General features: G+C 53.0%; 3 protein-coding genes across 7 annotated transcripts in view; 2 read left to right on the top strand and 1 right to left on the bottom strand.

The window, feature by feature from the left end:
* The window catches only part of Dedd2 (death effector domain containing 2), a 15,930-nt gene extending 6,526 nt beyond the window's left edge, over nucleotides 1-9,404 (top strand). For both annotated transcript variants that reach the window (XM_051162602.1, XM_051162603.1), the window contains 2 exons: nucleotides 1,093-1,239; nucleotides 8,541-9,404. In XM_051162602.1, the coding sequence (XP_051018559.1) occupies nucleotides 1,093-1,239; nucleotides 8,541-8,932 (539 nt within the window). In that variant the 3' untranslated portion in view covers nucleotides 8,933-9,404. The remainder of the gene's footprint in view (nucleotides 1-1,092; nucleotides 1,240-8,540) is intronic.
* Nucleotides 9,405-53,512: 44,108 nt separating this feature from the next.
* Nucleotides 53,513-121,264, top strand: Pou2f2 (POU class 2 homeobox 2). 3 transcript variants are annotated; one of them, XM_051162600.1, is made up of 15 exons: nucleotides 53,513-53,575; nucleotides 92,370-92,435; nucleotides 92,538-92,572; nucleotides 92,702-92,758; nucleotides 98,698-98,814; nucleotides 112,747-112,852; nucleotides 112,958-113,049; nucleotides 115,979-116,092; nucleotides 116,271-116,412; nucleotides 116,512-116,660; nucleotides 116,741-116,917; nucleotides 118,508-118,574; nucleotides 119,963-120,164; nucleotides 120,281-120,354; nucleotides 120,645-121,264. In XM_051162600.1, the coding sequence occupies exons 2-15, from the start codon at nucleotides 92,378-92,380 to the stop codon at nucleotides 120,968-120,970; spliced, it is 1,716 nt and encodes a 571-aa protein (XP_051018557.1). In that variant the 5' UTR covers nucleotides 53,513-53,575; nucleotides 92,370-92,377; the 3' UTR covers nucleotides 120,971-121,264. The 3 variants fall into 3 exon arrangements, with proteins under 3 accessions (XP_051018557.1, XP_051018556.1, XP_051018558.1); XM_051162599.1 differs by lacking the exon at nucleotides 53,513-53,575 and adding an exon at nucleotides 80,946-81,013; XM_051162601.1 differs by lacking the exons at nucleotides 53,513-53,575; nucleotides 120,281-120,354 and adding an exon at nucleotides 80,946-81,013 and having other exon boundaries at nucleotides 120,645-120,829.
* A 10,066-nt stretch (nucleotides 121,265-131,330) lies between these two features.
* On the bottom strand, nucleotides 131,331-136,587 carry Znf574 (zinc finger protein 574). Of its 2 annotated transcripts, none has more exons than XM_051162561.1 (2): nucleotides 136,444-136,587; nucleotides 131,331-134,090 (listed from the first exon to the last, which is right to left on the bottom strand). In XM_051162561.1, the coding sequence occupies exon 2, from the start codon at nucleotides 134,068-134,070 to the stop codon at nucleotides 131,380-131,382; it is 2,691 nt and encodes an 896-aa protein (XP_051018518.1). In that variant the 5' UTR covers nucleotides 134,071-134,090; nucleotides 136,444-136,587; the 3' UTR covers nucleotides 131,331-131,379. The 2 variants fall into 2 exon arrangements, with proteins under 2 accessions (XP_051018518.1, XP_051018519.1); XM_051162562.1 differs by lacking the exon at nucleotides 136,444-136,587 and adding an exon at nucleotides 134,896-134,951.
* Nucleotides 136,588-140,743: the final 4,156 nt, after the last annotated feature.

Below are 140,743 nucleotides of genomic sequence, written 5' to 3'. Positions count from 1 at the left end.
AGAAACCCTGTCTTGAAAAACCAGAATTCTGCCTAAAACTGGGCAAGCTTGGATGCAGGCAGAGTCGATGGCTAAACCCTGTCAAGACAGGGTAAGCAAGTCTTCAGTAGTTCCTGCCTCACAAATATGTCTGTCAGATAAACTGGGCCAGAAGGCTGAGGACAATGCTCCAACGTTATATAGAGTTTTGAGTGACTGTCTAGGCAGCAAACTGTCATTTTCTCATTTTGGAAGCTGCTAACCAGCACTTCCTGTTTCCTCAGATAATTAATTTTATTCCTTCTCAAGTCTCTGATGGGGTTGGAGACCAGATAGTTTAGTTTTACAATTAAGCTTAGCTGTTTAGGCAGGCGGTGGTGGCGCACACCTTTAATCCCAGCACTCGGGAGGCAGAGGCAGGCGGATCTCTGTGAGTTCGAGGCCAGCCTGATCTACAACGGGAGTCCAGGACAGCCAAGGCTACACAGAGAAAGATGTTTTTAGTTTTTAGGTTGATAGAGATGAGATATGACAGATACTGATTTACATTCAGAGTTGAGGACTCAGCAAGATAGGAAAGATGTTTTCTCCAAGGTTGCCAAATACAAACAGGCAAAACACAATGCGTGTGACATTTATATAATTTCTGATTGTTTTGTGATCCTGCTTGCTGTATGTAGTTCATTGCATATATGTGTAATAATATAAATGTATGTGTAAAAGTAAAGTAGTAATAACAACAACAACAATAATAATAATGAATAGAATAATAGAAGGAAAAAAAAGACAGGATCTCTTAGAGCCAGCCTGGCCTTGAATGTATAATCTTCCTGCCGGTACCCAAGTGCTGAGATCAGAGGTGTGTGCCACCATACTCCGTTGTTGTCCTGAGGAAGTGATGCTGAGTGGCTGTTGTTGCTCCTGTCTCCTGCTGTGACCCTGGTGGCCTTCTCTATGGTCAGACCTGCAAGTGTCTACTGTGTGGTGCCACATGCTCATTCTCCCTTACCGCTAATGCTAGTGGCACCTCTTTTCCAGAAGGCTCCCCCAAAGGCTCCCTGCACTAAGGCACCCCCTTCCTGGTCCTGAAGAACTGTCTTCTCTGTCTTCCAGGCTCCCCTCCAACCAAGCGTCAGCGTCGCAGCCGGGGCCGCCCCAGCAGTGGTGCCAGGCGGCGGCGGAGGAGAGCGGGCCCAGCAGCCTTGGGGCGGCACGAACAGGAGCCTGGCAGGCCCTCATCAGAAGGCAAAGTGACCTGTGGTGAGTACCCGCAGGTGGGCCCTGAGAATACTTGTAAAGTGCCCCTGGTGGACTATGGGGCTGGAGGGCGAGCCTCGGCCTGTCAGTTAGGACCTGCTACGCCCACCCAGCTCTCGAATAATGACACAGAGACTTAAACTTTATTTATTATTAGCTTACGGCACTCGCTGGACAGAGTCTGAGGGATTTTAACCTGGTGATGCTGTGGCCTGCGTCCCAGCTGCGTGGCCCATTGTCTGTCCTTCCTAGTATTGTCCAGACAGCTGCCTCTTCATCTGTGTCCAGCTGGCGACTTCTGCCTCTCTCCCTGGTCCCCACCTGGGACGCCCCCCACCCCCCACCCCACCCCACCGAGTCCTGCCTCCTCATCCTGCCTCAAACCAATCAGAAGGTGCTAGAAAACAGTGTTTATAAAACGTTGAAACAGGAGATGAGTCATAAAAATGACAATGCCATAGTCTGGCTTGTAATGAGATCTGCACAGGCAGAGAAGTCAGTCTGACTATACAAGGGTAGTCTTGACACCGTGAAGACATCACTCCAACACCAAGCTGCATCACCTGGTAGGTAGGTAAGCACTCTCAAATTACACACGGCTGTGGTGGAGAGTAGGGTGTGCTGGGGGGGGGTGGGGAGGGGGAGAAACAGGGACTCCAAGTCAGGCCACCCAGATAAAGCTTAGCCTTGGACTTTGGTGTTTTGGGTTTGTCTTATTGTTTTTTGTTTTGTTTTGTTTTTTGGCTTTGTACACCAGGCTGACCTCAAACTTAGAGATCCACCTGTCTCTGCCTCCCAAGTGCTGGGACTGAAGGCACGTGCCACTACTCCTGGCTTTAGCATTGGCATTTAAAGAAGCTGCCTGACCTTGGGCAGGTGATGGTGTGTGTGTGTGTGTGTGATGTTCCCACCTCTGTACCATAGATGCTGATGGTCCTTCCTGCCTAGAGGTGTGTGGGTGTGTGTCTGTGTGTCTGTGATTGTTCCCACATCTGTACCATAGATACGAATGGCTCTGCCGAGAGGTGTATGTGTGTGTGTGATGTTCCCACCTCTGTACCATAGCTACTAATGGTCCTGCCTATCTGTACCATAGATGCTAATGGTCCTTCCTGCCTAGAGGTGCTATCAGAACTCAGCCAGCCACACACTCCACTTGGAACAGTGCCTGGCCATGTGAGATTTGCTGTCTAGTGCTTGTGGCAGGGAGGCCCTGTCCCTGTAGAACTGACCTAGCAGTTGGGTGACAGTCCATTGGAGTTGAGATTGCCCAGGCAATGACAGATGCTGTCCAGGGCTGTGGGAAGGCCAGCTGGACCCTGGCAGGAGGCTGTGCAGCTGCAGCATGCTGGCCTGCTTCAGCCTCTATAGTGCTAGGATCTAGGTAGACATGTAACTGCTGTCCTAGGCTCTGTGACCTCAGTTGGCACAAAGCTCTGGTAGGCCTGCAGGGACACCCTTGGTGAGGTACTGAGGCCAAGTGGTGGCAGCAGGAGTCCTCAGTGGGATGCCTTGGACAAGCAGAAGGCATTCCCAGAAGCTGGAGCTAAGTTAGGAGGCACCTGATTAGCAGGGATAGGGTAGGAGAAACTGGTGGGCGGGGCCCTTCTGAATCTGTGGGATCCACAGGAGGCCTTAGCCTGGGGGTGCCTCCTCTCCCCATTTGCCCAGCAAGTACATCTCGCATCATCCGCCCCTCCTATTGCCCATGGCCTCCCAGGCAGTGGGTGTTGCCCCCACTCAGAGATGAGGTGGCAGATACCTGTGCTGGGTGCCGCCCAGAGCCCAGCACCATAGTCAGCCCAAGTCATCACAGGGCCCTGGCTTGAGCGGGTGGTACAGGCTGTCAGGCAGTTACCATAGCTGGCTAGGTAGGTAGGTTAGGGAGTTGCTGGCCTGAGGGCATGGGCAGACCCCTGGATCATCCAGGCTTCAAGTATCTTCCCTGAGGCCAGGAGGTTGTTAGTCTGGGTGTGGCTGGCACTTTAAGGACCTTGAACAGGTCTGACTGCTGAGTCACCTGGCAGGGTGGGGCTGGCTTGGCTTCTCCCTACTTGGGCCCTAATTTTCCCTTCTGAAAAATGGGGATGGCTTACTTTAACAAGGCAGTGACCCTTTCCTGGTCTGACTCAGGAAGGGCTGGGCCATTCTTGCCCCTGTTTATCCAAAATACTTGACCCCAGTCAGCTGCCCCCATTGGGAGACAGAACTAAACTGTTTGAGGGTGTACATAGGGTAGTTGGGGGCCCTGTGTTTGGACATGCCCCCCCCCCCCCCAGTCCACACACCTCTCAGGGTTTCCCAGTGAACAATGCTGGGTGTGTTACTTGTCTGGCCTCTTAATTCTCAAGACAACTAACTGTTAATAAGGCCTATGTCCGTGCCCCATTGTGCAACCGTGAATGAAGGGTGAGGGAAGGAAGCCGGTAGTACCACAGCCGGGCAGGAAATAGGTTTGTGCCCTCCGTGTGTGCAGAGTGCCTGCCGGGGCCTCTGCTCTCCATGAGCTGTTTCTCTGGTGGGAGGAAAGGCCACGTCAGAGGTTTCGAGACAGGCGGTCACAGAAGCCTGTGTGCATGCGCCTGTGGTGGTCACAGGTGGTGGCGCAGAAGCCATGAGGGTTTGATGGAGAGATGGGAGAGACTGCTGAGAGAGATGGGCAGGCAAGAACAGGGTCTTGCCATGGAGCTCTGGCTGGCCGGGGACTCGCTATGTAGGCTAGACTGGTCCTAAACTTCCAGTGATCCTCCTGCCTCTGCCTCCTGAGTGTGGGGATTAGAGACATAACCATCAGATTTTCTCTACTTCATTTTGTGTGTGTTACGGGAAGAGGCTTTTTTGAGACAGTGTCTCATAGGCCCCAGACAGGCCTAGAACTTGGTATATAGCCAAGGTTGGACTTGAACTCCTGATCTGCCTGCATTTATCTCCAAGCTTGCCACCACCCAGCTCACTTTTTTGTTTTTGCTTCTGTTTTTTGAGACAGGGTTTCTCTGTGTGGCTTTGACTGTACTGGACTTGATTTGTCGACCAGGCTGCCCTCGAACTCTCAGCGATCCTCTTGCCTTTCTCTCTCTGAGCGCTGGGGTTACAGGTGTGCATCACCACGTCCGGCCATAATTGGGTTTTTAAAGGAACCAAAATTCTTACTGCAAGATCACACATCATAGCTCAGGCTGCCTTGGAACGCCATATGTCGCCCAGGCTGGACTTGAACGTGTGACTGTCAGTCCTCCTGCCTCAGCCTCTTGCATGTTCGGAGTCCAGGCATATGTGGCACTCTCTGCTGATGTTTAGATTTTTTTTTGGATTCTCTTGCATGGCAGTGTTTTCTTCCATCAGGAGGCAGTAGTTGGTTACTTAGCTTTTCTCTGACAGCTTCCTTTGTCTAGTTCAGTGGAAGGTGAAGGAGTTGGCGTTTAGAAAGATAACTCGGCCTGGGCTGTGGTGGCGCACGCCTTTAATCCCAGCACTTGGAAGGCAGAGGCAGGCAGATCGCTGTGAGTTGGAGGCCAGCCTGCTCTACAAAGCGAGTCCAGGACAGCTAAGGCTACACCGAGAGACCCTGTCTCAAAAAACAAAAAAAAAAGAAAAAAAGAAAGAAAGAAAAAGAAAAAAGAAAGAAAGATAACTGGAAAAAAGACGAGTCTAGCACAGAGCCAGACAGTTGGACCCGGAGCCCACCGTTGACTGCAGGGGGCAGTTGCTAGCCCTCATGTGCTGTGCGTTCCCACAAAAAATGCCACTTAGTCTGTGAGAGTCTAGAGCTTTGTTTCCAGCCCACCCACCCATGAATGCCAAGGCAGGTTCCTCCCCCCGGGGCCTCCAGACACTCTAATTGGAACCTGCACCCTCCGTCGTCCCCCTGGTGCCCACCTGGGAAGCCCCTCTCACTCTGCATCTTTTTCTGCCCCCAAAGTGCTCACGTCCATGAGTGTAGGAAGCAGACACAGCTCCCTCCTTCAGGAAGGCAGAGCCCCTGGGGTGGCTGCATGGAGCCAGGCCTGCCCCTCACCTCTATGCCTGTTGCTTCCTTCCTGGGTGTCCTCTGTCCTTGATCCTGCCAACTTGCCACTCATGCTGAGTCAGGTGGTCTTGTTCTTACACAGCGGCTCCTGGAGGGCAGTGCTGCGGGGGGTATGGACCTCTGAGGTACGGAGAGGTGTGATCACCCCCAGATGTCCGTAGCAGGGTGCTTTGCTGCTAACTGAGACCAGACTTCCCAGCCCTGCTGCTAGTGACCTTCCGCCACCTCTGGCTGCACCGTCCCCTCAGCTGGTGACTGCCTCGCCCTCCTTTTCTCCCTAGACATTCTGGAATGCTCTTCTCTTCCAGAAACACCGCCCTCCCCGTTCCTCCGGTTTTCCTGGCTAACCCAGTGCGTCTTCCTCACGGTCCACTTCAAGTGCCTTTTCCTAGAAAGGAACCCTGAACTATATAAGTCCCCTCCTGGCCTTAGAATGCCTGCTAATTATGTGTTACACACGCTTATGTGAGGCAGTGGACAGGGGTTGGGTAATTAAGAGCTTGGGCTGTGTACAGAAACGGCCACCTCAGAGAGAATTCTGGAATGATCTAGTTAGGTGACTCAGCCTCTGTGCCTTTTTCCTCATTAAAAAAAAAAAAAAAAAAGGAGGCTCGGCATCACCCCGTAAAGACGTGGACATGATTAAAGGGCTCAGAGGACAAGAAGCGTACATCTGGGGCAGCCGAGGTAGAGTCCACTCAAGTGTCACCTGCTGCTGCTGGCTCATGGTATGTGGTGAGCAGGTGGTTCAGGCCTGTGCCAGGCGGGGCTCATTGTTTGAGCCTCCTGGCCTTCATTTTTCCTGCGCTGCAGTCTGTTTCCGGGTCAGAGGCGGACTGTGGGCTGGTAGAGCATTCCCTCATTTGTAAATGACACTGACAAAAGTACTCTGAGGAGACAGGAAAGCCCCTAAGGTGGGCCTGGCATGGGCGGAGAGTGCTAACCGTGGACAGCTTGTCCCCCTGCCCCACCTATGCCATGCCAGTCTTCATCCTTGTGGGGAAGGCAGAGCGCTCTGAGTAGATGGATGGTCTCCGTGTCGCTTTAATAAACTGTGCTGTGGAGGAGAAGATGAGGGAAGGGTCTGGCTGGGCTGGAAGCGGGTACCCTACACTGTCCTTTGCTGCGTGAGTGGGTGTGTTCCGGGCAGAGGAGGTGGGCAGATGACTTTGTGAGGATGTGAGGGCAGAGCGTGGGAAGATGGGGCAGTACTTGGGGAAGTTGACAGAGGAGAAGACTGACTTAGGGAGCCAGTGAAGAGGTGGGAGCCCGGATAGGAGTCACGAGGGTCGAGAGGTGGGTTTCGAAGTCATGGTCCCTGAGTCTCTGGCCTTCTGTGTGCTGTCAGAGCCAGGCACTCTACCAGATGTTCATGTAATCCTAGTGACTGCCATGCAGCAGGGACCTCTTGTTTGTTTGTGTTTTTCAGATGGGGAAACAGGCTCAGAGAGGTGAGGTCACATGCCCAAGGCCCCACAGCTAGAGCATGGCAGAGCTGGGACTGACGTGCAGGTCTGTGGGACTCCTCTGGCTCTGCCTCTGCCTCTGCCCAGCCCTGCATGGCCTTGGGCAGGTTCTGTTTCTTCCACTCCCCTAGTCCCCACCCTCAATTGGGAAGGTGTGGTCAGAGGCTTTAAGGAGTCAGGGATGGGGCCCAGAGGGCTTTTCTGGCCTTAAGGGTGGAGTGCATGGGGTTCCCCTCCAGGCAGAAAGAGGAAGAGTTTGGGGTAGGAGGAGGAAGTGAGTGTGGTAAGAAATCATCTGGGGTTCTGGGGAGCTGCCTTCTTCTTTTTTGCTCTCTGTTGAAGGGCTGTGAAAGCTGTACGGAGCCCACAGCGTTAGAGTCCTTCCCAGGGCTTTGATTTCCTGTGGGGTTAGGGCTTGCCCACTGTCAGGCACTTGGGGGTTTCACAGCTGTTGGTGACTTGCAGTTTCAGGAACACCCACTGGCCTGCGTTCTCATCACTGGCTTCTTGCTTTCTGCCTGCTCTTCTCTTTTTTTTTTAATATCCTCTTTAAGAGCGCTGCAGGCAGGGAGTGTGCCCTGGTCTAGGGGACCTGTTTTTGCAGAGGTTCTGATTTGCACAGGGTACGGCTGCGGCCTGCCAGCTCCTGGCCACAATGATTTCTGTCCACGGAGAAGCCCACTGTCTGCACCCAGGAGGCGCTGCCAGGCTATGTGGCCTCGGGCTGGTCACTTGGCTCCTTTCCTGTAAAGGGCCTGCCTCACAGGGGTTTTGTGGGTGGCCTTCTGTGATCAAGCACTTGGGGTCCAGGATGTCTGGCAACAGTCAGTGTTGGTTACTGCAGCTGCCAGACATAGCAACCTCGCACAACCGTGTCTGCTAACAGCCTCACACGGGATGTGGATACCCCGAGGAGAAGTGACAAGCCCAAACTCATGCTTGCAGTGACTCTCTGAAGACTGTCTTTGCCCCCCTGTGCAGAGCCACCTCCTTTGGACAGATGTGGGTAGAAGCTAAGGGACAGAACCTTCAGTGTTTTAAGTGGGAACTGATGGTGGTCCCTGCCAACCCAGATGCTTCTTCCTGACACATAATGAACTCACGGATCTCTTTGCCACTGTCACTGGCTCCATGTGGCGTTCTTTCTCTTCCCTGGGTGACCCAGTGGCCCTTAGCAGCCTTGGGATTACTCCATCATGCAAAGAGTGTTGTCCCCTCAACAGAGTCTGGTCCCCTGGGCTTGGCTGAGACCCCTTACTCCCTGGAGCTTGTTGGGAGGACAGGCTATGTTTTTGGTCTGGGATTCTCTCTGTGTGAGGCTGGTAGCCGAAAGCATTGGTTCACTCACAAACGTGAATACTGAGCACCAGGGTTCTGTACCCCAGGGTGTGTGCCTGTGCAACATGCGAGGTCCTTCAAGGTGTTGCTACCTGGGGAACGCAGGATGCCACTGCTAGAATAGGTTAGAGGATGCCAAGTACCTTGAGGGACCAGGCTGGGTGGGTCTGGGGAGCTGGAAGGGAGTGAGGGTGGTGAGCCATCTAGAGTAGGTGTGGTCAGGGTGGGCCTCACTGGGAAGGGGCCATGGGAACAGAGAGTTGTAGGAACTGGGGAGAGACGGTGTGAGCTGGAAGGAGCCTGCCTGGTGCTTCAGGAAGCAGCGAGGAGTTGAGGTTGGAGAGGGCATGGGGTATATCAGAAGTGGCAGAGAAGAGGAGATGTCAGAACTTCCTTGGCGTTGCCGTGGGGACGGGCAGGGCGGAGAGAGGGAACCGCGATGCCCACTGATGAGCCCCCTCCTTCTCCTGCAGACATCCGGCTCCGGGTTCGAGCAGAATACTGCGAGCACGGGCCAGCCTTGGAGCAGGGCGTAGCATCCCGGAGACCTCAGGCACTGGCCCGGCAGCTGGACGTGTTTGGACAAGCCACTGCTGTGCTGCGGTCAAGGGACCTGGGCTCTGTGGTGTGTGACATTAAATTCTCAGAGCTCTCCTACCTGGACGCCTTCTGGGGTGACTACCTGAGCGGCGCTCTGCTGCAGGCCCTGCGGGGCGTGTTCCTGACTGAGGCCCTCCGGGAGGCCGTGGGCCGGGAGGCTGTCCGCTTGCTGGTCAGCGTGGATGAGGCCGACTATGAGGCTGGCCGCCGCCGCCTGTTGCTGATGGAAGAGGAAGGGGGGCAGCGTGGGACAGGGACCTCCTGATCCTGGATCTGGCAGGACTGACCCCCCCGCCTCCCAGTCTCCAGGCCACCTTCTTCCCTGGAAGATGACCATATTGCCCCCGGACTGTCAGTCAGCCGCTCTGAGGACTGCGTAGGACTGCAGGTTCCTCCTCTTTGGGGGTATGGGCTTTGAAGCACAGAGCACTTCCAGCTGCTTCTGCCCCAGGACCACCACTCCCAGGTGGATCCCCTCAGTCCTGGGGCCCCAGGACTGCAGAATTCTTCAGCAAGGAGGTGTAGCCCCTTGCACGTGGTGTCTCTCCACCTGGGGTGATTCCGGCTGGCCCCACACACTTTAGCCTAAGGGCTACTCTCTCAGGATCTCAGATTTTACTGTCCCCACATGTACCTCAACCAGAGCAGTGGCTTTGGAGCTGGGGTGCCCAGGGGCCTTGCTCACCTCGCTCATTCATTTGAGCAGCCATGACTCTGCCTGCGGTACACACAGACGTCCAGCTTCCTCAACTTCCCCACCCCCGTTCCCTGGAGCTAGATGCAGACTAGCCCTTGGACCGTTTAGCTCTTGAGTATCACGGGTGGTCTTTGTGGCCATGTCAGTTCAAGGTCAGCCCTTGGACCAGAGCCAGCCACTTCCCGTGAAGGGAAGGTGAGGACGTGGGCTGATGCGAAGATGTTTTACAAACTGCACCAATAAAACTACCCTGGAAAGGGCGTAGGTGGGCACCAAGGCTCTCAAGTACTCTTTGTTGGTGGGCAAGGGGAAAAGGGCTGGAGCAGCACAGGATGCTCACACGTCTCCACAGTCCGCTCTGTCCTTTGGGCCTCGTTTTCCTTCACTGCTCATATGTGCTTTGTAGAATTCTGTGTGTCTATGGAGGGGAAATGTTTTAAATTTATGTGTATGGGTGTTCTGCCTGTGTGTATGCCTGTGCACTGCGTGTTCCTGGTGTCCAAGGATGCCAGAGGGAAGGTGTTGGCTGCCCTGGAACTGGAGTTAGAGCCAGTCGAGTTGCTGTAGGGGTACTGGGTCTTCTGGAAGCCGGGGGTCTTTGTTCGTTCGTTTGTTTTTCAAGACAGAGTCTCTCTGTGTGGCCTTGGCTGTCCTGGACTCACTTTGTAGACCAGGCTGGCCTCGAACTCACAGAGATCCGCCTGCCTCTGCTTTCCAAGTGCTGGGATTAAAGGCGTGCACCACCACTGCCAGGTTTGAAGCCAGAACCTTAATCACTGAACTCCTTCTCCCGCCACTTTCAATTGTATGTATGAGGGCATGCTATGTGCCCTTGAGTGCAGTGCCTGTGGAAGTGTGAAATGTCAGATCCCCCTAGAGCCGAAATTCCCAGAAAGTGTTAGTTGACTGGAACTGAATTCTGGCCTTCTGGAAGAAGACCCCAGGGTCTTTGGTTCTCTCAGAGGAGCTCAAGGCTCCCGAAACCATTAGAACCCTGGGGATGGGAAACTGGAAAGGAGAGGCAGCCAAGGGGGCTCTGCCTCCAGTTCCTTTCCCCAGGGCTCCCACCCCTCCCATCTGGACCTGGCTTTCTGCTCCCCTTGTCCAAAGTTAAAGCACTGCTTGCCACGGTGTGGCTGCAGGTAGGGGAGCACGGGAGCTCTCCTCTCATCCTACTGAAGGCAAAGGCTCCAGAGCTTGAGTTTCTTACACAAAACCAAGTCTTCCACCCTTAGAACCTAAGGGCCAAGGGCTTGAGAGTTGGCGTTGGCAGTTGGTAGAGATTCCAAGGGCTTCCCTTTCCTTGGGCCAGAAGCACTCCAGCCTTTGTGTAGGAGCCTTTCCTGGATCCTTAATGGTGAACGTGGAAGAAATGTCAAACTTAGGGGCTCCAGTGACCTCAGAACCTGCTTTGTTTGTTTGTTTGTTTTTTCGAGACAGGGTTTTTCTGTGTAGCTGTGGCTGTCCTGAACTCACTCTGTAGACCAGGCTGGCCTCGAACTCAACAGCGATCAGCCTGCCTCTGCCTCCTGAGCGCTGGGATTAAAGGCGTGCGCCACCACGCCCGGCTCACATAGGCTTTCTTTTGTTAGTTTGTTGAGAAAGGGGTCTCACTATGTAGGCCTGGTTGTCCTGAAACACTGCGTGGACTAGGCTCCCCTCCAACTCAGAGATCCTACCTCTGCCTTCAGAATGTCAGGATTAAAGGCGCACTCCACCACCCCCTGCGGCTTTCTGACTACATTTTAGCTTTGAGGCTCTCCTCCGCTTGAGTTGTAAGTGTGCCTGGAAGTGGAAGCTGCCAGTAGGTTCTGTCTCTGTTCAAGCTATGAGGCAGCTCTCCTGACCTCTCTGCCACAGCCTGTGGCTTCTGTCTGGGCAGGTTTCCGGCTCCACCCACTTTTTCTGAGCTTCTCTCAGACAGTTTCCCCCAACATACTCTAGGAGGCCCCTCCTGCCTGTTTACCTCACCCTACCCCCACCTCACCCCATCACCTCTGTCTGCCATGTGCCTCAGAAGGAAGTTAGCCTAGGTTGGAGGTTAGGAAGGAACCTGTGGCTGCAAATCTGTAGTGGCCTGGCGCCTGGAACCTTCCTCGGTGCATGCTCCATGGAGCCCTCCTGGCCTTGTTGGAGAGCACTGGGTACGGGAGAAGACGCTCAGACCCAGATGTGCCTTACTTCAGGACCATGGGGACAATTTAAGAGCTTCAAAAGTCCAGCGTCACGATTTTGTGGGACAGCATGCCAGACAGGATGTTAACCATTGAAGGTAGGACCCCGCGTGGTGGCTTGAGGATAGTGGCCCATCATTCCTCAGAGGAACAGAGCTGAGGGCTGGCCCTTGAAGAAGACATTCCTCAGAATGATCCCAGTGTGTGTGTGTGTGTGTGTGTGTGTGTGTGTGTGTGTGTGTGTGAGTGTGTGTGAGTGTGTGTGTGACCATCCTTTCCCAAGAGGAGCCATTAAGTCATAAAAAGCCACGTACACCCTCATTTGGCCTGCAGTCTATCTGCCCACTGCCTCCACGTCCTTCTGTGTGGGGAGTTTATCAAGAGACAAACTTGACCTTGGAGTGACAATAGAAAGCGATGAGCCTCGTGCACCTGAGGCCTGGCTGCAACTTCCATGACGCCTCCATGTAGCTGGGTTGGACTGAAAGCCCTGAGGGGACCCAGGTATGTTCTAGAAGCCCCTGTTTTGGTGATGAGCCACACACTGGGACTCTGGGACTCTCGGGCCAGAGAGATCAGAGAGCTGTGACTGAGAAGTTGGGGAAAGCTGCGGGGGGGGGAGCCCAAATAGCAGCGAGTGGAGAAGACGTTGGCGCCATCAGATACAACACGGCACATGCCTCTAAACCCCCAGAGCTTGGGAGGATCAGAGTTTAAGGTCATCCTCAAGAGTTCCAGGTCATCCTCAAACACAGTGAGTTTGAGGCCAGCCTGGTCTATTTGAGACCCTGCCTCAAAAGCAACAGTGACAGAAAAACTAACATTATGGAGTGATGTTTGAGTCATGAAATATAACACTCAGGAAAGTACGTTAAGATGCCACATAGTAACGTAAATCTTCTGTTAACTCCACGCACTACCCCACAATGCGATGCTATCTCTCCAGGAGGCCCCTACCAGCTTTTCTGCTCTTTCTCACTATGTAGCAGCCCTGGCTGGCCTGGAATTCCCAATGCACACCGGGCTGGCCACAGATTCACAGAGATCCACCTGCCTCTGCCTCCCGAGTGCTGGGATTAAAGGTGTGTGGCCCCATACCCAGCTGGTACAATATTTTTATTTTTATATATTTTGTGCCCTTACTTATTTTGCTCACTGATACACTGTGAGGCTCTTCTGTGTTCTGTTTATCTGAAATTGACGCATTAAGAAAAAAAAAAAATTTAAGGGCAGGAGAGATGGCTCAGTGGTTTAGAGAACTGAGTGCTCTTCCAGAGGCCATGAGTTCGATTCTCAGCAACCACATGGTGGCTCACAACCATCTATAATATGATATGATGCCCTCTCCTGGCCTGCAGGTGTACATGCAGACAGCACCATCTACATAATAATAAATAAATAAATCTTTAAAAAAATTTGCATTAAAAAAATTATTTTTACTTTATGTAAAATTTTTTATTATATTTTATTTTATTATATATTTCTTATTTTATTATAATTTTTATTATTTTACTTTATATACATAGGTGCTTTACTTTTGTGTATGTCTATGTGGAGGTGTCAGAGCCCCTGGAATGGGAGTTATAGACAGTTGTGAGCTGCCATGTGGTGCTGAGAATTGAAACTGAGGTCCCTTGGAAACCATCTCCCCAGTCCCTGAAATTGATGTGTTTTTATTACTATGTGGTATCGTATTGTGTGGGTACACCACGTATCCATGTGCTGGATGCGTATTTTGAGTTCCCATTTGAAGCCGCTGTGACAATCCTATAGCCTAATCGTTTATTTATTTGTCTATGTGAACAAATTCTCTTTTTTGTTTGTTTGTTTGTTGTTGTTGTTTTGATTTGTTTTTGTTTTTTATTTTTTGAGACAGGGTTTCTCTGTGTAGCCTTGGCTGTCCTGGACTCACTTTGTAGACCAGGCTGGCCTCGAACTCACGGCGATCCACCTGCCTCTGCCTCCCGAGTGCTGGGATTAAAGGCGTGCGCCCGCCAGGCCCTGCAGTGGATGACATTTCTGAGGAATGTACCCAAGGTTGTCCTCTAGCTCTGTCATACACACACACTCCGTACTCCCCCCCCTGCCCCGCCCCCCACCCCCAGCTTGTGCCTCTTGCTGCACACTGGACTGCCCTGTGGTGACCCATTTTTATTGTTACATGGCGTCCAACTATCCTTCCATCTCACCTGCTGACAATCTCATCTCACCCCAGCCATCCACTCCCTGTGCCACACTTTGGCCTGAGTCATTACCCAGAAGTGTATGACACACAAAGGGACATTTCCTGAGTCCTTACACCCTGTGCCGGACGCTGTGTCAAAGGGTTCACATGCATTTAATTCCTCACACACACACACACTGGCAAGGCTGGTATTCGTTTTCTCTTTTCTCTTCCATTTTAACGATGTGTAACGCGCTCAGGTGACGTCATTTGCCCGCGTGACTCTGTGAAGTGACAGGCAAGACTATGGGACGTGGCCCAGTGAAATAACACTTGCTTAGTATGTCCAAGGCTTGGTTCTGATTCCTAGCACCGCGTGCAGATATTCTGGGGTTTGGGCCTGGACTTCGGTCTTGATGTACTGGCTGCTCTCCCAGAGGACTCAAAATTGGATTGCTAGTACCCACAAGGTGGCTCTCAACCTTTGCTCCAATTTCAGGGGATAAGGACCCCCTTGTCCAGTCTCTACAGGAACCAGGCACATGCGTGGTGCACATGCAGATAAAAATGTCCATGCCCATACAATTAAAAAAATAAATCTTTCAAAAAAAAATAAAGAATATTTTTAATTTTTGGTTTTCTTAGTTTTTAAATTTTAAGTTTTTGGGGGGGCGGCGCTGGAGAAATGGCTCAGAGGTTAATAGTACTGAATGCTGAATGTTCCTCTAAAGGACCCAGGTTCAATTCCTAGCACCCACATCGCAGTTTACAACTGTCTGTTGTAGTTTACAACGCGTGCGCACACACACACACACACACACACACACACACACACACACACATACACACACACACATACACACACACACATACACACACACATACACACATACACACACATACACACACACACACATACACACACATACACACACACATACACACACATACACACACATACACACACATACACACATACACACACACATACACACACACACATACACACACACACATACACACACACACACACACACACACACACACACACACACATATATGCAGGCAAAATACCCATATACATAAAATAAGGTAAATACTTTTTAAATTAAATTCTCCTTTATGTGTGTGTGTCTGTCTATGCGTGTGCCCACGTGTGCAGGAGCCCACAGAGCTCAGAGGAGGCATTTGATTCTCTAGAACTGTAGTTACAGATGGCTGTGGCTTGTCCTGAGGGAGCTGGTACTGAACCTGCGTCACATAAGCCCAAGAAGACCTAAGCTTGGATCCCTAGCACACATATAAAGAGGGGGAGTTTCTGGGGTGGTGGACATGGGTACCTTCCAGGGACTTGTTGGCAGCCAGTCTAAACCAAGTAAATGAGTTCCAGGTTGAATGAGAGACCCTGCCTCAAAAAATGTGGTGAAGAATGACTGAGGCACTTAACATAGTCAACTTTTGGTGTGTGCGTACACAAACTACACAGTGTAAAAAGGCTGGGGTGTTGCTCAGTGGTAGAGTCCCTGCCTAGAATCCCCCAGTGAGGGGCTGGGGGCGTGGCTCAGCGGTAGAGCCCCTGCCTAGAATCCCCCAGTGAGGGGCTGGGGGCGTGGCTCAGCGGTAGAGCCCCTGCCTAGAATCCCCCAGTGAGGGGCTGGGGGCGTGGCTCAGTGGTAGAGCCCCTGCCTAGAATCCCCCAGTGAGGGGCTGGGGGTGTGGCTCAGTGGTAGAGCCCCTGCCTAGAATCCCCCAGTGAGGGGCTGGGGCGTGGCTCAGCGGTAGAGCCCCTGCCTAGAATCCCCCAGTGAGGGGCTGGGGGCGTGGCTCAGCGGTAGAGCCCCTGCCTAGAATCCCCCAGTGAGGGGCTGGGGGCGTGGCTCAGTGGTAGAGCCCCTGCCTAGAATCCCCCAGTGAGGGGCTGGGGGTGTGGCTCAGTGGTAGAGCCCCTGCCTAGAATCCCCCAGTGAGGGGCTGGGGCGTGGCTCAGTGGTAGAGCCCCTGCCTAGAATCCCCCAGTGAGGGGCTGGGGGCGTGGCTCAGTGGTAGAGCCCCTGCCTAGAATCCCCCAGTGAGGGGCTAGGGGCGTGGCTCAGTGGTAGAGCTCCTGCCTAGAATCCCCCAGTGAGGGGCTGGGGGTGTGGCTCAGTGGTAGAGCCCCTGCCTAGAATCCCCCAGTGAGGGGCTGGGGCGTGGCTCAGTGGTAGAGCCCCTGCCTAGAATCCCCCAGTGAGGGGCTGGGGGTGTGGCTCAGTGGTAGAGCCCCTGCCTAGAATCCCCCAGTGAGGGGCTGGGGCGTGGCTCAGTGGTAGAGCTCCTGCCTGGAATCCCACAGTGAGGGGCTTCTTCGTGTATCCCTGGCTGTTCTGTAACTCCGTAGACCAGATTGGCCTCAAACTTAACAGACATCTGCCTGCCTCTGATTCCCTAGTGCTGAGATTAAAGGAGTGCATTACCACCCCAGGCTCCCAAATTCTTTGAATGCTTTTTTTTTTTTTTCTTTATTAGTTTCAGGTAGAGAGAAGCAGGTGTGCCATGGAGCACACACGGAAGTCAGGGGACAACTTGGTGGAGTCTGTTCTTCCTTCCTCCCACCTTTAGGGGTCCTGGGATGGGCACTCAGGCTGTTTGACTTGGGTCTCAAGCTCTGTTGGCTCAGTATGTGCCTCATCCCTAATTCCCAAAAGAAAATGCATGACTTATGGCTCTTGGGGTACAAGCAATACAGATTGGCTCCTGTTAAATATATATATATATAAATGTATGTATCTATATGTGTGTGTATATATACACACACATACACACATATATTTGTGTTGGGTAGTGTTTTTTGTTTGTTTTTGTTTTTGTTTTTCGAGACAGGGTTTCTCTGTGTAGCCTTGGCCATCCTGGACTCACTTTGTAGACCAGGCTGGCCTCGAACTCACCGTGATCCGCCTGCCTCTGCCTCCGGAGTGCTGGGATTAAAGGCGTGTGCCACCACGCCCGGCTCGTGTTGGGTAGTTTTAGGTCACCTGACACAAGCTGGAGTCATCTGAGAGGAGGGAGCCCCAATTAAGAAAATACCACCAGCCAGGCCGTGGTGGCGCACTCCTTTCATCCCAGCATTCCTGAGGCAGAGGCAGGTGGATCTCTGTGAATTCAAGGCCAGCCTGGTCTACAGAGAGCGTTCCCAGGACAGCCAGGACTCTAAAGAAAATGCCTCTATAAGATCAGGCTGTAGGCAAGCCTGTAGGGCATTTTCTTTCTCTTTTCTCTTTTCCTTTCTTTCTTTCTGTTCGTTTGTTTTTGTCTTTTGTTTCGTTTTTTTGAGACAGGGTTTCTCTGTGTAGCCTTAGACAGTCCTGGACACACTTTGTAGACCAGGCTGGCGCTCAACTCTCAGCAATCCACCTGCCTCTGCCTCCCAAGTGCTGGGACCACAGGCATGTGTGCCACCATCCCTGGCTGTAGGGCATTTTCTTAATGATTGATTGATTGATGGGGGAGGGGGGAGGGCCCCGCCCATTGTGGGTGGTATTATCCCTGGCCTGATGGTCCTGGGTCCTATATCAGAGCAGGCCGAACAAGCCTTGATGAGCTGGGCAGTAAGCAGCACCCCTCTGGGGCCTCTGCATTGGCTCTTTCCTCTAGGTTCCTGCCTTGTTTGAGTTCCTGCCCTAAACCTCCCTAGATGTGCTGTTTCCTCGCAGCAATAGTAACCCTAACTGAGACCTTATTGTTAGAAGAAAAATGTGGATGGCAGGAAAAGCTGCACGGAGGCCAGGAAGAGCAAAGGGAATGGCAGTTTCCTTAGGGCCCTCACCGCAGCACGGAATCAGCTCCAGCCAGGTTTGGGCTCAGGATTCAAATTCCTGGGAGAGGAGGTTCTGATTGGTGCAGCTCGAGTCACGTGTTCTCCCCTTGGCCTGCAGATGTCTTGGGGGCCTTGATGGACACTCTCATGGAAATGGATTTGAGTGGCCAGCGGTGGCTACTCAGAGCGAAGCCCAAGATGGATGCTGGAAAGGCAGAAACAATGGATGCCCGAAACAGTCCATTTCTCCAAACTGCCCATCCTCCGGCTCCCTCCAGCTCACGTCCAGCTAGCCAATGACCCCAAGGCCACTGCAAGGACATTTTTCAGGCCTTTACGTTCAGCCTTTAATTCTCCTCCCGAGTCTTCTCTCTCGGAATATTTCTTTCTTTTGGCTTTTGCATAATAGATCAACCCCAAAGTCGCATTTCAACCCCCACAAACATCATCTCATAGTCCGTTTGGATCAGGCATGTAGGAGCAGCTTGCCTGAAAGGCGGGGTCTCTCCTGAAGTCTTGGGGTGCCAGGGAGTACCACAACATAGCTTTCCCAATATCTGTGTATAACAGGAGAGGAGAGAGAGGGGAAGAGGGACACACACAGCCCCTCCTGCACATACACCTCAAACTAAATGTTTATTTAAAAAAAAAAAAAAGGAGCCGGGCGTGGTGGCACATGACTTTAATCCGAGGACTCAGGAGGCAGAGGCAGGTGGATTGCTGAGAATTGAGGGCCAGCCTGGTCTACAAAGCAAGTCCAGGACAGCCAAAGCTACACAGAGAAACCTCGTCTCGAAAAACCACCACCACCACCACCACCACCAAAGACTGCGGCCTCCACGTGCGTGCATGTGTGCGTGCGTGCATCCAAGCATACACTCACGCGGAAGTCAGAGGACAACTTACAGGAACTGGTTCCCTCTTTCCACTGTGTGGGCCCCAGGATTTGAACTCAGGTTGTCAGACTTGGTGGCAGGCCCCTTTACCCATTGAGCCATCTCGCTGGCCCATCTCTCTTTCTCTGCCATTCCTTGGTCCCTCCTTTCTTCCCTCATCCTTCCTCTGACAGGGGCTTGCTATGTGACTTGGAACTTTTCAGGATCCCGCACCAGTATCTCTAGTGCTGGAATTACAGCGTATGGCCACACCCACTTCCCATAATCAGCCTGCCGCCCCTCTACACCCTCCTCTTTTCCCTACCTCCTCCTCCTCCCCCGACTAGGGTCTAAATGTATATCCCAGGTTGACCTAGGTCCCCTCTATGTAGCTGAAGATGTGCTTGAACTTCTGACCCTCCTGCCTCCCCGTCCCAAGTGCTGAGACGACAGGCATGTGCTACCACGCCCAGTTTACCGGGAGAGCAAACCCAGGGAGGCATCGTGCCTGCTAGGCGAGCTCTCTGCCAGCCGAGCCACATCCTCAGCCTGCCAGTAGCCTTTCTCTTTTTTAAATTTACGTATTTATTATGCGTATGAGTGTTTGGCCTGCATCGTGTGCCCGCCCAGTGTCTGTGGAGGCCCCTGGAACTTGTCACAAACTATAGTAAGCCATCGTGTGGGTACAGCAAGTGCTTTTTAACACTGAACCATCTCTCCGGCCCCGTGGTCTCCATTCACATCTTCCTTGAGAGACACCACCAGCTCCTAGCATTTCACCTGTTAATTTTATGCTTTTTAAAAATTGTCTCATGATATAAGGCAGCGGTTCTCAGCCTTCCTAGTGCTGCGACCCTTTAATACAGCTCCTCATGTTGGGGTGACCCACCCCCCCCAAACCATAAAATCATTTCGTTGCTGCTTCGTAACTGTAATTTTGCTACTGTTATGACCCGTAACGTAAATGCCTATGTTTTGCGGTGGTCTTAGGCGACCCCTGTGAAAGGGCTGCTCCACACCCCCCCAAGGGGTCATGACCCACAGGTTAAGAACCACTGAGATGGGGCTGGAGAGATGGCTCAGTGCTTAAGAGCACTGACTGCTCTTGCAGAGGTCCTGAGTTCGATTCCCAGCAACCACATGGTGGCTCACAGCCATCTATAATGTGATGGGATGCGTACTGTATACATAATAAATTAAAAAAAAGAAAAAGAAAAATTTTACCCCATTTAAAAAAAAAAAAAAAAAGAGCCACTGAGATAGGGTCTTGTAGCCTAAGATGGCCTCAGGTTCTTTATGGAGCTGAGGTTTGCCTTGAACAACTTCCGGTCCTTCTGCCTCCACATCCCGGGTGCTGGAATTACAGACAGGTGCCGGCACACACACCTGACTTTTAACTGCATGTTGATGTTGGCCAAAGCTTGACTTATTTTCAAAATATTCCTTCACGCCCTTCCCTCTTTCTTTGTCCCTCTGTGGTATTAGGGGTTGAACCTAGACATGCTAGATAGTGCTCTACCACTGAGCCACGCCCCAGCCCCTCCCTGGGGGATTCTAGGCAGGGGCTCTACCACTGAGCCACACCCCCAGCCCCTCACTGGGGGATTCTAGGCAGGGGCTCTACCACTGAGCCACGCCCCAGCCCCTCCCTGGGGGATTCTAGGCAGGGGCTCTACCACTGAGCCACGCCCCCATCCCCTCCCTGGGGGATTCTAGGCAGGGGCTCTACCACTGAGCCACGCCCCATCCCCTCACTGGGGGATTCTAGGCAGGGGCTCTACCACTGAGCCACACCCCAGCCCCTCACTGGGGGATTCTAGGCAAGGGCTCTACCACTGAGCCATGCCCCCAGCCCCTCACTGGGGGATTCTAGGCAGGGGCTCTACCACTGAGCCACACCCCCAGCCCCTCACTAGGGGATTCTAGGCAGGGGCTCTACCACTGAGCCACACCCCCAGCCCCTCACTGGGGGATTCTAGGCAGGGGCTCTACCACTGAGCCACACCCCAGCCCCTCACTGGGGGATTCTAGGCAGGGGCTCTACCACTGAGCCACACATTCAGCCCCTCACTGGGGGATTCTAGGCAGGGGCTTTACCACTGAGCCACGCCCCCAGCCCCTCACTGGGGAATTCTAGGCAGGGGCTCTACCACTGAGCCACGCCCCCAGCCCCTCACTGGGGGATTTTAGGCAGGGGCTCTACCACTGAGCCACGCCCCCAACCCCTCACTGGGGGATTCTAGGCAGGGTGGGGAAGAGAGAGTGGGGGGGATATTAACCACTTGTGCAAGGGTCAAGAAGTGAGAAGAAGCAGATTCAAGTTGCCGTGGTCTTGTGTGGCTAGAGTACAGGCACAGGTGGACAGTGGCTATAGCGGCTGTGGAGCCAGACACTGTGAAGGACTCAAAAGTGGGCTAAGGACTTGCTTCGGCTTTAAGCCTGTTGGCAACAGAGTGCCAGGCGACAGTTTGAAACCTGAAGTGGCTTTTGTTTTTGTTTTTGAGACAGAATCTCTTATAGCCCAGGTTGGCCTCAATGTAGCTAGTGGTGACAGTAAACATCGGCTTCCATTGTCGCAGGCCTGGAATTATGTGTGTATATCACCACGTCTGTTTTATGCCGTTCTGGGACTAGAACCTTGAGTTAGTCTCTTTCTTTCTTTCTTTTTCTTTCTTTCTTTCCTTTTCTTTTCTTTTTTTCTTTCTTTCACTTTTTCTTTCTTTCTCTGTCCTGGACTCAATTTGTAAATAAGGCAGGCCTGGAACTCACAGTGGTCCCCCTGCCTCTGCCTTCCTGAGTCCTTGGATTGCAGGTGTGCACCACCATGCCCGGCTGAACCTTGAGCTTCTTGCATGACAACCAAGCGCTGCGCTGCCCGAGCCACATCCTGGAGTACAACTTGATGAGAGCCACAGCATAGAAGGATCACTCTAGGACCTGCAAGAAGGCTCAGAGGGTAAACGCACTTTCCACTGACTGAAATCGATCCGCAGGATACATACGGCAGAAGCAGAGTTTGACTCTCAGAAGGTGTTCTCTGAGTACCATACTTTTGCTGCTCAACCAGCCAACAATAGGATATAAAATGGCGCACACCTTTAATCCCAGCACTTGGGAGGCGGAGGCAGGCGGATCGCTGTGAGTTCAAGGCCAGCCTGGTCTACAAAGCGAGTCCAGGACAGCCAAGGCTACATAGAGAAACCCTGTCTCGAAAACTAAAAAACAAACAAATCTTTTGAGAAAGGAATGATCTCCTCAAAGGCCACTGAAGGTGTTCACACACACACCCCACCTTTTACTTTTGTTTTGTTTTGTTGAGATACGGTCTCCCCAGTGGCCTTGGCTGGCCTTCAACTCACTAAGTGGATGGGGCTGTCCTTGAACTCACAGATCTCTGCCTGTCTCTGTCTCCTGAGTGCTGGAACCAAAGGCCAGTGTCGTAGCCATGCCCACTTCCATGTTTGAGATGTTCTCCCTCAAGTGCCCAGAGAGGCCTTCAACTTCGGGTCTCCTTGCCTCAGCCTCCCAGGAAGCCGGGATTACTAGGTTCAGTTTTCTTAACCAATATATTTTAACCGATATATTTTATTACGAACTTACTAACCGAGCATACGTCCCTTATAACCCGACTAACCGAAACAATAGGAAAAGAGGATTAAAGAATAACAAAACTGTAAGGATCTCAGTTCCGAGGAGCGATTCTCCTGGCGTAATCAGCAGGATTTCTTCTGCTGGAACCTGGAGTAACCAGAACCTGGAACCTCAGCAGGAGCCCGGAGCCCCGAAGCCTTCCCTCCAGCGGTTCTCTCTAGGAGCATCTCAAAGTGGACCGATGAACAAGCAAAACTATCGCAAGTCTCCAAAGACCCTGCCTCCAGTTCTGGGCTCATTTCTATATCTCCTCCCAGAGTCTGGTCACGGGATCTTTTCAGCTGGCAGCAATCAAGCTCCCGCAGGAGGTGGTTTGCCTTCTAGTGGATTAACCTCACCTGTTCTCACAAGACCGTTCCCCATCCCACACTTGGGATCATAACAAAAACAGGTTTATCTCTCCTTCAATACCCAGTGCCGTGTGTGTGTGTGTGTGTGTGTGTGTGTGTGTGTGTGTGTGAGTGACAGGGTCGCATTACGTAGCTCGGGCTAGCCTTGGGCTCTCCGTCGGCTCGCCTCAGCCATCTCACACAGTTTTAGTACATTTCAGTATTAAGGTGTTTCGTGAATCGGGTGGAATTTTGAGCCTGACCAGCTGTGAGAAAGAGAAAAAGGGCAAGGATAGGTGTCATTTATCTATGGGAATTAACTTGATTAGAGGTGGGAGAGCAGGGATCTACATCTCGGGCGGGGGTGGGGGGATAGGAGGGCTACACGCACAGATTTGGTGTGTGTTAACTTGGAAGTGTTTCCAGCACTCACGGACGGGTGTTGGGAGGGAGTGCTAAGCTGTAGGCCAATTTAGGATGACCTGTGAGATGGGACATTCATGCTGGCCCAGAACCAAGAGGGTGGGGCTTCTTGGATGCTGAGGGGACACTCTGAAGATGGTTGTGGTCGTGCGCTGCAGAGAAGGAGAGCCAGGTAGGGTTTGAGAAGGAAGGAGCCAGCTGGCCTGGAGCCTGTGCAGGCAAAATGATGGGAGTAGCCTGGGCTGGGTTCCTGAAGGGTCAAGGTTGGGCTTGTCCGTGGAGCTGTTGGTATTGTGTCACTCCGGCCACCAGGGGGCAGCAGCCACACGGAATCCAGAGAGTTGACTGAGACCAGCGGGCCTTGCAGATGTGGGCAGAGGTTAGAGGGTCCACAGTTGAGGCTACATGGTAGCTGGGTAACATTCCCAAGTGAAAGGAGCTGATAGAAGGCAGGAGACTCTCTAGGGTGGATGTGAGGCCAGCTTCCTGTCCTGTCTTAGAGGGCCTCCATAAGCCATTGGGGGATGCAGATAGCTTATCTGACACCATGGGTCAGTGGCCCTGGGTTTGTATCTTCATTTTCTCTACTTCTGTTTTGTTTAAATTTTTGTTTGTTTGTTTGGCTGATCTGGAACTTCTTAGGTAGACCAGGCTGGCCCTGAACTCAGGGATTCATCTGTCTCTGCTTCTCCAATTCTGGGATTAAAAGTGTGCTTCACCACACCTTTCTCTGTAATATATATATATTTACTATTATTAATATTATCAGTACAAGATCTGGCTGCATAGCCCAGAATAGCCTCCTGTTAGCCTCCCGGGAATTGTAGGCAAGCCCTTTGCTCAGGTTTTTTGTTTTATTTTGTTTTTCTTTCCTTTCTTTTTTTTTGCAGGGGAGGGGAGGCGTTTCCGAGACAGGATTTCCAGGCTGTCCTGGACTCGCTTTGTAGACCAGGCTGGCCTCGAACTCACAAAGATCTGCCTGCCTCTGCCTCTCGAGTGCTGGGATTAAAGGCGTGCGTCATCACACCTGGCTTCATGTTATTATTTTTAATTATGTGTTTGTGTGTGGGTATATGTGCACATGAGTGGAGGTAACTGGAGGCCAGAGCTGTTGGATCCCCCTGGAGCTAGTGTTAGTTACAGGGAGTTGTGACCTACCTGGAGTGGGTGCTGGGAATCGAACTCAGATCCTCTGCAGAGGCAGTGCACATTCGTAAGCACGGATCCATCCGTTTAGTCATTTCCCTACATCTTATTTTGAGACAGACTTGTAGGCCAGAAGAGGGCAGTAGATCACATTATAGATGGTTGTGAGCCACCATGTGGTTACTGGGAATTGAACTCAGGACCTTTGGAAGAACAGCAGAACAGTCAGTGCTCTTAGCCTCTATGCCATCTCTCCAGCCCCCAGTAGGCTCCATTTTCTTAGCAAATATATTTTATTATGAACTCATTAACCAAGCGTACGTCACTTATAACCCGACTAACCTAAATGATAGGAAAAGGGGATTCGAGAACACAAATAACAAAACCGTAAGGGTATCAGTTCCGAGGAACTGGTGTAATCAGCAGGATTTCTTCTGCTGGAACCTGGAGTAACCAGAACCCAGAACCCCAGCAGGAGCCCGGAGCCCCGAAGCCTTCCCTCGAGCGGTTCTCTCTAGCAGTGCCTCAAAGTGGAGTTATGAACAGCCAAAACTGTCCCAAGTCGCCAAAGGCCCTGTCTCTTGTTTCTGGCTCACTTATGTATCTCCTCCCAGAGTCTGGTCACGAGATCTTTTCAGCTGGCAGCAATCAAGCTCCCGCAGGAGGTGGTTTGCCTTCTAGTGGATTAATCTCACCTGTTCTCTCACAAGACCGAGCCCCATCCCACACTTGGGATCATAACAAAAACAGGTTTATCTCTCCTTCACAGACTCTTGGGCTAACTTACAATCCTTCTGCCTCAGCTTCCCAAGCAGCCTGGATCACTGGCCTGAGCCTCCTGCCTTACCCACCAAACGCTAGACTTACCGTGTCCTCCACCATGTTTGGCAACTGCTCTTACTTCCTGGGGAACACCCTCCATCCTCCTCCCTCCTGTTCACATCTTATCTAAGGTGCCAGGGCCTTCCAGAAGCCTTCCATCACATAGTATAATTCTATGACCCCAGTGTCATCAAGTTAAAATTTATTGTATTTTTTTTTTTAACTTAGGCGGTGTACACATACCATGGCATGCTTGTGTTGTTGGTGGACAGTGTGCAGGACTCTGTTGTCTCCTGACACCATGTGGGTCCTGAGACTCAACTCATGTCAGGCACCTTTAGCAACTGAGCCATCTTGAGCAGAGCCAGGCGGTGGTGGCTCACACCTTTAATCCCAGCACTCAGGAGGAGGCAGAGGCATGTGGATCTCTGTGGGCTCGAGGCCAGCCTGGTCTACAAAGCAAGTCTAGGACAGCCAGGGCTACACAGAGAAACCCTGTCTCAAAACAAAACAAAACAAAACACCCAACCAACCACAGAAGCAACTGAGCCATCTCACTTAACCAAAATTTCTCCAGTTTTTAACAAAATTGCATAGTGGAGAAAGAAATGTAGAGAGAAATAGAGGGGTGGAGAGAGAGAGAGAGAGAGAGAGAGAGAGAGAGAGAGGGAGGGAGGGAGGGAGGGAGGGAAGGAGAGAGGGTGGTCTCAGGCTGGCTTTGAATTCACAGTGATCAGCTGTCTCTACCTTCCAAGTGCTGGGATTACAAGTGTGCAAAGCATGGCAGAGCAACACTCACCAGTTTTAACTTGTTAGATATAGGTATAGTTTGATGTGCTTTCACACATGGGCGCAGAATTGTGTAACCACCGATACAAAATGTTTCCATGAGCCTGGACCTCTTTCACCATCCTGTTGCTATGGGTCCCCTACTTCTACTCCAGCCCTCTTCAGTGACTGAGCTGTTTTTCTGTTACCATAGTGCTATTGCCTAGAATTATATATGGGTAGAGTTGCTTTACAGTATGGAATCTTACACACACAGGGGACCTCAGGGTTGGTTTGCTTGTTTTGTTTTGTGGAGAGAGGGACTTGATATGTAGCCCAGGCTATCCTCAAACTCATGATGACCTTCTTGTCTCTGCTTCACAAGTGTTGCAATTACAGGTGTGCTTGGTATGTAGCCCAGGCTATCCTCAAACTCATGATGACCTTCTTGTCTCTGCTTCACAAGTGTTGCAATTACAGGTGTGCTTGGTATGTAGCCCAGGCTATCCTCAAACTCATGATGACCTTCTTGTCTCTGCTTCACAAGTGTTGCAATTACAGGTGTGCTTGGTATGTAGCCCAGGCTATCCTCAAACTCATGATGACCTTCTTGTCTCTGCTTCACAAGTGTTGCAATTACAGGTGTGCTTGGTATGTAGCCCAGGCTATCCTCAAACTCATGATGACCTTCTTGTCTCTGCTTCACAAGTGTTGCAATTACAGGTGTGCTTGGTATGTAGCCCAGGCTATCCTCAAACTCATGATGACCTCCTTGTCTCTGCTTCACAAGTGTTGCAATTACAGGTGTGCTTGGTATGTAGCCCAGGCTATCCTCAAACTCATGATGACCTCCTTGTCTCTGCTTCACAAGTGTGCAATTACAGGTGTGCATCACTACATCTGGCTTGCTTTTTTTTTTTTTTTTTTGACACTGTTGTACAGGCTGGCCTGGAATCCAAGGCAAGCCATTCATACATACACACTTACGGCACACACGTATATAATAAAGTAACTAAATACATCTTTAAAAAAAAAATAGGAAGGGAGGGAACAAGAAAGGAAGGAAAGGCTGTCAAAATGGTTCATTAGGTAAAGGTGCTTGGGGCCAAGTCTGCTGAACCGAGTTCAATTCTTAGCATCTACTTGACGGAAAAGAGAGCTGTGTCCTGAAAGTTGCCCTCTGACCCTCCCCCCCATCTTAAAAAAAAAAAAAAAAAAAAAAACGAAAAGCACATAGCTTACAGAAAATTGCACATTGTATACATTGTATATTACAAAGGATTTTAAAAAAATTTTTATTTCATGTGCTTGAGTGTTTTGCCTGCATGTATGTCTATGTACCACGTGTGTTCCTGAGGAGGCCAGAGGAAGGCACTGGATTCCCTGGAACTGGGATTACAGATGGTTGGAAGCCACCATGTAAGTGCTGAGAATAGAACCCAGGTCCCCTTGGAGAACAGCCGGGTGCTCTCAACCACTGAACCATATCTTCACCCCCAGAGGATGGCTTCTGTTGAGTTGGTTCTAGGAATCAAACTCAGATCACCTGACCTCCACATCCAGCTCCTTTAATCTGCTGAGCCAACTTCTACGCCTGGGACACCTGGTATTTTTCCATATGCTTCTGAAATGTAAACACAGAGAATGAAGAGAGAGGCCGGGTGGCGGTGGTGGCGCACGCGTTTAATCCCAGCACTCGGGAGGCAGAGGCAGGGGGATCTCTGTGAGTTCGAGGCCAGCCTGGTCTACAGAGTGAGTCCAGGACAGCCAAGGCTACACAGGGAAACCCTGTCTTGAAAAACAAAAACAAAAAAGAAAACCCAAAACAAACAAAACCAAACCAGAAGGAAGACAGTGTGAGAGCTGCGCACACAGTCCCCTCACCTAGGAAGGGCCATGTGCTCGTTCAACCACCATCCAGAGAGGCGCCTCTCTCTTAGCCACATGCAGGGCCCTTTGAGGAATAGGATGCTTCTGGAAGTAGGGCTTTCTCAGACCAATGGGGCATGCCCATGCTGTGTTGCAGCCAGCATGCCTGGTACATCCTATGTGTTCTGGAATCTGTTCAGGGTGCGAGGACCCCCTAGGGGTCATTTAGGACAAGGGGTATACCCAGGGCTTGCTCCCGTCGCCTGTGGAATCTCCTTTTGTAAGTAAGAGAGGAATGCAGTTGCCTGCATTCATTGGCTCAGCACTGGCTGCTCTGCCTGAGGGACCTGGGCTTAGTTTCCAGCAACTTCACAGCGGCTTATACTGTCTGTAACTCAAGTCCCGGTGGATCCGATTCCCTCACATAGACATCCATGCAGGCCAAGCAGCAATGGACATCAAATAAAAATAGATATATTAGCCAGGCAGTGGTGGCGCATGCCTTTCATCCCAGCACTCGGGAGGCAGAAGCAGGGGGATCTCTGTGAGTTCGAGGCCAGCCTGGTCTACAAGATGAATCTAGGACAGCCAAGGCTACACAGAGAAACCCTATCTAAAAAAAAAAAAAAAAAAAAAAAGTTAATTATTAGTGTGTGCCTGTGTGTGCAAGTGTGGAGGTTGTGGACCTCTCTTTTTACCTTTACATGGATTCTGAGGACTGGACTCAGGTCATCGGGCTTGCCTGGCAAGGACCTTTACTCACTTGACCATCCAGTCCCTACATTTGAAAATTTAAACCACTAATCTAGCGTATGCTAGTTCTGGGTATCAAAGCCAGGGCTTTGTGCTAGTTCTGGGTATCAAAGCCAGGACTTTGTGCAAGCTCTATTTCCATTGCCTGTGGCGCTTTCCTTTTTTTTTTTTTTGTTTTGTTTTGTTTCTTGTTTTGTTTGAGATGGGGGTGGGGGTGGGGGATCATGTAGTCCAGACTGGACTTGAACTTGCCACGTAGCTGATCCTGGTCTTGAAGTCCTGATTTCCCACGCTTGCATTTCCCAAGTGCTGGCATTCACACCTAATTCACCAGGTGGCTCCGCGTCCCTTATGATTATACTCTGAGGGCTCGCATAATTAGTGTGCAGGTGGGGGTGGGGGGACTGGCCTATTTATTTGCGCTGTTCCCGCACTACAGAGTCTCCTCTGCCGGCGCTCTTAAGTGATTGCGCATATACTGCCTAAGTAAGACGTGCGGTGCCTACTTTGTGCGCAAGGGGCAGATGGTTCTTGCGCCCCGTTTTGTTTCCGCGCACACCTCGTGAGTCCCACGGGGCCGCTTGGTACAGGGAGTAGTGAGTAACTCGCTGTCTGATACGCACACGCTCCGCGGGTCCCAGGTACTTACTTTGCTCGCCCGCGGGGTAGGTGTTTCCTGTATTTATTTCTGTTAGGAACTGCGCTTGCAGTGTAGGTCCCGGGAGCTTCCTCTGTACATGTGGGCAGTTTGGGGTTGGTGGTGTGATTTTTTTTTTTTTTTTTTTTTTCCTCGCATCGCAAGGATCCAGTGCGCACACCTAGTATATACATGCGGGGCTTGGGGTGGGGTGGATGGGAAGGAAACTTCTCGGTAACAAAGCAGAGGGTGGTGGCCGCGGCTAATAGCCGAGGGTGCGCGCAGCGCGTGCCCGCTGCTGGCCTCCTCTTCCTCCCTTCCGCAGCGTCCCTTCCCAGGTCTATCCTCCTTCTTCCTGAACCTTCCGGAACCTCCACGCCCCGGCCAGCAGGGGGTGGAAGCCCTGAGCCCTCTGCTGACCCAGTGAGAACCATCCCCTGCTCCAGGGCTCTTCCGGGCTCTGTCCTCCCTTTCTCAGGTCTCTCCCAGAGGCATATTGTACTCCCCCCTCTCATTCTCCCCCTACCCTCATGTTCTCCCCCCCCCACACACACAGCCCTCTCCTCTCAGTGTCCCCTTGCTTGTCACCCCCCTGGGGTCTGCTGTCATCCCAGCTTGCCCGCTTCCAGCTTTCTCTGGGCTCTGTCCGTGTCCCCAGTGCCCTGTCTCTCGCCCAAGTCTTCACTTTGGACTTCGTGTCTCTTCCTGTCTCTGGCTAACCTCTCCTAACACAGCTGTGTTCACCAGAGGTCCCCTCCCAGTGTTGGCCTCATCTGGCGCTCTCTGTGTCTCCTTAGGTTCCCCGCCTCCCCCTTTTCTGGAGCGCCCATGCCTTTAGACCTCAACCCTCTCTATCGCCAAGACCATACTTTTTTCTTTCTGCCTACTTCTCAGCATCCCAGTGCCTAGTTCTTCCGTTCCTCCCTCCCACTAATCACCTGTGTCCTTTCCTGACTCTCAACTTTCACGATCTGTGCCCTTTGTGTGTGTGTGTGTCCCCATAGCTTCTGGTCTCTGTTGGGGTCTCTCTGGTGTTGTACATTGGCTCTCCCCGCCTCTCATTCCTCTGGTCCCAGCTCTCTTCTCTCTGGGGCTCTCTGCCTCGACCTCCCCTCTTGACTCCTGTTGGCTTCTCTCCCTTATCTCTCTGTCCCCATCTCTTTTGGGGGTCTCTCCCTATGGCTCAGGCTGTATTTCTGTCTCCGTGGGGGCTCTGTTTCTGTGCTGATTTCCGACCTCTTATCTCTCCCTTGCATGGACCTCTTTCCCTTCTCTCTTTGTCTCTGGGTGTCTCTGTGGCTCTTGGTGGCTCTCTCTATATTTATGGTCCCCGTCTCATGTCCCACTCCCCCATCTCTGAGTCTCTGTATTTCCCTATATCTCTGGACCTTTCTGCCTGTGTCTCTCCCTCTCTCTCTCTGCCTCTTGGATGGACTACCCTCCCTCGCTTTTCTTCCCCTTTCTCTTTGTCTCTGGTGTCTCTCTGTACCTCTGGCTTCAGGGCCTCTTTCTTGCCTTTGAGTCTCTATCTCTCCTCATACTCTCTTCTGCTGCATCTATTTTTTTTTCAGTGTCTCTGTGTCTCTATCTCTGAGCATCATCGTCTCTGTCTCTGTCTCTCTCTGTGTGTCTCTGCGTCTCCCTGTCTGAGTATTTGAGTTCCTTTCTGTTCACTACCTCTCTTCCTTTCCCTATGTCTCTGTATCTCTCCATGTCTCTGATATCTCTGAGTGTCTCTGTGTATCAGGGCTTCCCCTTGTGTCGGCGGCATCCCCCTCTACTTCCTACTCCTCTCTCGTTTCCGTGTCTCTGTCTCAGCGTATCTCTGCATCTCTCTGTCTCTGTGTCTCTGTGGGTCTCGGGCCTCTCCCTGCCTCCGTGTCCCCTGCGCTCCCCGCCCTCTCCCTCTCCCTCTCTCCCCCCCTCGCTCTCTGGCTCGCGCTCTCTCTCTGAGCATCCTTGGGCCCGGGGTTGCCATGGGGACAAGGTGGGAGCCGGGGATGGCGCGCGCCTGGGCTCGCGCCGGCAGCTCAGGCGAGGAGCAGCGGCCAGAGCAGCGCCAGCAGCAGGCAGCGAGCGGGCGCGGGAGCGGGAGCGGGAGCGGGGGTAGCGTTGGCGGCGGCGGCTCCTCCTCGGCCATCCCCTCGGAGCCGTGCAGCTGACGCGCATGGCGAAGACAGCGGCGCCTACCGATGGGAGCAGCGGTAAGGCAAGGCGGCGCGGCGCAGCCGGGCGGGCGGCGGGCAGCCTCCTCCTCTCCCCAGCTCGCCTGCGCGCCCGCTCGCCCGCCCTCCCTTCCTCCCTCTCCCCTCGCAGCCCCTACCCGCCCGCCCGCGCCGCGCTCGCCCTTCCATTTAAAAATCTTTAAAACTTTGCATATTAATATCTACGCTTTGCATAATCTGACCCGCGCTTTATTGATTGCAAGAAGCTTAATGCAGCCGGCTCGGCCTATTGCAGAGAGCTCTCCGGGCGGGAGCCGGGCGGGCGCCGCTCGCTCCGCACCGCGCTCCGGCTGCCCGCGCTGCTGCGGCCCCGGCCCTCTCGCTTCCCTCCCGGCGCCCGCACCCGGGCTTTGCCCCCTGGCTGGGTATTTTTATTATTTGGGGGCGAGAATGTGTGTGTGTGGGGGGGGGGAATCGGCTTGCTGTTGGTGGCAGTGAAGGAACCAAAGGAGAGATGGGGGGGGGGCATCGGATGGGAAAAAATGGGGACTGAGCGGTGAAGAAGGAAGGAAAAAAAATAAAAGGAGAGAAGGCAAAAGGATGGGGAAAGAAGAGGCGTGGAGTGGGAAGCGGGAGAAAGAGAAGGCAGCCGGCGGAGACGGAGCTGAAAGGACGGATGAGCGAGAGCCGAGACAGAGAAGAAAAAGGAGGGAGGCGAGGAGCGCAGACTAGAGAAAGAGCCGAGACAGCCCCGGAGCTGGCGAAAGAGACAGGCGGTGGGCGCTTCATCGTCGCCGCCCCCCAAGGCTAAAAAAATAAAGAAAAGAAAAAAGGGGGGAAATCACACCAATAAAAAGGTGTTGAAAACAAAACACATCGCTTCTGGGGCCACCGAACACAAAAAGGAGTGAGCTTGGAGACGCGAGGCGAGGTGGCATCTGCTCCTGGCTGGCCGGGCGCTTCGGAGAGGCTCCCAGGGCTGGGTGGGACCCCTATTTTAACCCGGCATTTGAGGAAGGGGTAACTGTGGAGAAAATGAGGCGATAGGGTTCAGGGCTGGTGGCGGTATCGCCTGTTTTTTTTTTTTCTTTCCTCTCCCCCTCCTTTCTGGGGGTGTGGGGGCCGGTTTAGTGTGGCGATGGTTGGTGAGGCTGTCTGAAGCTCCGAAGCAAGCAGGGTGCATGGGGGGGAGAGGTAAGGGCACTGGGAAGGAGAAAAATGCTTGGGGGGTGGGAATGGGGGGCGTGAGAGAAAGGAACGGGGTGCCTTGGCCAGCAGGAAGGGTGGGAAATGGGAAGTGGAAGCAGCCGGGATGGGACCAGGAGAGGCGGTGGCGCTTCTCAGGCTTGAAGAGAGGTGGAGAGCAGAGCCTGGGAGTGGGGGGGGGGGGCCCCAGAGTGATGTTAGGAAGCCGCAGCGCACCCCTCAGCTCTTTGGGCAAAGTCTGTAACTTGGGGAACCCCTTTGGCCGCCTCTTGTTTCCTTCCCTTTCTTCCTCTCCTGTCCTTTCACACTCTCTTTTCTCTCCTTTCTCTCTTCTCTTTCCTCTGTTTTCCAGTTTTTCCTCTCGCTCTTCTCACTGACAGCCTTCTCCTGCCCCTCAGGTTGCCTTCCCTTTCTTTCTCCATTCTCCCCACCAGCTTTTCTTTCTTTCTTTCTTTCTTTCTTTCTTTCTTTCTTTCTCTCTCTCTCTCTCTCTTTCCCTTCCCCCTCTATTTTATTCTCTCCTCCCTGCCACTCATCCCCTGTCCCCATCACCTCTCCCCTTTCCCTCAGCTTCATTTATTCATCATTTTTGCAGCATCAGCACCGAACAGGGTGCCAGGGAGAGGGGCTCCATGCCCAGGCAGAGATCCTTAAAGTTCTGTAGCCTCTACACCCAAATCCCAGAGATCTCTGTGCTCATTTCCTCAGCCGGGGGCTTGGGTCTGTTCTGGGGTTCTTGGGGGGCCTCACCTCTTATTTCCTTCTGTCCTCTGGAAAAGTCTTGCTGAAGGCTCACTGGGGCAGGGGAGCACGCGGGGGGGGGGACCCTAAGTGAGGGCTCATGACTGTGGGTCTCAGCCCCATTGAGAAAGAAAGGTGTGGGCAAAGAAAATGACATGGGGAGGGATACGGGGGAGGAGCTGGGGGGTGCGAGGGCATCTTTCTGGTCCGTAGAGCTTTAGAGTCTCAGGTAAGAGATCCCAGGAGAAAGGCTGTGGCCTACTGACCACTCCCCACTTTTCTTCCTCCATCGCTGGGCCTATGGAACCCAGAAGGAGTAAGTCTTAGATCTAGAGAAATTCCAGTCAGCTACTTTTTAACTCCACAGTTGTAGACTCTTGCCATCCTGACAGGTGAATTTGTCCCCCACCACCCCTCAGCATATAAGGGGAAGACGAGGAGTCAATGCATGGTGGCGGGGGGGGGGGTGCCTGGTGCGTCCAGAGTCAGACCATGGCGGCAGCATGCCTGTGTGCAAGGCCTTCATGGTAACGAAGAGGTGTTCAGGACGGGCTAACTGCTTAGGGTTCTGGAGCCTTAGAGGGAGGGAGCTGAAAGTATAGAATCGTGACATATGTTTTTAGTGGGGAGGGGGAGGTGTCTGGTGTACCCATTGTGGACGATCCACATGCAAGAGTCTGGCATGTATCTGGACTGGTCTCTCTCCCCTTTGCTTTTTTTTTTTTTTTTTTTTTTTTTTTTTTTTTGTGCCATCCGTTTATACGTGCATTTGGGAAGCCCTCTCTGGCGTGTGTGTGTGTGTGTGTGTGTGTGTGTGTGTAAAAGCATCCATGGGTGTGCAGGGTCGTGTTTTAAGTCTGGCATCAGTGGCTGCGAGCCACTCACGGGCTTGGAGTAAAGCCTTGTGTGCGGCTACTGAACGTGGCGTGGCGTGTGCACGTTAAGAGTCACATAACGTGAAAGTACCCTTTCTGCACATAGCTGTTGTTATTGTTACTGTCGGGGAGCGGGGGGAAGTGTCCCCGTGTGTCCTGAATAAGCTGGTGGGCAGTTTTGTGAAGCCAGACTATAGAGGGATGCCTTGCTCGCTCACGGACGTGGGAGGCTTTGATGGCGTGTCGCACAGCATTCTTGAAACTGGGTTCCAGAAAACAAAGCGAGGAAATATCTACCGTCCCACAGTTGCCCACCCCCCCCTAAAATCTTCCTTGCCTCTTCTATAGAAACAAAGTACCCTTGTGTGTGGGGACTGCCAGGGGGTGGCCCGAAAGGAAGGAATCAGATCAGGGCCTCAGACAGCACCTCCAGTTGCTGGCAACCAGATTCAGTCTACTTCCTGATTTGTAGGTGATGCTGGACAGAGGCCCAACCATTAGCTTTCGAAGCCAGAGCCAGAGCTGTCTACACCCAGGTTCCCCCACCCCATCCCCACCCCTCATGCTGTTGACTGTCCCTCTGGAAGGTTGTTTGCTGTCCTTAGTAGCTTCCCTGTATGTCAGTCTTTATAGGGAAAGTAGAGTGTCCGATGGTACTGCAGTGGAAAGGACCCGGTCGCACCGCCCGTGCTTGCGTGTATGTCTGTATACACACACCTGGACCCAGGTTGCGTGTACGGGAGGGATTGTAAGCCTACCCGTTGTCATTGCTGGTCACCTCCCACCTGGTTCACAGACATGCCCTCCTTACATTCAGGATGGTAGGGCGGGCATGTGTGTGTGTGTGTGTGTGTGTGTGTGTGTGTGTGTGTGTGTGTGCGCGCACCCTTTGCACCCCATTGGGCAGGCCTCTTTGTAGCCCTGGTACACAGTTGTAATGTGTGTGGGAGGCAATGACCCATTGGAGGCCGAGTGGCAGATGTCCGTGCCGAGAGAGCTGGCCAGATGTGGGTAGGTGCCAGGGAGCAGTTTCCTTCTTGAGCATTAGCTGGCTAATTTCCGGGATTTATCGCGATAGGACTGTCTGAGAAACCAGGGTACCGAGAGTTGGTAGAAGGAATAACAGACACGTGGGGCCTCCTTAAGCAGCTCTGTTCTTTCTAAGTATGCCACTTACTGTTTTTTTCCTTTGGTTTCTTCTCCATTTATTATTATTATCACTTATTATTATCATCATCATCAACAACAGTGAGTCCCCCACTCAGTCCCAGCTCTCACAGGAGCCCCGAAAGTAATGTCTTTCCCAGAGGAAGAGCCTGACGCTGCTCGCATTATTAGCTTAGTCCATAAGCCCCCCTAGTTGAGGGCCAGAGTCAAGGGTTTTTTGGCTCCTGGTGGTAGCGAGCTTTGTTCTTCATAGAAGTCCACTCTCCCGGTCCTGCTCAGCTGGCTCGGACCCTTCCCCCACTCCTCCGTGGCCCAGGAGACCACAGACCTGTCTCCCAGGGTGTGTCAGGTGGATGGATGCCTTACATGACTCCTCCGTGAGGGCTTCGAAGGCCTGGGTCTTGCTTTCCATCATGAGAGGAAAGCTGAAAAAACAAACAAACAAACAAACAAAAACCGAGGGGGTTGAACCAGCGTGGTCAGATGGTTTAGATTGGGCCAGTTCAAAGACAGGTTTATAGAGGAGTTCCAGGGTCCTCCGGTCCTGCCTGGTGAGCCCCCGGATGGGACCACTTTCTCAGAAGCATGTGTACCCCTCCTCCTTCACCATTTCCCCATCTTCACTGGATTCTCAGGGCCCCGGTTTGCCCAGAAGGAATTTCAGAAGGAGTCTGGAGGTGCAGGCTTCCCCTCTCCCCCTACAAAGGCCTTGCGTTCCATAGGTATTTGTTGAGTTGCGTGAATCAATAGGTGAATGAGGTCCAGGAAAATCCGCCAAGGTGAATTAGGATGGTAGCATAATTACCCTTGACCTGAAAGTAACAGTTAGGCACCAGCTGCTGATTCTCTTGGGCCTGGATTCAAACCTCACCTCTCCTGGCCCGACACTAACTCCCAGCGTGGTGCCTGGCTGTGAGCACAAAAAAAAGAGCAAATGGATCCCAGCTAGGAGATTGGGGTGGGGAAGGGCATCAAGATGGCCAAGGGGGGTGGGGGAGGATGCAGCCATCATTGGAGACCTGCTACTGCGGACCCGAGTTTGGTCTCCTATGGCAAGGCCTCTTCTATGGGATGTGCGCATGCGCACACGCACGCAGCTCACCACAGTGTTTCTTGGACACCCAGCAACTGTCATGTGTGAGCATGAGTGTGCTCATGCGTGTGCACCAACAGGAACACACACCCTGGTGTCAGTTTAAAATGTCCCTTCGAGAAAAGAGGGGGGGCAGGGATGCTTAAGCCTCTGCCCCAGGATCCTGTAACAAGTCAGGGCTGTGGCCTACACATGTGAGGGCCTCAGAGTAGGCCGGGGACCCTCCCCCACCCTGGGCGTGGACTCATGTGGCATTCACGGACTTAATCCGCGCCACCGCCGTGAGGCCAGGGAGGCGGCATCTGTCACTTTCACAAACACAAGCCACAGAGTCTGAGAGACACACTCCACTTGTCCACAACCTCTCAAGAAAGCGGCATCTACAGTGCACGGCCCCTCCATGCCTAAGACAGAGAGGCCCTCTCCCTCCTTCCCCCCTAACCAACCCCCCCATCACACACAGACCGATGTACCTAAGCACTTCCACAACTAAGCCACTCATGCACACACACACACACACACACACACACACACACACACGCAGATGCATACATGCACACACACACACACACGCAGATGCATACACACACACACACACACGCACGCACACACACAGATGCATACATGCACACACACACACGCAGATGCATACATGCACACATGAAAAAATATGCGTTCTACTTCCCATATGCAAAACCATATACTCATGTACCCTTTGACTCTTAACTACAACTGCTGACATCCTAACCTCCTCCCTCTCTCTCTTCCTCTCTCTCTCTCTCTCTCTCTCTCTCTCTCTCTCTCTCTCACACACACACACACACACACACACACACACACACACTCCTTTTGACTTAAAACACAGCAGTATCCATTGTATCACTCATACACACATACTTCTAAGCCGACACACACACACGCACATTCAAACACACACACACACTCAAACACACACACACACACTCAAACACACACACACACACACACACACATTCAAACACACCACAACCACTGTGGCTAGCGGTCATTGAAGGATGACAGCCTGAGCAGTGGGCTGGGGAGGGGGATCGCCCTGAGGCATGGGCCGAGGGTCACACAACAAGGTACATCGGCTTCCCTTGAGCAAAGAGTCAGGCAGACCCCCGAAAGGGCTCCGATGGTCTGGATGGTTCTGCCAGGTAAGGGAGATCCAACAAATGCAGGCCAAGCGCAGGAGTCGGCTAATGGCCGAGGCCGCTGATGGCCGAGATGGCTGGTCAGCGACGAGGGGAGGCTCTACAATTGATGTGACTCAGGGCTGGACAAATGATGGCGCATTTGGCTGAAGCTTGGGGGGGGGGGGAGGTGGGGTGGGCAGAGACCGGAGACCAGGCAGCCTTTTCCCACCTCTGTGGGGAAAGGGCCGGAGCAGGCTCTGGTGCCGCAGGGTGGGTTCTCTGACCTGGCTCCACCATGTGTACTGCGTCCCACCAGGCGTAGGTGTCTTGGGGTCTTTGTATGTGTGAGGGTGCTTGCTTGTGCACATGGGTGCTCTGCACACTTAACCTGCAGGTGTTGTGTCTGTCTCCCTCCGTAGAAGTTTGTGTCTTCAGCCCTCTTAGCCACTCATCCTTGCATGTATGCATAGCCCACCTAGAAAGTGCTCAGGGATGGTTTTTAAGGTTGGAACCGGGGGCACCTTTGTGTCTCTCTGTGTGTACTGACTGTGCAGGGGCCTTTCCCACTGTATACCCGTGAGTGCCTATATAAATGTTAGTGTATACTGTATACATTTACATGTATTGCTGTGTTGGTGTGAAGGCTAGGGTTGGGGGAAGACGGAGTCTGGCTCCGTACTCTCAACTCTCCACGCAATCGGTGGTCCACGAGGTCGGCTTTGTGCATCTGTTTGTTCCCGTCTCTGGCTAGCGGGAGGTTAGTGGGGGGGGGGGGGGGGGTGGGGGGGCGCGTTACATGCTTTCGTGCTTTAGCGTTTGAATATCTGTGTCCACAACTATCCCCCTCTGGGTATGGCCATGTGTGGGGTGGGGCAGACCAGAAGGAAAGGGACATCTCTCTGAAACCCCTCATCCCTCTGCCGGGAGGTCATACGAGCCACCCTGGGCTCGGCTGGGACGCAGTAGCCCAGCACAGTGCAGACCACTCCCCTCCTCCACGCCAACCCCCCCCCCCCCCCCGTGACCTTTGAGCACAGCAGTCCCAAATACATATTTATCAGAGGGGCTGTGGGGACCAACCCCTCCCCCACAGCTCCCCTCAGGGCCCAGTCTGCCTGGCTGCGGAGAAATTAACCTTGTGACACGGGAGCTTGCTGACACCGGGCACCGGGGGGGCCCTCCCCGTCCACACAGTGCATATGAGCATGGATGTGTGTGTGTGTGTGTGTGTGTGTGTGTGTGTGAGAGAGCAAGATAGGAGGTGCTTTAATTCAGACTGGGAAGACAGTAGCAGCTGGAGAAAGAAAGGCACAGAGGTTACACATGTCTGTAATACACACACACACACACACACACACACAGTCACACACTCACATATTATGCACTTCTAAACTGGACAAGAGTCTTGAATGCATGCACATGCGGACGTGAGCTTGGGCTCTGGAATAGGGAGGCATCTAGATTCTAGGGCAGATGACAGGCTTGTCAGTCAAATAGGGTGCTTGCCTTGCTGCACAAGGCCCCGGGTTTGATTCCCCGGTCCCACACAAAACAGGCGCAGCGGCTCACGCCTATGATCCCAGCATCTAAGAGGTAAATGTACATACAAGGACCTGGAGTTCAAGGTCAGCCCTGGCTACCTCGAGAGTTCAAGGCCAGTCGGGACTACATGAAACCCCATCTCAAGAAAAGAAAATGGAAAACCGATGCATGTTGCGAACGTGTGTAGCCACGGGCTCTGACCCAGGTACCAGGGTGGTTGGAGAGTCTCTCAGAAAATGTGCAAGTCCTAGGGCGGCCCATCCACATAGACATCTGTGTGTGTGTCTACAGAGATGCTGAGATGGACACACAGGATTTGGGGATAAGGGCGAGCCTATGTCCAAGGCTATGGCAACCCAGATGTCTATGCAGGCAAGTAAGACAAGACAAATGCCCAAACACCAGCATGCCCCTCAGTGTGGAGTGTCTTCTTCCACAGATTGTACAAAGACAAATGCCGAAACGTGGTGAAATTCCAGCCCACGGGCCTGTTGAGCGCACACTGGCTAGTTCAGAAGCTGGGGTGAAAGTGCCCGTGGTGACCAAACAGGACACACTGAGTTACAGTACGCAGACACCATCCAGTCTCACCTCCTCCTCATTCCATCGCAATGAAATGAATATAGGTGGATGCTGAAGCCAGAAAACTTATTTTCCTTGTTGCACACATTCTGAGTGCTTGCGTGGATCAGGCCTCATCCTAGATTCTGGGGAAATGAAACGGCGGTTCACGGACCACACTTGCACCCCACGGGGACCAGCCTTGACGGAACCGTAGTGGATAGTTAGCTACAAGCCCGCGATGGCATCTAGGGGAGAGGAGAACTATGGGAGCTGGGGGGTCGGGGAGGGAGAAGCTCACTGGTGCAGGTCACGTGTAAACACCTTGGAACAGCAGTTCTTAGCCTTCCTGATGCTGCGACCCTTTAATACAGTTCCTCATGTTGCAGTGACCCCCACCCAACCATACGATTATTTTCACTGCTGCTTCACAACTGTAATTCTGCTACTGTTGTCAACCGTGATGCAAATATATCTCTGTTTTCTGATGGTCTTAGGTGACCCCTGTGAAACGGTTGGTTGACCCCCAAAGCGGTTGTGACCCACAGGTTATAAAGGAAAGGTTGTTCACGCCAAGTGTTGGGGCTCTCTCTCTCTCTCTCTCTCTCTCTCTCTCTTTCTTTCTGTCTCTCTCTGTCTAAAACGTCCTCAAAGCCACGTTCCCTCACTGTGATACATCAGTCCCCAGGAGGCTCCCCTGGGTACATCCCTAGGTGGATCATGGGGTCTCCCAGCTGTGGTCCAGGTCTGGGGGGGCGGCTGTGACCCAGATGCTCATCACAGCTGGCACCATGGAGGGAGACTGCAGGAGGCCTCATCTGGGAGGCACCGTGGGCACAGGTGGGTAGGTACAGGTGTGGGGTGGCAGATAAGCGTGGGCCGTCCCACCAATCGCTGGAAGGTCAAGGTCACAGGGATTCAGACCTGCTGGTGTGTTGGGCAGCTGCAAAAAGGTTTTGAGGAGGGGTCTAGACTGTATGGTGCAGGGGCTGAGCCTAGCAGGGCTGGCTGCCTCAGAGCCTGGTGAGGAAGGGGGGGAGGATGGGGCACCCTTGAAAATCTGATGGTCGGTCTTCCAGCCCCAAGTCTTCCTGCTCTCTGTGCAGGGAGTTCTGGTGAAGGCGAGCGGTGTTCGTTTCTTTTCCTTGCTCCTGGCCTCATCTTTCGGCTACCAGCAAGAGTTGAACCGGTGACAGTTGCCCTCAAATGGAGACTTGCCAGGGGATAGGGGTGGAATCTGGACCCCCCTCCTACTAACACTTCATAGTTTCCTGAGGCCTCTGGTGGTCAGGCCTGAGATAAGTCAGACCCCTTCCTGTTTCGGTCCTCATCATGAGGAGATGGTCCTTGAAAAAACCGTGCTAGGAATTTTGGGGGTTTATTAAAGGTTTGGGAGGCTGATTCTTTGAGCTATGTGGCTCAGGCACCCCATAGTGTATATGGGAAAGAAGCAAGGATCCCCCCCGCCTTTCTTTGTTTTGTTTTGGTTTTTTGTTTTTGGAGACAGGGTTTCTCTGTGTGTAGCCTTGGCTGCCCTGGACTTGCTTTGTAGACCAGGCTGGCTTCGAACTCACAGAGATCCGCCTGCCTCTGCCTCCCGAGTGCTGGGATTAAAGGCGTGCACGCCCAGCTCCGAGGCAAGGCCCCTTTTGAGAACGGAGGAGCCCCCGCAGTCAGAGAGAGCTGTTTCACAGGCCCGGGAGATGGCTCAGTTGGTAAAGTACTGGGTGCATGAGAATGAGCGCCCCAGCTCAGATCCCCAGCACCCACATGAGAAGCTGGGTGTGTGTGTGTGTGTGGGGGGTACATGCCTATAATCTCAGTGCTGGGGAGACAGAGACAGGCAGGTCCCTGGAGCTTGCTAGCTTAACCGGTGAGCCCTATGCTCAGTGACAGATCCCTCTCAAAACATAAGGCAGAGGGGGCCGGTGAGATGGCTCAGTGGGTAAAAGTGCTTGCTGTGCAAGCCTGAAGACCTGAGTTCAATTCCCGGGACCCTCTTCAGGAAGCTGAACTCAGTTTCAGGAAGCTGTCCTCTGGCACCCACATGCATGCTGCTGCACTCCTGTGTGGGCATACTCACACACACACACACACACACACACACACACACACACACACACACACACACACACACGTCATACTGCCGCCCAAGGTAATCATGAATAAAAATAAGGTGGAGGGAGATTGAGGGAGACAGCGGACCTCAACTTCTGGCCCCCACACGCACTTACACACACCAGCGCGCACACTTGTACATGTGTGCACACACACCAACACATACACACCACAGCAACAAAAAAGGAAGAAGAAAAAAAGGAAAAGCCAGGCCCTGTGGGACATGACTATATCAGTAACAAAGATGTAGAGGCCGGGGCCGGGCGATGTGGTGCATGTCTTTTATCCTGACACTGCAGGAGGCTGAGGCAGGTAGATCTCTGTGAGTTCGAGGCCAGCCTCGAAAGCGAGTCCAGGACAGCCAAGGCTACACAGAGAGACCCTGTCTTAAAAAACTGGGGTGGGGGAAGAGTTAGAGTCAGCCTGGGCTACAAAGCAAATTTAAGGCCAGCCTGGGCTACATGGGACCCTTCTCCCACATGAAAGGAGGAGTGCCCCTTCCTTGGCTTGTAAGCCCCACATAAGCTGGCACCTCTGTGTCAATTTGAATTTTATTTCTTTCGTCTCAGCGCCCGAAGATCAAGCCACTTACTTTTTTGCCTCTCTTTAAACCCATCTTCTGCCTCAGGGCCTTTGCACTTGCCATCGTGGCCGGGGAAAGCTCTTACCTCCTCATGGGGGCAGCTGTTCAAATGACACCATCACTGACTGTTCCGTCTAAAGTATCACTCGCAGTCCACCCCCCCCCCCCCCCCCCCCCCCCCCCCCCGCCTCGGTTTCTTCTGTAGTCCTCATGTGTATTTTCCTTCTGCTGTAGCTCTTCCTCCACTACAAAGTGCAGAGGACGGGCTCTTGTCTCGTCACAGCCACACCCTGGCACCTAGCACAGCAGCACACAACAAGCAGCAGTCAGTGATGTGTGCCTCACCAATGCCACGGTGGAGGAGAAGTCAGGAATGAGTGACGAAGCCCGGCCGTGGTGGCGCACGCCTTTAATCCCAGCGCTCGGTAGGCAGAGACAGGTGGATCTCTGTGAGTTCGAGGCCAGCCTGGTCTACAGAGAGAGAGTTCCAAGACAGCCAGGGCTACATAGAGGAAACCCTGTCTCGAAACCCCCCTCCCCTCCCCCCCCAAAAAGGAATGATAAAGGTTATTTCCTGGGGGACCATGCCTATCGGTGCCATCAGGGACATTGACAATGCAGTTGCCTCCTGTCTGCTGGAGACTCAAAGCAACTTTGTTTTGACATAGGGTTTATGTAGCTCAGGTTTGCCCCAAACTTTCTAAGTAGCCAAGGATTGACCTTGGATGCCTGATCCTCCTGCCCGCACCTCCTGTCTACTGGTATGCGCTACCACCCTCATTTTCTGCAGTACTAAGGATCGGACCCAGGACCCTGTGAGTGTTAGGCGGGCACTCTACCAACTGAGCTAGATCCTCAGACCGGTCCTCTGATCCTCTTGCTTCCAACCTGAATGTTGTGATTACAGGCCTGGGCCACCATGTTGGGTATAGGGGATGCAATTCAGTGCTTCCTGTATGTTAGGCTACGTTAGGCAAGCTGTCACCAGAGCTTCCGCCAAGCCCTGTCTTCTTTTTTGTTTTGTTTTGAGACAGGGTCTCATGTAAACCAGGCTGGCCTCCAATACCTACATAGCTAACAATGACCTTGAACTCCCGATCCTTCTGCCTCTCAGAGCTGGGATTCTAAGTGTGAGCTTAGCATGCCTGGCTTTGTGTCTTGGCTCTGTGACCATAGGTCCATCAGGAGCTTCCTTGTGGACAGAGAACAGCTGCAGGGGTGGTGGGGACACTGAAAACAAAATTTATTCAGTGCCTGCCAGGGGTTAAACATTATCCTGAGTGCTTTGAACTTTTTTTGTTTTTGTTTTTCAAGACAGGGTCTCTCTGTCTAGCCTTGGCTATACTGGAACTCACTCTGTAAACCAGCCTGGCCTCAAACTCACAGAAATTCGTCTGCCTTTGCTTCCCTAGAGCTGGCATTTAACGCGTGCACCGCCAACCACCTCCTGCCATGGGTGCTTTGAACTTAATAAAACATTTTTTTTAGATTTATTTATTTATATGCATGTGTTTGGCCTGCGTGTATATCTGTGCACCAAGTATGTCAGGTGCCCTCAGAGGCAAGAAGAAGACATCAGAGCCCCTGGAACAGGAGTCAAACGTGCTTGTGAGCCTCCGGGTGGATGCTGAGAATTGAACCTGGGTCCTCTGGAAGGTCAGCCAGTGCTCTAACCACTGAACCACCTCTCCAGCCCTGAACTTTATATTATTTACTTTTGAGGTTGTTCATTAAAAAGGAAAAGGGAGGGACAAATGTGAGCATGGAGGATTCCAAGGGAGTCTGGTCTGGTGCTGGCCCTGTGGTGAGCATGCGCACACTAAGGCTACTTCAGCTTGAAGTAGCAGGGAGGTCAGACCTGGGGTCAGGGAGGGTCCTACTGCACTCCCACTCTTTTTTTCTTTTCTTTTCTTTTTTTTTTTTTTTTTTGTTGTTGTTTTTTTGTTTTGGTTTTTTGAGACAGGATATCTCTGTGTAGCCTTGGCTATCCTAGACTCGCTTTGTAGACCAGGCTGGCCTTTGAATTTATAGAGGTCCACCTGTCTCTGCCTCCTGAGTTCTGGGATTAAAGGCGTGCACCACCACCGCCACCCAGCATACAACACTTTTTAGCAGAAGCCCCAGGGACACTGTAGAGGCCGTTGAGACAGCAACTGTCAGACAGGAGGGACCGGCACTTGGCACCTGGGTTTCTTCCTTATCAACCCACTGGGAATGGTCGTTATTTGTGTCTGGACCACAGATCCTGGAGGGGTCTGACCTAGAATTAGATTCGGGAAATGCTTGTTGAATGGATGTGTGAAGGAAAGAAGGAAGGAGCGGACGTGCACCCACAGGAGCATATTTAGCCAGGTACCTCCATTGCGCTTGCCGCTCTGCTCAGGTTAGCGAAATGCCGCTGCCATCTTCCTAGTCACCCGAGGTACATGCACGCCATCTTTTCTGCTGCTCATTGGCCACTTTCTCCGTGTCTGTACCCTCCTGAGTTCCCACCAAGCATAGATTATCCTTGTGACGTCACACCTTGGCATTGTGAGGCATGTATTATTATCCTTATGTCTGAGCAAACCGGTTTCAGAGAGATGAAGTGACTTGCTCGGGGTCACACAGTGAGGGGGTGGGAGATCTCCTGTTTTGTTTGTTGTATTTCCTTCGGAATCTCTTGTAGCCCAGGGTGTGTGTGTGTGTGTGTGTGTGTGTGTGTGTGTGTGTGTGTGTGTGTGTGTGTGTGTGTATACAAGTGTCTGTACATGCATGAGGAAGATCTTACCTGCCTTCTTTCATCACTCTCTGCCTCATTTATTTATTTGCTTATTTATTTATTTATTTTCGGTTTGTCGAGACAGGGTTTCTCTCTGTGTAGCCCTGGCTGTCCTGAACTCACTTCGTAGACCAGGCTGGCCTCAAACTCACAGCGATCCGCCTGCCTCTGCCTCCCGAGTGCTGGGATTAAAGGCATGCGCCACCACGCCAGGCTTTCTGCCTTATTTCTTGAAGACAAGGTCTATCTGGGCCAGGCGTGGTGGGCCTAAAGAGATGGCCAAACAGTTAAGAGCTCCTGTTGCTCTTGCAGAGGACACAGGTTCGATTCCCAGCACCCACATAGTGCCTCACAACCATCTGCCTATGACTCCAGCTCCAGGGGATCTGAGCTCTTCTTCTGGTCTCCTCAGGAACCAGGCACACATGTGATGTTCATACACAGTGCAGTAAAAAGCACTGAGACACATAAAATTTTAAATTAATAAATCATTTTAAAAGAATGTAAGGGCAGCTGGGTGGGGTGGTGGTGCACGCCTTTCATCCCGGCCCTGGCAGGGGAATTGCTGTGAGTTCAAGGTCAGCCTGGTTTACAAAGCGAGTCCAGGACATCCAAGGCTACACAGAGAAACTCTGTCTTGAAAAAAACAAAACAAAACCTTACGGGGGCTGGAGAGATGGCTCAGTGGTTAAGAGCACTGACTGCTCTTCCTAGAGGTCCTGAGTTCAATTCCCAGCACCCACATGGCAGCTCACAACCATTTATAATGTGATCTGATGCCCTCTTCTGGTCTGCAGGTGTACATGCAGGCAGAGCACTGTATACATAGTAATAAATAAATAAATCTTAAAAAAAAAAATCTCAGCCCTTGGGAGGCAGAGACAGGCAAATCCCTGAGTTCAGTTCAAGGCCAGCCTGGTCTACAAGGCAAGTTCCAGGACAGCCAAGGCTACACAGATAAACCCTGCCTGAGGCGGGGGCGGGGGAGATGAAGTCTCTCACTGAACTGGAAGCCACAACTCAGGAGTTTCAGATACACAGTCATGTCCAATTTTTTTTTTTTTTTTTTTTTGGTTTTTCGAGACAGGGTTTCTCTGTGTAGCCTTGGCCATCCTGAACTCACTTTGTAGACCAGGCTGGCCTCGAACTCACAGCGATCCGCCTGCCTCTGCCTCCCGAGTGCTAGGATTAAAGGCGTGCGCCACCACGCCCGGCTCCATGCCCAATTTTTTGTGTGGGTGCTGGGGACTGTAACTTGAGTCTTACTGTCCTTCCCTTGAGCCATCCCGGCTGCCCCCCCGCATGGTCCTGCTTCCACTTCAAGTGCTGGGGTCAGAGGTCAGAGGTAGGTGCTGCCCTGTCTGCCAGAGGTCTGGGGGCTGCAGAGCACATGCGCCTCCTGTGGTCCGTGTGGACACTTAACTCTGACAGTTCTCTCCTCCTGGCCATGCAGCGGCAGGAACTGGGAGCCCCAGTTTCTGCTTCTGGCTCTCTAATAAGCAGCTGAGTATCACTTGGGGCTCTCAGTAAGGAAGCCGGACAGAATTGAGCTCGGTCCTATCCTGCCCACAGATTGACAGCCAAAGCCAAAGGGTAAAGCTCCCGGTGGTGCTCAGATCCATCCACTTTTTTTTTAATTTTTATTTTTTAAGATATAGTTTGGCTATGTAGCCTTGGCTGGCCCGCAGTTCTTTATGTAGACCAGGCTGGCCTCAAATTTAGAGATCCACTCTCCTCTGCCTCACGAGTACCGGGATTAAAGGTACACACCAGGATGTAGGGCCCCACCCACATATCTGAGGGCTCTGAAATTCTGGGTTTGGCTTGGAAGACATGACTGGCAGGGGGTGGAGAGCCGAGAGGCAGCGCGCTTCTTGCTTCTTGCGGTTTTCCCTGGGTCCTTGGCTGCAGTCCAGCTGATGGAGTGCTCAAACTCCACTTCCAACAGTTACTAGCATGTTGTCACGCATATCCATGGTAGAAAAACAGAAGACACAGACACTCAGGGATAAGAAAGACCATGGTAGTTTATTTTAATGAAAGAAAAAAAAAACAACTTAAAAAAATTATTTTTGCAAGTGCAATGGCACACAGCTATTAATTATACCTTTCAGGAGGTGGAGACAGGAAGATGAAGTGTTTCAATTCAATCAGAGCAAATAAAACAAAAAACAAAACAAAAAAAAAATCAAAGGCTGGGGGTGTGGCTCAGTGGTAGAGCCCCTGCCTAGAATCCCTCAGTGAGGGGCTGGGGTGTGGCTCAGTGGTAGAGCCCCTGCCTAGAATCCCCCAGTGAGGGGCTGGGGTGTGGCTCAGTGGTAGAGCCCCTGCCTAGAATCCCCCAGTGAGGGGCTGGGGGTGTGGCTCAGTGGTAGAGCCCCTGCCTAGAATCCCCCAGTGAGGGGCTGGGGTCGTGGCTCAGTGGTAGAGCCCCTGCCTAGAATCCCCCAGTGAGGGGCTGGAGTCGTGGCTCAGTGGTAGAGCCCCTGCCTAGAATCCCCCAGTGAGGGGCTGGGGTCGTGGCTCAGTGGTAGAGCCCCTGCCTAGAATCCCCCAGTGAGGGGCTGGGGCGTGGCTCAGTGGTAGAGCCCCTGCCTAGAATCCCCCAGTGAGGGGCTGGGGTCGTGGCTCAGTTGGAGTACGTGCCTAGGTAGGTTAGGTATACAAAGCCCTTTATTTCTTTCTCTGCCTAGTTTGCCCCCAAACTCACTGGAACAAGGATACTAGGAAGTCAGGTTTTTGATATCTGCTCCAGACCTTTTCTTTCTTTCTTTCTTTTCTTTTTCCTCCTCTCTGTCCTTCTTTTTGGCTGTGTCTGTGCTCGTAAAAATGGAATATATACTTCATGCTTGGGTGTCTAAGTTGCATTCCCCCCCACAATGGATTATGAGTGACACGTCTGTGTGAGTGAATTTATTTCAGGCTTATTTTCCCCTCAGCCCCGCTGTTTTCCTTTGTGCGGCTGCTGTAGCATCACTTATTGTGTCAGCCCCCAGCAAAGAGACATCCGGGTTCTTTCACGGGTGTCCCCAGGTACCAGGTGAGGACGCTGAGGCTGCAATGTGAAGTCTCTCACAAGGGTGAGCACTCTTGAGGGCAGGTAGAAGTGCTCTGGGTACGGTCCCCTGCTTTACCTCAGCCAGAGGGGAGACAGTATGATTGGAGAAGGCCTGCCAACACATACTCCTAGGGGAGAGAGGAAGGGGCATCTGAGGAGATCGCCCTGTCCCAGGCCCTGAGACCCAGGCACACGCACGCTGCGTGTGTCCTGCCTGTGCTCTACCCGTCTCCCTGCCTTGTTCCCTAAGCCCGTTCACAGCCTGCTCCATCCTTGCCAGCTTATCAATAGGTTAAGTGGCCGGGTCAGCGATATTGACCATTTGATTAGGACCTTGTCAGATCAATCCCCAGCTCATCTCACGGGCCTCCCCCCCCACCACGTGTTCCTTCTTGCTCTTCAGAGCCTGGAAGCTGCCGGCTGCAGAAGCGACCATCCTCCCCACACAGAACCCCCACATTGAGAGCCCTTGGCCTTGCCTGAGCCATTTTTGGCTCTCTCTAGGTGCCAGCTGCCTGCCCCACACCTCTGGCTTTGCAGTCAGGGGACTTGTTTGCCACTGGGTCCTATGGGCAGGCAGTCGGCAACTGCCTGCTCTCAGCTGTCTGATCTAGGAGAAGAGGCCTGCCTTACGTTTTCCGAGCCTTTGTGTCTTCAGCAGTGTGTTTGCAGCGTAACCAAGAGTTGAGAGGACTCTGCGATCTCCCTTGCAGAGTATAGCAATGTTTGGTGTACAGACTATGTTAGGCCATACCCACCATTCTGCTAGAATTATTCATATTTCTATGTTTGCGCTGCCCTGTGCCTCAGAGGAGGTGTATATGGGCAGGCTGCCTCTGGGGAGACAAGTTGGCACCATCATCATAGCTTTGTCCCCAAGTCTGCAGCCATATCCTGTTCTGGATGATGCCAGGGATCCCCTGAGTAGCCTGACCTCACCTCGCCCTCAGGTAGCTCATCATACGGTATAGGTGGGCACAGCCAAGCAGTTTAGATGCTGTCGGCTGGGAGAAAACCTGAGGGCCAGGGAGACCCGGTCCTGTGAAAATTGGACTTTGTGCCTTCTGCGATGCAGCTTCAGGGAGCAGGGTTCAAGTCCCCGTTCTGCCTCGTCCTGTACTTGGTGCTGGCCAGCTCCATTTCTTACAACGCACAAGAGGAGCTTGCCAGGCAGGGCTCTCTGCACACTGGGCTCTGCCTACAGATAATCTGTGCGGAAAGGCTCTCTCTCCCCTCTGCTGAGGACAGGGCGGAGTTCTGGAAAGTGGGATGAGAGAGTTGGAGGCAAGCCTGCCCAGGGTGGTGCTGCCCATGGGCGCTGTGCAGGTAAAGGTGGCAGAGGGTTGAGAAACACCACGTGGGCCCTGCGAGCTGCCTTAGGGGAAGACCCCAGCCCTAAGGCGCTGTCTGACTGAGGCGGGGGGTGGGGTGGGGGGCTCCTCTGAGACTGGGGATTCCCCGCCCGCCCGCCATCACTTACACCAATATTGACGGTTAATGCCGTGTCGCCACCATGTTCAACACTCAGCGCGGCTAATTGTTTTGACTGGGAATCGGCACAAGGCGATTAAACGCCATCGATTTTGCCCTGCGCGCTGCATCGATTTTTAAATTTCCTATTGATCCCAGCCCTAAATCTCCTTAACCAAGACCTCACCGTGGAGATGACAGCCACTGATTAGCCCTGGGGTGGGGCAGTGCATGAGATGGCGGGGGTGGGGGTGGGGTGGGAGGGGCAACTCCCAAGGGGGAGCCACCCCATCTCTCCCTCCCTCCAGGGACCCTTAACTCCCTCTAACCTTGAGGGTGGAGGCCCAGCCAGACTTATAGGGAGAAAGGAGGGAAAGGAGAGCTTGGGGTACCCCCACCTCTGTTGCTTCTCTCTCTCTCTCTCTTTCTCTCTCTTTTTTCTTTTCTTTTTCCTTTTTGGGATTTTTCTGATCTCTCTGCATACTCACATCACTTCTCTCTCCTCATCTCTTCTCTTTTCCCTCGCACCATCTCTCTCTCTCTCTCTTCTCCATCGCTGTCTTTTTCTCTCTTCTCTTTCTGAACACCACGCCTCCCCGAATTTCCCGAATCCTTGTCAGATCCTGGGCCTCCGACTCATATCTGCGCCTGCCTCCCTGCCATTAAAAAAAAGTCCTGGAAAGCGCATGACTAGACTTGCCCTCACTCTTTTGCAGGCCCCTGCGGCTTCTCCCTTCCTGGGAGTGTACCTATGGGCTCACACAGTGGGTCTGGGCTTTGTGGTCTGACTCTCTCAAGACTCCCTCTCTCTGTTATTTCTGTTTGTTTGTTTGTTTGTTTTTTGGAGCCAAAGTTTCACTCTGTAGCCCAGGTTGGCCTGGAGCTCTCCGTTATACTCCAGGCTGCCTTCGAACTTGAGACCAATTATCCTTTCTCAGACTCCCAAAAGCTAAAGATTACAGGCATGAGCCACTATGCCCGGATGATCTGGGGGGGGGGGGGGAGAGAGATCATAAAATGCCATATTGTGTATGCATATGTGTAGGGATGGGCACACATGTGTGTGTGTGTGTGTGTGTGTGTGTGTGTGTATGTGCATGTGTATGTGTGGGAATGGGTATATAGACCGTAAGCAGCTCAGCAGGTTGAAGGGTGTTCTTTCCAGATGCCTTAGTTGGTATAAACCTCTCCCAAACAGCGCGAACAGCTGGTTTCTGCTTTTTTCCAGGCAGCTGGTCTGGTCCCTCCGTCTGTTTCATGGCTTGGCTTGCCTATTCTGAGAGAGACTCTCAACTTTGATTGCTTACTCTGGCCAGGGAGAGGGCCTAGTGAATCTGTTTGGTTTCAGGAACTTCCTGAAGCTACTTTTGAGTTGTTTACCTTCCTGCTTAAGGAGCTAGCATCCCAGCGGGACAGAATGTTTCCATCTCAGGGGAAACTGTTATGCTGCAATATGTATGTGGGGGGGGGGGGGGATGGGTGCGTGTGTGAGTGGGCGCCTGTGGAGGTCTGCCGCATCATCCCTTAGGAACTGTGCACCTTGTGTTTTGTATATTCTTTCATTGGGATCTGGGGTGGTGGGAGGGGGATGCTACTCGGGGATGCTGATCAGTTTAGGCTGCCTGGCCAGGGACCCCCCCCCTTCCCACCCCCACCCCCCGCCGGGATCCTCCTGCCTTTCTGCCTGCCCAGCCCTGGAATTATGAGCAGCACACCAAGCTCTTTAAAGTGTGGGTTCTGGGCATGCTCCTGTGCTCAGCGCTTAGGGACTGAGCTGTCCCCCCAGCCTCTATCTCCAGGACAGAGTCTCGCTATATAGTCCAAGCGGGTCTTGAACTCGTGATCCTCTTGCCTTAGGCTTCCACGTGCTAATGAGGGACCTGCCATGCCCAGCTAGCCTCCATCTTTCTCAGCACAGCTCGCCATCTGTTTCTCCCATCGATGTTACCTAATGACAGCCCTTCTGTCCCGCAGTCCCTGCCCCCCGCCCCCCCTCCCCGCCTTCCCCCAAATGCCTACCGCAGGCAGAGGCTAGAATGGTCTTTACATGGGCTTGGGCAGCTTCCCAAGAAGCCTGTGTATCCAGAAAGTAGGAGAGCAGGGTTCAGCCCCCGACAGGGAGACCCCAGCTCTGTAGCTATACCTGCCTATCAGTGAGCTGAATGGGACTTTGGCTTTAGGTTCTGCCGCCCTGCCCCATGTGCAGAGCGAGGATGGTAGGAGCCTCTCTGTCTTCCGTCCTGTATGTTAAATATAAAATAAGATGCCAGGCAACAGACATAATATGAAGTTTATTGTAGAAGCGTGGGGCGAGCAGGAAAGGGGGAGGGGCGCCCCAGAGGGGGGGGTGGATATCCGGGACACCTGGCACACCTAGTGCCGGGCAGGTGATGATGTCATCGGTTGTTAGGCAGCCTGGAGGCAGGTATGCTAACATTCCTCCCTTTTAGGACTGAAGTGGCTTAGAAGCCAGTTCTCCTTGGGGACTGCCTGCCCGCCTGGGCCACAAGTTCATTCACCTCCTAGACTTGGTTGGCTGTTGCCTCACCAGTCTGCCCTTGGTCTGCTTGGCCTCCACTAGGATTCCCATGGCACCTCCTGCCTACCACAGCACGTGGGTGGCAGCTCTCTATCCTGGCTTCCCAGCTTGCCTATGAGCCCCTGGAGAAGCAGAGCACACACCATGTCTAACTCATATCTTGACTCCCACACTTGAGTCAGAGGCAAAAAAGAAAAAACTTTACCAGCAATCTCAGCGCTGGTGAGGCTGAGGCAGGAGGATCTCCGTGAGTTTGAGGTCAGTGTGGCATAGTGAGCTCCAGGCTGGCCTGGGCTACATACAAGGTTCTGTATCAAGGGAGGGAGGAAAGAAATAGGAAGAGAAGGAGGAGCCGGGCGCGGTGGCACACGCTTTTAATCCCAGCACTCGGGAGGCAGAGGAAGGCGGATCTCTGTGAGTTTGAAGCCAGGTTCGTCTAAGTGAGTCCAGGACAGCCCAAGGCTAACACAGAGAAAACCCTGTCTCAAAACCAAACCAGACCAAGCAAACAAACAAAAAAGGAGGAAGGAGAGAAGGAAAGAAAAGAATGGAAACATTTGTTGCATAAATGAATAACTGAATATACAAATGTCCAAGCTAGAAATACCATAACCTTACAACTTATATTTTCATGTCTCTGCTACTCATAGGTGCTTCGTCATGATCATTTTCAAATTTATTCCTCACCAGATCTTGCCAGCACCCATTTAAGATACGGTTTGCTAATTAATTGATTCATCCATCAATGTATGACTCAGCACTTATGATCTTATAAGGCTCTTCACATTTGCCAGGTTCTCTGCCAGCTGCTAAGGCTGCAACAGGATTCCAGGAACTTCCCGAAGCGGGAATCTTGGCGGCACGCTGAAGTTCTAGTGAGAGTTCAGGAGGCTAGGCGAGGGGGATCATGGGCTTGAGGCCAGCCTGGGCTACATAGCAGCATAGAAAGACTGCCTCGTAAAATTAATAGGGCTGGGCGTGGTGGCGCACACCTTTAATCTCAGTGCTGGGGAGGCAGAAGCAGGCAGATCTCTGTGAGTCAGGCGAGCTGGAGATGCGTAGTGAGATCCTGTCTCGAAATCAAGACAAGGGCCAGAGAGATGGTTTAGTGGGCTTCACGTGGTAGAATGAGAAAAGTGCTTCCTGGCCATTGTCCTGTGATCTGTGCTGTGTGTCCTTTGACATGTGTCCTACGAATGCACACCCACACACACCCACACACCCCCACACAAAATACATAAGTAAAATTTAAAACCAAAACAACAACAAAAACTTCCCATCTGATGGGAGAGCAGGTGTTCAACAAGGGCCCACTATGCCCATTATAGGGTGGAAACACTGAGACTAGAGGTGGGCATCAGAGGCTGGGCGTGGTGGCGCACACCATTAATCCCAGCACTCGGGAGGCAGAGGCAGGTGGATTGATGTGAATTCGAGGCCAGCCTGGTCTACAAAGGGAGTCCAGGATAGCCAAGGATACACAGAGAAACCCTGTCTCAAAAAACAAAAGCAAAACAAAACAAAACAAAAAACCCAGAAGTGGTCATGGAGAGCAGTGAGTGGCCAGTAGCACCCGAGTCTCAGGTGCTTGTCCCTATGGTGTGTGGATCTGCAGCTGTTGGTGGGGATACAGGAAGAGGGCCCCTCGACTCAAGGGGGAGCCTCATAACCGCTGCCCAGGGACATTCACTCTGTCTTCTCTCCTTCCAGGTTCTCGGCTGGACCGGGTTGGTGGCCTGAATGTATTAGCTTTGCTCCGTCTGCCCAAGAGGTAAGGATCGTGCCTTGCAAGTTGTGTATTTCTGTGCCCTGGCCTTCTTGCTCTCCTGGGTTATGCCCCTGGCCCTGCCCTTGGGGGTGTGGCCACCGTTCCCTGTCTGTTTCCAACCCCCAGAGGTTCCATTCTGTCTGGCATTTTAATTTCCTTAGTATGTTTCGTACTCCTGGCTTCTAGGTTTCAGTGAGCGTGGACTGTGGTGGCTTACGGTTACATCTTTGGGGCCCAGTGTGCGTGATTACAAGGGGTTTGAGAAAGTTAATGCCAGGGCCAGATGTGGTGGCGCACGCCTTGTAATCCCAGCGCTTGGGAGGCAGAGGCAGGCGGATCTCTGTGAGTTCGAGGCCAGCCTGGTCTACAAAGTGAGTTCAGGACAGCCAAGACTGTCTCGAAACAAACAAACAAACAAAAGAAAAAGAAAGAAAAAAGAAGAAAAAGAAAAAAGGAAAGAAAAGAAAAACAACCAAAAAGAAAGCTAATGCTACCATGCTGCCATCTATAAATGAGAACAAGATGGCACCGTGGGTAAAGGTGCTTGCCACCACCCTGGATGGACCTCAGTTTAATCTCTGGATCCATATGGTGTAAAGAGAGGACTGATTCCTGCAACTTATCTTCTGGCCTCTACACACAAACTATAGTACATATACCACGTCCGTATAGACGCTCACAAATAAATAGATAAAATTTTAACATTTTTCTTTAAAAAAGAAATATTTAATTTAATTTTAATTTATGTGCATTGCTGTGAGGGTGTCAGATCTTGGAGTTACAGACAGTTGGGAGCTGCCATGTGGGTGCTGGGAATTGAACCCAGGTCCTTTGGAAGAGCAGGCAGTGAGTGCTCTTAACCATTGAGCCATCTCTCCAGCCCCATTTTTAACATTTTTCAAGGAGGATAACAAAACCTGCCCACCCTAAAGAGGGTCTTGAGGACAGGAAACGGTAGCGAAAAGAAAGACAGGCCGTGTGATCCCAGGCGTGGCTCAGTTTCCCTATCTCCTTCAAAGGAGGAGGATCCCCAGCCCCCACCACACCCCCTGCCTCGGTGAGGCAGGAAGATGACATAAGCTACCTTCCAAAGCATGGAGACCCTGGCACTGAGGGCTGCAGACACACAGCTAAAAGCGTCCCTGGACAAATCAGGATGCTCAGGAGCCCAGCAAGACTCCCAGAATGGAGCCAGGACTCCCCGGGGGTTTATTGTTGTGGGAACCACAGACCTAGGCATCTGCCTTGCTGTGGACACCTCCCACTCATCCCTTCTCCTGGCAATGAGTGAGTGGCAGGGGAGGTAGGAAGTGAGGTCTGTGAAATGGGACCCCTCATCTTACCACCATTATTTTAACTGGAGTGACTGAACCCACAGACTCAGGGTCCTGGAGAGTCAACTATCCCCACTGTAGGCCTCCTGGTCAGCAGTCCCTGGTTGTCCCCAAGTCACAGGTGCCCTTTGGGAAGCCAAGGAAAGCTGTAGATCATGGGTGTCATTCACCTGGTGGGGCGGGGCCGCTGCACGCTCATGTACAGACAGCCCTGAGTTACTAGGCTTTGGGTTTTCAAGGGGAGCAGAAGACCTGGGCTTGCAACGAGATTAGTACAAGGCTGTGCTCACTCAGCATGCACCAAGCCCTAGGACCCATCCTCAGAGCCGCATGAGGTAGGCATGCCTGCTGTCCCGGCACCTGAGAGGCGATCCTTGGTTGCATAGTGAGTTTGAGGCCAGCCTGAGCTACACGAGACCCTGTCTCAAAGAGGAAAACGAAAGACAGACAGACAGGCAGGCAGACAGACAGACGTTTCTATGGGACATCTCCCAGTTTCTAAATGCTGACAGCTGACGTTAAGATTTCAAAAATCGCTTTGCGGTCCAAACCATTTGTCAGGCCCCTAAATGTGTAGTTACAGACTGGGACCCAGGGAAACACAGACGTGTGTACCCAGTATTTCAGCAACTCGGGGGTTTTCTTCTCCCCGCCCCGTGAAGTTCATTCATGAGCTCTTGTTTTGGCTGGTAACTATGTGGGCACCTTAGTCACAGGGCCCCAGCTGTCTGACATCTGTCTCTCTCTTCCTCCTCCCTCATCACTGCCTAGCTTTGTAACTGAGGCTGATCTCAAATTCTGAATCCTCCTGCCTCAGGTTCCTGCTAACATGACAGGTATGGGCACCAACACCTCCCCCTCCCTACACCCCCCACATCCCCCACCCCGCTTCTTCAAGGAGCCATGTTACATCTTTCCCAGTCTTCTCATGTCCTCGGATGCCCTTGAAGGTGAAAGGAGGCTCTGCTAGCTTCTAGACTGCATCAGTTTGGGGGTTAGAGGCTGCTGTGAGGGCTGCCGGGAGCTAGGTTAAAGTAGAGGGCTTGGGCTAGTGGTTAAGAAGGCTGACTGAATCACCAGAGGCCCCTGGTTCAATTCCCAGCACCCACGTGGCAGCTCATAACTGTCTGTAACTCCCAGATCTAACACCCTTCCTTACACAGACATACACGCAGGCAGCGCACATATGTCTCATTCAAAGTGGCTCTCTGTTGCCTGAAGTCACTCAGCTTGCCAGACAGCCTGGGTACCATTCTCGAACTCGGAACTGCCTGAATTTAGTCCTTTTATCTTCTTTTTCTTCTTCCTGGAATCCCACCACAGCATTGGAAACCCCGCGGACCTCTGTCCTGTGGGAGTGAATCTCTCTGAGGTGAATAGAAACCGATTTTTAGCAGCAATTACACTTGGCTTGCATGGAAGGGCTTGGCTAATGCTAGGACTCTGCACGGGCTCGCCGGGTTGAAACTACGGTCATTCGTACGGTAGAGAGGTGTTCGGCTATTGGAGTTCCTTGCAAACTAGCTTTGAAGATGGGTTGCCACAGTACCTGAGCGATTCAAGGACAAATTTGTCCTCCCACCCCCATGCCTAAGGAGGCCACACCAGGAAGGCAGATGTCTCCCCAGATATGTCCCAGGGCTTCCTCATTGATCCCCATGAGAGCTGGGACCCCAGGATGAGTAAGACTCTTAGGCCTGGGGTCTGCCTAGGCTGCCCCAGCAGAGGCATGGCTCCCTCAATCTGTCTCTAGTTCTTTTTTGGGCTCTCTCCCCACCTTTCCTCTCTCTTCTATGTAAGGTACTCTGCTCTGGGCAGCCCCCCCACCCCCACCGCCCGGGGCTGTTTCACCCCATCCCTATCCATCATGCTCCTCACTTGGCTTAGGGTCTCCCCAAATGCTTCATAGCGCCTCCTCTGTGCGTTACACGTCTACACATCTGCAGTCGGTTTCCTGGGGGCAGTTGTACGCTCAGGAAGTATTTGTCCGGATGAATAAATAAGCGAGCAAACCCACACAGCCAAATCCACAGCCGTCCTTTTTATTACTGCAGCACCCTGGCCCCACCCCTGGGCCTTCTCACTTACTAGGCCTGGAGCAGCTGACAGGTTGGAGGATGTCTGAGGCCCCAGAGGGGTCCCCAGGCTGGGGAAGAATCAGGCACAAGCTTTATCTACCCAAGTCTGGGGTTGCAAGGTATCAGGTCAGTGGAGAGAGGGAAGAGATGACCCACCCAGGGTCTCCGGGGACATCTTTGGTTCTTGAAGGGCCAGGAGAAGCCACAGTAGGTTTAGCTCTGGAAATGATATTGGTGACAGGCTTATCAGCTTTGGGACCCGTGAGCGCTGCTCTGGCCTTACAATCCATGTGTGTCCGACTCTGGTCCCCTGGGCTTGATGCCCTCTGAACACCAAGGCAGGAGCCGGGCTCTGTTACCATCTTCCTTCTCCATGCACGGAAGTGTATGGTAGCCAAACATGGAGGTGACACGGGGGTCACAGGAGTGATGAGGACAGACTTGGGAATGTGGCCCGAGACTCCTATACTCCCCATGCGAGAGGCCTGAGGCTCTGAGGAGCCCGAAATCATTTGTGTGGGGTGGGGGTGGGGGACAGACAAGGCTTACATTGCTGCTGGGTCTGACGAGGTGACTTGGAAGAACCCAGAGCTACTGAGGCAGTCTTCAGTGACCAGTGACCAGTGACCAACAGGGCGGGTATGCCTCCCGCGGGTGAAAGATAGCAATGAATGTAGATAAGACAAGTGAACCAGCAGACAGACGGCCAACAATTTTGCCAGATACCAGATCCAGTTGAGGCTTCCCCTAGTTGCATCTGCAGTATGGGGGCGGGGTAAGTCTCGACTTCAGCACCAGCTAGGGTGTGTGCTGTTACCCTTGCGGCTTAGGGCGGGGTCCAGAGCCAGAGCTTCAGTGGTGGAACGGCGGGTGGGGGGATGGGCCAGCTCCTTCGCTGGCAGTGTACCAGCCACACTGTGTGAATGGGCAGCCGTCCTTCCTGGCCGCGAAGTCCAGACTTGAGGACAGTGGGTTTTAAGAGGTAGCCAAGCGATCGGCTTGATGCCTTTGTCTGTGGCTGCCATCTCCAGGCAGGGCCGGTGGAAACAGCTGTCTGTTTGAGAGTGTCTCTTGCCACAGGGTGGGGCTTACAGATCTGGGGGAGGTGAGGGACAGAAAGCTCACCTCTTTTAGCAGGCTAGGTTTCGGGGCAAGTCCCTGGAATCTTGGACGGCCCCACAGCAAGTGAAGACAAGCTGTGTGGGTTCAGAGCCCTGATCCACAACAGAGGCAGGCCTGGGGGCGGGGGTAACCCTGGGAGCTTTGTGCAAGGCCTGCTGGGAAGCCCACTGAGTTCCGAGGCCTCTCCAGCTCACCAGCCCCACAGGTCTCTCCACTCCTGGCCTTCCGGGTCCTCACCTTTGGCTCTCTCTGTGCTCCCAAAGGGACTCTTCTCTTCCCTCTGCTCTCTGTGTGAATGTCTGTCTGCCTCTCCGTTTCTTCCTGAGTGGTTCCTCTTCCTCTGAGCCTGGAGATAGACGAATAGAGTGCTTCTGGCCTCAGAGACTGCGACACGGAGGTGTGGGGCCGGGCAGGGGTTTGGGGTGACAAGGACAGTGACAAGGAAAACAAAACGGCAGTGAGGACAACAAAGAATGGTGACAGTCTCCTTTGCCACCCCACCCCCACCCCCATACTCCAGGAGAGCTTTTTTTTACAGCGGGGGGGAAAGATTTGGGGAGTACACTTTTCTTGAGGCACATGGCCGACAGGGCGTCCAGAGGGATCCTTACCCGACATTGGAGAAATGGTGGGGGAACTCTTGAGAAGAGTAGAAAGAAAAGGGAGGCAGTGGAAATGCCTTTTCCGGACAGGAGAGAGGAGTAGAGACAGGTAGGAGGGGCAGGAAGTGTAACCCCAAGCTAGGGTACATGGAGACTCCCTGTAGGTGACGGGACAAGGTCACCGGCTTGGTACTGAGGACGAGAGATGGGGGCTAAGGGCACCAGAGAAGGAAGGCACAGCCGTGAGGCTCCAGGTGTCCTCCCTGGGTGTCTGTACCTGGTAGAGTGTAAGTGATGAGACACGGAGGGTGACATTAGCTGGCTGGTGCGTTGGTAAGGATGGGTACTGCCTCAGGCTGTCCATCTTGTCCCCTCCTCACTCTGGGCTCTGGGGGACCAAGGACTGTGGGAGAGCCTAGGGCGTGGGGAGAAAGCTGAGTGTGTGTGTTTCTGGGGAGAGGTCTTTGAACTGGGCCTCCCTTCTGCACTCTCTGTCTCTGCTGACTCGGGGGTCCTCACTAGTGTCTCACTACCTCTGTCTGCGTGTCTGTCTTTCATCTGTCACTGCCTGGTCTTTTTCACTCTTTGTGTGTGTGTGTCTTTTTCTCTGTGTTTTCTAGCTGTCCCTTGCTGGGGCTCCCCATATCTTTATCCATGCCCCCCCTACCCCCAACCCCGTGCAGCTCATCCCTGGCTTTTCACTGTATAATCTACGTCTCTGTCCATCCTGGTCTCTCAGTTTCTGCCTGTGCATAGCTCTGGAAGTCCTCCTTTCTCTCCCTCTGTCTAGCTCTGTCTTTTTCTTCATTCCTGTCTCTGGCTGACCATCCCTGCCTCTCTCTCTCTCTCTCTCTCTCTCTCTGTATGTGTGTGTGTGTCACCCTCCCCCTCCCTCCCCCCCCCACTATTTTTTTCTGTTTCTAACACCCACACTCACATCCTACCTCAGGAGTAATTGCTTTTGTCTGGGTTGGACTGGACTTGTGGTGGGGGGAGGGCGGGGGGAGCGGGTGGCGCTGGGGGGGGTTGGGAGGGACGGAGGTCGCTTGGTGGAGTTGAGGTAGTGTCCACCAAAGCAAAGGGTGCAGAGAAAGAGAGGTGCACCCAAGGTGGGAGAAGGACAGGAGGAAGTGTGAGTCCATCGTGGCCGGGGTCTGGGGCGTCTGTCAAGGGACGAAAGAAGGCAGCGCCCTTATATTCTACGTGGAGATGATGTATCGATAAACCTCACTAGCCAGGGTCTCGGTGGCAGCTTCTGGTGCTTCAGCCCCTCCCCCCACTCAGACTCAGGGATGTGACCTCTACCCCCATCACGCATACCGAGTCACCATGACACACACGGGGACACACCCAGAGCCTCCGTCCCACTCATGGGGACGCACTTAGCCATCGACACTGAGGATGACCTAGAGCTCGTAGAACCCGCCGGAGTCTCCACTGCTCCTATAGAGCCTTCGATACACACAGAGAGGACCCTACGGGCTCTGCAGCCCAGGGACAGCCACCCACTGACACGGACACAGAGATTCACTCCACCAGAGACACAGACATGTGAGCACATGCCAGTTTTACCAAGGCACATAGGAATGCTTCGCCACCACCCTTCCTAGGGACGGAGAGCGGTCTCTTGCCATCCGGCCACATCTTCCCCAAGGGCCACAGGGAGCACCTTTGGGGACATACAGTTGTCAGGGAGACACTGTGGACATGTACACACAACACCTAGTGTCCCCAGGACAAACCCCCACGGACTCACACAGTCACATACAGAGACATGGCTGGAGGGTCAGGGCAGTCAGGAGACGATTCTGGAGTGTCCCTTCCCCTCCCCCACCCCCACAGCTTAAGGACCCATGTACGCTGTACATGTATGGCGGCTATTCGGAGTCCACGGCCCTTTGGTTGGACGCTCCTGCCTAACACCCTGAGAGAACCCACCCACGTCCCAACACCTTAAGCCCAGGCCCTGGCGTGAGGCCAAGGACCTGTGGGTAGGCGACAGGCTTGCCCATGGTGCCCGCCCCCCACCCCACCCCCATTCACTTATATCCATTTGCCCTTCCAACTCCAGTATCTGGCCTTCTTTTTCTTCTCCCACAGGCTCAGGATAGCATCTCTCTACTCCCCCTGCCCAGCCAGGGACTCTGCCCACCCCCAGGACTTCAGCCCTCATCCTCACATACTTTCAAAGGGCCCATCTCTCTGAGCTGCTCCCAATTGAGGGGGTGCTTGCTTTCTCCCCAAAAGACTGTCCCTCAGGTTTATCCCAGCCACCTAACCTGCACACACACACCCCCAACACACACCCATCTGTTTCCCTGCCCACCCCCATACTCACCCCCTCTCCTGGCTCTCCAAGCTCTCAGCCTCCCTAAACTCTCCTGCAGTAGAGGAGTATGGAGTGAAGGTTGGGCCCCCCCCCCAGAGGTAGGGGTAAGGGGTGCATGGGGTTGGGTGGGGGCCTGGGTGCGGCTCCAGCAAAGAAAAGGAAGAGAAGCAAGGGAGAGAGAGAGGCAGAGGCAGGCAGGCAGCCAGCCGGCTTTATATCCCTGCTGTATTGATCCACCATGTCACAGCCTGGTCGGTCGATAGCCAGCGCGAAACAGAGGGAGAGAAGGGAGGGGAGCTTTGGGGGAGGGCAGCCAGGACCCCCTTAGTCCTGGTACATCTAGGGTCCCCTGGGCAGGCTGTGGGAGCATATTTAAGCCCCCCAAAAGGAGTGTGCCATGCCCCCCCACTTGCTTTTGGCTGCGGCCCTCTTTCTCCTCAGGAGCCCCCTCAGCCTTGGTAGGAGAATTGAAAGACCCAAGGTTTGAACATTTGTTTGTTTGTTTGTTTGTTTGTTTCCCCAGTGGCTCTTTATCGCCATAGGCAGAATGGCTGCCAGCCACGGCTCCTCTTTGCCATCCAGGGTCAGGCAGGGCACGTGGGAGCCTTCAAGACATGTTGTGTTAGGGCAGGAACAGATTGTGGGTCTACCTTCGCTGTGTGGCAGTCAGTGCGAGAGACACCTCTCTGAAGGCCTCTTCCCCGGTACTCAGAGGCGACCTTTCTGTTTCCACTTGTCTTTCACCGGCAAGCCCGGGCCATGCTGAAGGTTTCTTCTGTCTTTCGGTCTCCCTCACCCTCAGGGGCTGGCCTGAAACACAGAGATCAACCTCTCCAGCCCCTTATCCTCCTCCTCCCACAGCCTCCTATTACCTGTCCCTTCTGTGGGCCAGCCCTGACCCGGAAGAGAAAGGGCTAGGCAAGAGGAGGAGTCATCTTCCTTGCTAGGAGAAGATCAAGAATGGGGCTGAAAACCCTGTGGCTACACCTGCACCCCACATTCTCCCCATGATTCTGTTTCTCTTCTTTGGGCCTCAGTTTCCCCCTTAGCCCCAACTAAATCCTGCCTCAGCTCTGAGATCCAGAGGGATTGGTACCGTTGGGAGGCAGGGGTTGGTGGGGGCAGGGTGCGGGGGGGGGGGATGTGATGGGGGGGAAAGCTATGGCCAGGAGGGTGCTTGCTGTCCCTCCTTCAGCCAAGACTGTGGGTCCCAGGTGCTTCACTGCCAGCCCCCAATTCCCGGGGGGGGGGGCTCCTGTTCTTTGTCTTCGAAGACCGTCCTCCCCTCCCAGCCTGGAGAGGTTGAGGAATCACCTTAGCCTTGACCCGAGGGGGCCGGCAGAGGAGGGGGAGGCAGCAGTCCTCCCCCTGCCTCCTGCCCATGGCCACCTAGGCCCTCTCTGGCTTCCCTCTGACTACCAGGCAGCCCCCCCTACCCCACCCCCAAGCAATGGTCTGCTGTTCCCTTTGTTAGGAAGGGGGAGGGGAAAGAGATGAGCTGAGGGGACGTGGCCTGACCCTCGACCTCTCCCCCTCCCTCCACCCATCTGAGTCCTCAGGGGCTCAGAGCCCCCTTGACGGACAGTTCTGACCATCAGCCAAATGGCTCCGTGAGGAAGCAAGGGGCCAGGTAGGGGGGAGGGGAAGGGGGGTCTATCCAGGGCTGGGAGCCCACCACAGTGTGGGTGTGGGGGTACTCCTAAGTCAGAAGAAAGCCCTTAGGAGGGCTGGCTGAAGAGAAGCGTACATGTGGGGCCAGGCACTGGGGAAACCTTCACTGAACCAGGGCTAGGGTTATGAAGTTAAAAGTGAGGGTTCACCCCCATAGATATAGCAGCCCTTAGTAGCCAACGGGTAGGGCCCTCGGCCTGGGCAGATGCCCCCACCCCACCCCCACCCAGCTGGCAGCATTGGGAGTGCAGTGAGTTTAAAAAAAAAAAATTAAAAGGAAAAAAAAAAAAAACAGGAGCAGGAGAAGCTGGGGGAAAATATATATAAGAAAAAATATAATAAGAACTAAGCGGTGGCTGCAGGAGAGAGAAAGGGCAGGAGGCAGGGAGGGGGGCGCAGGGGGGAGGGCGGCTGGGGCCCTGGTCGCTGCGGAGGCCGGCCGCCGGCCTCTGTGCTGAGCCCTCCGCGTCCCCCCTGCCGGCCCCCTCCAGCCCCGATCGATCCAGTTTCTTGGCAATAAAGCATTTTTATTGTCAGCTGCCCTGAATGGCAAATGTGAGCCTGGTCCTGCTCCCCCCACCCCACCCCCGACTCTGCTTCCTCACCACCCCTCCCCCAACCTGCCTTTACCCCCTCTGCTACTATTCCCCTCACCGAAGAATCGGTACCATCCATCAGGAAGACCTCCTCCTCTTCCTCATCCATGTCAGCAGGCCCCTGGCATGTACCCAACAGTACAGTAAGCCTTCTACCCTCACCTAGGCTCTTGCTCCCCTCCCTAACACCAAACCCATTGGGGAGCAGAAAGTGGTAAGCAGCAAGCCGCCTTAGGAGGCAGCGGCCAGGGCGGGAGGGTGTCGGTGTGGGCAACAGATGATGTCCACCGTGAGGGGAGACAGTAACCAAAGTCGGAAGAACACCCGAGAACAGGAACAATAATAACAGGTGGGTGGCAGCAGCTTGGGGACCTCAGGGGACAGGGACCCCACTCCTTGGCCCTTTTCTACACACCTCTGAGGTCCCTGCTACACTGAACCCCAGGGGCCCCCCCCAAACCTGGGAAGCAGGTGGGTAAAGCGAAAAGACACGGCTGGAAGTTGGCACATCTTCCCACGTGTGCGTTACCCTGCGTCAGCTCTATCCAGGACCGGGGACGACACCACACACACACACACACACACACACACACACACACACACACACACACACAAAGGACTGCTGGTGTGACGGGGCCAGGAGGAGAGTGTTGGGCAAAGCCATTTACAAAAGATCGCAGCCCCCGTGTCAAGTGGGTGGCATGCCGTCTCCCCTCCTTTCTTCTTTCCTCTCTTTGTCTCTTCTCTGTCTCTCCCCGTCTATCCTCCCATTTGACTCCGACTCCTGCTCCTTTATTGCAACTTCTTCCCCAGGGATTTAAAGACCTCACGCACCCCTCTGTTCTCGCTCCCGATGAACACCCCCCCAGCCCCCCATTCTTTTCTCTCTTCATCCTTTTTGCTTCGCTTTTCTCCGGCCTTTTTCCCTGGGCCCTTGCATTCCTGTCTCACCCCGCTTTTCTCCTCACTCCCACAACATAAAGATAAACAGAGACCCAAAGCCTTGGAACTTCAGCCAGAAGAGAGGATGGGTCACAGTCGCCCTCCCCCACCCCAACCTCCCCTCTCTTAGTCTCTGGAAACTCATAGACGCCAACAAGAGGAAGAGCCAACATCCCCCAAGGGACGTGGCCCTGTGCCTGCCACAGACATGCACTGGGGCTTTTCTCAACCCCGTTCTTCCCTCTGAGCCGTGGTCCCGTCCTCTCTTCCTCCAGAGATGGTACGGATGGTCCCTACTATGCCTTGAAGGCTGCGTCCTTTTAGTTCACAGGGGTGTTAGCTCTGACACAAACAGCCATCCCGTGGTCACCCCAGGAGCCCTCAGGGTGGCATCTCATGGATGCAGGCCTGTGTACTCTTTGTGACTTAGAAGCCAAGGAGGCAGCACTGACACTGGGGTTTTTCTCCTCTTGGTCTGGGAACAGAGTGGCCCTGATACCTATGGTCATGGTAAGGTGAGGCTCAGTATCTCACAAAAATAAAAGGACCAGTGATGTAGCTCAGTAAGGTTTTTACTGAATGTATATAAAGCCCTGAGTCTGATCCCCATTAATTAATGTACAGTCTGGGTGTGGTGGCCTGCACGTGTAGTCCCATCATGTAGGAGACCTAGGCAGGAGAATCAGAAATTCAAAGTTACCCTCTATTACAACAAATACAGTTCAAGGCCGGCCTGGGCTACATGAGACCCTATCTCAAAAATAAACAAACACAAATATGTACCAAATGCATACAACAGGTATACACATAAATAAAGAAAATGAAAGACCCCCCACACATCTCCCACCCCCTACCCCCATTCTCAGTTCCCCCCGGGGCAGGGCTGTGACATCAGAGGAAAGGCTTGGGGGTCACGAGGAAGGTGGCCTAGAGTGGAGCAGGGGAGGCGGGGACTCTGGAGGTGTGAGAGGGTCTAGGGACTAGAGAAGGTTGACACCTGGGGCACCTGAGAGGAGGGTGACTCTGGCTGGGACCTTCCTGAGCTGTCCTCTTGGCCCAAGCCTTGCCCTGCAGATGTCTTCACGGGAGCAATTCACCACTCTCCTGGCCTTGGTCTCAGAGCTACACTTGGAAAGAGGAGGAAAGAGACTTAGAAAGAGGAGGAAAGGGCCTGTATTAGAGAGGTCCCCTGACTCCGTGGATAGGACTAGTAGGTTTAAGAAGACCATGGATGGGCGAGGCATCGTGGCGCCCACACCGTGATGCCCACCTGTTGTCTCAGCACTAGGCAGTAGAGGCAAGGAGGTCAGGAGTTCAAGGTCATTCCTGGCTATATACTGAATTCACAGCTGGCTGAGGCCCCAGGCAGTTGCTTAAAAGAAAAAGTGTCTCTTTAGGTTCCTTGGCTGGCCTCAAACCTTGCAATGGCCCCCTTTCAGCCTCCCGGGTATGGGTGGGGGGATTGGGTATCGGGGCGGGTGGGGGGAATTACAGGTGTGTGTGTCTCACCCAGCTTTCATCACCCAGTTCTTTGTTGTTGTTGTTATGTATTTTTGAGACCTTGTAGTTGAAGAGAGGGGTGACACTAGGGAAGGCTCCTAAGGTAACCGTTATTCTACTGTCTTGGCTTCTGGGCATGGGCTGGTCTTTGTAATCTGGGGTACCCTGAGGCACCCCATCACCACTACTACTACCAGCTCCACCACTGCCACTACCTCCCCCTTCCCCACCTTCTCCTTGTCTTCTTTCTTCTTCTTTTTTTCTTTTTTTCTTCTTCTTTCTTCTTCTTCTTTTCTTCTTCTTCTTCCTCTTCCTCTTCTTCCTCTTCTTCCTCCTTCTCTTCTTCTCTTCCTCCTCCTCCTCCTTCACCTCCTCTTCTTTCTTCTTTCTTCTTTCTTCTTTTCTTCGTTCTTCTTCTTCTTTCATTTCTTTCTTCTTCTTCTCTTCTTTTCTTCTTTCTTCTTTGTTTCTTCTTTCTTCTTTCTCCTTCTTCTTCTGAGACAGGGCTTCAGGCTGTCCTGGAACTCTTTCTGCAGACCAAGTTGGTCCTGATCTCAAAGAGACCTCCCCGGCCCCCACCGCCACCGCCACTGCTTCTGCCTCCCAAATGCTGGGATTGAAAGTGTGCACCACCAACGCCTAGCTAAGGCCTCTCTCACTTCTTCTTGGTAGCCAGGAACAGACTTGGGAGTCCTGTGCTGATGAGATGGCTCAGTGGGCAAAGGCACTAGAGTTTGATGCCTATAAACTACATGGTGGAAGTGACTGACTGACTGACTTTTACAAGTTATCCTTTGATACCGCCAGCCCCCACCCCCCGACTGCATCCTTGCTGTGGCTCGTGCATGCATGCGGGCGCGCGCACACGCACACACACACACACACACACACACACACACACACACTCACACTCACACACTAGCTCCAGTTGACCCTCCTTTGAGAGGTCCTCACTCTACCGGTGTCCTCCGTTGCTCATGCCATCCCATCGTGTGGATGGATGGCTGTCTTCACTGCTGCTCAAAGATGGCTCCTCATGCACTGAGCACTTGCTCTGTGTGCTTTTATGACTCCCACTGCCCTCTGTTGTGGTGCTGTCATTATCCCCATCTCCCAGGAGGTGACACCCGAGGCTCAGAGTAGGAAAGTGGCTTCATAAACATCCAGTGAGTGTCAAGCCCACAGCTGCCACTCGGCCACACTGACTCTGGTTGACCATGTAGAAATCTGCCAGGAGCCCGTGGGGGTAACTAACTCGGCGTGAGTTACGGACACGTTGGCCCTGCCGTGAACTCACTGTGACATAGTGACCAATGCCTTCTTCTCACTGCCTCAGTTTCCTCCCCTGCATCAGAACCACCATCACATAAGGTTTTTTCTCCTCCTCCTCCACCTACCTCCATTAGGGCCAGGTGGGAACCCCCATTAACTAATTTCAGTGGGGAGAAGACATCACTGTCCCTCTGTTGGTTTCATCAATAAATAGATACAGAATAAGTTGCAGGCACTGGGGCGTCTAGGAGGGGAGAAGGCGCAGGTCAGTGACTATTGTTACAGTTCTGACCTGAAGATTACGTGGGAGCCTCACACTAACACTATTTTGTTTTAAAATATGGGCTGGGGGATGTAGCTGAGTTGGTAGCATGCTTGCTCAGCATGCACAGAGCCCCGGCTCTGATCCCCAGTATCACATAAAATCTCGGAGTGGTGGTGCACGCCTGCAGTCCGTCCCAGCGTTGACGTGGAGGCTACATGGGGAATTCCAGGCTAACCTGGGCTATCGTGGTCCCACTTCAATTAAAAAACAAGCAGAACAAGCCAGGTATGGTGGTGGCGCAGATCTGTAATGCCAGTACTCAGGAGACTGAGGCGGGAAGGTCTCAACTTCAAGACAGTCTGGGATACACACAATGAGGCTTTCTGTAAATAAATAAATAGATAAATGGAGGAGAGAAGGAAAGAACAGAGGAAGCGCATGAACAAAAAAAATCAAGTCTGAGTATAGGGCTGGGGGATGGCTTACTGAGTAAAGGTGTTTGCTACACAAGCCTGGTGACCTGAGTTCAATCCCAGGGGCCCCTATAGAAAAGCCAGATGCTGGTCAGCGAAGGTGGCTGGGATAAAGGTCCTGGCCACTAAGTCTGATGACACAAGTTTGATCCCTGAGACAAACTTTGTGGAAGGAGGGAATTTACCCCTGTAGATAGTCGTCCTCTGACCAGTACACTAACCCTGCTGTGGCACATACTGAGCCCCTCCTCCCTCCTCAAGCTCACAGACCAACTAGCCTGGAGTAAGAAGCACACAGAAACAAGAGAGACCCTGCCGTAAAGGAAAAGAACAGGAAGAAATTTGTCCTCTGACCTCCAGACATTTGCCTCGACATGTTATGTACCCATCTACCCCTCAACACACACACACACATACACGCACACAGAGAGATACACACACACAGACACACACACACACACACACACACACACACACACACAATGGCCACCCTTGTAAGCCCAACACTCAGGAACCCAATGCAATCTAGTGAGACCCTGACCTCAAAAAATAAAACAAAGGTCCAGACATGGGTTTGTATTGCAGGAAGACTCGGTTAGCTTGCATGGAGGATGTAACCATGGATTTAGGGAGAGTGGGGAAAAGGGGTGGAGTTGGCAGGACCATCATTTCAAGGATTGCTGTTTTGAAACAGGGTGTCCTGTAGCCCAGGCTACTCTTGAACTCACTGTGTAGTCAAGGAGAACCTCGAAGTCTCGGCCTCCAGAGTTAGAATGAGCCTTGAAATGGCTTCTCTGGGTAGCTTTCCCGGCAGTACCATGGACAGCAACCGCAGCCGCTCAGCACACAGAAATGGCCGGACCCTGCCTGACTCAGTGAGTTTCTTTCTGGGTTGTGACTTGGGGGAGGACATGGGAGATGCGTAGTGCTCCCATACTCCCCCAAAGTAAGACTTGACCTGTCCCCACAGTAGCGCACATAAGTGGTTCCTGGGTCATACATAAATGCATCACTTGGGGGAAGGAACTAAAGGCGCGCAGCCTCCAAAAGGCCCCGCCCCACCGCCTGTGTTCTTTCCCCAGGACGCCCTCCCTCCGCCTGTAACAGCCGCGATCCTCGCCTTTGAAACGATAATTTCTTCGCTATTCTTCTCACGTATCATTTTATTACATTAATTTTTGTTTTGTTTTGTTTTTCGAGACAGGGTTTCTCTGTGCAGCCTTAGCTGTCCTGGACTCACTTTGTAGACCAGGCTGGCCTCGAACTCACAGCGATCCGCCTGCCTCTGCCTCCGAGTGCTGGGATTAAAGGTGTGGGCCACCATGCCTGGCTTATGTTAATATTTTTTTTTTTTTTTTGAGCTTTGCTAATCTTCAACTTCTGGCATCAAGTGATGCACCCACTGTGGTTTCTCCAATCAGCAGGACTGTTGGTGCGAACCACCACAGTAAAGGATTCCATTAGTCTTTGTTTGAAGTGGTTTTTTTTGTTTTGTTTTTGAGACAGGGTCCCACTACCAGTCCTGGCTGGTACTCACTTTGTACGTAGACCAGGCTAGCCTTGAAATCACCGAGATCCACCTGCTTTGCCTCTCCAGTGTTGGGATTAAAGGGTATACCACCTTCCTTTTGTTTTTGGTTTGTTTTTAAGGTAAGATTTCCTGTAGCTCAGGCTAGCCTTGGACTCACTATATAGCCGAGGATAACCTTGAACAAGCTAATGTGGTCTCTCTCACGCATGCCTAGAACCTCAGCATTGTTGGGGCTACAGGTGAGGTGATCGATGGGTCTAGCCGCTTTCCGACAAGCTTCACGTTCAGAGAGAGATCCTGCCTCAAAAGAATAAGATGGAGGGTGAGAGAAGAGGACACCCGACATCCTTCTGCACACACACATGTGCACATGCCACACATACACAGAGTCATGCACACACTCACACACATACACACACACTCACAGTCACCCACACATACACACATGCACAGTTACACTCACCACACATACACACACACACACTCACACACACACAGTAACTCACATGCACACACACTCACACACACACAGTAACTCACATGCACACACACTCACACACACATACACAGTCATAGACACACTCACAGTCACTTACATATACACACACGCACAGTTACACTCACCACACATACACACACACACTTACACACACACCCATACTCACACACACACATCAGTCACCCACACATACACACATACACACAGTCACACACACTCACACATACGCACATACACACAGTCACACACATACACATGCACACACAGCCATACACACACACTCATACACACTCACATATACACAGTCACACACACCCATACTCACACACCCACAGCCACTCACACACACACACACTTACACTCACAACACATACGCACACACTCATACACACCCACTCACACACATTCAGTCACACACACTCACAGTCAGTCACACGCACACAGTCACACACATACACATGCACGTACAGTCATACACACATAGTCACACACACTCACACATATACACACTTACACACACCCATACTCACACACCCACAGCCACTCACACACACGCACACTGACACTCACAACACATATACACACACACACTCACACACACACACTCACACACTTATATTCACAGTCACACATATACCCATATGCACACACTCACAGTCACTCGCATGCACACACACTCACACTCACACACACACACACACACACACACTCACACACACCCCGTTATATCACAAGCCCCTTTTCGCTTAGGCATGGTGGGAACTTTTCTACTGACGATCACTGCAGTCCCTGTCAGTCCGTGTCACGCCCCCATTTCCCAGAAGAGCTGGAGGCTCAGAGAGGGAACTCACTGGCTCCTGGGTATACAGCAAATGCTTATGGAAACCCGTTTCCCAACCCTCCGAATTACCCATTCTGCCCCTCGGCATGGATGTCTGCAGTCTGCGGGGCAGGCACCCTCAGTCAACACTTAGCACTGGGAGCCTCAGTTATGTGCGTCCAGTGCAGGGACCAGACAGGACGAGCCGTGTCCTCAACGTGCTCGGTCTCCCAGGGGTGGGGTGGGGAGGGGCAGCCTCCATGGGAGTGGCTTTGGCTGAATCTTTGAGTGTTCTCTGGAGTGTGTCAAGACTGCGGTCTTTAAGCCAAGCATGGTGGCGCATGCCTTTAATCCCAGCACTCGGGAGACAGAGGCAGGTGGATCTCTGTGAGTTCGAGGCCAGCCTGGTCTACAGAGTGAGTCCAGGATAGTCAAGGCTACACACAGAAACCCTGTCTCGAAAAACAAAAAAAAAAAAAAAAAAAAAAAAAAATTGCTATCTCTTTTCCCTTTCAGATAAAGGCTCATGTGTAGTCACGTGGACTCACTACTCAGAAATCCTCCTGTCTTGGTGCTTGTTCTATAGGTGTGCACCGCCAGGCATGCCCAAATCTGTACAATTAATTGGGTGAAGTGGTGCGTGCCTTTAGTCCCAGCCCTCAGGAGGCAGAGGCAGGTGGCTCTCTGTGAGTTCCAGGCCAGCCTGGACTATGGAATGAGTTCAAGGACAACCAGGACTACACAGAGAAACTGCCTCAAAAACAAAAACAACAAAAAACCTGACAAAACATTGGGTCATAGGAGGCTGCTATAGAGAGAAAATCTGAGCTGTAAAGTTTGTGTAGCTAAGCAGGCTGGAGGGGCAGGGCATTTAGGGGTGTGTCTGTCTCTTTCTCCTCCCCTCTGTGTGTGTATGTGTGTGCTGTGTGTGTGTCACAGAGCACTTGAGGAAGTCACAGAACTTACATCAGGGCCTCAGTTTACCCTTTCTGTGAGGCAAGAGCTCTTTGCTCTAGACTAGCTCACCATCTGGCTCCTAGCGAGTCTCCTGTCTCTACCATCTCCCGTGTCACTGTAGGGCAGCCGGGATTACAGACTCACACTACAGTCTCTGGCTTTATGTGGGTTGTATGGGATTCAAACTCAGGTCCTCACACTTGTGTGGCAAGCACTTGACCCCTTGGATCACCTCCTAAACGCCTACCTCCTCCTCCTCCTTTTTTTTTTTTTTTTTTAAGATTTATTTATTTATTATATACACAGTGTTTTTGTCTACATGTATGTCTGTGCGCCAGAAGAGGGCGCCAGATCTCATTATAGATGGTTGTGAGCCACCATGTGGTTGCTGGGAATTGAACTCAGGACCTCTGGAAGAGCAGACAGTGCTCTTAACCTCTGAGCCATCTCTCCAGCCCTTTCTTCCTTCCTTTCTTTCTTTCTTTCTTTCTTTCTTTCTTTCTTCCTCCTCCTCCTCCTCCTCCTCCTCCTTTTCCTCCTCCTCTTCTTTTTTGCTTTTTGAGACAGGGTTTCTCTGTGTAGCCTTGACTGTCCTGGAACTCACTCTGTAGACCAGGCTGGCCTCGAACCCATAGATCCCCTGCCTCTGCCTCCCGAGTGCTGGCTGGAATTAAAGGCGTATGACACTACACCCAGCTACCCTTACGTTCTTTTAAAATAATTTATTATTATTTTAAATTTTTTATGTGTCTCCGTGCTTTTTACTGCACTGTGTATGAACATCACATGTGTGCCTGGTTCCTGAGGAGACCAGAAGAAGAGCTCAGATCCCCTGGAGCTGGAGTCATAGGCAGATGGTTGTGAGGCACTATGTGGGTGCTGGGAATCGAACTTGTATCCTCTGCAAGAGCAACAAGTACTCTCAACTGTTTGGCCATCTCTTTAGCCCCACCTCAACCCCACTCTTGAATAGAGGGTGAAGGGAACTCTGAGGACAAATGACTGCTGGGGTTGACAGGTGCTGTATTCACTTGTTTGGGGAACCAGCCTTGGAGTTGGTGCCAGCCTGTAGGATGTGGGAGCTTGAAGGGACTTATTCATTCAACCTTGATATTCAGGCACCCACTATGTGCCTGGCACTGTTGATTCTCCAGGAATCCCACGGTGAGCAAAACAAAGGCTAAGACCTGCTTTTATGGTTGCTCTGTTTGGGAGCATTTGTTTTGTTTTGTTTTTTTAGGTTTTTGAGACTGAGTTTCTCTGTGTAGCCTTGGCTGTCCTGCACTCACTCTTTAGACCAGGCTGGCCTCGAACTCACAGAGATCCGCCTGGCTCTGCCTCCCTGAGTGCGCCACCACGCCCGGCTTGAGACCTGCTTTTAGAGAGCTTACATTTTAGTTAGAGAGAGGGGCAGTAAAATGACTAGACAGTGATTTAATTCCAACATGCTGTGTATAAAAGACAAAACCCAGCCACAGGGTCTGTGGCAACAGCAGCTGAGTCCTGGGCATGAGGCAGGGAGTATTCAAGGGGCTGCACCAGGTCAGAGACACTCCTGGGGGATAGATCTTGCTTTTTTCTGCGGTCGCTGGAGTGTGATGCCTGTGTGGGAAAAGAGACCATGGCAAGGCCGTGGGCGTGTCTTTGGGATCAGCTTCTTAGCCGTGGGAAATGCACTTCAGCCTTTGGACAGCTCCCTGCGCAGGGAGCCCTTTCAGCGGAGTTGGGTGAGAGTCAGCTGGCTGGTGAAGACAGCTCTTTGTTCTCCTGAGGGCTTTTAGGAGTCTGGTGCAGTGGGAGGTGCTGGGATTCCACGGAAGGGTCTGCTCCCTGAGAGACTGGTGGGTCTGGGTGCCAGGACTCTCCCCAGAAGACACGTAGTCTGAGATGCGCAGGCTGGCAGGAGTCTCAGTCTTTTTTGGGGGGTTCAGCTCTGTGATTGTTGGTAACACAAAAGAAAACGCATCAGTTTGTATGACGACTCGAAAAATTTATAAGAAGCATCCCCCCTGAGCTTGGCTCTCTCGAGCGTGAGGATACGAGTTTGAGCCTCAGGACCCACTTAAAGATGCTGGGTGTGTTCTCACAGTCTTGTGATCCCAGGGCTGGGGAGGCAGAGGCAGGAGGATTCCTGAGACTTACCAGCTCAATTGCTGAGCTCCAGGCTAGGGAGAGAGACCCTAGCCTGGTCTCTCAAAGGAGACAGTCTAAGAACGAAGCCTCGGGTTATGCTCTGGCTTCCACACAAGTGTGACATATATGTGTGCTCCTGTGCATGTGCGTGTACACACACACACAAACACACACACACCTGAGCGCAGGGGGCAAACACGACCACAGCCAGCTCTTGCAGGTCTATGGCTTGAAAGAAGCAAGAGCAAGTGAGATGGACTGATGGTCCAAGCAGCCATGGAGAGATGCGGTCGGGGAGGGAGACAGAGAGGCTGGAGTCGGTCTTCACACGGGACCCATCTGGGAATACTTGAGACCAACTGAGTCCTTGCCACTGTATTCCAGGCAGAAACTATTATTGTATCCCATTTTCTTCCTATTAAAAAACATGTAAGCCGGCTGGTGGTGGTGCACACCTTTAATCCCAGCACTTGGGAGGCAGAGTCAGGTGGATCACTGTGAGTTCAAGGCTAGCCTGGTCTACAAAGTGAGTTTCAGGACAGCCAAAGCTACAAAGAGAAACCCTGTTTTTTTTTGTTGTTGTTGTTGTTTGTTTTTTTTTAAAGAAAGAAAGAAAGAAAAAGCAATTTTTTTTCATGAGCTTAGGACTCCTTCATTATCTCTGATGGTGAAAAGGTACTTCCAGGTACGTGGAGGTCATTCCTGACTCCACCGCTCCCTCAGCTTATGTCATCAGCCAGTTTCCAAATCTTGCTTTGCCTACTGGCAAATGGTCTCCAGGGACACCTGTCTCTATCCTCCCCTCCTGCTATGACCTGCTCCTGCCTTGTCATACCAGCTGCCGCTCCACACCACATCAGCCATCAGTGCTCATTAAAATGCTCACGGAGCGGCTGGAGAGATGGCTCAGAGGTTAAGAGCACTGGATGCTCTTGCATAAGGCCCAAGTTCAATTCCCAGCGCCCGCATGACAGCTAACAACTGTCTGTAACTCCTGTTTCCGGGGAACCTGATGCCCTCTCTTGGTCTCTGTGGGCCTCAGGTATGTACACAGTACACATAAATACATGCAATACATGCAGACAATGACCCATACACATAAAATACTTTTTTAAAGTCTTAAAAATAATCACAGAGGGGCTGGGAGAGAAGCCATTGGTAAAGTGCCTGCAGCGCAAGCTCCAGGACCTGAGTTTGATTCCCAACACAGACGTCAAACGCCTCAGTGCTGGCAAGTGGAGACTGGTCATGCCTGAGCCTTGCTTGCCAGCCTGTCTAGCCAAATTGGCACCCAGGGACCAGTGAGAGATCTCGTCTTTAAAAGCAGAGTGAGGGCCGGGAGAGGTGGCACATGCCTTTGATCCCAGCACTCGGGAGGTAGAGGCAGGCGGATCTCTGTGAGTTCGAGGCCAGCCTGGTCTACAAAGCGAGTCCAGGATAGTCAAGGCTAATACACAGAGAGACCCTGTCTCGAAAAACAAAAACAAAAACAAAAAAGCAAGGTGAGTGACTACAGAGGAATATGCACTGATGCACACGCACTTGAACACGCCCACTCACACACACAACACACTGTTCACAGAATCACGCCAACCTCCCACTTAAAACCCCTCCTACTGTACCCGGATTGAAATTACCCGCCCTCCTGAGCCATGTCCCAAGCTGCTCACTGGATTCCACCATTGAGGAACGTCTCCAACCTCTAAAGCTAATATGGCCTGCAAGGCCTGAGAGGGGCCAGGCCAGCCCCGCCCCGCAGCCTCCAGCACTGCCTGGCCTGGCTCCCAGCACTCAGCTACACCAGCCTTGGGGTCACCACCTCCCCTGTTCCCACAGCCTGGAGTGGCCTTCCTCCTGTGGTGTTCTGTCTTCTGAAGTCTGTTTACAAATTGCTACGTAAATGCACCGCAGGGCAGGTTTCTTTCTTTCTACCTCCTCCCCCAGACAGGGTTTCTCTGTGTAGCCTTGGCTGTCCTGGCCTCACTGTGTAGACCAGGCTGGCCTCGAACTCACAGCGATCTGCTTGCCTCTGCCTCCAGGGTGCTGGGATTAAAGGCACATGACAGCCTTAATTCTTTTCACATTAAAAAAAAAAAGATTGATTTATTTATTATGTATACAATGTTCTGCCTGCATGCACACCAGAAGAGGGCACCAGATCTCATTATAGATGGTTGTGAGCCACCATGTGGTTGCTGGGAATTGAACTCAGGACCTTTGGAAGAGCAGCTGGTGCTCTTAACCTCTGAGCCATCTCTCCAGCCCCTTCTTTTCACATTTTATTTATTCATCTATTTTTTTTTTATATGTACTGTGTCTGCTGTATTGTGGGTGTGTGCAGGCAACCCTGGAGTTGTTCCAGGTGGTGCTGGGGATTGAACTCTGGTCCTCTGGAAGAGCAGTGGTTACTCGTAACCATCTCTCCAGCCCCTTTGTGTGTGTTTGTGTGTGTGTGTGTGTGTGTGTGTGTGTGTGTGTGTGTGTGTGTGTGTGTGTGTGTGTGTGTATGTGTTTGAGGCAAGGTCTCACTCTGTAGCCCAGGCTGGCTCGGAATTTGAAGTTCTTCTCCTTCATCAGCCTCTCAAAGTGCTGGCCCTGTAGGGATACATCACCGTGTCTGGGAAGAGATGTGTGGCAGAGGCCTGGGCCCCCCCCCCCACAGAAGTCGATGAGGTCAGATGGAACCTAGTGCTTTGCCGAACACCAAGAGACAGATATTAAGCCAGGCGTGGTGGCGCACGCCTTTAGTCCCTGCACTTGGGAGGCAAAGGCGGCGGATCTCTGAGAGTTCAAGGTCAGCCAGGACTACATACTGAAACCTTGCTCCCCCCAACCAGGAGGAAAAAAAGGATTAAAAAAAAAAAAAAAAAAAAGGAAGGAAGAAATGGTAGAAGGGAGGGAGGGAGGAAGGGAGGAAGGAAGGATCTAAGGGGTATGGGATGCAGGAAAGGCATCTCAGTGTTGTCAAGATGACAAGAGGGATTTCAGAGTCTAGCAAAGAGCCCCACAGTGGAGAAGACGCTGAATGAATCCTAATCCCTAAGACCCGGCAGGTGGGGGCGAGGGAAGGGTTTAAGGAAGCCAGGGAGAGGAGAGACTAGGGTTTGAATCCTCACTCCACTAGTCACATGCTGTGTGACTCGGGGCTGCTGATGCAGATGCTCCCTCTCTGTGCCCTAATTCCTCAGTAAAATGAGATAGCAAAACTCATACCCTTAAGATGGCTCAGATAGCAAATCAGACAGGAACGCCGCCGCCGCCGCCACCACCACTGCTACCCCACCCCCCCACCCCTCGCTGCTACCTCGGGTAGATGGTCTTTAAAGAATTAATTCATCTGATTTTTTGTTTGTTTGTTTTTGAGATGGGGGCCTCTTGTAGCCCAGGCTAGCCTTGGATTTACTATGTAGACTTTGAACTTCTGATCCTGTGGCTTTCGCCTCTTAATGCTGGCATTACAGGCATGTGTCACCACGCCTAGCTTCGTGGGGATCGCCGAGCTAAGCAAGCAGTCTATCTGAATGGCACGTCCAGCCCTGGAACCTTGATTGACTTGGGGCCCATTGGAGATGCAGTACTGAGGGGGACCTCCCACCCAAGAAATGTGTTTAAAGGCCAGGAGATGGCTGGGTAGTTAAGAGCAGCTACTGCAGCCACAGCCGGGTGGTAGTGGTGCTCGCCTTTAATCCCAGCACTCGGGAGGCAGAGGCAGGCGGATCTCTGTGAGTTTGAGGTCAGCCTGGTCTACAAAGCGAGTCCAGGACAGCCAAGGCCACACAGAGAAACCCTGTCTCAAAAAACCAACAATACAAAAACAAACAAAACCAGCAGCAACTGCTCTTGCAGAGGATTTGGGTTTGTTCCAAGCACCCCATGGCAGCTCACGTTAGTCTGTAACTCCAATTCCAGGGAATCCAGTGCTTTCTTCTGACCTGTGTGGGCTCCAGGCACACACGGGGTGCACAGACATACGTGCAGACAAAACACTCATACACAGAAGATAAAGGGAAATCTTTTTAAAATTAAAAGAGCTCTAGGTTTGAGCCCAGAAGCCAAGGGAGTTGGCAAGAGATGGACACACGGTGCGTCCGAACAGCCCAGAGCTAGGGTTAAGTGTGGCTGGAAGGTAGCCAGAGTAGTGAGGGCGGCCACATATCCCGACATGTGGGAGTTTGTTCAGGCCCCTAAGTCAGTTGTCCCTGATGCCCTGGAGGCTTCCCCTTGACCTAGGTTCCCGAAGATCATTGTGTGTACATCCAGGATGGAGGCTAGATTGAAGAGGGCTACTGTTGGCTCTTAGGCCCAAGGCCATCTTCTATCGCAACTGCCAATTATGTGCCCGGGGACGCCATCTCTATGTCTCCCACCAGGCTAGGGGTCTGAGGGGGCCTCTCTGAGCTCCCGCGTGCCTCGGCCCTACAGATGAGAGCATCGCCCGTGGGGGCAAACCTTTTGGGTCCCTGTGCAGACCAGGGATAAGGCCGAGGCTGGGTGATATGATTGTTTATGATAGCAGGAGTCCAGAGAGAGAGAGAGAGAGAGAGAGAGAGAGAGAGAGAGGGACACACCAGGGAGGGTCCCCAGGGATGACCAGGAGGAAGAGGCCATGGCAGAGGGCCGTGAGGGGTGAAGAATCTCACTCTACTGTCCCCGGTGGGCTGACTACTCCCCCCCCTATGGCTCCCCGGCGGGCCCCCGGGGGACCTCGCTCTAATAATGTATTTGATCGACTCGCCGGCCGCGTACAAGCGATTATTGTCTTGTCGGGAGTCAAACGTATCGATCCGGTGAGAAATATGAGCGGAGCAATGGGGCCCGCGTGTCAGTTACCGGCCCCGCTGGCCCTGGGGAGCCCCCTACGTCTCCTTTAATTACCGCTCAGCCTTGAGCTCAGCCTGGCCTCCCCTGTGCCACCTCCCGCAGGCTCCAAGCACCTCGAGTGCCCCCCTCCAGTGCTCCCCAGCGTCTGTTCCCTCCTTACCTTAACCTCTTCTGTGGTAGGAAGGCCACTAGGCCACTTCTGCACCATACCTATACTCATTACAATCTGCCAGCCCATCCCCTGCCCTGTCATGTGCCCCAAACTCTGCCCTCCTTGTCTGTCACCCCTCCTTCAGTGTCCCTGGCATAGGCTCATTAGACTTCCTGCTCTGCGCAGAAGGTGACAGGGGTAGGATTTACCCTCAGGGGACTCTGGAGGCCTTCCCAGCCCGGCCTCACCTGCAGACCTGGGAAGGCCTCACCGGAAGTGGGCATCCCACCCTTTCCCTGCTCACCATCCAGGGCCCCCCAGCCTGGTGTATGCACTTCTGACATGCATGGATGTTGGGTTGGTAAACGGTGGGCTGTGGGGCGAGGGGCAACTGGTTAGGGTTTTTGTTTGTTTGGTTTCTCTGTGTAGCCTTGAATGCCTTGGACTCTCTTTGTAGACCAGGCTGGCCTCGAACTCACAGCAATCCGACTGCCTCTGCCTCCCTAGTGCTGGGATGACAGGTGTGCGCCACCGCGCCCAGCTTTCTTTCTTTTCTTTTCTTTCTTTCTTTTTTTTTTTTTTTTTTGTGGTTAGGTTTTTATCCCTCCATACCGCCCCAAGTCCCACCACTACTCTGATTTCCAACCTCTCGAAAGATAAATCGTAAATGGAAACTGGGGCTTACTGGGCAAATCCGGCTTTAGGACAAGAACCGGCTACCCTACTGCCGCCCGACTTCTGTGTGTAGAAATTCTGTAGCCAGCTGCTGTGTGGTCTGCAGACGTCCTCTGAAGCGGGCCCTTCTGACAACAGGATGCTGGAGAGTGTAGCTGCCTCTGTGTGCAGCACTAAGAGCCGAGTTCGTTCCTGGCAGGCCTGCCTGGCTGCCAGGTCTTCGGGTGTCTACCTGCACAGGGCTTGGGGACAGAGAGCCCTTCATGGCTGTGCACGTGGGAGGGTGGGCACATGTGGCCAGGCCTGGGACGGCCATGTGTGTAGATATGCCCTGTGCGGGTGGGTCTGTGTGAGGCAGTACAAGAAGCACATGTGGTTGAGGGACCTTGGTGCTGGGGCCATCTGCAGAGATGGGTACTAGTGAATCTGTGCGTTCGTGTGAAATACGGGGTTTTGAGAAGAAACACTTGAGTGTATATATGTGTATAGAAGGATGACTCCAGGCTCTGTGTGTGTGTGTACACACACGTGTGGTTGGGGGGGCCTCCATTTGGGGTGTAGAGTGTCCTGGATGGCCCTGGTGTACAGGAGAGCCATGTTTGGGAGCCCCCAAGGCAACTCAGCAACTCGGACCCCTGGAGCTGAGAGGAAGAAGAGGGCAGTTGGCTCGGGCGCGCCTTTGTCTGCGCCACTGTGCGCCGGAGTCCTGCGCCTTTGTGTGACCCTCGCAGGTGTGCGCGCGGGGTGGCGGGGCGGGGGGGCGCGGGGGGGGGGGAAGGTTGTGGGCCGGGAGGGAGCGGAGGGCGGGGCTCCCTCCTTCGCAGCCAGCCCCGCCCTCCGGCCCATTGACTGGACGCTGCCGCCCTCTGGCGGCCGTCACGGAAACCGCAGGGCTGAGAGCGGAGCGGCGGGAAGAACCGCACAGGAAACCTCCGCGACTCAGGCTCAGCTCCACTGCATGCATTTACACTCTGACAGACTTCTAGCTGCCTCTGGCTATGTCTTCGACCCTCTGCCCTCACTGCCACCGCTCATGGGCACTGATTCTTCCTAGCGGTGGGTGGCCCGGGCTGTCTTACCTGTGGCACAGGTCGCAGGCTTTGGTCTGTCCACAGCATCCTGGTTTTTGACTTGGATGCTTCTTGGTCCAGAGACTTTGAGAAAGCCGCTGCTGAAGCACAGAACACTGCCCTGTCACTTGACACCTGTTACGTGTGAGGTGCAGGGTCAGGCCCTGAGAGAGCCCTCCTCAAACAGACCTCAAATTGTGCTTGCCTTTGTTTTGGTTTGCCCTCGTCTTCTCTCTCGGGCCCCAAACGCCCTGCTCCAGATGTGTTCACTGTCATGCTGCGGGGGCAGGAGGACCGTAGAGACACCTCCTTGGTGCGGCCCCCCCTCCAGCCGCCCCAGCAAGAGTCAGTTATTCCAGCCTCCTCGCTTTCCACCCGACTAACCCCTACCCTCAAATACACTCATGATTTGGGGTCGACTGGGCCGCTGTGGGCCAGGGTATTTTTCCCTTCCGAAGGGGGCGGACCGGCCCTGTGGTTTCCTCCCGGGGTGACTTCCGGCCCAGAGGGCTGGCCCCCACAGAGGGCGGGGAGATGACACAGTTGTTCCCCAGCACCGGCTGGCGGGCAGCATGGTTCACTCCAGCATGGGGGCTCCAGGTAAGAGTCTGATACCTTCTCATGGGTGGAGAGCAAGCGTAGACAGCGCGTTTGCCCCTCGCCCCCTCTGTTCTGCTGCCTACCGCTGCAGACCCCTCCCCGCACCTCCTCAGCTGTCCTCTTTGTTTTGGGGCGCTGTGCTCTCGGACCCTTTCTTCCCTCACTTGGTCCCCTTCCTAGGCTTCTCTTTGCTGCTGTTTTGCATTAGGCACTGGGAGCTTCCAATCTGTCTCCCCACTGAGGGGACAGGACAAGAGAGGGTGTAGTGTGCTGGTGGGAGGACTTCATATGGGCTGTTTAAGTGACCCCTTGGACCCGGGGGGGGGGGGCTGCTGCAGGGTTTTAGAAGGCCAAGCTGTTGCGTTTGGGTAGTGCCATTCTCCCCCGAGCTAGTGTGTGCAAGTGTGCATGTGTGCATGCGGGTGTGGTATTCTGAGTCCCGTGCGCCAAGCTCCTAGGTGACAGAAGGTGTGAGCCTCAGCTTGGTGTGTGCCTGGGGCATCCCTGATCACCTTCAAGAACCACTGTCTACGGGGCAGCGCACACTCTTGGATGTGCTGGGGGCTGCTGTGTGTGGCGTTCCGTCTGTGTCCTTAGCCATGACTTCTTGGCTTGGCTTCATCCACCTCAGCGGCCATTTCCTCAAGGAAGTCTTTCCTCCACCCCCCGACCTCCCCAATGCAAACCGGCACTAATCACATCCCTTGGTCCTCCTCACCCTGCTCTGACTACATTTGTGAGTTACTAGGAGCTCACCTGGGTGAGCACTGCGCAGGCACTGTACCAGGTGATTTGTACTTGGTGACTTGCGCCATAGAGGGTGTGTGTCTCCTCCCAGACTTGGTACTCCAAGTCCTAGCAGTGTGCCAGGAACTGTACCGTGAGGCCAGTGATGCTCGACACAGGGCTGGGAAACGGCAAAAACCCACTGCTTCATGCTCGCTTTCCTCGGCGTGACTCTCTGGCCATGGCTGAGTGTGTGTCGAGCTCCCGGGTGACCGTAGGTGTGAGTCGGGGCTTGGGGTGTGTCCCTCGGACGTGCATCAGCGTATGGGGGCATCGCCGAGCCCCTCTGACAATGGCTGTTTACCGGACAGTTTATGCTGGACAGTGCTTGCTGGAAATATGTCTGGGCCAGGAGGCTTCAGATCTGCTTTTCTGGAGCCCCGAGTCTGATGGAAAGGATGGTTGTGCAGTGCTCAGGGCTGGGATGCGGAGAGAGGCCAGAAGTTATTCAGTTCAGCTGTCACGGTGACAGGGATGGCCTCCTGGTGGAGCTGTCTGAGCTAGGATATAAATGGTGGAGGTGGAAGATAGAACTACAGACTGACAGGTGTTCGTTCATTGAGGTGACTGTGGTTGTACACGCATGTACCTGTTCAGTGTAGATACGAAGCTCAGATCGTCTGCCCAGGTGTAGTGGCTTTGCTAACGACACGCCCTTCTTTGAGGTCAAGTGAGAGCTTGTAGGTACTGGACAAAGCATTAGACCCTTTACTGGGGATTTCTAGAGGGTGGGGGGCATGAGGGGGTGGGGGTATGGGGGTGGGGAAAGAGCCCTACCCAGGAGAACTCTTACAGGTTTTTCACCATGTAGCATTGACAAGAATCAATACGCTGCGAGGGTGTGAGTAATATGCGTCTCGTGGCCTCGGGCAGATCGCTCACCGCCTCCTCCTCCTCGGCTGTGAAGTGTCTCAGGGGTCTGTGCGGTTCTTTCTCAGAATGATCCGATTCTGGACACGAGTGTACACACATCACATGTGTCCCTGCCTTCGACTGCGTGAGTGTGTGCGTGCCCGTGTGCCGCTCTGGGTGTGAGTAAGTGCGTGCGTGTGTGTGTGTGTGTGTGTGTGTGTGTGTGTGTGTGTGTGTGTGTGTGTGTGTGTGTGTCTGGATGGGTCTTTCTTCGCACGCCGGTCCTATCTATGTGTTTGTCTCCCTGTAGGCCTGGTGTCTGTATGTGTGGGAGTGTGCGGGGGTGTGCAGTCACACATGCAAATGTGAGTGTGGGCAAGTCTCTGTGGAGGTCAGAGGTCAACCTCAGGGTGTCAGTTCATGCCTTCCCTCTTGTCTGACACAGGCTAACTGGTTGGCCAGCTCCGAGGAATTCCCCATCTTCCATCTTGCCATCTTGTCTGCACTGGAATTGCAGACGCACGCACGTCACTGCACTTGGCTTTTTGAAAATGGGGTCCTGGGGACTTGAACTCAGGCCGTCATGTTTGCCTGGCAAGCCCTTTGTCTACAAGCTTAAGAAAAGTCTGCTTTGGCGATAGGGTGGAGGTTTGATTTGTCAGGTGACAAAAACCAAGATGTTGGGCCCGGCGTGGTGGCGCACGCCTTTAATCCCAGCACTTGGGAGGCAGAGGCAGGCGGATTTCTGTGAGTTCAAGGCCAGCCTAGTCTACAGAGTGAGTTCCAGGACAGCCAGGGCTACACAGAGAAACCCTGTCTCCAACCCCCCCCCCCAAATATAATCAGGATGTTGTAGACAGGTTTTCTTGTTTTGTTTTGGAATTTGGGAATGGGAGGGGGCATCGAGATAGGTCTATGTAGCCCTGCCTGTCCTAGAACCTGCAACTCACTATGTAGACCAGGCTGGCCTCAAATTTGACATTCCTCCTGTATCAGTCTATGGAGGCTAGCAAGCAAGCAAGCACGAGCTAACACGCTTAGAGCTCCATTTTCACTAGAACACTGCCACCACCTCCACCCAGACACCTGCTTCAGCGACACATAGGCTGACCTGGGCTCTCAGATTTTCAAAAAAGTGTATATGGAGTGTGTACACGCGCGTGTGTACGTGCATGCACGTGAGTGTGCGCTGCTATAGCCAGAACTCAAGGCTTTGTGCATGCACACCAAGTGTTTTCCTGCCACGGAACCACACCCCCTGCCCGGGCACTCAGAGTTTTAAAAGTTCCTCCAGGTGATTTTAAGGTGCTCCCGAACCCTGGCACCTCCTGAATGTTCTATTACATGCAAAAGTCGCGTAGCTATTTGCGGCAAGGGCTGCCGTGCAAGCATAACCACGTGCAAACTGTGCCGTACGTAAGGCGTCTGGGGCCGTGGCAGGTGGAATCTGCTTTGGATGGTATCAACCTTAGTTTACCTTTCCTGCATTCATTCATTCATTCATTCCAATCTGAGGCTGTGAAAGGTGATGCCCTTGACCTCACTCTTCTCTGGGATCCACACATATCTATGTTGGGGTGGGGTGTTGCCTTGCTGGCTGTACCTTGTGGGGGTAGTACCCATTAGTCATGTGTCTGCTACCAGAATCTCCAACCCTCCCCTCCGGACAGCACTGAAGTGTTTGGTCCCTTGAGGTTACCTGGGACAGCTGTGAGGTTGAGAGAGGTGTGAGGTAACACTCCTGGGGAGGGCAGGGGGCCGGGACTGCTGGGCCCACAGAGGTTCCCGGTAGCAGCCAATCCTGCCCGTGGGGGCTCCAGGGCCATGGACTCTGCTGTGGAGGCAGAGGACCCAGGGGACAGGCCAAGTGGGGCCGGCGGGGTGAGGGGCAGCCCTTGGGCTCTCTATATTTAGCCCCGTTTTCGGTAAGCGCTAACGAGAAGCTAGCCGAAGCCTGCTAAAAACTGGCTGAGGGAAATGCAGAGAGGAGAAGTGAAAGTCGCAGAGGGAGGGCCGGGGAGGGGAGAAGGGACCTAGGGTCCCAGCCCTGAGCCGTTTGGGGCAAGCGAGGGTGAACTCAGAGCTTGGGCAGCTTGGGGTGGGTCTGGCCTGAGGCTGGTGGAATTTAAGGGACCAGGCAGCTCTGAGAAAGCCTGGTACTTTACCTTGCCAGTTCCTGAAAAAAAAAAAAATCACACGTGGCCTAAGGATGGACGGGGAGGGGCAGCCGTAAATACATACGCAACTTTTGTATGTGTTTGAGCATTCGGGAGGTGCCAGGGTTCGGGAGCACCTTAAAATCCCCTGGAGGAACTTTTAAAAATCTGAGTGCCCAGGCAGGGTGTGTGGTTACGTGGTAGGAGCACTTGGTGTGCATGCGCGAAGCCTTGAGTTTTGGCCATAGCAGCACATATGTATGCGCACGCGCACGCGCGCGCGCGCACACACACACACACACACTCATACGCATTTTTTAAAAATCTGAGAGCCAAGGTCAACCTATGTGTCACTGAAGCGGGTGTCTGGGTGGAGGTGGTGGCAATGTTCGTGATTAGGGCTGGCTCCGTCTGGACTGAAGGTGAGGCAGAGCCTTCAATGGCTGATGCCCGGGACGCCGACACCGGCATCATTTGGCTTCCGGTGAAAACGGAGCTCTAACCGTGTGTTAGCTCAGGCTTGCTTACTGGCCTCTGCAGGCTGATACAAGAGGAATGTCGAATTTGAGGCCAGCCTGGTCTACATAGTGAGTTCCAGGTTGTCCAGGTTCCAGGACAGCCAGGGCTACACAGAGAGACCCTATCTCAAAAACAAAAACTAAACAACAAGGCACAGCACAAAAACAGGCCAGGGCTGGTGACACAGGCCATAATCCCAGCTACCCAGGAGCCTGCGGGCAAGAGGATTGCAAATTCAAGGCCAACCTGTACAAATTACCAAGATCTGGTCTGAAGATTAAAAAAAGGGGGGGAGGGGAGCCAAGAGTTCTTGCCTAGTATGGGGTCTGAACCCCAAAACCACATAAACTGAGCATGGGTGCATCCAGATAGTCCCACCACAAAAAGCAGAGGTGGGGGACCCAGGGTCCAAGGTCATCCCTTGAACGTAGTGAATTTTGAGGCCAGCCTTTGCAACAGGAGACCCTGTCTCTAAAAGGGAGGGAGCTGTTACTGTAGCTCAGTGGTAAGTCACTTGTCTAGCGTGGGTGGGGACTACAGTTGAATCAATCGGTCAGTCGATGGAGCCCTATTTCACCCTCCACCCTTTCTCATCAAGTGTGGAGTGCTGGGTCATGGTGTGAAATTTTAGGAAGGATAAAGCAAACAGAATGGTGGTGTTTTTGTTTTTGTTTTTGTTTTCTCTTACTTTTTGTCCCGAGCTACCATCCCCTCAAAGGGCAGGGGCAGGGTCACTTTCCCTAGGTGGACAGGGCATGGTGGGGACCACAGTGGGGACCAGGGAGGCCTGTGCAGAAGAGGGGTCACTGACTGTCATCTATGACAACCCCAAGATCAAACCAAACTTGCAGCCAGGCTGTGGTGGCACACGCCTTTAATCCCAGCACTCAGGGAGGCGGAGGCAGGCGGATCGCTGTGAGTTCGAGGCCAGCCTGGTCTACAAAGCGAGTCCAGGACAGCCAAGGCTACACAGAGAGACCCTGTCTCGAAAAACCAAAACAACAAAAACAGAAAACAAGACACCCCCCCCCAAACCCAGACTTGCTTTGGAGGAGTTCTCAGACTGATAAGAGAGACACATGTGTCCCAGAGGGCCACAGCCCCTGGATGATGATGAGAGATGATGGGGCAGAAAGAACTGAGCACAGACGGTGGGGTGGCGGGGAGACTCTGGTCTCTGAGCAAGGGCCATCGGAGTGGTGGGTCCTGAGGCATGAAGGGTTGGGCAGTCAGACAGAGTGGAGGACAGAGGGACCAGTGTGCATCAGAGCTTCAGGGGAGGACCGTGGAGAGGCAGCAGGATGGGAGAGAGACCAGGAAGAAAGAGCAAGCCTGTGGGAGACGGACCTCAGCAGGCAGGACCTGCTCTGGGCTGGTGATGACTCAGAAGAGGTCCTTGTCTGTGAGAGAGGAAACCGGGACGCGACGCCACTGCGCTGGGACTTGGGGCGTACCGCTGGAGGGCAGGACCGATGGGAGGCTTGGGCTGCTGATATGAAAGTTGTCACCAAGCAGGTGGCTGGAGTGTACGGATGTGTTCTCTTGTAATTCTGGAGGCTGCAGTTCTGAGCTAAGGTTCTGACAGGGCCCAGTCCATCCAAGGCTTGTGTCTGTGGCTTGCAGTGACTGTGTTCTCCTAATGCCTCTGTGTGGTCCTCCCTCTGCGTGTGTCTGTCTGTCTGTCTGTCTGGTCTCCTCTCCTCTTCAGTCATCCTCTCTCCCTCCCTTTCAGCTCTCAGCAATCCTCCTGCCTTTAGCTTTCTTGGTATGGGGATTGCAAGCCAAATTCCCCCTCTTATAAATGACAGCGATCGGCTGGGCGGTGGTGGCGTTCACCTGTACTCCCAGCACCCTGGGAGGCAGAGGCAGTCGGGTCTCTGTGAGTTCGAGACCAGGCTGGTCTACAGATTGAGTTCCAGGACAGCTAGGGTTATACAGAGAAACCCCGTCTGGAAAAAAAAATAAAACAAAAACGAACAAAAGTTACAAATGATAGCAATCATATTAGATAATAGCTTTATTTTACCTTATATATTTCATTAATGATCCTACTTTTCAAATCAGATGTGGTGTATAGCTTTAATCCAAGAATGGGGGAAGTTGAGAGAGGAAGGTTATGGGTTCTACCTCCAGCCCGTGTTGGTGTTGGTAATCCCGGCACTCAGGAGATGATGGGAGCGGAAGGCATCAGAAGTTAATAACTATCCTTGACTACATATCGAGTTCAAAGCCAGCCTGGGCTCCATGACACTCTGATAGGGCCAACAAGATGGCGGCAGCTCAGTGGTTAAAGGTGCTTGCCGCCAAGCCTAAGGACCTGAGTTCAGTCCTGGAACTCGCATGATGAAAGGAGAGAACCTTACTTCTTCACATAGTCCTCTGACCTCCACTCACCTGCCACAGCACAGTACGTGTGTATGAATACATACAAGTGAATCATTAGACATTTTGAAGTGAAGGCAGACAGATCTCTGTGAGTTCGAGGCCAGCCTAGTCTACAGAGTGATTCCAGGACAACCCAGGGCCACCACACCCAGAGAAACCCTGTCTTGAAAAACGTTGAAGAAGAAGGAGGAGGAGGAGAAGGAGGAGGAAGAGGAGGAGGAGAAGAAGAAGAAGAAGAAGTAGACCAGCACACGTGGCTTTTGGGAGGGACCAAGCTACCTCACAGCAGAGGGCAGGGTTGAATGTGGGACTTCTGGGGTAGAGAGGTCAGAGGCTGCCCCATCTGTGGGCTACAGAGGTATTTATTTGGCCAGCTGTGGCCATGTCAGGTGGCTTCCCCAAGCACAGAGATATGGCCTCTGTGTTGAAAACAGTGAGGAACTGGACACATGATGTCGAGGCTGGTGGCCACACCCTGAAGGCCAGGCTAGGGGACCTGGATATTTCTTGCCGGGAAGGGACAGCACCATCTAGCACGCAAGGCTGCTGAATCAGACACAGGAACTGGTGATGCAGAGTGGGTGTGTTTCATGGGGTCGCCACAAAGGGGTGGGATTTGGGCCCCAGGGAGGGTTGGTTAGAAGCTGCCTGGAGAGGGGCTAAGATCTGGGTAAGTTGTGACTAGCGTTACTCATTGCCTGGCTCCCCAGCCCTCCCACCATGCCCTTTCCTGTCCTCTTCTGCCCTCCTCAGCCCTCACTTGCCCTCCTCAGTCTATGCTTTTATAGAAACATGGAGTGGCTTGTGTTTAGCTTCTATTAATGGGCGTGCGCAAGAACATGCCAGTTCCCATGTGACAGTGCACATTACACACATACACATATGTGCCTGTGTGTATGGAGATCAGAGGTCAAACTTGGGTGTCACGCCTCAAAAGCGAGTGCACCTTATTTTTTTCACACTATTTATGTGTGTGTGGGTGCGCAGAAGCTATGTATGCATGGGGAGGTCAGAGGATAACTTGTGGGAGCCAGTTCTCTTCTTCCACCGTGTGGGTCCTGGGAATTGGACGTAAGACCTCAGGCTTTTAGAGGCAAGAACAGTTACCTCATGAACCATCTCACCAGCCCTTTGACTTATTTTTGGAGACTAGGTTTCTCATTAGGACCTGGGGCTCCTGGATTAGGCTGGGTTGCCTGGCCTACTAGCCCTGGGGTCTCTCTCTCTCTCCTTTCCCACAGTGCTCGTCATATTGATTGATTGATTGATTGATTGATTGATTGATAATGACCACACCCAAGCATCATCCCACAAGAAGCTGGCCCAGAGTAGTCCTGGCAAGATGCCAGCCAAAGTTATCCTTCTAGTACCCCTGTTGAAATACAGTATACAAGCCAGGCCTGGGGTGGTTCAACCTTGCAATTCTAGCACTCCAGAGGCTGAGGCAGGAGGATTGCTGCGAGCTTGAGGGCCACCCTGGGCTAGAGTGAGAAGCTGCTTCAAAAAACAAACAAACCAACCAAGGAGGGACTGAGGGCTTGCCTGGTATACACAGAGTCTCGGGTTCCATTCTCAACACCGTATAAACTGGCCGTGCTGGTGCACTCTGCATTCCCAGTGCTTCGGAGGTGAAGGCATTGGGGTCAGAAGTTCAAGGTCATCTTCAGCCACTTAGAGAGTTCCAGGCCAGCCTGGTCTACAGAGTGAGTTCCAGGACAGCCGGGGCTACACAGAGAAACCCTGTCTCAAATCAACCAACCAACCAGCCAGACAAACAAACAAGACAAAGAGCAATAGTGAAGTGCTGTAATTTAAGCAAACAGCTTGGTGAGCTCTGACATACAAAGCCCCTCCCTACTGCCTCGCCTCACGCCCCCAGAAGTGCTCACTCGTGTGACTTTGATTGCCTGAGCACAGGGCCTGAGCTTCTAGAGGGTTCTGAGCAGTTTGTTTGTTTGATGTTTTTATGAAGTTTTTGTGTGTTAATATATATATATTTATTTATTTATTACTGGAGCTCCACGGGGTGTGTGCGGAAGTCAGAGAACAATTTTCAGGAGTTGGTTTTCCGCTTTCATGGTGGGTTTCCGAGCCTGAAACTCAGGGTGTCAGTGTTCCATGGTAAATCCTTTATATCCACTGAGCTGCCACTCCAGCTCCGGTTTGTTTTGAGACGCGGTCTCTCTTATAGCCCAGGCTAGCCTCAGACTTACAGTGTAGCTGAACATACAACCTTGAGTTTCCCATCCTCATGGCTCGACCTCTGAAACCTTGGGTTTCCAGCCATTGTCACCATGACCAGCCTAGTTTTCTGGCTCTTAAGCTCAGTGTCTCGGACTCACAGATGTATGTTTGCATTTGTGTTCGGCCACTTTCACTGAGCTTGCAGCACCCAGTAGTGTGTGCGAAGCGGGAGTTTGTCCATTTTCACTGGTGTAGTGTGCTTCGTTGTATGGACGTACCACATTGTAGTTATCTGGTCTACATATAGGCTGTCGGGCCATGGTACGTGGGCCTGGGCCTTTGGCGGCAACTTATTCTTTTTCCTCTGTGTGTGTGTGTGTGTGTGTGTGTGTGTGTGTGTGGTATTGGTGTGTATGTGTGGTGTGTGTGGTGGTGAATGTGTGTGTGTGTTATTGTATGTTTGGAGGAGCGTGGGACGGTGTGTGTGTGTGTGTGTGTGTGTGTGTGTGTGTGTGTGTGTGTGTGTGTGTGTGTTGCTGGGAACGGAACCCAAGGCCTTATGCTAGGCTAGCATTTCCACCCTTGAGACACATGCTCAGAGCTTCCTCTGCCTATCAGCTACCCAGAAGTGGAGATGCTGGCTTCTGGGGCGGCCATCTCCTCTGCTCTCCTTGCAGTGTTTACTTACACTCACACATGCACAGTGCCCAACACTCACTCATGCACAGTGCCTAACACTCAGCACGTGTACAATGTCCAACACTCACTCATGCACAGTGCCCAACACTCACAAGTGCACAATGTCCAACACTCACAAGTGCACAATATCCAACACTCACAAGTGCACAATGTCCAACACTCGCACGTGCACTGTGCCCAACACTCACACTTGCACAATGCCCGACTTGGCTTTTACTATTTTTTTCTTTTTAACTGTGTATATGGAGAGGCCAGTATGTGCACTTGTCTGCAGGCTTTGGAACCCCTGAAGTTACAGGCGGTTGTGAGCTACCAAGCATGGGTGCTGGGAGCTGAGCTCCGGCACTCTGCAAGAACAGTACTTACTCTTAGCCTGTGGGCCGTCGCCTGCCCCCTCCACCCAGCTTTTGGATTAAGAGTCTAAAACGCGAGTGGGTAGTGTTTCACCTCAAGAAATCCTCAATTCCGAAATTTCCTAGACTTTCTGTTTTTCCTGGTGCAGAGTTCTGGGCACACTTTCGCCTGCCTTCGAGACTTTGCTGGGGCTTTTGGGTGATCGAGGAGGGGTGTTGTGAGCGAGGTCCGAGACAACTTAAGAGTCAAGGTCACGTGAACGACTTGGAGTCTGGGCTGAACACTCGAATATGGGTTGAGGCACAGGAGCTGAGAATAGTGGGCGGGCGGGGGGGGGGCAGGGGGTTGGAGGTTGGGGGGCCACTCTTGCCGCAGCCCAGGCCCAGGCAGGGCATGAGTCAGTGTCTTGACAAGGACAGTATGAATTGATGAAGAGGAGGCCCGAGGGGTCCAGATTAGTAGAGAGACCCTGGATTCAGGAACACCAGGGTGCTGCTGCTGACGTAACTGTTCGGTGTGGGTTGGCAGCCCTGGCGGCCTCAGCTTCGTCAATATGAAATAGAGACCCTTAGCACTAGTATGGCTCATGTGTCCTGTTTGGCTCAGTGCTGGGTGGCAGCAGACAGGCACCTCTGATGTCAGGTGTCAGCCTGCAAGGACCTTCCTTCCTCTAGCACCTGACTCACTACCTGCCACCTTCCTCTGTGGGTAGATTTGCAAGCCCAGCTGGGATTCAAGGCTTTGGGGGCCATAAAGTCCAGAGTTGCTTTGAAGAGTAGGGTCAGGGTAGAGGTGGATGGCTACGGGGTCGGAGAGGAGTAAGGTGGGGCAGGCAGGCTTGTGGTGTCAGGCAGGACGGAAGGCCAGTGGGAGTTAGGCGGGGACATGGGGGGGAGGGAGGAGGGCGGAGGGCGGAGGGCGGGGGGGGGGGACAGGGAAAGTGGTGGGACAGAGGATGGCTGAATCACACCCTGAGATCTGACAGCTCCCTGCATTGGGGTTCCTGCAACCCCATCGCATCTCGCTTACCCTCCTCAGAATGGAAAACGTGTTTCACTTGAAACCTGGCAGGGCAGGACCAGAGCCTCGGCCACCTGCCTGGGGTCGGAGGCCAGAGGTTGTTCCGGGTTCCTTTATGGGGCCCTACCGTCCCCTCGCAGACTGCCGATGTCTTCTTGTGTGTGACCTTACCCCACCTCCCACCGTCCCCGGTGCCTCACGGTAGGTGACACGTCCTGTACCTCTTTTTTGGAGGTGTCCTTTCTCATGAACTTTCTGAAGGAGATACTCAGAAGTGTCAGGGTTAGGAGCCAGGTTGGAAAAGACTTAGTTGCGGGTGGGGCTGGCAGAAGAAGGACCTTAGAGCCCTCCTGGCTTCCTCTCTCTCCTCTCCAATCTCCGTATTTCTTCTCTGTTCCCAGAAATAAGAATGTCTAAGCCCCTGGAGGCCGAGAAGCAAAGTCTGGACCCCCCATCAGAGCACACAGGTGAGTGTGGATGGGCAGATGCAGGGGAGAGGGCAGACAGGCATGGGAACAGTGTGTAGGAACGGCTGGCAACATACCCCCCCCACCCCCCTCTCTCTGCAGACACGGAAAGAAATGGACCCGACGTTAACCATCAGGTCAGGCTCGCTCAACTGCCCTGGAGGGTGGGAAGGGAAGGACGGAGCAGCGGTTGGGGGAGGGGGGCAGGTGTCCAGAATTTTTCACAACACCATTCCCATCTCCTTGCCCCAACTCTCTCTCCACAGAACCCCCAGAATAAGGCTTCCCCTTTCTCTGTGTCCCCAACTGGCCCCAGCACCAAGGTAAGCAACCATGGGATCACATGGAGAGGGGGGTGGGACAGGGGAGGAAGCATGTCTGTCCGAGGAAACAGGTCCTACAAAGGTACCAGTGACAAGGTTCCTCCTGCCCCTCCTCACCCTTGGGTTCCCGCCCCAGGCTTGTGACTCACCCAGTCTCCTTCCCCTTCCCTAGGGGGGTGGGGGTGGCCAGGGAAATCCCCCCCGGAGCCCCAGGGTGATAACAACAGGAAGTCAAGGCTCCACCCCCATCCCGACTTCCCTGGCCAAAGGGCCTGAAGCACCCCTGTACCCTATCACACGCACATGCACAGACCCTCACACACACTCACATACTCACACATATACACACACTCCCACTCTCACACGTGCGCGCACACACACACACACACACAGACACACACTCACGCACTTGCACATACCCACAGAGACACACATAAACAGAGACGGGAGCACACAGACACACACTCACAGACTCACACCTATACATACTCTCCCACTCCCACACACACACACACACACACACACACACACGCTCGCGCGCACACACACACACACAGAGGTGTGCACACACTCACATAGCCTGCACACACACACACAGCCAGCAGGGAGCAGGCTAAGTGAAGTTGGCAGACCCAGGATGAAGGAGAGGGTGATGGAGATGGGCCTTGTTGCTAGGCACTATGGGACTTGGGGACTGGTCTGGGGGTCCAGTCTCCATCTAGCCTGATGGTGGTAAGGGCCACAGACAGGTTCAGACGCCTAAAAGGAGAAGCCAGGGTGGGGACATGGACAGAGAGCCCTGACCAGAGGTGCCTCAGAGTGCTCCCCACCCAACCCTGCAGCCTAGCTCTGTAGCCATGGGAAAGTCACTTCCTGTCTCTGGGCGGCTTAGTTTCCCCTTCTCTGATGCTGAGGGTGGGGTGGGGGGCAGCCAGGACCGCTTCTGTGCTCCTGCGCTCCTAGCCTGCTGTGTCCCCAGTGCTGGGAGGACAAAACGGTTTGGGAGCAGATGTCTTTTGTACACAGTGCTTGGATCCAGGGCCCAGGTCAGAAGGGCGCCCCTGTTCTTGACTTTCTGACCTCAGCCCCAGCAGTGCGTGCCCCAGTCCATCTGTCTGTCTTTGCTCCCAGCAGCAGCCTTCTCTGGGAAGCCAGTGAGAGACAGTGAGGGGTCCGCCCTCCCCTCCCCAGGCCTGGAGTTCTCCCACACTTCCCCCTGTTTCTCTGGCCCTACCTTTGCTTCTCAACCTCTTGCCACCTCCTCTGCACCAGGGTCCCCCGCCCCCGCTGCGCAGGCCCCCCCCCACCCCTTCCCCGCCCTCACTGAGGCACACTGGGTGCTTCCATCCCCTGTGAGCCGCTGTGGATTGTTATTTACATAATAATTTTGCTTAAGTGGCTCGATTTAAAAAAAAAAAACATTTTATTATGGAAAATGTGATACAGAAATAGACAGATGCGTGTACCCCGCAGGAACCCATCAGTCAGTTTCAACAATTACCAAGTCATTGAACGGCTTCGGTTTTCAGCAGCTTGAATAAATGGTTTTTAAATGGAAATTTCATGAATGGAAAACCAGAATCACTTACCATGGAAATAAATACAATGATTATTAAATTCTACCCCAAGTCCCTCATGTGCGGAAGCGTCTAAGCCCAGGGCCTCTCCTCCTCCTCTTCCTCCTCCTCTGGTTGAAAGGGAAGATTAGCTGGCATTGATGAGACAGCTTAAAATATCATCACGGTCAAGTGTGGTGGGGCGGATAGTCAGTCCCGGCTCACTCTCCGGAAGCCCAGGTGAGAGGCCAGCCTGGGCTGCAATAGTATAAGTTCCAGGCTAGCCTGGGCAACTTAGCGAGGACCCTGTTTCAAAACAAAACATTGTAAGCCAGGGATGTGGTATCAATGGCTGAGTGCCTGTCTAGCTTGATGACCTTTGACCCCACCGGGACTCCATAAGCCAGGCATGGCCCTCCAGGAGGTAGAGGCAGGAGGATCAGAAGTCCTTGACTATTTAATCTGCGGCCGGCCTAGACTGCCTGAGACACGCACATGCATACTCACAGGGACACATAAACACAGACAGGAGCACACAGACACACAAAAGTTGAGCGTCATAGCGCACGCCTTCAATCCCAGCACTGTGAGAGCAGAGGCAGGCAGGTCTTCTAAGAGTTCAAGGCCAGCTTGATCTACATAGCAAGTGCCAGGCCTGCGGTTTTTTTTGTTTTTTTTGTTTTGTTTTAAAATCAAAACAAAAAAGCTTTCAGTTTGAGTATTTTTTTTTTAAACTTCATATTAAAATACAACACATATCGAAACACTTGTGAGTCCTTAGTATGTCACTCTGAATTTTCCAAAACTAAGTACTCCCCAAGTGTGCCGTTGGGTGTGGTGATAACGTGCTGCTGATCCCTGCCCTAAGGAGGCTAAGGCAGGAAGAATGCCCAATTGGAGGCCAGCCTAGGCTACATAATCTTGGTTTTGTTTGTTTGTTTGTTTGTTTTGTTTAAAAAATTAAAAAAATAAAACTAAGCAAGCAATTTAATGGAAGGTGGAAGAAGATGTCCCTGTGGGTAAAGGCGCTTGCCGCCAAGCCTGCATGACCTCGGTTCAGTTCCCGGGACCCATATGGTAGAAGGAGAGATGTAATTTCTGCAGGGCGTCCTCTGACCTCCAGATATGCGTTATGGCGTGTGCACACCTATACGCACAAAATAAAATAAAAAATATGTTGAAAGCTGATTACAGCCGGGCGTGGTGGCACAAGCCTTTAATCCCAGCACTTGGGAGGCAGAGGCAGGCAGATTGCTATGAGTTCAAGGCCACCCTAGTCAGCAAAGTGAGTCCAGGACAGCCAAGGCTACATAGAGAAACTCTGTCTGGAAAAACTAAAAACAAACAAAGAAACAAAAAAAAAAAAAAACCACAACTGATTACAACTAGCCAGGAGAGCCTCTAAGGTCCATTCTAAGGAAACTGTAGCCCGGTGTGGTGGAGCAGAGGCAGGTGGATCTCTATGAGTTCCAGGCCAGCCTGGTCTACAAAGTGAGTCCAAAACAGCCAAGGCTACACAGAGAAACCCTGTCTCAAATTAAAAAAAAAAAAAAAAAGGAAACTCATATCTCCAACTTCTAATGGAGTTATTTCATGCCTGAAACTTCTGACCTGTCTATCCCATAACCTGAGAGACATCGAGGTCTGTCGGTCTTTTGGGCTTTGCCGACCCTTTGGGTGTCTGTAATCTCCCTCTGCGTTCCAGACACTCTCCCTGCCAGCTTGCATAAGTCATTTCTCCCTCTCCCTCCCTCTCTCTCCCTCTCTCCCTCCCTCCCTCCCTCCTTCCCTCTCTCTTCCTCCCCCCTCTCTCTCTCCCTCCCTCCCTTTCTCTCTCCCTCTCCCTCCTTCCCTCCCTCCCTCCCTCTCTCTCTCCCTCTCCCTCCCTCTCTCTCTCTCCCTCCCTCCCTCCCCCACCCCCCCCCCCGGTCTCCTTTTTGCCAAATGAGATACTAAGGATGGCCCCAATGTCCCGGTCTGGAAAGTATGTTAGCCACCAAATGCCCCCACACGCCCCCCCCCCCAAGCCAGCATCCTTTTCGGCCAATGGCCCCAGCTGTGGAAAAGAGGAAGAAGTCAAGGATGACTTTGACATTGCTGTTTTCTGTATGCCCGTGCAAGCTCTATCCACATTACAGTGAGAGAGACAGACAGACAGACAGACAGAAGCCAGAGCCGCTGCCGGCTCATCCACAGGTCAGGACCAGCTGTGTTTTGTTGTCTCTGTCAGGACTCTGTTTCCCTCTCTGAGATGAGTGACCAGTAAGAGCAGGATGGGTAGGTAGGCCTTCCGGCTTGATCTCTCCAGGCTATCTCGTCCACTCTGGCCCATATCTGCCGTGGGTGCCGTCTGCCTGTCCCCACTATCATATGCACTCATGAGCTGCCAAGCTGTCTATTTTTGGAGGCAGTATTATCAATATGTACCACAGGCTGGTCCTCAAACTCATCAAAATCCTCCTGCCTCAGCCTCCCGAGTGTGAGGATTACAGGCGCTCCTACCAAAACTACTCCCAGCTTGTAAGGTTTTAATTGTTTTGTTTTGAGTCCCCCCCCCCCCCCCAGTTTAAAAAAAATAAATATCTTACAGCTGGGCGAGGTGGCGTACACCTGTGATTCCCAGCACTCAGGGAGACAGAGGCAGGTGGATCTCTCTGAGTTCAAGGCCAGCCTGGTCTACAAAGCTAGTCCAGGATAGCCGGGGCTACACAGAGACACTCAAAAAGCAAAAAAGCAAACAAAGCAAAAAACAAAACAAACAAAAAACCTAAGCAAATCCAACCAACCAACCAACCAACCAAAAACTCAAATCTTTTTTTTTTCTGTTGATATTTTAATACAATCACATTTCTCACTTTCCTTTCCTTCCTCCAAAACCTCCCTGTATTCCCCTCCTCCTTCTTGTTCAAACTCCTGACCACTTTTCCCATTCACTGCTGTTACATAACTGTATCTAGAGATATAGTCCTCAGTGAGCGTGCACTGGCTGGCCCAGCACTCACAGTGGTCCTCCTGCCTCCGCCTCCCCACAAAGTGCCCAGATTACAGGTGTGTGCCCCAATGCCCAGCTCCCGGTAGTGAGTCTTTTTAAACACTCTGAACGCTGAGATTTTTTTTTTCTTTTCAAAGAAAAAAAATTTTTATTTTAGTTTATGTATATAAGAGTTTTGGTGGGAGCTGGAGAGATGGCTTAGCGGTTAAGAGCACTGTCTGCTCTTCCAGAGGTCCTGAGTTCAATTCCCAGCCACCACGTGGTGGCTCACAGCCATCTATCAGGAGATCTGGATCCCTCTTCTGGTGTGCAGGTGTACATGCAGGCAGAGCACTGTATATGTAATAAATAAATAAATCTTTAAAAAAAAAAAAAAAAAGGGTATTTTTGGGCAGGGCGGTGGTGGCCCACGCCTTTAATCTCAGCACTTGGGAGGCAGAGGCAGGCAGATTGCTGTGAGTTTGAGGCCAGCTTGGTCTAGAAAGTAAGTCCAGGACAGCCAAGGCTACACAGAGAAACCCTGTCTCAAAAAAAAAAAAAAAAAAAAAAAAGAGTTTTCATGCATGTTTATTTGTGCACCCCATGCAAATGTGCATGCTTGGTGCCCACAGGGACCAGAAGAGGGTGTCAGGTTTTCCCAGAACTTGAGTTATGTAAGCTACCATGTGGGTGCTGGGAACCAAACCTTGGTCCTCTGGAAGAGCAGCCAGTGCTCTACACCACTGAGCCATCTCTCCAGCCCCTTCAACAAAATTTTATCCCAAAGGACAAATAAGAGCTGTAGCCCCCTAGCCGGGTGTGGTGGTGCACACCTCTAAATCCCAGCACTCGGGAGGCAGAGGCAGGTGGATCTCTGCGAGTTTGAGGCCAGCCGGGTCTACATAGCAAGTTCCAGGACAGCCAGGGCTACATAGTGAAACCTTGTCTCGAAACACAAAAAGCAATAACGCCACAAAGAGTTGGTACTCCCAGCCGGGCAGTGGTGGCACACGCCTTTAATCCCAGCACTCGGGGAGGCGAGGCAGGCACATCACTGTGAGTTTGAGGCCAGCCTGGTCTACAAAGTGAGTCTAGGCCAAGGCTACACAAAGAAACCCTGTCTCGAAAACAAAACAAAAAAACAAAATAAAACAAAACAAAACAAAAAAGAGTTGGTATGAAAATGCCTCTCCTCTGGAGGGACTGCTTGTCAATGGGGCGCTAGCACTAACTGACCGCCAGGAACACTGAGGCCACCAAAGTGGTCAGAGGCCTCCTCTAGCCAACTCCCCTGTGCCAGCCCAGGGCTGCCACAGCCACCCACATACCCTCTTTTTGGTTCACAGGTGGGCATTCTCTCTGGCCTCCACTTAACATTCTGGGGTCCCGGACCCTGCCTCTCTCCTCCCCAGATCAAGGCTGAAGACCCCAGTGGTGACTCAGCCCCAACAGCACCCCTACCCCCCCAGCCGGCTCAGCCTCACCTGCCCCAGGCCCAACTCATGTTGACGGGCAGCCAGCTAGCTGGGGTAAGTATCCGGTAAAGTACTCTGTGTGGAGGGTACCAACCTCCCGGTCTGTCATCTGTCTCAGGTCTCCTCACCAAGGCCGCAGCCACTCTCTCACACCTGCCTCCACTCCTCCTCCTCCTCTGTCCTGTAAAAGATGTGTCTCCTAACCGCTCTCCACTCAGAGATCCTAACCCGTCTCTGCCTTCTCTGCCCCTGCTGCCCCTGGCTGGCTGGCTGCCTGCTCGGGCGCCCCCCCAACCCCCGCTGCAGCTCACAGCACTGATGCCTGCTCAGCAACAACTCCTCCTGCAGCAAGCACAGGCCCAGCTGCTGGCCGCTGCAGTTCAGCAGTCCAGTGCCGCCGCCGCCGCCAACGCCGCTGCCGCCGCCGCCGCTGCCGCCTCCTCCACCTCCTCTGCTGCCGCCTCCTCCTCCTCCTCCTCCACCTCCTCCTCCTCTTCCACCTCCTCCTCCTCCTCCTCCTCCGCCTCGCAGACCCCAGCCTCCTCTGGGGGAAGCGACCTGCCACCATCACAGCCTGCCAGCCAGCCCCCAGGGACCCCACAGCTCACCTTGTCCCAACCCATCCAGCTCACAGCACAGGTAAGGGCAGCCACCATGCACTGTACCGTACTCCCTGGAGCAAGGGATCTGCCCAAGCAGGAAGTGGTCTACGGGGTGTGGGGGTGGGGGCCTCTGACAACAACAACTGTGTGCAGTTCTGCAGCGTATGGGAAGCCTTGGCAGTGTACCCTCCCATCCTTCTGATAGTTAAAGCAAGGCTCACAAGGAGTACCCCCATGTGTCCCCTGGGTTGAGCTATGTACTTTCTGTGCGTCTTCCAAAAGCTCAGCCTACAGTGAGGAAACCGGAAGTCGCCACCCCCATCCCCATGAATGGTATCCGCGTGGGCATGAAACGAACAGGCTGAGACTCAGAATTAGCGCTCCAGGCCTGGGAGCGTGGCTCAGTTGGTAGACCGCTTGCTTAGCATGCCAGAAGCCCTGGGTTCAAATCGAAGCGTAAATCAAGTGCTGCGGCACACACCTGTGATCCCAGCACCCAGGAGGTAAGGTCAGATGGATCAGAAGTTCGAGGCCATCCGTGGCTACTTACTGAGTTCGAGGTCAGCCTAGGCTACGTGAGGTGAGGCCTGCCTGTGAAAAGAAAACGAAGTTAACGTGATCAAACCCCCTCGGAAGCAATGTTTCACATCTTGGCTCATCCACCGAACGCTCTTCTGAAAGTATAGATGTACTGTGAGCTGAGCTTAAAACCCGTTTCATCCTGGCACATTTACCCCAAATCTTGAATTAGTGGCTACGTTTGTTTCCTGGAGCTGGGCGTTACAAGCCATATGGTTACAAACAAACAGCCGCGCAGCGGTGGCTCGCGCCTTTAATCCCAGCTCTTAGGATGCTGAGGCAGGGGGATCTCTGCGAGTCTGAATCCACCTTTGAGCTCCCCCAGCAAGACCCAGAAAACAACAGACTAAAGCCAACCAGCGAAACTCCGAAGTGTATTGTCTCAGGCCACACTGCCAAAGTTTAAGATGTAGGAACAAACCCTGTGTATAGCTCCTGGTGATGCCAGCGGTCCCTAGTATGCTAAGGTGGAGATGGTACATACGGGTCACACCGATTTCGGCCACGTAGACTCTTCTGCCTCTCTGTATGTCAGTGTCCAGATTTCTTGTTCTTTTTGGGGCACCCGACCACTCTGCTAGTGTTTATCTCATGAGCTTATTTTAGCTTTGTTATGTCTGCAAAGACCCTATTTCAAAATAAGGTCACATTTACAGGTACCGAGGGTCAGAACTTTACTGCATCTTTCAGGGGTTGGGCACAATGTGGCTCAACAGCGAGCGACATATTTTCCATTCAGTGGTAGCTGATAGCAAGTGGTGGTTCGAACGTGGTGAGACTTAGCCATGTATGGTGGCACATGCCTTTTCCCAGCTCTCAGGGGGCCAGAGGCAGGTGGAGCCCTGTGAGTTTGAGTCCAGCTGTCCTGGGTCTACATTGTGAGTTCCAGGACAGCCAGAACTACATAGAGACCTGTCTGGGGGAAAAAATAAGTGGGGGGAAAATAAGGGTGAAAATGTAGTTCAGTCAGTGGTAGACACCTGCCAAGAGGGCTGGGGTGTGGCTCACTGGTAAAGTTCCTGTTTAGAATCCTCCAGTGAAGGGCTGGGGGCGTGGCTCAGTGGTAGAGCCCCTGCCTAGAATCCCCCAGTGAGGGGCTGGGGGCGTGGCTCAGTGGTAGGGTGCTTACCTAACATGCAGGCAAGAGGACTAGGTTAAATCCCTAGTAAAGGGAGAGAGAGAGGGGAAAAAAAGTAGTCACAGAGAAGCCCAGGATTGCCTTTCAGATGGGCTGGCTCATCCTCTGCAGCCCAACCCTGTCTGTCATGTTTCTTTCTACAAGTACCAGAGTTCACTGCGTGGTGGTGACAGTCTTGGGAAATCCTATAGCAAAGAAACGCTTTTAGCTTCCCTTGGGTAGGTTTTCACCACTTTTCTCTCATGCTGCCTTCCACCTTCGTACCCCGCCCCCCCTCGTGCGCCCGACTCCTGGGGGGAGCTGTCTAAGAAAGGGAACTGTCCAGCTCTTGCGGGACTGTCCTCACTGGGAGTTTACCCACTTTATAAGGTCCATCTTATTATGGATGTACCCCTTTGGGACTTTCCTGAACACTAAGCTGGGTGTGCCCCTGGGCCTGTTGTGCAGAGGCTCGTCAACCACTCTGTGCCGTGATGGTTCTTCCCAGCATAGCCCCACCCACGCCAGGCTCACCTTATGGCAGCAACCGGGTGTTACGTTGGCACCACACCCTCTGCCCGTGTGTCTAAAGGCACCTCTAATGACATGCCTCATCCCTCAGCCAAGGCAGTGAGTGATAAGATGGCATGCCTCAAGTCACACTGTGAGTAGGATTAGCAGAGCTGGCCTGGGAGCTCAGAGCTCTAAACCACATGGCCTGCCTGCCATGGCTGTTGCTTCAGCCATCCTTCACGGGGACATGGTTTCCAGTCCCCTCCCACCAGGGCCACCAGAGACTCCTGCAGCAGGTGCACACTGCTCGCTTGGTAGCACACACAGCGCAGGGTCTTGGGGCTCCTCTCTCGGGCCCTTGCTTTGCTCCCCTTTAGATGGGTAGCATCTCTTCATCCATCACGCCCAGCTCAAGTCCCCACATCCAAGTAGTCCATGCAGGCTTTCCTGCTCCGGTGATATCTGTGTGCTACCTTTCAGCAAAGTAGAGGAAGGAGGAGAGGTAGGCGGCCTGGTGTAGGACTGGCCATACCATCATCTCATGGGTGAGCCATGTATGCTCCCTGTCTATGCAGCCTCAGGACCACCACCGGGCTGGCGCTCAGCCACCTGCTGTCCCATCATGCTCTGGTGGCTATGTCTCCTTGTTCCTCTCCCTGCAAGCCCTTTCCTCTTGCTGCTGTCCCTCCTGGCCCTGCTCATTCTGGATTTTTCCACTCAATTCCCTCAGCAGGGTGCAAAGCTGAATGCAAATTCTAATAATTCCTTCTCATGGGCTGGGTTGCCCTGGGGCCGCATTTGCTTAAGAGTGGCATGCGCCACACCTCCGGTACGCTGGGTAACACACAGGGACCAAGTCCAGATCCTCCTGCGATCACTTGCCTGTGACCCCAGCACTCTAGACCAGCTCCTGGGCTTGAGTCCCTTCTCCTCTGCCCATATCCAACTTCCTTTGCCTGCTCTACTCTGTCCCTGCAGCCAGGCTTCCTGTGTGTTGGACCGTGGCAGAATCTAGGGACTTAGGAATGAGTCACAGTCATCTTTGCCTCCCAGAAAATCTCCTGGCTTGTAGTGAAACTAAATGAGTTACATTTGAAAATACTAAGAAGTCTAGTCTGAAGCACTCTTAAGGCAATGAGTGTATCTAATATAGAGCCCCTGCCTAGAATCCCCCAGTGAGGGGCTGGGGCGTGGCTCAGTGGTAGAGCCCCTGCCTAGAATCCCCCAGTGAGGGGCTGGGGCGTGGCTCAGTGGTAGAGCCCCTGCATAGAATCCCTGAGTGAGGGGCTGGGGGTGTGGCTCAGTGGTAGAGCCCCTGCATAGAATCCCTGAATGAGGGGCTGGGGGACGTGGCTCAGTGGTAGAGCCCCTGCCTAGAATCCCCCAGTGAGGGGCTGGGGCTGGGGCTCAGTGGTAGAGCCCCTGCCTAGAATCCCCCAAGGAGTGGCTGGGCTGAAGGGGTGGCTCAGTGGTAGAGCACCTGCCTAGAATCCCCCAGGGAGTGGCTGTGAGTGTGGCTCAGTGGTAGAGCCCCTGCCTAGAATCCCCCAGGGAGGGGCTGGGGGCGTGGCTCAGTGGTAGAGCCCCTGCCTAGAATCCCCCAGTGAGGGGCTGGGGGTGTGGCTCAGTGGTAGAGCCCCTGCCTAGAATCCCCCAGGGAGGGGCTGGGGGCGTGGCTCAGTGGTAGAGCCCCTGCCTAGAATCCTCCAGTGAGGAGCTGTCATGTGGCCCTGCTGTAAAGCAGTACAGCGCTTGCCTGGTTTGCCTGAGGCAACTTAGGTTCAAACCCAGCACCACAAAACAAGCAAAAAAAAAAAAAAAAAAAAAAAAAAAAAAAAGCCAGGCATGGTAGCACATGCTTTTAATCCCTGCACTCTGGGAGGCAGAGGCAGGCAGATTGCTGTGAATTTGAGGCCAGCCTGATCTACAAAGCAAGTCCAGGACAGATAAGGCTAACACAGAGAAGTCTTGTCTTAAAAAACAAACAAACAAACAAACAAAAAAATATATATACACACACATACATACATAGAAGAAAAAGGAAGAAAAAGAAAAAAATCACGACCCCAGCACTTTCTTTAAAATGATATTATAATATAAAATAAAAAAGGGAAAGTTCCCCTGCTAGTTAAACTGTTTGTTAGGATGCCTCCCTGCAGGCTCTCAGCGCTCCCCACGAAAGGACGATTCTATCCCATGCAGTTGGATAATTGGCCTGTCCAACGCTCGCTCGGTTACGCTGTGCTCTACTGAGGGAGCGATATGAATGTTTATGAAATCAATGAGGAGTGTTTTGTTGTTAGCGTTTTTTCAATCAAGGAAAGGGAAGGCGTCTCTTCAGGGGAGTCTTTCAGAGCACCTGGGGTAGGGGTCGGCATCGACTGAAGACTTCCCAGTAGCTGCGAAAACATCGTTTTGTGTTGGTTGCGTGGCAGAGGAACCCCGCCAATGATGCCTGAGGGAAACTCCCGTAGCTGAGATGGTCTAGTGACTGACAGGCCCCCGCAGGGTCTGGTGGGGATTTGGAACCGGGAACTGGGAGGTGATGTAATGTCTTAGGCGGCTGAGAAGCTGGGCTGGGGCAGACGGCAGATAAGTTTGGGTGGGCATCATGCAGGCCGAAGCCGAACGTTAGGCAGGTAAGGGATGACAGGAACGCTTGGCTCCGATCATTGTAAAGGTCTGCTGTGGGGGATCGAGCCCAGCCCCAGGGACGTGTACTCCATGTCATTCCGAGGCAAGTGAAATGCCATCCGCATCTCCCTGCTCGGGAGAACAGATGCGTCCACTGGCCTAGTTTGAACATGTGCCTGAGCCCTCAAGAACTGCCTCTAACTCCCTCCCAGGACCTGAGCATGGGGCAAGTCAAGTCCCCAGATAAAAGAGCCGAGCCTTATTGTTTTAAAAAGGGACAATGGGGCCTGGAGTTTATTGTTTTAAAAAGGGACAATGGGGCCTGGAGAGACGGCTCAAGGGGTTAGGAGCACTGGCCGTTCTTCCAGGGGACCCAGGTTCAATTCCCAGCACCCACGTGACTCCCTGTGACTCCAGTTCCAATGATACCCTCACATAGACATACATGCAGGCAAAACATCAATGCACATAAAATAAAAATAAATTAAAAATAAGCCAGGCGGTGGTGGCACACGCCTTTAATCCCAGCACTCGGGAGGCAGAGGCAGGCGGATCGCTGCAAGTTCGAGGCCAGCCTGGTCTACAAAGCAAGTCCAGGACAGCCAAGGCTACACAGAGAGACCCTGTCTTGAAAACAAACAAACAAACAAACAAAACAAAACAAAACATAAAAATAAAAAGGGACAATGATGTCAGACCCGGAAGTGTAGGGTCAGCACACAGACAGGGCTATGGAGTTCTAGACTGGATAACCCTGCCTACTGATTCCTGGGTCAGGGTGTACAGTAACTCGGGATTTCAGTGAAAGGTGGCGTGGGCTAAAAAAAGCAAAAGAAGACTCTGAACCCAAGTTTTTCTCCCCATTGAATGGGTGCCCCTTGTTCTGTGACTCAGCCAGGATTTCCTGGGCTGCGTGGAGTGTGGGGTTCACTCGATACCGCCCCTCCGTTGTCTTTATTTATTTATTTATTTATTTTTCCTCCCTGACCCTTCGAACTTTTTTAGACGTATTTTTATCTTATGTGTACCTGTGTGCATCTCTGTGTCTATATTGCCATGTCTGTGTGGGTAGATATGCCCCGAAGCTGTAGTCACAGGCAGTTGTGAGCTGCCTGATAGATGCTGGTTTGGGACTTGGATGCTGAGCCATCTCTCCAGCCACCTTCCCTTTCTGTTTTGAAACTGAAATCTCGATATGTGGCGCAAGCCAACCTCGAACCTCTCTGTAGCCCACACTGGCCTTGAACTCTTACTTTTCCACCTTAGCCTCCCAAAGACTGGAATTACAGGCACTGTTCCCACCTCCTGCTACCCCACACAGAATTCTTCCTAGCAGAGCGAACTGGAAGCATCACTTCCATCAAAGTGGCGTTCGTGGAGTCCCTCGCGTGGCCAGTTGTCCTCGAGGACCAGTGTGCCCTGACAGCGGACCAGATTATAAACAGACACACAGAGCAGCAACAAGATGGTTGGGAGTCAGGGTGCCCCGTGCAAAACGAAACACGGCCATCGTGGGAAAGTGAGGGGCCCAGGCTAATGGGCGGTTAGGAAAGATTTCACTGAGAAAATGGCCTCAGAGAGCCCAGAGCTGAGTGAGTCAGTGTTGAAAGAAGCATGGGGGGGGGGCGGGGAGAGGGGGAACACCGAGACACAGGCGGGGCAGGGGGGGGGGGGAGCGGGGAGCAGGGAGAAAGCCACTTGACTTGTGCAAGGCTCAGAGGGAAGTTTTATGACTGGAGTGGGCCTGGGTAAGGACTGCTCCTAAGAAAAGAGGGAAAAGCCTGGCGTGGTGGCGTGGTGGCGTGATGGCACACACCTTGTGATCCTAGCACTTGGGAGGTGGAGGCAGCAGGGATCAGGAGTTGAGGCCAGCCTTAGCAAACAAACAAAAACCACTACAGGCTGGGACATAGCTTGGTCTACAGAGGTGGTGAAGACTCGGGTGGACCCACAGTCCCCCCTCCAACCCCCCTAGGAAAGTTGCCAGGCTCAACAGCTGTTACCTGTGATAATTAACTGTGATACTGAGGAGGCAGTGACCATAGGGACCCTTGGGGCCTGCTGGCCCGGCAGCCTAGCTGAATGGCTCTCCTTCCGGCTCAGTGAGAGACCCTGTCTCAAAAAAATAGAGAGTAAAGGAGGACACTCATCACAGGCCTCTGCCCTGTCCCTCTGTGCACGGATACACACGTATACAGGCATGCACGTAGACACAGGTACAAAAATAAGTGAGTGAGGAGGCGGGCGTGAGGGAGGGGGTTAAGACAAGGGGCCGAAATTATCCTAAACCCAGGCATGGCAGCATATACCAGTACTCCGGAGTCTGAGACCATCTGAGCTACAAAGCACAATTGTTTTGGCTCGGGGTGTGGCCAGTTGTAAGAGCGCTTACAGTGAGGTCCTGGGTTCTGTCCTCAGCTCTGTTTGAACCTGGTGTGGTGGCACACACCCTCAGTTCCCAGACCTCATGAGGTAGAGGCAGGGGCCACGGGCAAGAAGGGTCAGAAGAGTCCAAGACCGCCCTTGGGCTGCATAGTGATTTGGGGCAGCCTGGAACCCATTGCCAGGGGTTGTCACATGCTTGGCAGGGGAGCCACCCTCACGGGGTGATTCGTGATTCGATTGGGCCTTTTTGCCTCCTGGTGTTGGCTGACGGGGAAGAGGGCCTACGGATCCCGGAAGTAGGAACCGTAGGAAGCAGCCACACAGGGGCGAGGGGAGGCTGGCTTACACTTGAAGGTAGGTAGGTGGTTTGCATCACCTTGGATAGAAGGAACATGGATTGTATGAGTCACGAATGAGTCCAGGGACTTTTGGGTTCTGTGCCTGAATGATTTTCTGAATTAGGAAAGAAAAAAGTGTTTCACTGGATCTAATGGGGCTTGAGCCCTCCCCCCAAGGTCTCATTGTGTACCCCTAGCTGGCCCCTAACTTGCTGAGATCCACCTGCCTCTGCCTCCAGTGCTCGGATCAAAGGTGCGTGTATCCGTGCCTAACCGGAAGTCTCTTTAATTAACTCAAGTGGAGCCAGCCCACAGGCAGGTGGATATCCTACCCTAAAGCTCTGCCAAGCTTGGGTGGGCGCTGGACCTTGCCAGTAGTTAAGAGGGCAGATTTGAAAGGCAGACGTGGCTCCCGCCATCTGACAGCTCGCTCGTGATGGGGTAGGATGTGTGAGGGGACAGTGTCGCCTAGCCGCCTGTAAGTAATGTGCTCAGGTTTCTAAAGTGCTCTCTGAATAATGACATCACTCAGGCCCCAGTGAAACCCGGGGAAGAATTACACAGTTCATCCTCATCTCACAGATAAGAGAGCTGGGACCCAGGGGAGAGAACAACTCAGTAATAGTGACTCCGAAGTCAGGCTATTTAACATACCTGTCACCACAAATATTTATCATTTCTGTGTGGTGCAAACACTTAAGGCCTTTTGTCGGGGGCTCAAGTGCAGCTTTCGTGGCAGATCACTTGTCTGGCATGCTTGAGGTCCTGGGTTCAATCTCCAGCACTGATGATGATAATAATAGTAATAATAATAATAATAGTAATAATAATAGTAGTAATAATAATAATAGTTGTTGTTGTATTCTGGGCTGGAAGTCTCTACGTAGCCTTGAACTACTCACCTTCCTGCCTCTACCTCCCGCAGGCAGGGACTGCAGGCACACCCCCACATACCGCACCCCACTCTTTTAGCTGTTTGGAAATATGCACCATGTCATTAATTACAGCTACTTCCCTGCTCTAGCAGAACAACAGAACTTTTTCTTCCCATCCAACCGAAACCGTGTAACCACTGGCAGTGTCACCCTCTTCCCCATCCCCCGTGCACACGCCTTCGGTTAGAACGTGGTTCCCACAGCTGTCCTCTTCCTCCTCTCTCTGGTGTAGACTTAATTCAAGACTGTGTCCAGAACTGGTCACGATTTGCCATATTGAGGATAGCCCATATGCCAACACCCTCCAGTCATGCTGGCGGGGGAGGTGGGGCGCTTTTCAGGGGTGGGAGGTATCGGGGAGAGGGCCTCCTGTCCTGTGCACTGGGGTGAGGCGCAGCACCTGGGCCCGTCGTCGCAGCTGGCCAGCTCTGGGGCCCTGGCCTCCTCCCATCCACTCACACAGCTTCGACCCCACCCCCCCTACCCTCACCCCCCCCCCCCAGGGAGGAGGGAGACCTGATGAGAAAGTGATCCCACACCACACACACACACACACACACACACACACACACACACACACACACCCTACACCCATGTAGACCATTAGCCCTGCACCTGCCTGACTTCAAGCAAAGCAGTAGCCACCAGGCTGTCCTGGAACCTGTGAGGCAGCCTGAACACTGGAGACAAGAGCTGGTCCCTTCCCAGGCTGGGTGTGGAAATGCCCACCCATGTCCCAGCACCGAGGAGGCAAGAGCAGGAGGATTGTAGCAAGTTTGAGGATAGCCTGGGCTATATATAGTATGTTCCAGGCCAGCCAGGGCTTCAGAATAAATTGCATCTCAAAAAAAAAAAAAAAAAAAAAAAAAAAAAAAAGTAGATAAGAGCTGGTCACTTCCGTTCTCAGCTTCTGGCGCTTATGCTAACCCTGCCAGCTGGTTAGAGACGAAGCAACTGACATACAAAGTATGCATCCTCGTCGTCCGGGGCTTCCTCCAGCCACTGTCCAGTTTGCTGCCAGAGTAGCACACCCCCAAGAGGTTGAAGAGGGCCACTCGGCCTCTGGATTGTGGACCGATGGGGCCTCCTACCGGCTAAGCCATGAATAGTGGGAAGACCTCCCCCAAGAACGGGGTGCCTTCCTGGGTGAGGGTAGAGTAGACAGTTCTGTGCACCCATCTTAGCTGGAGAGAGAGACGGGAGGCAGTTCCCGAGGGACAGAAAAGAATGTGTCGTAATGAACACAGTGGCAGGAAAAGGAAGATTCGGGAGCAGGTGGCCCAGTTCTGAGGAAAAGCGTTTGATGGAGACTTGAACAAAGTGGAAGGGGCGGTTCCAGCGAAGCCAGAGAAGGCCTGGGTTGAGTGACAAGGAAGAGTTGGTGTGACCTGACTAGGGACAGAGGGCAGGAAAGTCTCCAGGAGAGGAGAGGAGAGGCCTGGGGTGAGGCAGGCTGCGGTAAACCGCTTGGATTCTCTCTCACGTGGGGATGTAAGGCAGGAGAGGCCAGATGGGTTATGAGAGCGTCCGCGCTTTCCTTTGCTGGCCGTCCCATGTTGCTGGTGTCATCACAGCCTGCTCTCCCGCATTCGCAGTAAGAAGGAAATGTCACATCTGCAGTTAGTGTTTCCCATCCAAGTTAATCGACTCCCCCTGGGGTGGGCTGTAGATGCTAGCTGTCTGTCTATTTAAAAAGTTTATAGCCGGACGCGGTGGCGCACGCCTTTAATCCCAGCACTCGGGAGGCAGAAGTTTATAGACTAAAAAAAATTTTTTTTAATGTGTGTGACTGTTTTGCCTGCATGTGTGTCTGTGCACCATGTGTGTGCCTGGTGCCTGTGGAGGTGAGAAAAGGCATCAGATCCCCTGGACCTGGAGTTACACAGGTGGTTGTAGGCTGCCATGTGGGTGTTGGAAACTGAACAGTCAGTGCTCTTAACCACTAAGCCAACTCTCTGAACTGTGTGTGTGTGTGTGTGTGTGTGTGTGTGTGTTTTGCAGGGAGGTGGCACACATCTTTAATCCCAGTGCTCAGGAGACAGGCAGGTCGATGTCCTTGAGTTCGAGGCCAGTCTGCTCTACAGAGTAAGTTTCTAGCCAGTCAGTGCTACACAGAGAAACCCCCGTCTCCAAAACAAAACAAAACAAAAAATTTAAATCACGATGCTTTGCATTTTTATCAATACCTTTTGTGGAAATTAAAAAAAAAAAAGGATTTTTAGAAAGGTTACCTCAAGTTTCACACATACTCCCAAAAGGACATGAAAGTGGGAGTGGGAAGGGACAGAGAGAGCCGTGGAGAATATGAATCAGTCACCATGGAAATGTCACCCTGAAGCCCATATTCTCATATATAATTAATATGTGCTAATCACAGCGGGGCCATTGGGATGGCTGAGCCCATAAAGGTCCTCCCTGCCGGGACTCGTCAGATCCCAGCATTCACGCAACAAACTCCTGTCACTCCACCTCTGAGAGATCTGGCTCCTTCTTCTGGCCTCCGTGTATACACACACACACACACACACACACACACACACACACGTGTACACACCCACACCCAGACATGTGCGGCAGGAGGATGAGGAGTTCACGGTCATCCTCAGCTACCGAGCTACATGAGACCCTGACTCAGAAAAAAAAATTTTTTTTTCAGAATTCCATTGCTATCAGACCCACTCTGAGTGCTCGGAGGAAACAGGTGGCCTTGGGGTAGACGGTGCTGTGACTTGGACCAGGATGATGACAGTGGGAAGAGAAAGAAGAACATGGGACATGAGGGTGCACTGCATGGGTGGGGGGAGGGAAGGAAGGCAGGGGTCAGGGGTCAGGGAGAGAGAGTAGTGAAAGTATACTATAAGCTTCCACTCAGAACCAGGCGGTGGTGGCGCACACCTTTAATCCCAGCACTCGGGAGGCAGAGGCAGGTGGATCGCTGTGAGTTCGAGGCCAGCCTGGTCTACAAAGCAAGTCCAGGACAGCCAAGGCTACACAGAGAAACCCCGTCTTCAAAAACCAAAAACCAAAACAAACAAACAAACAAACAAAAAAACCCATGCATTCATTTTGTGTGTGTGTGTGTGTGTGTGTGTGTGTGTGTGTGTGTGTGTGTGTGCATGCGAATGTGCCGTGGCATACGTGTGGAGGTCAGAGGTGGGATTTGGGGTCAAAATTAGGCTGTCAGGATAGACTGAGCCGTCGTGTCAATACAGCCTTTTTTGTTTGTTCACAACACAGTGAGGTCACTGGTCTCATATAAGGCAAGTTCTATGCCGTGCTCCCACCACCTCACTGGTGGATTCTAGGCACATGTTCTACCACTGAGCTAACACTTTCAGCCCTTTTTTTTTTTTAATATGTCATTTTAATGGTTTGTTTATTTATTATTTATACAGTATTCTGCCTGCAGGCCAGAAAAGGGCACCAGATCTCATTATAGATGGTTGTAAGCCACCATGTGGTTACTGGGAATTGAACTCAGGACCTTTGGAAGAACAGCCAGTGCTCTTAAGCTCTGAGCCATCTCTCCAGCCCCCTTAAGATTTGATTTTTGTCCCAGCACTCGGGAGGCAGAGGCAGGCGGATCTCTGTGAGTTCAAGGCCAGCCTGGTCTACAGATTGAATTCCAGCACAGCTAGGGCTACAGAAGAGAAACCCTGTTCTTAAAAACAACCAAAAAAAAAATTTTTTTTTAATTTTTTTGTTATTGTTAATTATGTGTATATGTGTTCTTGTGTGTATCACATGTGCATGGGTGCCCATGGAAGCCAGAACAGAGTGCTGGCTTCTCCAGACCTAGAGTTATAGGTGGTTGTGACCTGTCAGGTGTCAATGCTAGGACTTGAACCCGAGTCCTCTAGAAGAACAGCAAGTACTATTAACCACTGAGCCACCTCTCCAGGTTCCTCTCTCCCCCTTTAAATTAACTTTTTTTTTTCTTTTGGGGTTTTCCTGACAGGGTTTCTCTGTGTAGCCGTGGCTGTCCTGGATTCCCTTTGTAGACCAGGCCGGCCTTGAACTCACAGCGATCCGCCTGCCTCTGCCTTCTGAGTGCTGGGATTAAAGGCGTGCGCCACCATGCCTGGCCTAAGTTAACTTTTAACTACAGGCCTGGATTTTCCCTTTTAATGACACTACCAACCATAATACATTGGTAGGTACTTTCGTGGTCTTGTTTTAACTTGATTATCTGCAAAGACCCCATCTCCAAATTAATTCACATTCTGAGCTCCTTTTTCATTTTATTTATCTTTGTTTTATGTGCATTGGTGTTTTGCCTGCATGCATATCTGTGTGAGAGTGTTAGAATTTGGAGTTTCAGACAGTTGTGAGCTGCCATGCGGGTGCTGGGATTTGAACCCAGGTTCTCTGGGAGAGTAGTCAGGGCCCTTAACCACCGAGCCATCTCTCCAGCTACACCGTCCCTGCCACCCAGCTCTCTTTTCAACGTAAATTAGTGCCAAAGCTTTTCTCCAAGTGTCCGTACCAAGGCACACACCTGCTATTTGCTGGAGAGTGTTAAGAGATAATTGCGGACATCATATCGTATGCCTTGGGAACATCTTAAAGAGAGAAAAGAGTCAGTCTGGTTTACATCTTTAAACAAGTCTGTTTGTTCTGTGGGAATGTAAGACAAGACAAACATTTCATCAGGAAGGGAAAGGCCAAGAGGTAACCCTCCTGGGGCAGCTCGGACGAGGGGACTTTGAGGTGCCCTGTGGTCAGTGTGTGGTTCCGAGCCTGGAGGACCACAGCTTGCTATATGTACCCAGCCCCACGGCTCCTGGCTTCAGCCCCTTGGGGGTTCACATGCGGCTGACGGGGGGGGAGGGCGGGCAGCTAGGACTCAGTGTGTGTTTCCCGTCCATCCCCTCTCTGCCCAGGACATACAGCAACTTCTCCAGCTCCAACAGCTGGTCCTTGTCCCCGGCCACCACCTCCAGCCACCCGCTCAATTCCTGCTGCCACAGGCCCAGCAGAGTCAGCCAGGTGAGACCTCAGCACAGTCGACGCCCTCTCTGGTACTTTCAGCATCCCACCGCCTCCCCCCCCCCACCCCCCGCCCACTCACCGGCTGTGTCCTTGTCTCTCCAGGCCTGCTACCGACGCCAAACCTATTCCAGCTACCTCAGCAAACCCAGGGAGCTCTCCTGACCTCCCAGCCTCGGGCTGGGCTTCCTACACAGGTGAGTCTGTCCACTGCGTTTATCAGGCCCCTAGCAGTGGAGTGGGGTGGGGAGGCAGGGGGAGCGCCGAGGACCAGCCCTACCCTGCTGCCAACTAACTGGCTGTAGGAACTTGGGTAAGGTAGGCTCCATGTCTGGGTCAGCTCCCTCCTTCATAGAATGGAGGTAGTCAAACCAGACTAAGGATCCCCAAGCGTTTCTAAATACGAATGCCTTTGGAAAAAAAAAAAAAATCAATGAAATATTGAACTCAGAGGCTGGGGGAATGGCTCTGAGTTCGAGGACTCCTCATATCCCAGGTTGAAAGCTGAGTATACAAGTTAATTTCATCCTTGGGGGACATTGAGGTTGATGACCTGCAGATCCTTGGCCGGCCAACCTAACCAGCTGCGGAAAGACACCTGCCTGCTGTTGGCTTCAGCCTTCCACCTGCCACTGCATATATGTGCATGCACACATGTACACATGCACGCGCACGCGCGCGCACACACGCACACACATACACATACACGTGAACTCTGACAGAAAGACTGAAAAGTTTCGTAGACCCACACAGGTCTTGGCCACGTTGTTAGGAAGTGCCAGAGGCCCTGGAAGTCTAGGTGACCCTGTAACAACAGCGTCAGAGCTCACTTGGCCGCTAAAGCTGCCCTGCCTGCTGTGGGGGGTGGTGTCCTTACCCCTCCTTGGATGAGAGACCTGCTGCTACCAAACTGTTGGGTGTGTCTGATCACAAAGTGATGCCCTGAACCCAACGGGATTCACATCATCATGACTTCCCAAACACACCCACTCCAGAATATTAGGGCATCAACGATGACAGGCATCCCTGTACCAACCACCTGCTTCCAATCTTTCAATTTTTTTTTTTAAACACCAGAGAGGTGTTGCTTCTTGTCCAGCCCCCTAGTTGTTTTCCCTTCCATCTCTATGTTATTTCTCTCTTTGCAAACTACTTATTTTTTTTAAAAGATTTATTTCTTTATTATTATGTATGCAGTGCTCTGCCTGCATATATATTTGCAGGCCAGAAGAGGGCATCAGATCACATGATACATGGTTGTGAGCCACCATGTGGTTACTGGGAATTGAACTCAGGACCTCTGGAAGAGCAGGCAGTGCTCGTAACCGCAGAGCCATCTCTCCAGTCCCCAAACTACTTATTTTTAAGGCTTTGTTTTATTTATTTGTATTTTGGTAATAGTAGAGAGTCAGTCCAGGGTTTTGAGCATACTAGGCAGCGGCTCTACCACTGAGCCACGCCCCCAGCCCCTCACTGGGGGATTCTAGGCAGGGAGGGGCTCTACCATTGAGCCACACGCCACCCCTCCCTGGGGGATTCTAGGCAGGGGCTCTACCACTGAGCCACGCCCCAGCCCCTCACTGGGGGATTCTAGGCCGGGGGCTCTACCACTGAGCCACGCCCACAGCCCCTCACTGGGGGATTCTAGGCAGAGGCTCTACCACTGAGCCACACCCCAACCCCTCCCTGGGGGATTCTAGGCAGGGGCTCTACCACTGAGCCACGCCCCTAGCCCCTCACTGGGGGATTCTAGGCAGGGGCTCTACCACTGAGCCACACCCCTAGCCCCTCACTGGGGGATTCTAGGCAGGGGCTCTACCACTGAGCCACACCCCCAGCCCCTCCCTGGGGGATTCTAGGCAGGGGCTCTACCACTGAGCCACGCCCCCAGCCCCTCACTGGGGGATTCTAGGCAGGGGCTCTACCACTGAGCCACACCCCCAGCCCCTCACTGGGGGATTCTAGGCAGGAGCTCTACCACTGAGCCACACCCCAGCCCCTCACTGGGGGATTCTAGGCAGGGGCTCTACCACTGAGCCATGCCCCCAGCCCCTCACTCAGGGATTCTAGGCAGGGGCTCTGCCACTGAGCCACACCCCAGCCCTCTTTTCACACTTTATTTTGAGATGGGCTTTCTAAGTTGCTCAGGTTTGGCACTGAAGTCACTTTGTAGCCCAAGCTGGCCTTAAAAGTAGAATCCTCCTGCCTTGTTCTCAAGCAACTCCATGTTTGCTGCTGCTGGGTCTTTAATATTTTTAGTGCCATTTTAAACCACAGTGAAACAGAGCCTAAGATAGATCCCATATGCCTCCGGTCCTCCACGCACACCGCCTCCCCATTTTCAGCATTCTCAACCCATATAGTACCCACGTGTAGTCCAGATATCTACAGGTTATTGCCATATCTGTAGACGGAACCTCAGCCTTCACTCGGTACCTACACGCTTGGAACACTGTGCTTATTAGTACTTTCAACCTCCTACTAATCCAGTAGGCTGGCAGGGCGGTGGTGGCGCACGCCTTTAATCCCAGCACTCGGGAGGCAGAGGCAGGCGGGATCTCTGTGAGTTCGAGGCCAGCCTGGTCTACAAAGCGAGTCCAGGACAGCCAAGGCTACACAGGGAAACCCTGTCTTGAAAAACCAAAAAATAAAAATAAAAATAAAAGTAACTTAATCCAGTGGGCAGGCAGAGTCATAGTGACAGTTTATATTCTATGGGAGGGGATGTAGGCCCCCCCCCAGGAAGATTAAGACTCAGGCTGATCTACCTGAGAAGTCACCGTGCGCCCCCACCCCTACCCCCACCCGATTTACGGTTTGAGCTCATTGAGCCATCAGCACAAGACACCAGCTGCTCCTTCTGGGAGTTCGGGTCTCTAAGGGAAGGTAACGAGTTGTGGTAATTGAGAGCCTCATGGCTTGCAGCAGAGGGAAACATTTCACAGGATTAGCGATTAGTGTGGGTATCCTGGGGAGCCAAGGGGGGGGGGGGAGTCTGAAGCACGCAGGTGCACAACCATGGCTTAGCCCCATCCGGGTCCTCCATCCCGCATCCCATCCACCTGCCCAACATACCAGGCTGTGACTCGCCCCACGCTGCCCGACCCGCACCTCTCCCACCCGCAGCCCCCAAAATGCTTGGAGCCGCCGACCCACCCAGAGGAGCCCAGTGATCTGGAGGAGCTGGAACAGTTCGCTCGCACCTTCAAGCAACGCCGCATCAAGCTGGGCTTCACGCAGGTCTGGGACCACCTTATGGGGTGGCGGGGGTGGGTGGGTGGAGGGATGGGGTGGGGTTGGGGTGACGGAACGAAGATGCAGGGGTCAGAATCAGTTGGAGTGTTTGGATCTGGCCTTGGACCAGTAACCCTCCCCCCCGCCCTAACTTCCAAACCCCATCTCCTCCCCTCTGGACCAGGGTGATGTGGGCCTGGCCATGGGCAAGCTCTATGGCAACGACTTCAGCCAGACGACCATTTCCCGCTTCGAGGCCCTTAACCTGAGCTTCAAGAACATGTGCAAACTCAAGCCCCTCCTGGAGAAGTGGCTCAATGATGCAGGTGAGCCTGGCCAGAGGCTCCAGCGTGGGCGCACAGGGGACTAGTGATGGGGCAAGGGCGGGAGTGATCACTCATGTCCTTGTCTCCTGTCTTCTGCAGAAACTATGTCTGTGGACTCAAGCCTACCCAGCCCAAACCAGCTGAGCAGCCCCAGCCTGGGTTTCGACGGCCTGCCGGGGAGGAGACGCAAGAAGAGGACCAGCATCGAGACGAATGTCCGTTTCGCCTTAGAGAAGAGTTTCCTAGCGGTGAGCTTCGCCCCCTAGCGGCCAGGAAGGGCATCATCAGGCGGGAAGGACCCAGCTCACCAGCCTTCTCTGCCTTGTAGAACCAGAAGCCTACCTCAGAGGAGATCCTGCTGATCGCCGAACAGCTGCACATGGAGAAGGAAGTGATTCGCGTCTGGTTCTGCAACCGGCGCCAGAAGGAGAAACGCATCAACCCCTGCAGCGCGGCCCCCATACTGCCCAGCCCGGGGAAGCCCACCAGCTACAGCCCTCACCTGGTACCGGAAGCTGGGGGATGGGGGTGGGGGACGGGGGGGGGGGCGGGGGCACAAGCCTGTAGCCATTGGTATGAAACTTACTAGACTAGAGACCAGGAGACTTGTCTTTAGAGGTTCTGGGGAGAGTATGTCACATATACAGCAGTCACAAAGGGACAGTTTTCCAGGAAACCATGTCACCCAACCTGAGTGGAGTCGGGTTCTCTCCTTGCACCGTGTAGGTTCCAAATAATCAAATGCAGCTCGTCAGACTTGACAGCAAAGTGACTTTACCTACCAAACCCTCTTCGGGGCCTCAAACTGCTGTCTTCTGTGGTGGGTACAAACTCTCACAGATACACTGACATAGCTAGACGGTGTTGTCACAGAGATGTTACTGTGGAGAGGTGTAGCATGGTCCAGGTGGGGATGCCCTGGCTCCCACCCGCAGAGGCAGGAAGGGCCCCACCATTAGACCTGTGAGGTACCCCCCCCCCCAGCACTGTAGCTGCACAGGGGTCCTCTTAGTTATCAGACACATCTGGGATTCCTGTTTGTGAAAAGGGCTGTGATAATCCAGAGAGAAACCCCTCAACTCTAGGGATGGGAGGAAGGGGGGACTCAGAGTTAGCCAGGCATGTAAAGGAGGGGACTACCCAGAGGACCACATTCTGCAAGTCCCAGCATGCACAAAGGCTTAGAGGCCAAGATCTGCTGAACCTCAGTGTGGCTGGAATGTGAGAGTGGAAGGTGGGCAGGGGCTTTTATTTATTTTATTTTTGGTTGTTGGTTTTTCAAGACAGGGTTTCTCTGTGTAGCCTTGACTATCCTGGACTTGCTTTGTAGACCAGGCTGGCCATGAACTCACAGCAATCTACCTGCCTCTGCCTCCGAAGTGCTGGGATTAAAGGCGTGCGCCACCACCGCCCAGCTATGTTTTGTTTTGCAGGGGGCAGATACCACATGGTTGGTTGGTCGGTATTTATTTATTTATTTATTTTGCTTTCTTTTTCTTTTTCTTTTTCTTTTTCCGAGACAGGGTTTCTCTGTGTAGCCTTGGCTGTCCTGGACTCACTTTGTAGACCAGGCTGGCCCCAAACTCACAGAGATCCACTTGCCTCTGCCTCCCAAGTGCTGGGGGTGTTTTTCTTTTGTGGGGACAGGCTCAGAACATCTGGTCCTCCTCCTCCTGAAATGTCAACCTTCTTTTGAAGAGATGATTTCATGACATGTAGCCCAGGCTGGACTCAAACTTACTTTGTAGTCCAGGCTGGCCAGACTCTATTTCAAAGACAGGTGCGTTCCTTTTAGGAGCACCCACAGCAGGAGCCACAGCCCAGGTGCTCAGGCACAGTCACTGAAGACTCAGGGACAGTATCGAGACAGGAGAATGTCAGAGGAGAGGTGGGGGCTGGGGGCTATCTCAGCTGAGAATCACTGTGCTTCCTGCTTGTGGCACAGGATCACCTGGGGTACATGTAAGGGAGGGTGACGCACCTCTAGCCCTGTTTACCCACCCCACATGGGGGAGCGATGTGAGTCTGGTGCACAGGGAACACTGCTGGAGGCTACCTTGTGACAATGCCTTATCGGACTTTCTTCTCTTCCCAGGTCACACCCCAAGGGGGCGCAGGGACCTTACCATTGTCCCAAGCTTCTAGCAGTCTGAGCACAACAGGTTAGGGGCAAGCTGAGGGGGGAGATCGGGAGGACACTGCGTAGCTACAGCCTGAGGGTCAGAGGTGGCGCTGGGTAGCCTCAGACCTCAAGGCTCAGGCTGAGGGGTGGGGGTGGGGCGCAGACAGAGCCCAGGGCAGCCCCTCGCTTTGTCTACCAGAGCAGTCGGCTCTAAGGTTCCCTGTGAGAAGGTGTGGAGGTTGCTGGGAGTGGATGCTCACTGTCCCTGGCTTCTGTGAGTTCTGCGAGTGTATAATTCATACGCAAAATCTGTGCGTATGTGTGCTCTGGAAAGATGGAGGGGAAGCTGGTGCTTTGTGATGGAGCTCACTTAGTGCACAGAGCCTTGTTATTTCTTTTAAACGTTTTATTTCTTTTTATTGATGAGCATTTTTTTTTTTCTTCTGAGCATTATGAGCACACAGTACCAAATAGATGCCAGAAGAGGGCATCAGATCCCCAGGAACTGGAGTTGCTGACAGTTGTGAGCTGCTCTGTGGGTGCCGAGACCCAAACCCAGGTCCTCTGGAAGAGCAGCCAGTGCTCTTGCCGGCTGAGCCCTTCTCCAGCCTATTAAAAAAAAAAATATATATATATATATATATATATATCACGAGACAAACGCTATATTGCTCCTCTGGGATTAAGAAATAATAGGTACAGTATTCTAAATTAGTGAGAAGTAGCCAGCACTCACTGGTCAGGTTCTTTCTAAAATATATGGACTGACTAAATTCTCACACTCGGCTCATGAGATTGGGCCCATTTTCCACGAGGGAACGAACTGAAGGTCAGAGAGTTTGGGATGTTTATCATAGGACACAGGCCGGACTAAGCCTGGGTTCTAGGCTAGCCAGAGCAGCTTGGCCCTCAGTGGCTCTCCTCAAGTTGCCCACTCCTGAGCTTCCAGCAGCACACGTGTCTCCTGGACTCATCTCCAACCCCCGCAGAGAGCCTTAGGGCCGTGTCTCCTGGACAACCCATTTCTTGTCCAAGTCAAAGTGGTTTGTGGCCAGGCGTTGTGGCGCACACCTTTAGTCCCAGCACTCGGGAGGCAGAGGCAGGAGGATCTTTGTGAGTTCAAGGCCAGCCTGGTCTACAAAGCGAGTCCAGGACAGCCAAGGCTACACAGAGAGACCCTGTCTTGAAAAATCAAAAAAAGAAAAAGAAAAAAAAAAAAAAAGCGGTTTGTGGCACGGTTCGCAGATAGGCAGTGCCAGCGATTGGTGTGACTACTGTCATGAGATGTGGACATGAGGATTCTGGGGAGTAGGTTCGGACAGTGTGTCTCTGCTCTGAGTGAGGAGACTCTGGGTGTGCAACAGGGGCTGACGCAGGCTTCCTTGATAAAGGAAGCTAAAGACACATCTTTCTGTCTCTCTCTGGCAGTTACTACCTTATCCTCAGCTGTGGGGACGCTCCACCCCAGCCGGACAGCAGGAGGGGGTGGGGGTGGGGGCGGAGCCGCGCCCCCCCTCAATTCCATCCCCTCTGTCACTCCCCCACCCCCGGTCACCACCAACAGCACAAACCCGAGCCCTCAAGGCAGCCACTCGGCTATCGGCTTGTCGGGCCTGAACCCCAGCACGGGGTAAGTGCGCAGCTACAAGTGGGAGGTTGCAGCCGCTTTCAGGGTGGGGAGATGCACCCCCCCCAATTCTTCCGTGGGCTCCTATCCTCGCTCATGCCTCTGCTTTCCTCTTTCAGAAGCACAATGGTAGGGTTGAGCTCTGGGCTGAGTCCAGCCCTCATGAGCAACAACCCTTTGGCCACCATCCAAGGTGCGTGCTGCCTCATGTCACCCCATTGCCACCAGCCCTGCCCTTTCGGGGCCTCGAGCCCTCTCATTGCTGCCCCAGCCATGCCATCCTGCCTGCCCCTGCTCACTGTATCGCTCGTCTCTTCATCCCCATCTGTCTTTGGGGAAGGTGTGAGGGGTACCAGTTCATGGGAGTCAGTGGGACAGACTTGGGAGACAGGGGGCACTCAGGCAGGGCACAAGGAGGTGCAGGTCTCCCTGGCCTGCTGATGTACCTCCAGCTCAGCCTCTCTCTCTCCCCCTCCCCACCAGCCCTGGCCTCTGGTGGAACCCTGCCCCTTACCAGCCTTGATGGCAGCGGGAATCTGGTGCTGGGCGCAGCTGGTGCGGCCCCAGGGAGCCCCGGCCTAGTGACCTCGCCTCTCTTCTTGAACCACGCTGGGCTGCCCCTGCTCAGTGCCCCGCCAGGTGTGGGCCTGGTCTCAGCGGCGGCTGCAGCCGTGGCAGCTTCCATCTCCAGCAAGTCTCCTGGCCTCTCGTCATCTTCTTCATCCTCATCGTCCTCCACTTGCAGTGAGGTGGCAGCACAGACCCCTGGAGGCCCAGGGGGACCCGAGGCCGGGTCCAAGGCTGAGTGAAAACTCACCAGGCATTCCTCCTACTCCTCTGATTTCCCCCAACCTTGGTCCTCTGCCCAGGAGAGGGCGAGGAGGCTGGTGGGAGACACAGTGGATCCTCAGAGCAGGAGTGACAAAGGAGGAAGACCAAAAATCCAACCAAAAAACAAAAACAAAAAAACCAAAAAACAAAAGAAAACCCTAACCAACGAAAAAGAAAACCAAAAATATTCTCAACAGAAACCAGCTGCCCTAATGGAACCAGAGATGAAAAACAAACAACACAAAAACAACCCCAAAGCAACCAACCCCCCCCCCCCCAAGGCAAACAAACCAAAAACCAGTCTGAGCCAGATCTTGGAGTGCTCACTGCTATGACACCAAATAAGAACCCTCAGCCAGGAGTGGAACAGCCTCGGGCAGGTCGGACCTCATGCTGCTGAGCCCTGGCTGTCGGGCCAACTCCTAACCCTACCCCACTGTGGGTGGGCAGAGAATGTGCCAGCTTGCTGGCCCAGCCCCAGCTCTGGGCCAATGGAGACAGGGCATTGCCTGGGGCAGGAGGCCCAGGGCCCAGAGCCACCTGCCAAATGGTCTTTTCTAGAAGGTAAAAAGAGAAAGGACCCGAACAACCTTACACCAAATATTCAGTAGCTTTCATCCAAAGGATGTACAGAATTTTTAGCGTTGTGCTCAACAGAATGTGTATCCCTTCCATGTGTCCCCTCTCCCCTGTCCCCCTCCCCCCAGCTCTCCCTGACAGGGCAGGGGGCCTCGCTTTAACCTCCCTTCACCACCCCCAGCCTGGGGAGAGTTCAGAGGAAGGCCTGGGAACGGGCCTTTTTTTTTTTTTTTTTTTTTTCGTTCCCTGTTCTTCCCCCTTTACCTTTGAAGGGTGGGCTAGGCCTTTTTTTTTTTTTTTTTTTTTTTTTGCCAAGTTCCAGCTCTGAAAAGGCCCTCCCCAGCCCCGTCACCCTTTGTGCTCTGGAGTCCGCCTCCTCCCCAGTCTACGGGAAGGTGGTTGTTTCAGGCAAAGGAGGATGAGGGAGAGGGCATCCAAGTTGTCTTTCTCTCCATCATGTCTTGTCAGTTTCCCTGAAAAAAAAAAAAATCATATTCCAGTGCCTATCCGTGGGATCTTCACGTTCTCTAACATTAACCAGAAACCAAAAAGATTTAACTCGCCTCGCTCCGCCCACCCCCCGCCCCTTCTGGCACTGGCAGGTACCTCTCCCGTCTGTCCCTGCCTTCCAGTGTACACACGCACGCACACACCCCAGTGAGCTCCTCCGGATGGACGGACTCTCCATCAGGGTCCACATGGCGGTGACATTGCCATGACCTGTGGTTGCCCATGCAAGAGGGCACTATGGTGGCCACCACTCCCGTCCGTGAGACCTCCGTGAGTCTTGGCTGGACCCTGTATTTGCCTAGCCCTGGACATAGCTCAACAGTGGGCAAGAGGAGACGCTGCTGGGAGCCACCCTGCCCTCCTTCTATCATGGAGGCCAACAAAGTTTTGAACCAAAAACAAACAAACGAACAAACAAAACCCAACAAAAACAAAAACAGAAAACCAAACAATAAATTAAAACTAGAAAAAAAGAATTTATAGATATATATATAGATAGATAGATATATATGGGATGGGAAAGAAGAAGACGGAAGACTCTTCAAGAACACAGGAGCCGCAAGGTGGAGCCAAGCCCTGCAGGGTGGTCCAGGCCTTTGGTCGCCAAGGCGGATGGAATGATGGATGCTTCTTTCTCTCATAAATACCTCATGGACGTCGTCTTTGTCTTTCGGAAAGCCGGAGGGGGTGTATGGCTGGGGCAGGGCCTGTCCCTCAGCCAGGGTGGATGGAAGCGGGTGGGTGGGTGGGTGGGACTGAGAGAGGGTGTCAGGGACGTGGGTGAAGGGCCCCAAGCACCCTCCCCACCAATCAACTGAAAAAGCTTTAAAAGGGGGGGGGGATAAAAAGAAGAAGAAGAAGAAGAAAGAAAGAAAAGGAAAGCAAAAAAGAATGGATGAAGGAAAAACCAACTGTTGGATGGTTTGATTCCCTCTTTGATTTTTGATTTGTTTCTGTTCTCTCTCTCTGTCTATCTCTCTCTCCCCCTCTTCTTGCGTCACATCTCTTGATCTCCTTTCTGTATCTCTTCTCAAACCAAAGTGTTGCTGTGAAGGACGCGAGCCATTGAAATCCGAGTGACCCCTGCCCCTGGCTGGGCAGGAGCAGAGGAAGGGGAGAGCCGGGCAAGGGCCTGGGCCCCCTTTCCATCCTGGACACTCAGAGGAGAGGCAGCCAGAGCCCCCCAGGACTCAGCGTTCTCTTTTCTTCTGGTCCCTTCTTCTCTCACCTGGACCAAAACTGTTGGCCTAGGTTAGTTACACAGGAGGCAGCGGCGACTCTAGGCTGATGATACAGGGCCTTGGGTGCCTTGCCTGAGCCCTGGTGGAGGGGCTGCCCCTCCCAGCCAAGCACCAATGGGGCACCTCGTCCACCCACCCTCGCTGGAATGTAAGAGTCTCTGCTGAACCAACGCCCCACCTCCCCACACCCCTGAGTTTGTCCATTTTAATTTCCTGAAAAGCGGCTGGCTAGCGAGAGGGCCTGGACCCAACCAATCCAAGGGTGGAAGACGGGGCCCAGGGGCTCCTGAGCTTGGTAGAACGAAAGGAATTGCAACCAGAAAAACAAACCCTCTGAGAAGACAGGCAGCATGGAAGGAAGGCACGGTGGAGATGACTCAAACAGAAACTATGATTCTAGACCAAAAAAAACAAAACAAAAAAAAGCCAAAAAAACAAAAAAACAAAGGAAAAAAAAAAAAAAGAAAAGAAAAAGAAAAAAAAAAAGGAAAAAGAAAATCCAGGACTCAACACCCCGATTCACCCCGCTTTCTCCTGATCAAGTCCCTACCCCAGGGTGGAGGGGTGAGGAAGAGGAGGAGAACATGGGGGACAGGGATGGGGCAGAAACCCTGAAATTGGTGGAGGGGACCCCCCCATGCAGCTGGGGGTGGTGGGGACCCTCCCCATCCAACCCCCACACTGGGAAATGAAAAACAAGGGGAAAAAAAATTCCTGGAAGGGGGAAAATAACCAAATCCCAAGCTTTAACTACAGCTGTGAAACCAAATATTGGGAAAGGGTGAGAGGGTGGGAGGGAGGGGCAGGAGAGCCCCAGGTTTCCCCCCCACCCTGGGCCCCTCTCCTCCCCGAGGACTCGAGATAAGGCACCAAATACCTCATAGAACTTTAATGTTAAAAAAACAAAAACAAAAAAAAAAAAAACAAAAAAACCAAATATCGTTGGCTGGGGGCCAGCCAGGGCAAGGGGTTGGGGGCTGGGGGAGCCAGGTATAGGAAAGGTGGGGGAAGACTCCCACCCCCACCTGCCCCTCCACTCCAGTCACCCCAGTCTCGACTCCGGGAAACAAAACTATCTCATCGTTTTTATTTTGTGGTCTGTACAGAGCCTGTGTCCGTGTGTCTGTGTGTGAGTGAGAGCATTGGAGGGCTAGGGAGCTTTATGTGGGTTGGGGAGGGAGACCCCAGGCCAGGCTCTGCACCAGCTTAGATGTCAGGTGGTGGTCCAGGGGTCTGGGTGAGAACAGCTAGGGTGCGAACAGACCTTGGAATTTCCCTTCTCCCAGCCCTGACCCCTTGCTTAAGGGAGGAACAGAGACTGGTCTGCCCTAATGGTGGGTCTTTTGTGCCAAAAATAAATTTTTAAAAATGCCAGTAACTAAACCACCTCTCTGTACCCTTCTGGGGGGGAGGGGCGGGGGCACCAGGGTAGGGACTAGAAGTGGGAGAGGCTGGATGTGTGTTTAGGGGAGGGTGAGGTACAGCATTCCCCAGCTCCTTTAGAAGTTGGGTCTAAGACAGGAGAGGGGGTTTACACATCTTCCTGGAAGACCAAGGGCGTCTTCAGGCCCCCCTCAGCCTGGGGGGATCCAGCCAGGAAGTAGTCAAGTCAGGGTTGTGACCTCTTGACGTGACTAGTTTGTCTTACCCAGGCCATTCCCAGGGTACTTGTCTCTCCCTCTCACCCAGGGTAGCGAGAACTGAGTGAGAGAGCCGAGTGAGCAAGATTGAGCAAGATTGAGACACGCGGGCCCCCACTGGTCTCTGAGTGGGAAAGAAAGGCAAGTGCGAGAGATAAAGGCCTCCAAGAGAAAAAAAGAAACAAACCAAAGATTTAACCATTAAAAAAAAAAAAAAAAAAACCACAGACAACTCCGCTACCTTTTTATACGTTGGGAAAAAAAAGTGAAAAAAAAAAATTAGAATAAAAACTTAAAAAACAAAAATAAAAAATTAAAAAAAAAAAAAACAGAAAAAAAAAAAAAAAAAAAACCAAACAAAACAAAAACAAAAAAACCTTCAAGCCGCAGTTCTTTTGTGCGGTTTAAACTTTGACCTCAGCAGTCTCCAAAGCAAGACGATGATGACAAAGGCGGAAAATAAAAATAAAAAATAAAAAAAAAGAGAAAGAAAAATAATGTATATTTTTAAGTATTTGTCCTTGGTGTTAGCTCCTTCCTAAACAAACAAAAGGAGCAAAGAAAAAAAAATCCAGAAGTGTTGCTGGTACGGAGACAACTACTTACTTTGTCTGTGACCCCTCCTCCCTTCCCATGCCACCTACCCCCCCCCCCTTCCTCTAACCCTGCTGTCCTTCTCCCAACCTGTCCTCCAAGCCCAGGGGCTCAATATTTATTTATTTATGTGATTGCAGGGTGACAGTGGCTTCTCCTAAACGGAGGAGGGCCTTTGGATCACAGCAGGGCCGGGAGGGGGAGGGCAGACATCTTTGGGGGTTCTGGTCTTTTTTGGATCAGTTCCTCTGGCTCCTGGTAGCAGCCCACTGCCACCACCATCACCTCCCGATGCCAAGGCACTAGGGCAGTGTGACCACTTAACCTTGTACAGACCTGACTGGCTCCACGCTTTTGGTGTGTGGCTGCCCCTCACCTACTACTCACTTGAATGTCCCCGGGTGGAGGGGGCAGGAGTGGAAAGCCTTGGTAAGTAGTGGGCCAGGGGAGTGGGCCCTGGAGTGACCTGCCTTTCCTCCAGGCCCATTAAGGTAGCTTCTCTTTTGGTTATCTGCCCCCTGTGTTGGCAGCCCCTCCCCTCCCCTCCCTCCCCCTCCCTCCCCCTCCCCTGTCTCTCTTCTTGTGGTAGCGGGTTAGTGTTTCCGTGTTTTTAACTTCAATCTGCTTGTTCATTGTACAATGTGCTTCTTTTAAGGCCCCCGTTTTTGTAACTTGTGTCATTCATCTTAACAACCACCATCAAAAAAATAAAAAGTTAAAAACTGTACAGAGAGAAATGATGTCTGGTGTCCCTTGGCCTCCTGTGTCTGGAGAAGTTAAGATCAGGGTGTGTGGAGGGGGAGACTGCTCTGTTCAAATACTGCCTCGGGAGCACTGGACCGGCCCTGTAACTCCAGGATTTGAAAGAGGACTGACTGCCTTGAGTAGCAGGCTCCTTTGAGCTACAAGATCAAAGGCCAACCTAGCTTTAGGAATGTCTCAAAACAAACAAGAAAACATCCTCCCTCCCTACACACACACACACACACACACACACACACACACAGGTTAGGTCCGAAATATGTGTGTTTGTTTTTCAAGTCAGGGTTTCTCTGTGTAGCCTTGGCTGTCCTGGACTCCGTTTATAGACCAGGCTGGCCTCGAACTCACAGCAATCTGCCTGCCTCTGCCTCCCGAGTGCTGGGATTAAAGCACACGCCACCATGCCCAGCTGATGGTCACCTATAATCTCCGCACACAGAAGGAAGAAGCTGGCAGATCTCTTGAGTTTGAAGCCAGCCTCTCCTACCTAGAGGTCCAGAGAAGCCAGGGATACAGTGAGACCAGGCCTAAGTGCTTGTCTGTGCTTTAAAGTGCAAGGTCAGGAGTTAAGAGCCCCAGAAGGCATGTAGAGACGCCTGGCCTCCTAGAATCCTAGTGCTGAGGGGGATGGGGGGGGGGGGGAGAGGTGGATCCCTGGGGGGGGGTGGGATGGCAAGCCAGTATAGCTGACTGGTGAAGTCCAGGGTGAGGTTGTCCCGTAAGCTTGCACATGCAATAAAACGTGTGCAATAAAACACACATGAGAATAAAACGGGGTGGGGGGTGGGGTGGGGGGGGAAGGGAGTTGATAAATCCAAACCAGTACTGGGACACACACTTCTGCTCCTATGCCTCAAAGACAGGTAGATCTCTGTGAGCTGAGGCCAGCCTGGTCTACAGAGCAAGTTCAAGATTAGCCAAGGCTACACAGGGAAATGCTGGGTTTTTTTGTTTTTGTTTTTAAAGAGTATATGAGGCTGGAGGATTGAGTTTGAAGCAATCTTGGCTACATAGTAAGACTTGGCTCAATGGGGGGAGGGGGCAGAGGGTATGGTTCAGTGGTAAGTTACTAGTGCACGTACGAGGCCATGGGATTCAGTTTCCAACACCCACCCCCAGCACACAGACATGCACTCAAACACACTCTCACATACACTCACTCATACTCACTTGACTTTGAAACCTAATTGATCCTGCCATCTTGAAAAAGCCCTCTGCAGGAGCAACTGACTTCACAGGTCAGGGCCAGGGAGACTCTCAGATGTCACCACTGAGAACAGAAGCGGCCCTAATGCCTTCTGCGCCCACAGTGAGCCTCTAGGCCTCCTTTGTGCTTACTGTGACCTGTCCAGCACACAGGTGCTGGCATCTGGGCAAACCAATAGGAGAGGCTGAGGATTGGAGAAATGAGTGGGAGGTGGCCTTGAGAACGCTGTGAAAAAGTGTTAGACTGCATGGTTTAGGCAGATGAAAGTAGGCTGTGGATGAGTTCGTTGGGAGAGCATTTGTGCAGGTAAGTGCAAGGACCCCTGTGTTTCATAACCAGAACCACTATTATTTTTTCTTTCTTTTTTCACTTTTTTTTTTTTTTTTTTCTTTTCAGTTGTTCGAGACAGGGTTTCTGAGTAGCCCTGGCTGTCCTGGACTAGCTTTGTGGCCTTGAACTCACCGCGATCCACCTGCCTCTGCTTTTTTTTTTTTTTTTTTTCCAGCTTTTCAATATGTTGTTTCTCTGTGTGGCCTTGACTATCCTGGGCTTGCTTTGTAGACCAGGTTGGCCTCAAATTCAGAGATCTGAATTCTGCTTCCTGAGTGGCGGGTTCAAAGTCATGCACCACCATGCCCAGCCTCCTTTTTCTCCCTTAAAAAAATTTTTTTTTTTTTTTTTTTTAAATAAAAAGTCAGTGATGGTTGGGGAAGATCATCAGCCTTCAAGGGGCCGCAATAAGAACCACCGATGGTCCTGCAACACACACGTTTGGGAGCGCTGTAGTCTTGAAGCCTCTATCAACCACCACCTACCTGTACAGGTCTGCCAGGTTGGCTTCTCTGGTCAAGTGTTGTAAGCCACTAGTGGGGCAGCACTCCATTTGTTCCTCTGTTTAGTTTGTTTCTGCAACTTTTTTTTAAAAAAAATATTTATGTATATGAATGCTCTATCTACATGTATACCTGCATGCCAGAAGAGGGGATTAGAGACACCATGTGGTTGCTGGGAATTGAACTCAGGACCTCTGGAACAGCAGACAGTGCTCTTAACAGCTGAGCCACCTCTCCAGTGCTCCCCCACCCACCCACCAGTCTCTGCAACTCTTAAATAAAGGAGGCAATACAGCTGGCTGTGGTAGTACAGGCTGGCAATTCCTAAGGCTGGCTGACCCCCACCCCCAACACACACACACACACACACACACACACACACACACACACACACACACACACACACACACACACAAAGCAATCCTTTCTCACAAAGGGAAAGTATTAGGTAAGGCAAGCCTTTCTCCAAAGGGTCCCCCGAGATCATTTTTGGTAGCCGCTTGCCCAATGCGGGACCCTGGGTTTCACCTTGGATGTGCTGGCTGAGTGCTTGTTTTAAGGAGTACCTAACAGCCACTGAGCCTGGGAACTAGAGGTGTTACCTTTCTTTAGGACCATGGCTCAGAGGCCACCTGCAGTTTCAGCAGAGTCATAGCCAGTGATGCATCTCCTGGCTGGACAACTTGGTCTTTTTAGGTGTTCATATGTATTGGTGTGTGCCCTATGTGTGAGAGTGCCAGGATGCACCAAGAGGGCATGTGACCTCTTGGAGCTGGACTTAGAGGCAGTTGAGAGCCACCCAACATGGCTCCTCTGGAACACTTGCGAGTCAGGTCTTCTTGGCTTTTTTATTTTCCAGGTAGTTTCTCTGTGTAGCCCTGGCTGGCCTGGAACTCTGTAGACTAGATTAGCCTTGAACTCAGAGATCCACCTGCCCCTGCCTCTGCCTCTGCCTCCTGAGTGCTGGGGACTAAAGGTGTGCACCATCACCACCAGGCTTTTTTGTTTTTAAGGCTCACAATGAAGGATGGTCATTCTACTGTCAAGGGTTAATCTCTGCTGAAAACACCATGACAGTGTGGCTAGCCAGCATCCTGTTTTCCCTCCATTCCTGTCCCTCGTGTTCCAGTTGCCTGTCACCTGGTTTTGCAAGGATAAAGGATCCTACTGTCCTAACCACTTACTTGAGATGGGCTGTACAGTAGTCCCGATCTCCCACAGGGCAGGCTGGTTGGTGAGTGTCCTTTGTCCCTAGGGAGTAGGACCTGGCCCTTTGGTTTGTTGCTTAGAGGTCTTTCCTGCAGGGCAGGTGGGTACTCAAGATGGTGCCCGTGACTGAGAAAAACCCTAGTGGGAAAGCAGCTGCGTGTGAGACTCCTTCCTTCTCAAGGAGCTGTTAGGGACAGTCGGCCCTTTTCCTTTAACGTTTGCTATTCTGTGACTGCAGGCACATGCAGGCCACGATGCATGGTGCACGGGTGGAGATCAAAGGACAACCTCTGGGAGTTGGTGCCACCATGAGCTCTCAGGAAGCAAAGGAAAGTCATGTTTTGTGTGGCAAGGGCTTTTTACCTGCAGGACTCACTTGCCAGGTTGTAACAGGTGTCTCCATTTTGAAAATTAAGGAGACAGACAGACAGACTATAGATAGCAGGAGGCTTGGCTGGGCCTATGTTGCCTCATCTCTTCTCACCTGAGCAACAGATAAGCAAGTCTGAGGTCTCCCCTGCCCCAGACTTCCTTTTATCTCTAAAGCAGTGTCCTCCTTTCCAATAGCAACAACTGGAATAATTCTGGAGCAGAAGGGGTTCAGAGGCAAGGTAAGCACACTCATCGTCAGGCCACTTTCACTTTCCTGCTGGGAAAGGCCAAGGAAAGGGCAGCACACAGGTTAGGTAATGCTTCAACCAAACCAGACTTCAACTCAGGCTTACCGTGGGCTGGACTGACTGCCTGTCACCAAGTCACCCCAGAGGCGGCCTCTGTAAAACATGCTCTCTGCAGGGTTAAGTGTGAAGGTTGTGCAACATAACCCTAGGGCAGGGGCCTGTCACCCTAGCTACAGAGGCGGAAGCAGGGGGGTCGCCGAGATCAAAGCCTGTCTAGGAGGCAGCGTGGGCCCAAGGTCTGGGCAGTCAACAAACTTGACCTCAAGATACAGAGAGATGGGGATAGTGACCTTGCCCAGCCATGTGGAAGGTGCAAGTCAATCTGCAGTTCTCGGGGTGTGTGTGTGGGGAGGTACCAGGCTATCCTAGACAACCTAGCGCTGACCAGCCTTTCCATTACCTCCTTCCTATTGGCTGAGGCATAGCATAGGGTGGGTGGCGGGCACTCCTACCCTAGCCCTCAATATTCAGGACTTCCAACTCCTCAGCTTCTGGGTAGAGCCCCAGGAACTTCCCTCAACCACTGTTCCCCCTCACACCTCAACCAAGTCTGCCTGCCCTCAGGGATCTAGTTTGAGAAATCCAGACAGCTTTGTAGGAGGTTACCCAACCAGGCTGAGATGCGCACCAACATTCCTCTCAGTGTTTGGGTTCCCGCCTAAACGAACTGCAGCAGGGTTCTCCTCAGACGGTGGACCTCTAGTGGCACGACATGCTGCCTTCACCTAACACAAGAGGTTGGTTTCAAAGACGCACACCCCAGACGCAGGCTGCCTTCTCTTCAATCCAACAAACTGCACTGCACCCCCTGCCAGGTTCTTTCTGGGGTGCTAGGAATGCAGCCAGGAGAAGTTAGCTCTAAGGCCTGGCCTCATGATCCCCAGAACCCCTATATTTGCAGGGCCTGACACAGCACATATATGTCCAAACTCAGTCTTTATTGACTGCTTCATCTGGAGACCACCAAAGAGGTGAAGGTGGGGAGAGGGGGACGGGTCCTTCCTTATCAAGGACCCCAGAGCAAGCCCCTCAGAAAAGAGAATCAACTTAGTTACAGAACTTACATGGTGGGAGAGAGGAGAGAGGGTACAATATATACACAGGTTTTAGGGGCGCTGGAGGGCCTTCAGCATCAGCCACTGATCTGGACCGCCTCCGCCTCAGCTAGAGTGTAGATCTCGATGGCCTCTACAAGGGGCAGAGCCTCCACCGCGGTTTCCATCACAGCCAGGCCCACGGCGGCCTCCGCCTCTGCCAGCTGCTGCCGGACCGCGGCCTGATGCTGCTGCTGGTGAGTCTTGCGGTGCTTCCAGAGGTTGGAGAAGGAGCGGTAGCTCTTGCCACAGTCGGGGCAGGAGTAGGGCCGTTCGCCCGTGTGGATGCGGCGATGTTCTGCCAGGCGCATGGAGATGGCGAAGGCCTTGCCGCACACCTCGCAGGCGAAGGGCCGCTCGCCTGTGTGCAAGCGCCGGTGGTCTTTCAGATGGGTACTCTGGCGGAAGGCCTTGCCGCAGTCTGGACATGGGTATGGCCGCTCACCTGTGTGGATCCGTCGGTGCACCTGCAGTGATGTCTCTGTGCTGAACAGCTTCTTGCACTCACTGCATTCCAGGCCCCGCCGCTGGGCAGGGGCTGCCGGGGCAGCAGAGGCTGCAGCACCAATGGCTGCTGGTGAGGGACTGACTGGTGTGCGAGTGGCCCTCGAGGCCCTGGGAGTCGGGGGCTCCTTAGCCAAGACCTCTCCGGGACCCGCAGCGGCATGGGCAGCTTCATGTGCCTGCAGGCGCGCGGCAGAGCCCACTTTCTTGCCACAGGTGCCACACTCGAAGCGCCGTGGGGCCTGGGCAGCAGCAGCTGCACAGCGATGCTCGTAAAGCCGCAGGGAGGAAGGGAAGGCAGCCCCGCAGGCTGGGCAGTGGTGGGGCTGGCGCCCAGCATGGACCACAAGCTGGTGCACCTCTAGCAGCCGGCGCAGCAGGAAGGAGCGAGGGCACTCGCGACACTTGTAGGGGTACTCGCCGGTGTGGTGGTAGCGGTGCATGAGCAGGCGGTAAGGGCGGTGAAATCGCACTCCGCACTCCTGGCAGCGGTAGGGGAAGTGCTGGGCGTGCACCAGGCGATGCTGCCTCAGGGTGGAGCTCTGAGTGAAAGCCTTACCACAGTCCCCACAGCGGTAGGGCCTTTCCCCTGTGTGTGTCAGCCGGTGGCGGGCCAGGTTGGCAGGAGAGTTGAAAGGCTTCGAGCAGTCAGGGCACGAGAAGGGCCGTTCTCCGGTGTGTGTGCGCAGGTGGTTCCGCACGTGAGACTTCTTCTTGAACATTTTGCCACAAATGCTGCATTTATGGCGCCTCTCCAGCCGGTGCACAAAACGCTGGTGCCGGGTCAGCTGCAATGCCTTGCCAAACTCACGGCTACACAGGAGGCAGCGGTAAGTGCCCGGAGCTGCGGGCTCTACTGCATTCTCCTCAGACACGGGGAGCTCAGAGGCCTCTGGCGCTCCGGTCTCTGCAGGGGCTGGCTCAGGAAAGCTAATAGCAGGCTCTTCTGGTGGAACTGGTGTTGTGGGCAAAGGGACACCTCCAGCCCCATGGGTTCGCCGGTGATACAGGAACTTGGTGAGGTTGACAAAGGTCTTCCCACAGGGACATGAGTGTAGAGGATTTGGGGTGTGGGCTCGCCGGTGGGCCAGGAGGAGAGCTTCTGTGCTGAAGGCCAGGCCACAGTCTACACAGAGGAAATGAGATTCGCTGCTGTGGTCACCGAGGTGCTGGTCCAGACTGGAAGGGCTGGGGAAGACACGACTGCACAGGGGACACTTAAAAACACCCTCCCGGTGACTCCGAAGGTGCTGCTGCAGCTGGTGGGGTGAAAGAAAGAGCTGGTCGCAGGCTGAGCAGAACAGTTCCTGGGTGGCTGCAGCACCTGACTCCCCACTGTTGCTCCTCCGGGGCTTCCGGCCCCGGCGGTCCCGCCCGATGGCCTCCCCATTGCGTAGCTCGTAACTGTGGTCAGAGGCTGGCAGAGGGTCAGGCTGAGATGCAGCTGCCTCAATGGGCGAGGGGTCCACGGTTTCCTGTTTTCTGACAGGCTCCTCAGCCTCTGGGGCCGCAGCAGGAAGGTGGGTGGCCTGGTGCTCCAGGAAGTCGGCCGGCACCTGGAAGAGCTGGGAGCACTCGGAGCACTTGTACAGGAGCAGCTCCACTTCCGTTATCACCTCAGCGGCGGCAGCCGTGGATGGGACGGCCGCTCCTTCCCCACCCTCTTCTGCTTTCCGGTAGGAGTGTTCCACAGCCACTCGGGCCTGGCCCACGGGGGCACCTAAGACAACCGGGGCGCCCAGGACAACCGGGGCAGGTGCTTTGCTGGGTGCGGCCCGGAGATGCATCTGCCGATGGTTCAGCCATACTTCTTGGCTGGCAAACAGAGCTTTACAGTCCACACACTCATAGTGGATGGTGCTGGAGCTCAACGGGGGCACCTTGGGTGGGGGCTCGGCTGGCACTGCCTCCTGGGGTGCTATCATCTTCAGGTGTAGCTCCTGGTGCTCCAGGAGCTGGCTGGGTGACAGGAGCAGCTGCCCACACTCAAGACACTGGTACTGGCTCTCCTGTATGAGGGTCTGATACAGGCCTGTGCCTGAAGCGGCCTCTGCCGCCACTGTGACTCCAGGGTCAGCCACGCCCACCAGCTCAAAGTGCTGCTGGGGCACGTGGGAGTTCTGGTGCACCAGCACTTCCTCCAAGGATCCATAGAGCTGGTTGCACTCGGAGCAGACATAGCGGTGCTCAATATACAGGACTGTCTCTTCACTCTCCTCAGTCATGGCAGCAGCCAGGCCCTGGGCTGAGAGAAAGGAGGGCGGGGACACATCAATCCTCCAGGGCAGCTCTTTCCCTGTGTTACCTCAGACACATTTCCTGCTCCAACTTGTTTTTTTGGTTTTTCGAGACAAGGTTTCTCTGTGTAGCCACGGCTATCCTGGGCTCACCTCGTAGACCAGGTTAGCCTTGAACTCACCACGATCCGCCTGCCTCTGCCTCCCAGGTGCTGTGATTAAAGGCGTGCGCCACCACACCCGGCCCCAACTTCTTGACTACATTTTCCCTCCCTAATAACCTTCCTTCCCTGACCACAGGAAGAGGCAACACAAATCTCTCCAATGGTCTCTTCCAGGGATTCTACCCCAAGGCTTCTGTCTTAACCAGCACTGAACTCCACCCACCAGATCCTGTGACCTTTCCAACCCTCTCATTTCCCACACCTCAAAAACGGGTTCTCAAGGCCCTATCCATCAAACAGGAACACGTGCCCCTCAGGGCAGGATCCCTCTGCCAAGCTCCCCACAGAGCCCTTCCTCTCGCGGCCTGCTTCTCCCAGCTGCACTTCTCTGTAGTGTCTGCTTCCTCTCAGGCCCACAAACTCCTTTTTCACACTCGGACCACACAAACCGGTGCACAGGCCAATGCTCGGCACTCTAGTTTTAGGCATTGTGGTCTGAGGCCTCCTCTGCCTACCACCAATGTCCACCAGATTCCTCACACTCAGTTACCCAACCTCCAAATTTCCTCTCACTGGCCCACCCTATCTCCATACCTACTTTCTGAAACTCAAGACTCTTAAAACTGGTTCAAACTAAGCACATCAAGACCTTTCTCAGCAGGGCGTGGTGGCGCATGCTTTTGGTTCCAGCATTCCAGAGGCAGAGGCAGAAGGGTCTCTTGTAAGTTCCAGACCAGCCTGGTCTACAGTGCAAGTTCCAGGACAGGCCAGTGATACAAAGAAACCTTGTTTGTGAGAAAAAGAAAAGGGTCCAGTGGGGTGTGTGTGTGTGGATGGGGGGTGTGTGGAGGAGGGGGAGGGGCTGGGGCGGCGCCCACGTCATCAACCTTTACCTAGAAGGCACATCTCCACAAAAAGCCCAATCCTTTACCCTAGACTATTCTCACCCCTCAGATGCCCCATCAAGACCAAGCATACCCTGCCAAGCCCCCCAAGTGTGCCCAGATCCCCTTTTCAGTGACATCACTCCTTTCTTAAGGCCACTGTAACTCACCTGGGGGTGCCTATGTGCCAACCCCCCCGCCCCAACCAATACCACCCTTTTCTGGATAAAGGTCCAGGCCCAAATTACTTAACCCATCCCAGAAGCACACTTCAGAGGATCAAGCTAAATCCTTGGGGTCCCCTCCCTTTGAGAAAAGACCCAGATCCACCCTAACTCACTCCAGGAACTTTCAGACCCCCATTTTATAAGAATTGAATTTCTCCTTCTTGCAAGAAAACACACACACACACACACACACACACACGAGTCATCTTGTTCAGGGCTATCCAACCTAACCCTTTCCCCTGTCCCCTTCAACCCCATCATTATACAAAAAAGAGGCTCTCTTCTTCATACTTAGCCCTTTTCACCTGCATACAACTATGGGACTACCCAGACACCCCCCCCCAAAGTGATACATCTCATTCTCACCCGCCAAATTCCTATCTCTTTCTCTCCCCCAACTACACCCAGGACCGGCAAATAGTCACTTTGGCCTACTTACCTGTACCTAAAACAATCCCTCCCCTCCAGCTCAACCTGTGAATACCCATGAGACCATAAAGACCGCTGTCAACACTTTTCCAGGGTATTCACCCCCCCCCCACTTCCACGGGTTTATCGACCTTCCACGATCAATATAACCCCGTTTTCCACACCTGGATCCCTCCCTTAGCTGGATACCTCAAACCCCTCCTCTGCCTCAGTTCTTTCCAAGGCAGAAATCGATTTTCCTCCCTGCATTAATTACCTCCCTTCTCGGGCTACCTCCCCAGCCCGGCACCCCAAGAGTCCTCTAACCGTCTCCTTTCGATCCCGGACTCATCCCAGCGCACCCACCCCTGGCCCCGCTACCCCATGCAACCGGAGAGCCCGTCCGCCGAGGCAACCCTGAGACCGCCCCTTCCCGCCAAGGTCGGCCCCCTGCCCGCAAGCCCTGCCCCTCCTCACTCAGCCCCGCACACAACTCCACCCGCCACCCCGGCGCGGCCCCCGCCCGTCCCGCGCGCCCAGCGGCCAACGGCCGCTCCGCCCTCCGCACCGGGGGGGGGGGGGGCGATCCTTCAGGCCTTCAGCGTGCAGGCAGGCCGAATGACGCGAGCAAGCCGCGGGGTGGGGCCGGACCTCCACGCTCCCGCCGGGGGAACTCACCCGCCTCGGCGGTCTCGCCGGCCCCGGGTTGCAGGTCCCTCTGCACCGCCGCTCTAGCTCCGCGTCCTCTCTAGCGCCCGTCGTCTCGCCTGCTCCGCACCCTCGCTCTCCTCCGCGGCCGCTCTCGACAACGCCCCTCCCACCTTCCGCCACGGGCCGCCGCGCAGGCTGCGCCACGCGCCCAATCACCGGCCGTCCGGCCGTGCCGTTAGACCAATCGGTGCCCAAGCTCCTGGGCCCTCGGCCAATAGCGCGCAGGGGCGGGACTACGCAGCGCCCAACCAATCCTTTAGCAGCATTCCCTCACTGGCCGCCCCGTTAAGCCTCCCCGGAGGAGCCTCCTCATGGACTCCGCCTTTGATGGCTCCAAAGGGCAGCGCTCAGCGGAGAGCGGCGCGATGACGTCGGGGGGCGGGGCGAAGCTGCAGGCGCCATCTTGGGGGGCGCCGGGCAAGCGTCGGAGCAGGGGTTTGGGCAGCGTGTCGGGTAGTGGAGCCCCTGCGATCCTCTCAAGGCCGGCGAATTGCAGCCCGAGGGCCCCCTCCTGCCCCCAGGGCCAGTGGTAGAAAATGGAAGACCACTCGGCGTGAACGGGACAGGGGACCAAGCAGCGGCAGTGACACCGAGTGAAAGGGCGCGCGGGGGGGGGGGGGAACCGAGGCTAAAAGACTTTAATTTTTTATTAAGGGGTGGGGGTGGAAAAGGGAAAAAACGAGTTAGACGAGGAAGGGAGGGATGGAAACGAAACGTTAGGAGAGGGAGTCTAGAGGAAGAGGAAAACCTGAAGTACGTAACAGGAAGTGGGAAATGGGAGAAAAAGGAAAAGCTCTGTAAGTTCCTTTGGAAGAAGCTGAGAGTAGGGCGTGGGAGTTCCAGAAGAAGATAGTGGATCGAGCCCGGCAGTGGTGGCGCACGCCTTTATTCCCAGCGCTCCGGAGGCAGAGGCAGGCGGATCTCTGTGAGTTCGAGGCCAGCCTGGTCTACAAAGTGAGTCTAGGACATCCAAGGCTACGCAGAGAAGCCCTGTCTCAAAGAACAAAAAAAGAAGATAGTGGATCGATTCAGATTGCGACCAAGTCTCCCGATGTGACCAGGCTGGCCTCACAGAGATCCCTCCTGACTCTGCCTCTGTTAAAGGCACGCACCAGCAGTTCAGGCTCCCTAGGCAGGGGGAAGGCATGGCGTTGCAGGCCAGCCAGTGTTGCCTATGAAGAGACCCCGATTTCGAAAAACAAACAAAAAAATAAAATAACATGGAGAGCCAGTGAAACGGTTAAGCACGAGAAGCCGCCTGCTAAGCCTTATTCTGAGTTTTGACTCAGCACTCGGGGAGGCAGAGGCAGGCGGATCTCTGTGAGTTCGAGGCCAGCCTGGTCTACAAAGTGAGTCCAGGACAGCTGGTTTTTTATTTGGGAGCAGGTAGTTCTAGCACTTTTAGACATGTTTTCAGAGGGGCTTGGACTCTGCAAACCAAGAGGACCTGAGTTCGGATCCTCAGCACACATGTTGAAGAGGCCCACAGTGCTTGTGTTGTAGGAAGTGGATACCCATAGATCCCTAGAGCTTGCTGGCCAGTCAGCCTAGCCAAACTGATGAGCTCCAGATTCATCAGTGAGAGACCCTGCCTCAGAAATAAAGTGGAAGCTGGCATCTCCCAGAGTGAAAAGGCCAGTCTGGTCTACAGATAAGAGACCCCATCTTCAAAAAACAAAGTAAAGTGGATATGAGATTTTTTGTGTGTGTGCTTGTTTTTTTCCCACAAAAGTAAAGCCAGTGAGATGGTTCAATTGGTAAAAGCATTTGCTAAGTCTGGTCCTGGGGTCCACAAGATGGAGAAAATTGACCCTTTTTTGTTTTGTTTTGTTTTGTGTTTTGAGACAGGGTTTCTCTGTGTATCCCTGGCTGTCCTGGAGATCATTCTGTAGACCAGGCTGGCCTCCGACTCAGAGATCTGCCTGCCTCTGCTGCCCAAGTGCTCAGAATAAAGGCATGCACCACCACCGCCCTGCTGAGAACACACCTTGAATCCCAGCACTTGGGAGGCAGAGACAGGTGAATCTCTGCGAGTTCGAGGCCAGCCTGATCTACAAAAGGAGTCCAGAGCAGCTAAAGTGACACAGAGAAACCTTGTCTTGAAAAGCAAAAAAAAAAAAATTGTCCTCTGACATATTCACATATCATGTGCACACACACCCCTAAATATAATAAAACATGGTGGAGAGGGCCTGAAGATGTCCAATATCTATATTTGGACTCTGCACAAGTACACCAAAGTTTTCTGGAAGCTCCTTAAAGCCAAGATAACGTCAGGGGAGCTATCAGAGGTGCATTGGGTCAAACACTGTCTCTCATATCAGAGGAGTCTCAGGGTTGTGTTATTTCCTCATCTGATGCCAAAAAGGAAAAACTACTAGGCCACTGAACCAGAAGCAGGTCTGAGTCTCTGGGCCACCTTTTGTGTGCCCTCCTATTGGTGTCTGACAGGATGTCCCTAAATTCTCTCTAGACTCCCTAGCAGCAGGCCCAGGTGTTTAAACTAGCTTGGCCTGAATCCTGGCCCTGGCACTTCCTAGCTGTGACTTTGGGCAAAACAACTCCAACATGTCTCAGTTTCCTTATCTCTGAAAAGGGATGGTAGTCTTTGTCCCAGGGTTGCGAGACTCTTAAGTAAACACCACTAATGAGAAATTATTTTTTTTGAGACCGGGTCTCTCTGTAACCCTGTCTGCCCTGGAACTCTAGGCAGTCCAGGCCGGCCTGGAGATCCACCTGCTTCTGTCTGCTGGGATTAAAGGCACGTGCCACTATGCCTGGCTGGAGGAATTGCTTTTATTATTTTACATTTTTTAGTATCTCAAGGTGCCTAGTGGTTGCTGACAGGTCTGAGTGTCTTTTGTGACACTAGGAGTTCTGCCCAGTGCTTTCCATGTGTTATTTAATTCTGTCAACCCTCTTAGAGAAAAACAGTTGCCATGAGGTGCTAAGAAACAGGCCCAGACAAGTCATGTGTCTAGATTCCCCCAGGGAGAGAAGAAAGCCAGCATTCCACCCCAGACATCTGATTCCCCAGGTCTACTCGATTTCCTGGTGGGTGGGCTGTTTGTGGTCATAGAGTGAAGGGTTGGCTTCAAGAGGAGCAACACAAAGGATGGGGGGTAAGGGGGGGGAGGAGGAGGGGAGACAGCATAGCTGCACAGTTTTTAAAATTAAAATTTTTTTTTTTTTTCAAGACAGGGTTTCTCTGTGTAGCCTTGGCTGTCCTGGACTCACTTTGTAGACCAGGCTGGCCTTGAACTCACAGCGATCCGCCTGCCTCTGCCTCTGGAATGCTGGGATTAAAGGCGTGCGCCACCACTGCCCGGCTTGAAAGTGGCAGATTTTTAAAACAAGAAATTAAAGGGAATAAAGCAGTTGGTGGGGAGTAGTGAGCTCTAAAGTTAGGGCCTAGCTGCTCAGACTCTGGGTTTGCCTTGGGGTGAAGTCACATATGTAGGCACCAGAGTGCAAACCAGCCTCTTGGGTAGTGTTTTGATCCTGCTGAGGCCTCCTTTTTCCTCTTCAGATTCCTCTTTAGGTTTTCAATCTCCTTTCTGTAAACCTGCTTGGGCATCCCAACTTACTGGCTAGGTCCTTTCCCTACAAAAGAAGCTGGGGTCCTGTCAGATAGCCCTAGAGAGACAGACCTGCAGTACTTGGCTAGAGTGTGGCTGCAAAGGAGACTGTAGATGTTAATTCTAGTAAGAGGCATATGCAAAATTGGGGAGGGGGGCTCCTTTCGGGTCAGATGCATGGGTCACATGTTCGTCGTCGGGCATGTCCCACAAAGTCAAGAGCTTACCTTGCCAGACCTGGTATAGTCTGGGGCTGCCACGTGCCAACTGTGTGTGCGAGGCATGTGGTCACATGTGCCGGGGGCTGCACGTGAAGAGTGTCAGTGTCTCCTCCCCATCACGAGCATGGGGGTGGTGGTGAGTCACGGGCTCAGCCTTCAGCACCAACTGTCATGTTCCTTCCCCCCAAATTTCACCTCCCCCCCACACTCAGCCGAGCACCACCCACCCCCACTTGAAGATCTATGCTGATTCTCTGTTCCATCCCCCCACTGCCCTTCCTGGCTCCCACAGAGTCAGAAGTATTCCCTGAGAGAGAGAGAGAGAGAGAGAGAGAGAGAGAGAGAGAGAGAGAGAGAGAGAGAGAGAGAGGGCTTCTCTCAGCTCTAGTTCTGCCCTCTAGTTTCCTGCCATTTTGTCATCCCCTTCCCTCTGCCTCACTGCTCAGGTGACAAGACCACAAGGACCTC

This window comes from Acomys russatus, chromosome 19 (genome assembly GCF_903995435.1).
Source record: "Acomys russatus chromosome 19, mAcoRus1.1, whole genome shotgun sequence".
Classification (NCBI taxonomy): Eukaryota; Metazoa; Chordata; class Mammalia; order Rodentia; family Muridae; genus Acomys; species Acomys russatus.
This window is presented reverse-complemented; position numbering and strand designations above follow the sequence as displayed.

What these genes read in the sequence shown, in the direction of transcription:
- Znf574 (XM_051162561.1), bottom strand. Translation starts at nt 134,070, where the DNA reads ATGACTGAGGAGAGTGAAGAGACAGTCCTGTATATTGAGCACCGCTAT.
- Pou2f2 (XM_051162599.1), top strand. Translation starts at nt 80,986, where the DNA reads ATGGTTCACTCCAGCATGGGGGCTCCAG. An exon ending in CCCCCCATCAGAGCACACAG is followed by an intron (nt 92,436 to 92,537) that starts GTGAGTGTGGAT and finishes CTCTCTCTGCAG; the next exon opens with ACACGGAAAGAAATGGACCC. An exon ending in CGGGCAGCCAGCTAGCTGGG is followed by an intron (nt 98,815 to 112,746) that starts GTAAGTATCCGG and finishes CTCTCTGCCCAG; the next exon opens with GACATACAGCAACTTCTCCA.